At 43.3% G+C, this 144,179-nt stretch overlaps 1 protein-coding gene across 2 annotated transcripts; it reads right to left on the reverse strand.

Moving 5' to 3' along the window:
- Positions 1–38,662: 38,662 nt before the first annotated feature.
- On the reverse strand, positions 38,663–120,434 carry LOC147087276 (Fc receptor-like protein 5). 2 transcript variants are annotated; one of them, XM_085978216.1, is made up of 8 exons: positions 120,298–120,433; positions 102,676–102,708; positions 80,600–80,893; positions 78,530–78,823; positions 47,210–47,503; positions 45,006–45,299; positions 40,560–40,856; positions 38,666–38,960 (listed from the first exon to the last, which is right to left on the reverse strand). In XM_085978216.1, the coding sequence occupies exons 1-8, from the start codon at positions 120,326–120,328 to the stop codon at positions 38,800–38,802; spliced, it is 1,698 nt and encodes a 565-aa protein (XP_085834342.1). In that variant the 5' UTR covers positions 120,329–120,433; the 3' UTR covers positions 38,666–38,799. The 2 variants fall into 2 exon arrangements, with proteins under 2 accessions (XP_085834343.1, XP_085834342.1); XM_085978217.1 differs by lacking the exon at positions 80,600–80,893 and having other exon boundaries at positions 38,663–38,960; positions 120,298–120,434.
- Between the last annotated feature and the right edge of the window lie 23,745 nt (positions 120,435–144,179).

The raw sequence follows: 144,179 nt of genomic DNA on the forward strand, positions 1-144,179 counted from the left end.
CTGTGTGCAACACTGTGAGCTCTCCCCTGGTGTGTCAGCTCACTGTGTTTATAAAAAATTCAGTGTAATTCACGCCGTGTGCAACACTGTGAGCTCCCCCCTGAAGTATCAGCTCACTGTGTTTATAAACACTTCACTGTAATTCACTCCGTGTCCGACCCTGTGAGATCTCCCCTGCTTTTTAAGTTCACTGTCTTTATAAACACTTCAGTTTAAGTTAGTGCCTGCCCAGCACTGTGAGCTCTCCCCTGGTGTGCCATCTCACAGTGTTAATAAATCGTTCAGTGTAATTCACTCCATGTCCAACACTGTGAACTCTCCCCTGCTGTGTCATCTCACAGTGTTAATAAATCGTTCTGTGTAATTCACAACGTGACTAACACTGTGAGCTCTCCCCTGGTGTGTCAGCTCATTGTGTTTATAATCACTTCAGTGTAATTCACTCCCTGTCCAACACTGTGAGCTCTCCCCTGGTGTGTCAGCTCACTGTGTTTATAAACACTCCAGTGTAATTCACTCCCTGTCCAACACTGTGAGCTCTCACCTGGTCTGTCCGATTACTGCGTTTATAAACATTTCAGTGTAAATCACTACGTGTCCAACATTGTGAGCTTCCCGTGGTGTGTCAACTCACTGTGTTTATAAACACTTCAATGCAAGTCACTACGTTTCCAACACTGTGAGCTCTCCCCTGGTGTGTCAGCTCTCTGTGTTAATAAACATTTCAGTGTAATTCACTCCGTGTCGGACACTGAGCTCTCCCCTGGTGTGTCAGCTCACTGTGTTTATAAACACATCAGTGTAATTCACTCTGTGTCTAACACTGCGAGCTCTCCCCTGGCGTGTCACCTCACAGTGTTTATAAACACTTCAGTGTAATTCACTCCGTGTCCAAAACTGTGAGCTCTCCACTGGTGTGTCAGCTCACTGTGTTTATAAACACTTCAGTGTAATTCACTCCCTGTCCAACACTGTGAGCTCTCCCCTGGTGTGTCAGCTCACAGTGTTTATAAACACTTCAGTGTAATTCACTCGGTGTCCAACACTGTGAGCTCTCCACTGGTGTGTCAGCTCACTGTGTTTTAAACACTTCAGTGTAATTCACTCCGTGTCCAAAACTGTGAGCTCTCCCCTGGTGTTTCAGCTCACTGTGTTTATAAACACTTCAGTGTAATTCACTCCGTGTCCAACACTGTGAGCTCTCCCCTGGTGTGTCAGCTCTCTGTGTTTATAAACACTTCAGTGTAATTCACTCCGTGTCCAACACGGTGATCTCTCCCCTGGTGTGTCAGCTCACTGTGTTTATAAATCTTTAGTGTAATTCACTCTGTGTCCAACACTGTGAGCTCTCACCTGGTGTGTCAGCTCACTGTGTTTATAAACATTTCACTGTACTTCACTCCGGGTCCAAACTCTGAAATCTTCACTTTTTCAGCTCCCTGTGTGTATACACACGTCAGTGTAACTCACTCCATGTCCAACACTGTGAGATCTCCCCTGTTGTTACAGATCCGTATGTTTATTAGCACCGCATTGTAATTCACTTCGTGTCCGACACTGTGTGCTCTCCCCTGGTTTATAAGCTCACTTTGTTTATAAACACTTCAGTTTAAGTTAGTCCCTGTCCAACACGGTGAGCTCTCCCCTGGTGTGTCAGCTCACTGTGTTTATAAACACTTCAGTGTAATTCACTCCGTGTCCAACACTGTGAGCTCTCCCCTGGTGTGTCAGCTCACTGTGTTTATAAACACTTCAGTATAATTCACTCGGTGTCCAACACTGTGAGCTCTCACCTGGTGTGTCAGCTCACTGAGATTATAAACACTTCAGTGTAATTCACTCCGTGTCCAACACTGTGAGCTCTCCCCTGGTGTGGCAGCTCACGGTGTATATAAACACTACAGTGTAATTCACTCCGTGTCCAACACTGTGAGCTCTCCCCTGGTGTGTCAGCTCACTGTGTTTATAAACAATCCATGTGTAATTCACTCCGTGTCCAACGCTGTGAGCTCTCACCTGGTGTGTCAGCTCACTGTGTTTATAAACACTTCAGTGTAATTCACTCCGTGTCCAACACTGTGAGCTCTCCCCTGGTATGTCAGCTCACTGTGTTTATAAACACTTCAGTGGAATTCACTCCGTGTCCAACAATGTGAGCTCTCCCCTGGTGTGACAGCTCACTGTGTTTATAAACAATCCATGTGTAATTCACTCCGTATCCAACGCTGTGAGTTCTTCCCTGGTGTGTCAGCTCACTGTGTTTATAAACACTTCAGTGTAATTCACTCCGTGTCCAACATTCTGAGCTCTCCCCTGGTGTGTCAGCTCACTGTGTTTATAAACACTTCAGTGTAATTCACTCCGTGTCCGACACTGTGAGCTCTCCCCTGGTATGTCAGCTCACTGTGTTTATAAACACTTCAATGTAATTCTCTCCGTGTCCAACAATGTGAGCTCTCCCCTGGTGTGTCAGCTCACTGTGTTTATAAACAATCCATGTGTAATTCACTCCGTGTCCAACGCTGTGAGCTCTCCCCTGGTGTGTCAGCTCACTGTATTTATAAACACTTCAGTGTAATTCAATCCGTGTACAACACTGTGAGCTCTCCCCTGCTTTGTCACAGCTCACTGTGTTTGTAAACACTTCAGTTTAATTCACTCCGTGTCCAACACTCTTAGCTCGCCTCTGGTGTGTCAGCTCACTGTTGTTCTATAACCTTCTGTTTAATTCACGCCATCTCCAACAATTTGCGTGCTCTGCTGCTCTTTCAGCTCATTGTGTTTATGAACACTTCTGAGTATTTCACACTCTGTCCGACACTTTGAGCTAGCCCCTTGTTTGCCAGCTCACTGTTTTTAGAAATGCACTTTAGGAAGTATGTGACGGCCCTTGAGATGGTGCAGACTAGATTTACAAGAATGGTTCCAGGAATGGGGATCTTAGCTGCAAGGTCTGGTTGGAGAAGCTGAATCTGTTTTATTTAGAGCAAAGGAGATTGTGGAATGATGTGATGGATGTTTACAAGGTATTGGAGAGTTTGAATCGGCGACACAGGGAAAGGCTGTTCCCACTAGTTGATGTTACCAGGACTATCGGACACAGATTTAAGGTTTTGGGCAAAAGAAAGAGGGTGGATGTGAGGAAAAACTTTATTATGCAGCGAGTGGTGAGGTCCTGGAACTTTCTGCCGACGGAAGTTGGGCAAGCGGAGACAATCAATGTATTCAAGGAGAGACTGGATTGGCACTTGAGGGAAATAAACCTGCAGGGCTATGAGGATAGAGTGGGGGAATGTGGCAGATTGGATTGCTCTACAGAGAGCTGTCATGGACTCGATGGGCCGAATGGCGTTCTTCTTGCTGTTATGACTCAATGACTATAACTTTCTGATGCGTTCCGAAATCGGCCTGTTGCCAGTTTGGATTACGGTTCACTTGTCCAACTCTGCCAACTTCGATTGAATATTTATTTTTAATTTATCTTTTCCATAACATCAATTATCTTCCAAATAGCCTCGTCACCTCTTAGCCTCCTTTATATTAACTGGGGCTTTCACATTGGGCATCACCCATGAGGCCGTTTTCTGCACTGCCTCAAGTAATTGAATGTCTCCCTTGTGTCTCAGTGACCAAAGGTGGAGAGATTTCTTAAGCTTCGGACGGAGCAGAGCTGCACACAGTAACCGAATGACTTTCGCTGACTTTTGCTCTATTGACTTGGATCTGTAGGTGAATATGTTATTGCTGTTTTGATTGCTGTTTTACCCTTTTTGCCCTTGTTAAGTGTCAATTCAAATTAAAGTCCGAAGGCTATTTCTGTGTTATCCTCAGCTCTATGAACACTATTCAAATAGTAGGTGGACATCCCATTCAATTTATCTTGTGTAATATTTTACAAGTTTCAGCATAAAATCACACCGACCATTATTGTCCCTTTAGAAGGTTTTGCCCAAAGCGTTGTGCTGTTTCTGAGCTGTGAACTCCACCTACAGAATCCTCCCTCATTTGAAAATATTTGCAAGACTGACAAATTAACATTGAGGTCCATAGGTTTTATGATTGAGTTAAATTTGCAACAAAACCTATCTCAGCACCGATCGATATCAACCCCACTCAGTACTTTCCCACCCTGGTATAAAGCCTGTAACATTTATCCATAGAATTCTACCATTAGGCCTATTTGTTATCCATTTGATCGAAGAAATTATTCCAGTGTTTGACGTGTCACTTTGAAATGTTTATTCCCATAACAGTATTAACCTGGGAGTGAAGCGGCTGACGCAACCTGTTTGTTCAAATGACTGTAACTAATATCAGTTGCCCCGGGACAGAACTGTACCCTGGAGATATTCCTGCTGTATAAATAAAGGCTGCTTTCAATGCATCACTTCTCAGTTTCTACCGGGCCTGGTGTGTCCATCACTACAGGAATCATCGATTCTCACACTAAATGGAAGTCCCGATACTTCATCAGATAACAGCCTATTACTGCCCTATTCTCGCAGCTGTTGGTGTTCCTGGTGAGTGATGAACAAAGACATGAATCTTATAAAAAAGTATCTTAACTACAAAGCTTCTCGTGCTGCGTGTCTGGCAAAGAGCCGCTTTTCCTATTCCCTCTGTAGCACAGTTATGTGAGGTGTGGTGTCAGATTAACCCGAATGTTCTCTGCTTAATTAATGTGGTGTCTTCCTTCACACTGTAGTCTCCAGTGATGATACCGTGATTCTTCTAAAAAGACTGGCATGCAATCTGGACTCCGGATCAAAGGACGCTAAATCATTGAGAAATAGGGTCGCCTGACTTAAATCTGCAACTCGTTAATATCTAAAAAGAACTGAATCATGCCACAATGCTCGCCTTCTAGAAAAGTAACTTTCACCTAATAAATAGTGTATTTATTGATGCTCAGAGGTGTTACAGTATAGTAAAGAAGGGATGCACTACCCAATAACATTCTTGCTATTTTAGTGATTTTTCTTTTGAAAGTTATACAGCGAACACTTCAGGAATGTTTTATAATGCACCAAGTTGTAAATGTTAAAGGCATTTCAGTGACTGCGTTTATTAATCTATTGAAGCAATATTCCTTCATATATTTACCTTGAGCAAATCCGCGGATCTCACGATTCAGTACAGTCCCATTTTGTCCTATATTTCCTGATAAGATGTTTTACTTTGCAACGTTCTTTAAACTATAACTGAATTACCTTGGGAAGTGTATGGTTCGAGGCTACAACTTGTCAACTACCCGTCCTTCACTGTGAAACATAAATTGCCACTTCAGAAAGTGGGATTGCTGATTCCACTTTTAAACCAGGACCCTTTGCAGGAGGGACTGCTCTCCCAGTTCTCCCCTTTCTGTGGCCAGCGTGCCTACTTTAAACCAGCGCCACCGAAAAATGTGTTCATTGGATCTTGCTCGTTGCTGATTTGGCTACAACAAACGGGACAGTGCTTCAGAACTTCATGGGTGCTTTGGGACTTTGTCGAATGCCGTTTCAAATTGCTAGTCTCTGTTTATATTGTGAAACGCGCATTGCTGCTGAACAGATGTGGAAGAAGAAATACAAAAAGCATCTTTAACAGCAATAGGGTTAAACAAAGTAGTCTCATTACAAGAGTGAACTCCAGGAAACTGAAACGTATGTCTGCTGATCTGATATATTTACCATACTACAAATCAATAGGAGCTCAAAAATAGGTTGCATTTGGAAAAAAACAGTAGGTAATTCAGAGCATAATTCATTGGATATTGCAGCATTTAATTCGGTAGATAATTCAGTGGATAATCGAGTGCGTACTTCTTTGTATAATGTAATGTGTCATTCGCTTGATATTTGTGGATAATACTTTGGATATTTCAGAGTTGAATTCTATAGATAATTGAGAGGATAATTCGTTGTATATTTCAATGTTTAATGCGATGAATAATTGGGAGCATAATTATTTTGATATTTCAGTGTTTAATTCTGTATATAATTGAGAGGATAATTCTTGGACATTTCAGTATTTAATTCGATGGATAATTGAGCGGATAATTCTTGGATATTTCAGTATTTAATTCGATGGAAAATTGGGAGATTAATTCTTGGATATTTCAATATTTAATTCGATGGATAATTGAGTGGATATTTCTTTGGATATTTCAGTGTTTAATTCGATGGATAATTGAGAGGATAATTCATTGGCTATTTCAGTGTTTAATTCAATTGATAATTGAGAGGATAATTCTTTGGATATTTCAGGGTTTAATTCGATGGATAATTGAGAGGATAATTCTTTGGATATTTCAGTGTTCAACCGATGGATAATTGTGTGGATAATTATTTGGATATTTCAGTATTTAATTCGATGGATAATTGAGTGGATATTTCTTTGGATATTTCAGTGTTTAACCAATGGATAATTGTGTGGATAATTCATGGATATTTCAGTGTTTAATTCAATTGATAATTGAGAGGATAATTCTTTGGATATTTCAGTGTTTAATTCGATGGAAAATTGAGATGATAATTTTTTTGATACTTAAGTGTTTAATTCGATGGATAATTGAGAGGATAATACTTTGAATAATTCAGTGTTTAATTCGATGGGTAATTGAGAGGATAATTATTTGGATATTCAGTGTTTAATCGATGGATAATTGTGTGGATAATTCTTTGGATATTTCAGTGTTTAACCAATGGATAATGTTGTGGATAATTCTTTGGATATTTCAGTGTTTAATTCGATTGATAATTGAGAGGATAATTCTTTGGATATGTCAGTGTTTATTTCGATTGATAATTGAGAGGATAATTCAATCGATATTTCAGTCTTTAATTCGATTGAAAATTGAGAGGATAATTCTTTGGATATTTCAGTGTTTAACCGATGGATAATTGAGTGGATAATTCTTTGGATATTTCAAGTGTTTAATTAAATTGATAATTGAGTGGATAAATCCTTGTATATTTCAGTGCTTCATTTTATAGATAATTGAGAGGATAATTATTTCGATATTTCAGTGTTTATTTCGGTAGATGATTGATTGGATAAGTGAGATGGCAATTCTGTTCATAACTCAGTTCTTAATTCGGTGGCTAACTCAATAAATAACTATTTTGATAATTCTGTTGACAATCGTTTGGATAATTATTTGTATATTTCAATATTTAATTTGGTAGCTGATTGAGTCGATGTTTTAGAGTGACAATTATCTGATTCCTTCAATGTTTAGTGCACTGGATAATTCAATAGATAATTATGCTATAATTTATGGGATAAATATATATACATTCCATTAGGATAATTTCTCGAAATTGCAGAAGCAATGAACGTTCTGTCGATGTATCTGCTTTTCGTTGTCATAATATTAGTTCTCACTTTACAAATTTAATCCCACTTTAAATGAAACTCAATTCTTCATTCGGTCTGGTGGCGTGGTCTGGTGGGAGGGAGGGAATTCTGCTTCAAATTATCGGGTGTGTTATCCGCCGTTTTTATAACTTTGCTAAATTAAGACTCTCTGGTTAACAGCAGCAACATAATTGATATCAGACCGACAGCAGTGGGGCGTCGACACCCAGCACCATATTCAGTTCCTGCCCACATGTGAATGTCGAAGGTTTCTCGGCTTCTATCTATGAAAACACACCTATCCTCGTATCAGGTGCATGCAATTTGTGCCCAATATCTGCTCCTGGCTTCCCTTCAGTGGTCGCTATTCATGTCCTCTTGCTGCATCCTATCTCTTATTGGGACCACATCTAAATATATCACAATGATTCAACACATTCAAGAAGTCGTTACTTCTTTCTCACATCTCTACCATAGAGCAAGCTCGGTTTTAAACTGGAGGAACCACGTGTCCGAATTGTACCTTTTTCCCGCCAAGTCCCCATGCAGCTTTACACCTTCCAGTCCCCAATTCTCCTTCCCCAGGGGCAGAACCCATTGCAGCATCACCACGCCGGGTCCCCATTGCAATTTCACCTGCCCACACCTGATGCACCTTCCCCCTGCCCAGTTTCCATTGTACTTCACTCCACAGGTTCCCCATTACACAGAATAGAATAATATAAAATTTTGCAGCACAGAACCAGGCAATCCTTCCCAACAGATCTATGTCGGTGTTTATGTTCCACACGAGCCATCTCCCGCATTTCTTCTTCTAACTCCACTAACATATCCATTTATTCATATTTGCTACCTGTAGTTATCTAGCTGCCACTTACATGCATCTATGCAAAACTCCACAAACACTCTGTGCCATAGAGTTAACCACACAGAAGGAGACCAGCTGGCCCATCGAGTGCGTGCCGGTTCTCTGTAGAGCAATTCAGTCATTCACATTTCCCTCGGGGGCTGTCTTATGAAGAAAGTTTGAGCAGGTTGGGTATATACTCATTGGAGTTTATAATATTGAGAAGTGAACTTATTGAAATATATATAATTCTGCGGGGGCTTGACAGAGTAGATGCAGAGAGAATGTTTCCCCCCGTATGGGAATCTAGATCTCGGGGGCACAATTTCAGAATAAGGGGCCACCCATTTAAAATGGAGATGAGGAGGAAATTCTTCTCTCAGCGGGTCGTGAATCCATGGAATTCTCTACTGCAGACAGCTGTGGACTATAGTGGAATCAAAGTTTATGGGGAGCGGGCAAGAAAGTGGATTTGAGGCCAAGATCAGATCAGTCATGATCTTATTGAATGGTAACGACTTCCACATTCTAACATTTTTTGCACTTCATACATTGCTTCTATATACTAATTGTACAAAGCAGATCATAACTGTTCACAACAGTCTAATTTTGGTCTCCCCAAGGTTCTATATACGTTTAACATATCTCCTCTGTTATTGCATTCTATTCCTCTTGAAATGAACTCCATTGCTTTGTCTGCACGTCTTCTGGCTTCCTTGAAATTCTTGTTAATTTGTAGCCCGAAATTCCAATTCTTCTCTCCCCATTTGGATTCTTATTTTCCAAGGCTCAGGTGGCCTCCTTATTCCACCGACCAAAATCGACCCCCTTACATTTATATTTATTTAATATTCAGTTTACCAGTGACTCTCCATGATCCCACTTTGCTAATATCTTCTTGAATTTTGTCACAGACTTCCTCTGTATTAACTATACCACATAACTGGTGCCATCCGCAAATTTTGATACTATACTTCTGATTCCCAAGCCCAACCCTCTACTATAAATTATAAACAACAGCGGCCCCTGTGGAACATACTTCCCACATTTCACCAGTCTGAGCAACTACCTTAAACCTCTACGCCTGTTTTCTATTGAGCAGCCAGTTTACTATCCATTCGGCTACCTTTCCACTGAGTGTACGGGCTCAGATCTTAGTCTCGAGTCTGCTATGGCGGTGGAAGCTCTTTTAAATGTCTATGTATATTTCATTCACTACCTTATCCTTATCTACTCTCTCTGCTAGTTTTTCAATTAATGCAATAATTTTGGTCAAGTAGGACCTTCCCTTTTGAATTCTGTGCTGACTAGTCTTTATTAAGTTTTCCGTTTCAAAAGGAATTTCCTTTTTATGTTTGAGTGAAGATTCTAATACCTTTCCTCTCACCGATGTTAAGCACACTGGATGAACGTTCTCAGAATTTATACTTACATTTATATACAGTGCCTGTGCTATCTCTTCCTTAGCTTTGACTATGAGTGGAAAAAGTCATTCCAGACACGGGGTTTTATCGTCTACACATATGTTTAGTTTATCATAAGAACGTAAGAAACAGGAGCAGGATTAGGCCATTCAGCACCTCGAGCCTGCTCCACCATTCAATGAGATCATGGCTGATCTTCAGCCCAAATTCCATTCACCAGCTTTAGCGCCATATCATTTGATGCCCTTATTAGTCAGAAATGTATCGCCTTCTATGTTCATTATACCCAATGACTGAGCCGCCACAACCCTCTGGGGTAGAGAATTCCAAAGATTCACCATCCTCTGTGTGAAGAAATGTCTTCACATCTCAGTCCTGAATGGCCTACCCTTTACCCTGAGGCTTTGGCCCTTGGTTCTAGAACCCTAACCAAGGGAAACTTTCTCCCAGCATTCTCCCTATCAACCCCTGTAATAAATTTTGTTTGTTTCAATGATTTCCCCTCTCATTGTTCTAAATTCAATAGAATACAGGCCTAGTTTACTTCATCTCTTCTCATACGACAGTCCTGGCATCCCAGGAATCAATCTCGTGAACCTTCGTTGGACTCCCTCTATGGCAAGTATATCCTTCCTTAGGTAAGGAGACCAACATTGTACACAGTACTCCAGGTGTGGTCTCACTAAGGCCCTATATAATTGGAGCAAACTACTTTACTCCTTTACTCAAATACTCTTATAATGAAGGCCAGCATGCCACATGCCTTCCCAATGGCCTGCTGCACCTGCACATTCACTTTCAGTGACTCATGTAAAAGGACACCAAGGTCCCTTTGAGCATCTGCATTCCCCAATTTTTCAAGATTTAGGAAATATTCAGCCTGTCTGATTTTTCAACCAAAGTGGATAACTTCACATTTATCCACATTGTAATCCATCTGCCATATTCTCGCCCACTCACTGAGCCTGTCGAGATCCTCTTGAAGCCTCTTCCCATCCTTTTCGCAACAGACACTGCAACCTAACATTGTGACACCGGCAAATTTTGAAATGTTACATTTAGTCCCCTCATTCAAATCATTGATACAGTTTGTGAAAAGCTGGGTCCCAAACACCGATCCTTGCAGTACCCCACTAGTCACAGCCAGCCATGCTGAAAAAGACACGTTTATCTCTGCTCTTTGTTTTCTGTCTGTTAAGCAATTCTCAGTACCTGCTATTATATTACCCGCAATTTCATGTTCCCTAACTTTGATCACTAACTGCTTGTGTGGGACCATATCAAAGGCCTTCTGAACATCCAACTACAACTCATCTACCCGTATTCCTTTGTCAACTGCACGAATTACATCCTCAAAGAACTCCAATAGGTTTGTTAAACAGGATTTCCCTTTCATAAATCCACTATGGCTCTGCCCAATCTTACTATTAGCTTCTTAGTCCCGAGTTATTGCATCCTTTATAACATATGCCAGCATTTTTCCAACGACCGATGTGAGGCTAACATGTCTGTAGTTCCCCGCTATCTCTCTCCTTCCTTACTTAAATAGAGGGGATATATTTGCTATCCTCCAATCTGCATGAACCGTTCCGGAATCTATCGAATTTTGGAAGATGACAACCAATGCGTCCACTGTCCCAATGGCCACCTCTTTCAAAACCCTAGGAGGTAGGGATTCCGGTCCTTGAGATTTACCGACATTCAGTCCCATTGATTTTGCTGTTTTTTTTTACTAATAATAATTTCTTTCAGATCCTTATTTTCGGCACACCCTTGCTTTTCTCGTATTTCTGGGAGCTTTTTTGTGTCTTCCTTCGTGAAGACAGAAACTAAGTAATTATTTAATTTGTTCTCCATTTCCTCATCCCCATTATAAATTCTCCCGTCTCTGACTGTAAAGGTCTTACACTTACCTAAGCCAGTCTTTTCCTTTTCACATACTTAGAGAAGTTTTTAAAATCAATTTTTATATTTGTCTCTAGTTTGTGTTCATATTACATTTTCGTTTTCTTTATCAAATTTTTGGTCCCCCCTTGTTGCTTTCTAAAAATTCCCAATCCTCAGGCTGGCCGCTTTATGTGGCAACTTTACAATCTTCCTTCTTTTACTTAATACAAGCTTTAATTCCTTTTGTTAGCCATGGTTGGATCTCTTTACATTTTGGGTTTTTATTACCTAGAGGAATACATGTTTGTTTCAAATTATGCATTATTTCCTTGAATGTTAGCCAATGTTTATCTAATGTATACCTTTTAGTAGTCTCCCAATCTACCATGACCAACTTGCCCCTCACAGCCTTGTAGTTTCCTCTGTTTAGATTGAAGACCTCAGTTTCAGATTGGACTACATCACTCTCAAACTGTAAATAAAATTCAATCATGTTACAGTCACTTATCCTTAAATGACCCTTTACCACAAGATTAATCATTAGCCCTTTCTCATTACACAGTACCAAATACTGAATAGCCTGTTCTCTGGTTGGTTCCTCCACATACTGATCCAGGAAAGCATCTCACATGCATTCCAAGAATTCGTCCTCCACACCATTAGTGGTATTTGATTTGCCCAGTCTATATGTAGATTAAAGTCCCCCATGTTAACCGTACTGCCCTTGTTACATGCACTTCTAATCAATGATCTTGCTCCCATCTATCTTAGAAGCCTTGGTATCCATTTTGAATTCCTTGGCTAATTTCACACCCACCATGTTTGTGACCCTGGTAAAAACTGAGGAAAAAAACTGTTCAATATTTATTTCATTTCACTGCTTTTAATTTAGGGTTTACCTTGTTCATTCCTTAGTGGCCATATCCCTATTTTCCTATTCCTGTGTTTATCAAATACTGAAATATTTATTTTTATACTGGTTGATAATGTAATTTCGTAATTTGTCTTGGAGTTCCTAATTGTATATTCACATCTTTCCTAACATCTTATTGGCATTTGCCTTCCTCTCCTTTATTGGCTTTGTACTGCACTCAGTGTATGCCTTTTTCTTTAGTTTTAAGTTTGCTTTTTCTCTTTATTTAGCCGAGAACACTTTTTGTTGGCGATTGACCGTCGCACCGCAGTCCCAATTTCATCGTCACTCTGCTCAGTCACCATTGCAACTTCACCCAACATGTTTCCCATTGCATCTTCACCCAGCCTGTATCACATTGCACCTTCATCCCGCCCACTTCCATTGAACCTTCAGCCTGCACAGTCCCTATTGCAGCTTCACCACGCCCGATTGCTATTCCACCTTTGCGCCTTCACCCAGCTCGTTCCCCATTTCACTTCCACCCAGCCTGCTCCCCATTGCACCTTCACCCCGCCCACATCCATTGAAACTTCAGCCTGCCCAGTCCCTATTGCACCTTCACCACGCCCGATCCCTATTGCTCTTTCACCCCGCCCCGTCCCCTTTGCAACTTCACCCAGCTCATTGCATGTTTCACCTTCACCCCACCCACTTCCATTGAAACTTCAGCCTGCCCAGTCCCTATTGCAACTGCACCCAGACCGATACACATTGCACCTTCACCTAGCCCGTTCTCCATTATACGTTCTCCTAGCCCCCTTACCCATTGCACGTCCACCCGACCCACTTCCATTGAATATTCACCCCGCCCAGACCATATTGCACATTCATATCGCCGAGTTTTCATTGCACCATCATCTAGCCCACTCCCCATTGCAGATCCACTCTGCGACTTCCATTGAACATTCACCCTGCCCAGGCCCTATTGCACCTTCCCCCTGCCCATTCCCTATTGCTGCATCACACGGCCCAGTCCCTATTACAGCAGCACGCTTCCCAGACCCCATTTCACCATCACCGAGCTTCTTTCCCATTGCACCACCACCCTGCCCACTTCCATTGAACATTACCCTTTCTAGGCCATAATCCACCTACACCACACCCAGTCAACATTGCAACTTCACTCCGCCCACTTCCATTGAACGTTCAGCATGCCCAATCCTATTGCACCTTCACCACGCCCAGTCTATATTTCTTTGGCAGTGGAAGGCACGGCCGCCAATGTTGGAGCAATTGAAATCCAGGATTCCCAAGAGGCCATAATTGAAGGCAGGGACATCAAATGATTGCAGGCCTGGAAGAAATTACAGAGATAGTGAGGGGCGAGGCCAGGGTGAGATTGGAAAACAAGAATGAGAATATTAAAATTTAGGCATTGACGGAGCGGGAGCCAATGAAAATCAATGAGCTCAGGTGATGCTGCATGAACGGGACTTGGTGTGAGTTGGGATACGGGCAGCAGAGATTTGGATGAGCTCAAGCTTAAGGATGTTGGAAGATGAGAGGCTGGTCAGGAGAGTGTTGGAGTAAGCAATCCTAGAGGCCACAGCTGCATGTATGAGTGGTTCAGCAGCAGTTGAGCTGAGGCAGTGGCTGAGTCGCGTGATGTAACGGAGGTGGAAGTAGGCAGTCTTTCTGATGGAGCAGATATGCGGTCGGAGGCTCAACTCGGGGTCAATTACAATGCCAATGTTGTGCATGGTCTGGTCCAGCCTCATAAAGTTGCCAGGGAGGGTTGGAGTCGTTGGCTGTGAATGGAGTTTATAGCGGGGATGAATTCAACGACTTCGGTCTTCCCAATAATTGGTTGTAGAAAATTCTTGACAAGCAGTGTGACATATTAAGGAAAAGGGACATGATGGGAGAGGTGGCAGTGAGATGGAGCTGGGTGTCCTCTTCGTGCCTTTGGTCCAGACGTTGTGTTTTCGGATGATGTCGCTGATGAGCAGCATGTAGATGATAATATGAGGGGACCGGAGGTAACGGAGTGGGAGCGGACACAGAAGCCGTTGCTACAATTATATAGATACGATTAGAGCCAGGAGTGCAGTCCCACCCAGCTGGAAGACGCCGGAGAGGCAGTGGAGGTGGACTGTCCAAACGAAGGCTGCAGACAGCTCGAAATGTAAGAGGTGGGTTGGTTACCACAGTCACAGTCACGGCTTGGGAGGAGACAGCACGAGCAAGCACGTGGTAAGGAAAGGGAAGTTGGTGATAGGGCGGTAGTTGGCAAGGACAGAGGCTTCAAGGGTTGTTTTGGAGCAGGTGCTCGTGACAGCATGTTTGAAGGGGCGGGGTCAGTACGTGAGGAGGGAGAACCATTAACAATATAAGCTAAGATGGGGGCCCGTAAGTGCAGTTGGGTGGTCAGCAGTTTAGTGGAAATAGGCTCGACCGAGCAGTAGGTGGGACTCCTATACAAGTTAAACTCGGAGAGGGCATGAGTGCAAATACGAGAGAAATTGGAGAACGTTGCGAGTTCAGAGATAGAGCAGATTGGAATCAACAGAGCGTAAAAGTTTTCTCATTAATCAGTGCAATAGCAACCTGAAATCTGACTCAAAATAATTGTAATAATGATGGTTTTACATTGACTCAGTGGAATCAAATCTCACTGATCTTTGCATCTCTTGCAGTTAACTTGGTGGCGATTGTGATCCTGTCCCGAGGAAAGTGCGGTCTCTCCAAATGTATCACTCGCTACCTGGTGGCCATGGCAATGGCCGATCTCCTGGTTGTTTGTTCGAATGTAATATTAGGGTGCATTGTTGAAATTTATTTCCCAGTTTCATTCTTGACGATTACCCCCGTGTGCTCTTTACATAGAGTCCTCGGTTGGGCAGCCACGGCGGCCTCTATCTGGTTCACAGTGGTTTTCACCTTCGATCGATTTGTAGCCATTTGTTCTCCGAAGCTGAAAACAAAATATTGCATCGAGAAAACGGCGGCCGTTGTTATCGGGGTGGTGAGTGCACTGGGTTGTTTAATAAACATTCCCTGGTACTTTGTATTTGACCCTGAATATATAATGGAGAACGTACCCCGGGGTTGTGTCTGGAAACTGACCTTTTTTACTGCACCCACGTGGGCAGCGTTTGACATCTTTAATCTTACTTTAATCCCTTGTGTCCCATTCGTTCTGATTTTGTTGCTCAATGTTCTCACCGCTAGACACATTTTAATGTCCAGTCGAGTCCGCAGGGGACTCCGGGGCCTCAGCAATGGAGAGAATCACAAGGACCCAGAGATGGAGAACCGAAGGAAATCCATCATTTTGCTGTTCAGTATATCGGGCAGTTTTATTTTGTTATGGACGACCATTGTTGTTTATTCCCTATCTCTCCGTACAACCATCATTCAGTATGATGATGTTAATTACATTGAATCTGTGGGATTCATGCTTCAGGTTCTCAATTGCTGCACAAACACATTTATTTATGTGCTGACCCAGGGTAAATTCAGAGAGGAGCTAAAGAATGGGGTAAACTATCCACTGCATTTAATTGCAAAATTATTTAAATAATAGAAATAGCTGATGTCTATCCACACAATGTTTATCGGCCATTGCAATAAAGATCAAAACGTGTTTAATGGATCAATCGATATTGGTACAACATTTTAAGCAAAGTTGCAAATCGATGGTTACTGTAATATATTCTCCTTAACAAACTGTGTTATGTATCGTCACAGGTATGATTTAATATTAAATGTTATCCTGTTATTCACTGTGAAAATTAAATAAAAGCTGACTGAACATGCCCATGTGATTATTAATGTTACACAGGATGATTGATTGGGTGGACTTAGGACCAGCTGGAAGGATGATGCAGCAACGTGTATCATTGGAGCAACTGTTCCCATCAGAATGGGACCGTTGCACATCATCACCTGAATCATCCGTAACTAACACAATATAAATGTAACTTTCAATCAACGGGAAATACCCAGATTGTCTCTTCTCAGCTAAATTTACCTCAGCGGCTGATGTACTGCCTAAATGGACCTGAAAATCCTTCACCACCACTCAGCGTCACTCCCCCAGTAACCAGCCTGCTTCTCCTCAGAAAACCTTCATTAAATATTGAGACCGGACGTATTCGCACCCCCTCAGCAGTACTCGTCTGTGGGTGACATCGCTGATGCTGCGACAGCTGAAAGAGCCAAGATAACCAATTCATTTCTGTAGTTAGGGCTACTGCGGGCATCGAAACATAAATTTAAATAATATTAAATTTATGGGTTGCTCGCGGCAATCTGGAAACGTATCGCCCATTTTCCATTTTCTCTCCAATGTAAGGAGGTCCAAGAATGTCATGACCCAGCTCCACAGAGGGTGACCTTGCTAGTGATTGCTATTTCCAGCAAGTTGTTCATGCGGGAATAATTTTACAGACCTTACCAGGCCAGCCAAATAAACTGGACACAAGTATGGCCCGTAAGAGTGTCCTGTAAATAGCATGATTGACAATTGGAGCCACTTTCCTCTCACTGCATCAAACAATATCTGAAATTTACTGTGATACGGCGTTCCACAATATCTTAGACATTTAATTCAGCAGCAATTCTTATTGTCCTAAGATCTGAACACTCTAAGACGCAGTTGAAGGCTCTTGTGACAGATATTCCCTTACCAATATATGATTTCACCCAATCAATGAAAGCGGTATGAAACCACAGTTGGAACATGTATGGTTTTGGATCAGTTTCACTCGAGCAACTTTATTCTAACATGGGAACTTGCCTACAAGCAAAGACAAGGAAAAATTAACCTCAACCCCCATGGGTTCTGCTGTAACTATTCACCCACCAACTAATATTCCTGTACGATAACACCTAATTCTCTCTGAAATTCAACATTTAATATTTTGTCACCAGTTAAATGTATTCTGTTTTTTTATTCTTTATACCAAAGTGAATAACCTCACATTTGCTCACATTTTAGTACATCTGACAGTTTATTGTACAAACACGCAAACTGTCTATATCCCTTTGCAGGATCTGTGTATCCCCCTCACAACTTACTTTCCCACCTAGCTTTGCATCGGCATCAAGTTGAATACTTTACAATAGGTTCCTTCATGTAAATCATTATTTATGATTGTATATATTTGTGGTCCAAGCACTAACCCTTGCGGCACCCCACTAATAAGAGCCTGCCAACCGCAAAATGACCCGTTTTTCCCTGTTCTCTGTTTTCTGCCCGTTATCCAATCCTCTAACCATGCCAGTGTTTTACACCAACCTAATAAGCCTTTATCTTCCATAACCATTTGTAAGTGGCACCTTGTGGAATGCTTTTTGGAAATCCAAATAATCTACATCCAGATAACCTGCTTCCTCTTCATCTACCCTTCTAGTTGCATCTCAATATTCTCCAATAAATTTCCTTAACACGATTTCCCTTTCAAAAAACCATGTTGACTCTGCCTAAACATATTATGATTTTCTAAGTGCCCTGTTATCTCATCCTCAATAATGGTAAGCGAAAAGGTTATAAGCGTGATAGTTTTGAACAAATGCATATGGTTCGACTGGATCTGATTAAGCCTGTAAACAGAAAACTGAATTTTGAGGCATTTGGCTCCCTCAAGTAAAACAGCAACTTTGAGTTGTAAGCATTTTTAAGTGTAATTTGAACGACTATTCAGTTGTACATTCAGGTACAGCAAACAATTAGAAAGGTAAATGGCATGTCTGCCTTTAGTGCAATGGGGTCGAGTACAAGAGTAAGGAATTCTTACTACAATTGTACTACAGGGCTTTTGTGAGACCTCGCCTGGAGTACTGCGCACGGGGTTGGTCTATTTAATACAGAAAGGGTATACTTGCCTTCAAGGCAGTGCAATGGCGGTTTAATAGATTGATCCATGCGATGGGAGGAATGTACTAAGGGGAGATTTCAGTAGATTAGGCCTGAACTCTGTGTGGCAAGGTGGATGCGGCGATGCTACTGACGCGGAATTAGGTGAACTTTGTTATAGAGTCACTATTGTGTATAACGCAGAACCTATGATCAGAGAGGTGCTGAGGGTCATTGGCAGCTAACGCCCAATGTAGGGATTGATATTGGTGATTAGGATACAATATTTGTGGCTGCGACTAAAGATGATGCATTTAGCCATGCCAATGTTAGTTTAGAGAAAATTATGGCTCATCCAAAACAGGATATTGGAAATGTAGTCCGACATCAAAGGGGGGGGGAGTGGGTGGCGATAGAGGGGACAGAGGATTAAAACTGGTTTCGTCAACGTACATGTAAAAGCTGATCACATATTTGGGAATGAAAGTTTCAATGGGAAGCAGGAGGATGAGGAAGAAGAGAGGGCTGGCATACGGAGAGATAGAAAATAAACAACAATGGGCGTCCATAATAATATATAACAGCCAGATATACTGAAGAGCAAAACGATGGATTTCCTCCGATTTTCCATTTCTGGGTCTTTGTTCAACTGATTGCAGCGCGTAGAGAGGCAGAGGTAACACGGTAAAGAAAGTAAACACTGCAAGAGACGAATCAATATAGGTAAAGATGCAAAGAGTAAGTGATGTAGGTGCTGAAATGGATAGTGAAACAAGAGAGAAAGAAGAATAGAGAGACAGAGCGAGAGAGGGAGAAATTATTGGGCAGACACACTGAGAAGGCAGAAAGAGAAACCGGCAAAAGATAAGATGGAGGAAAATAGAAAGAAAACAATATAATGAGGGAAATTACATGGACGAAAGCCATAAACAGTAAAGGCACATGTATATAAATTAAGAAAGCAGCACACATTCAGCACAACTTAAGAGAAAGATAGGAGTTTGTGAGCAAGAGAAAGCTGCGAGAAATTGTTGTACAAATGGAGACAGAAACTGAGAGAGGTAGAGGAAAGTTAAACAGGAATAATTGTCACACAGGGGAGTTATCAGCTTACATTCCCACTAATTTCTCCAGCTCTATTATTTTTACTATTACTAAGTTCCTTTAATTCCTCCTTCTCACGAGACACTTGGTTCCCTCGCATTTCTGGAAAGTTAACTGTGTCCTCTTCCATGAAGACAGAACCAAAGTATTTGTTTAATTGCACTGCCATTTCCTTGTTCTCCATTATAATTACTCCCATTTCTGAATGTAAGTGATGTACATTTGTCTTCACTAATCTTTCTCTTTTTACAGACTTGCAGAAGTTTTACAATCCACCTTTATGTTCGTTGCAAGTTTACTCTCATACTATATTTTTCCCCTCTTAATCAATCTCTTGACACATTTTTGCGGAACTCTAAACTGCTTCCAATCCTCAGGCTTGCTACATTTTCTGGCAACTTTATATGACTTCACTTTGGATTTAATAGAATCCTTCATTTCTTTTGTAAGCCATGGCTGTGCCTCTTTTCCTTTTGTGCTTTTGCACCAGAAAGGAATGTATATCAGCTGCAATGTCACTGTTTTCTGGTTGAGGGTCAGATGTCGTTGTAATGGCATTAATAGAGTAATACATAGAGTTACACAGCACAGAAAGAGGCCCTTCAGCCCATCATGTCCGTGCCGGTCATCAAGCCCTGTCTATAATAATCCCATTTTCCAGCACCTGGTCCATAACCTTGTATGCTATGGCGTTTCACGTGCTCATCTAAACGCTTCTTGAATGTTTAGAGTTCCTGCATCTATCAGCCTTTCAGGCAGTGATTTCCAGACTTCAACCAACCAGTGGGTGAAAATATTTTTCCTCAAATCCCCTCTAAACCTCCTGCCACTTACCCTAAATCTATGCATGCTGGTTAACGACCACTCTAATAAGGGGGAAAGTTGTTTTATATCTACCCTATCTATGCCCCTCATAATTTTGTACACATCAACATGTCCCCCTCAGCCTTCTCTGCTCTAACGAAAACAGCGCCAGCCTGTCCAATGTCTCTTCATAGCTGAAGCTCTCCAGTCGAGGTAACATCCGGGTGAATCTCCTCTGCAACCTCTCCAATGCAGTCACATCCTTCCTATAGTGTGGTGACCAGAACTGCACATACTATTCCAGCTGTGGCCGAACCAGCGTAAAGCTCCTTCATAACCTCCCTGCTCCTATAGTCTATGCCTTGGCTAATGAAGGCAAGTAACCCATATGCCATTTTAAAAACCTGATCTACCTGTCCTGCTGCCTTCAGGGATGCACCATGTACATGCACACCAAGGTCCATCTCATCCTCTGTTCTTCCTAGGGTCCTACCATTCATTGTGTATTCCCATGCCTTATTATTATTCTCAAAATGCATCACCTCACACGTTTCAGCGATAAATTCCATTTGCCACTGTTCTGCCCATCTAACCAACCCGCCTATATCGTCCTGTAGCCTGAGGCTTCCCTCCTCACTATTTACAACTCCACCAATTTTCGTTTCATTTGCGAACTTAATGATCATACCTCCTACCTTCATATCTTAATCATTAATGTACACAACAAATAGCAAAGTACCCAGCGCCAATCCCTGCAGTGCACCACTGGATACAGGCTTCCAGTCGCAAAAACAACCTTAGACCATCATCGACTGTCTCCTGCCACTAATCCAATTTTGGATGCAACGTGCCAAATCACCCTGGATCCCATGGTCTCTTATCTTCTTGAGCATTCTCCCATGTGGGACATTTTCAACAGCCTTGCTGAAGTTCATGTAGACTACATCAACTACACTACCCTCATTCACACACCTAGTCACACCCTCGATAAATGCAATCAAATTGTTAGAGATGATCTCCCCCTGACAAAGCAATGCTGACTATCCTTGATTAACCCTTACCTCTCCAATTGGAGAATAATTCTGTCCCTCAGAATTTTTTCCAGTAATTACCCGACCACTGATGTTGGGCTCAGTGGCCTGTAATTCCCTGATTTATCCATACTAACTTTCTTGAACAATGGTTCTACGTCAGCTGTTCTCCAGTCCTCTGGCACCTCCCCTGTGGCCAGAGAGGTTCTGACCATTTATATCAGACCCCCTGCAATCTCCTCCCTTTACTGACACAGCAGCCTGGAATACATCGCGTCAGGGCCTGGGGATTTATCCACTTTTATGTCTGCTTAAATGGCTAGCACCTCCTCCCTCTGAATACTCATTTGTTCAAGTATATCACAATCCCCCTGCCTAATTTCTATGCCTACATCACCCTTCTCCATAGTGAACACAGATGCAAAATATTCATTTAAAACCACAACTACATCTTCCGGTTCTCTACACAGATTGCCACTTTGGTCCCTAATGGGCCCTACTCTTTACCTGGTTATCCTCTTCCATTTAATATACTTATAAAAACACCTTGGGATTTTCCTTTATTTTGCCCGCCAGTGTTTTTTCATGCCCCCTCTTTGCTCTCCTTATTTCTTTTTTAAGTAGGCCCCTGTCTTTTCTATACTCCTCTAGAGCTTCCACTGTTTTTAGTCCTTTGTACCCACCAAAAGCACCCCTTAATTCCTAATCCATTCTTATATATCGCTTGACAGCCAGGATTCATTTGGCTTTTTGAACCCACCCTTGACCTTTACGGGAACACGTTGGTGTTGTACTCTCCTTAATTCCTTTCTGAAAGACTCCCATTCCTCTGATGTGGATTGTCCTACAAGTAGCTGATATCACTCCACTTTGGCCAGATCCTGCCTTTTCATATAAAAATCGGCCTTCCCCCAATTTATAATCTTTATTTCCGGTCCATGTTTCTGCTTTTCCATGACTACCTTGAATCTCACCGAATTATGGAAACTGTCACCAAAATGCTCTCCTACTAACACTTCTACCACTTGCCCGGCTACATTCCCTAGATTTAGGTCCAGTTACCGCCCCCTCTCTTGGTGGACTTTCTACATGCTGGCTGAAAAAGCTCTCCTGGATGCACATTAAGAATTCCGCCCCTCTAAGCCTTTCACAGTCGGTCTATCCCAGTTAATATTAGGTAAGCTGAAATCCCCTACTATTATTGCCCTAATATTTCCACACTTCTCTGATTTTTGCCTACATATCTGTTCCTCTATCTCCCCCTGATTGTTTGGGGGCCTATAGTACACTCCCAGCAAAGTGCTGGCACCATTCTCGTTTGTAAGTTCTACCCATATGGCCACATTAGAGGAACCTGCTAAGATATCATCCCTCCATACAGCAGTAATTGACTCCTTGATTAATATTGTGACAAGCCCTCCTCTTTTACACACCCCTCTGTCTCGCCAGAAAATTCTATACCCCGGAATATTGAGCTGCCAGTCCTGCCCCTCCCTCAACCATGTCTCTGTGATAGCAACAATTTCCTACCCCCATGGTTGCACCAACACCTTCAATTTAGCTGCCTTACTCGCAAGACTCCTCGCCTTAATACAAATGACACCCAGTCTTGACATACACCCTTGTGCCATTACATATTTGCTCTGCCTTGCAGGATGACTTGTTTTTTCCTCTATATTTGGCTGTGCAGCGACCCCTTCTATAGCTGCACTCCGTATCCCATCCTTCTGTCAAGTTATTTTAAACCACCCCCCCAACAGTACTAGCATACTTCCCCACAAGGATTTTGGTCCCGTTCCGGTTCAGGAGCATCCCTTCCGACTTGTTCAGGTCCCACCTTCCGCAGAAGCAGACCCAGTGATCAAGGAAACTTAAGCCCTCCCTCCTGCACCAACTCTTTAGCCACACATTCATCAGCTCTATCCTCCTATTCCTATACTCACTAGCACTTGGCACCGGGAGAAATCCAGAGATTACAAACTTTGAGGTCCTGCTTTTAACCTGCTACCTAGCTCCCTAAATTCTTATTGCAGTACCTCATCCCTCTTTCTACCCATGTCCTTGGTACCAATGTGAACCATGGCTTCCGATTTTCACCCTCCCCCTCAAGAATGCCCTACAGCCGTTCAGTGATATCATTGACCCTGGCAGCAGGGAGGCAAAATACCATCCCGGAGTCACGTCTGCAGCCACAGAAATGTTTATCTGTTCCCCATACGTTCGAATGACCTATCAGTATTGCTCACCAAATCTTTTTCCTCCCCATCTGTGCAGCTGAGCCACTGCTAGTGCCACGGACTTGGCTCTTGCTGCATTCCCGAAGAACAATCTCCCCCATCAGTATCCAAAGCAGAAAATATGTTGGTGAGGGAGATGGACCCAGGGGACTCCTGCACTACCTTCCTAGTTCTTTTACTCTGTCTGGCATTCACCCATTCCCTGTCTGCCTGTGCACTGTTTACCTGCGGTGTGACCACCTCGTTAAACATGTTATCCACGAAGATCTCAGCTTTGCGGATGCTCCGCAGTGACCCCAGCCACAGCTCCAGATCCGAAAGGCGGATTTCGACTAGCTGCAGCTGGAGACACTTCCTGCACACATGTTCGCCCTGGACACAGAAAGTGTCCCTGACTTCCCACATAGCACAGGAGGAGCACTCCACACTGCCGAGCTGCCCTGCCATGCCCTACTCTTAATTTACACCCTTTACTTTCTTTAAATTAAAGAATAATGGCCCAGTAATTCGGGTCCCAACACGTGAGTATGGACGGAGTACCCACGCGTGGACCCGATGGAAGTGCCAGTTCCTTTCATGCATAGCGCATGCATGGGAAACAGGCATTTCCGGACCTCTGAACGAACGTGTGCACAAGGGAGTCTCAGCGTGCGCTTTGCACTTACGTTTTTTTTTACAGATTTTTCCGTGAGGGTAAGTCTTTTGATTTTAGAAATGTATAAATCGGGCATAAGGACTGCATTTTAAAAGGTAAGTGGTCCAATAATTAAAGTTAGAATTTTTTTTCCACAGGTTTATTATTTTAGTAGAATTTACAGTAAGGTAAGTGTATTTTTGGACTCGATTTTGTGAAAAAAAATGTTTTCCGAAATTTGAATAATTGTTTAAAATAGTTTTTTAATGTTATTAATAGTTCATTTAATTAGTGGGATTTTTTAAACTTTTATTTTAAGTTTAAGTACTGTTTTGGGCGCCCGGAGTTTTCATGAGTTTGACAGTTCTTACTATCAAACTCATGAAGGAACTTTTGCAACCTCCGATTAGTTGCCCAGTACTCACGTGATCCCAGCTGGCTCATCGAACTAACTACGTCGCTGGATCACGCTAGCACAGTGCGCCGGGACCTGGACCGGGCCACAGACGCTTCCACACAGGCCGAGGTCTGAAATGTCGGCATGCTAGGTAATTGTAGGTCGGGGGCTTGCACCCGCGGGAAGCCCCCGACCCTAATTTCTGGGCCATAAATTACACTAGGGACCTTATATTATTTAAACACTACTTATTCTAAACTATAGACCTTACTTTTACTTTAACGACTGGAATGTACATATAGTCACCAGGTCCTACTTAGCAATCAGCTCCTTCCATGGTTGTGAGGTCATTTTAGTGGTTTCGCAGTTGTTGTTTGACTGCTCCTGCTCTCGAGCTCGTTACTTGGTGTAAAGTAAGAACCAATTCCTACAGGGTGAAAAGTTAGGAAAAGCAAAGGCGAAGCAAGGGAACTCCTCCTCCCACTCCTCACCTAACTCCCTGATTCACTCAACTCGCACTACTCTGTTTAAAACGCACTCAGTTCAAAATCGCACTGCACAGCCTGTTTTTAGATGTGAATTAACTTAATTGTATAAACAATTTGTTCTAAATTAACCTCATACCTACACAGTCATAAGAACATTTCTGTGGCCGATTATCTCCGTTCGGGAGCATGCGGCATTGAATCCTTAAAGCAATCGTTTCAAACATAGTCATAGAATCATAACGGCACAGATGGAGGTCATTCGGCCCATTGCGTCCTTGCCGGCTGTCTATAGAGAAATCCAGTCAGTGCTATTCCCCCGCTCTTACCCCGTAGCCCTGCAACTTTAATTCCCTCAAGTGCCTATCCAGTCTCCATTAGAAAAATTTGAGTGTCTCCACTTCCAGCCTCTTCTAACGGCAGCGACTTCCGGATCATCACCACTCGCTCAATCAAAACGTTTTTCCGCACATCCCACCTGTATCTTTTGCCCAAAAGGTTAAATCTGTGTTCCCTAGTCATTGTAACATCAGCTGTTGGGAAGAGCCTTTCCCCGTGTAGCCAAGGCAAACCTGTCATAATCACCTCTATCAAGTCACACCTCAACCTCCTTTGCTGTAATGATAAAAATCCAGCTTCTCCAACCTGTCCTTGTAACTAAGATCCCCCATCACCGTTAAATCTCCTCTGCACCCTCTCAAGTGTCTTCACATCCTTCTGAGAAACATACAAACAAAGAAACATAGAAGATAGGAGCAGGAGTAGGACATACGGCCCCTCGAGCCTGTCCCACCATTTAATGAGATCATGGCTGATCATCCAAATTCAGAACCTGGTCCCTGCTTTCTGTGATATCCCTTGATCCCTTTAGCCTTAAGAAATATATCTAGCTCCTTCTTGAATATATTTAACAATTTGGCCACATCTGCCTTCTCTGGTAGAGAATTCCACAGGTTTACCACTCTCTGGGTGAAGAAATTCCTCCTCATCTCAGTCCTAAATGGCTTACCCCTTATCCTTAGACTGTAAACCCTGGTTCTGGACTCCTGCACCAACGGGAACACCCTTCCTGCATCTCGTCTGTCTAGTCCTGTTAGAATTCTATAAGTTTCAATGGATCCCCCCTTATTATTCGAAACTCCAGCGAATATAAGCCTCATTGACCCAATCTCTATTCATACGTCATTCCTGCCATCCCAGGTATCAGTCTGGTGAATTTTTGCTGCACTCCCTCCATGGCAAGAACATCTTTCATCAGATAAGGCGACGGAAACTGCACACATTACTCAAGGTGTGGTCTCACCAAGACCCTGTACAACTGCAGCAAGACATCCTTACTCCTTTACTCGAATCCTCTCGCTGTGAAGGTCAACATACCAGTTGCCTTCTTAACCGCCTGCTGCACCTGCATGCTTACCTTCAGCGACTGGTGCACAAGGACACCCAGGTCTCCTTGTACTTCCCCTTTTCCGAATCTGTTGCCTTTCAGATAATAATCTGTCTTCCTGTTCTTGTCACCAATGTTGATAACCTCACATTTACCCACATTGTACTGCATCTGCCATGCATCTGCCCAATCACCCAACCTGTCCATATCATACTGGAGTTTCACTGCATCCTCCTCAAAGCACACTCCCCCACCCAGCTTTGTGTCGTCTGCAAACGTGCAGATATTACAGCTAGTTCCCTCGGCTAGATCATTAATGTATATTGTGAACAGCTGTGGTCCTAGCACCGATCCCTGTGGTACCCGACTAATCACTGCCTGCCACTGGGAAAAAGACCCGTTTATTCCAACTCTTTGCTTTCTGTCTGTCAACCGGTTCTCTATTCAATTCAATACATTCCCCCCAATGCCATGTGCTTTAAATTAGCAAGCTGATCTCTTATGCGGGACCTTATCGAAAGCCTTCTGTTAGTCCAAATGCACCACATCCACTGGTTCTCCCTTATATATTCTACTGGATACATCCTCAAAAAATTCCAGTAGATTATTCAAGCATGATTAACCTTTTGTAAACCCATGTTGACTTTGTCCGATCCTGTCACTATTTTACAAGTGCTCTGCTATTACATCTTTTATAATGGACTCTAGCATTTTCCCCAATACCGATGTCAGGCTTACCGATCTATAATTCCCCGTTTTCTCGCTACCAACTTTCTTATAGTGGGGTTAATTTAGCTGCCATCCAATCTATGGGGACTATTCCAGTGTCTATAGAATTTTGGAAGATGACCAGCAATGCATCTACTATTTCTAGGGCCACTTCTGTAAGTAGCCTAGGATGTAGATTATCCAGCCCTGGGGATTTATCGGCCTTCAATGCCGTCAATTTCCCTAACACAATTTCCCTAAAAATACTGATTTCATTGAATTCCACCCTCTCATTCAAACCTATGTTCCCCGACATCTCTGGAAGGTTATTTGTGTCCTCCTTTGTGAAGACAGAACCAAAGTATGTATTTAATTGTTTTGCCATTTCTTTGTTCCCCAGTATAAATTCCACTGATTCTGAGTGCAAGGGACCTCCGCTTGACTTCACCAATCTTTTGCCCTTCACATATCTATAAAGACTTTTCCAGTACGTTTTGATGTTCCCTGCAAGCTTACTCTCATATTATATTTTCCCCCTATTAATTAATCCCTTTGTCTGCCTCATAACATCGTAGTTTCCTTTATTTAAATTCAGGACTCTAGTCTCTGATTCAACTATTTCACTCTCCACCTTAATGAAGAATTCTATCATATTATCATCGCTCCTCCCCAGGGGGCCGGACACAACACCATTGCTAATTAATCCGTTCTCATTACGTAATACCCAGTCTAAGATGGTCTGATCTCTAGTTGTTTCCTCGACAAATTGGTCCAGGAAACCATCCCGTATACAGTCTACTATTTCCTCGTCCACAGTATTGTTACTAATTTGGTTAGCCCAATCTAAGTGTAGATTAAAGTCACCCATGATAACTGCTGTGCCCTTATTGCATGCTTCTCTAATTTCCCGTTTAATGTCAGCCCCAAACTCAGTATTACTTTTTGGGTGTTTGTATACAACTCCCACTATCTTTTTCTGCCCCTTGGTAAGTGTCAGCTCTAACCCTACGGGTACCACATAATTAGTGCTAATATCCATCCTTGCTATTGTGTTAATCTCCTCTTTTAAATGTGGTGACCACAACTGAACGCAATACTCCCGTTATGGCATAACCAGTGCTTTATAAACGTTCATCATAACTTCAGTACTTTTGTACTCAATACCTTTATTTATGAAGCCCAATATCCCATATGCTTTGCTAACCACACTCCTAATATGTCCTGCCACCTTCAGGGACGTATGCACATTAATTCCCAGGTCCCTCTCTCCCTGCACACTCTTTAAAACTGTGCTATGAAGTGTATATTGCACCTCCCTGTTATTTCTGCCAAAATGCATCACCTCATACTTCTCTGTATTAAATTCCATCTGCCACTTGTCTTCCCATTTTGCTAGCATATCTATGTCCTGTTGCAGTCTATTGGTATCATCCCCACTGTTTGTCACCCACCCCCAAGTTTGGTGTCATCAGCAATTTTAGAAATTCTACTCTGTATACAAATATGCAGGTCATTTAAACATTTCAAAAAAGCAGTGGCCCCAACACAGACACTTGCGAAACACCACTGTCTACGATTCTCCAGTCTGCAAGGCAACCATTTACCACAACACGATGTTTTCTGTCCTTAAGCCAATTCCATATCTAACTTGCCTATTCCATGAGGCGCAATGTTGGTACCCAGCCTTCTATGTGGTAATTTGTCAAATGCCTTCCTAAAATCCATGTAGACAACATCCATTGCATTCCCTTCATCAATCCGCCCTGTTATCTTAGCAGAAATTTGAATTGAATTAGTCAAACACGATCTTCCTTTTACAAATTCGTGGTGGCTCTACTTCACTAATTTAAACTCCCAAGTGCCCGTTAATTTTTCCCTTGATTACAGTGCACTTGCTCGGCACCCCATCCACTAGTTTAAACATCCACTTTTCATGAGGGCAGCAAGTTGTTCCAACATCTGAGGCTCCAGCAGCATTGAATTGGTCCGGAGCTGCTCTTCATCAACCCGGACTCCTCAACATCTCAGCTCACAGCAGCCGCTGGCTGACGGGATCGTGTGTATTCACAATGCAGAGCGAGCAGTCACAGCTCTTGTTCCTGTTTGACTCCCTGTCGTTCTTCCACCTCACTTTCTGTTTCGGACATCGGATTTTGGTCTGGTCACAAAACCTTCACAATTGCTGCTTTGCTGCAGTTTCTTTTAATGTTTACAGGGGAGATGAGCAGAAACTTAACGAAAGGAAGTCGGCAGCAGCATCTGAACAGTTTGCTCCAGATCTCGGTAACACCTCGTAGGGAGCTACAGGGTTACAACGGGATTAGTCTGATTGATAGTGGACTGACTAAAGGGAACTGATGTGAGATAGAGAACGAGGATCCTCAGAAACTGATCCTAGTCAACAAGTGCAATGTACATGCTATATGTGAGGATAAGCATTCAGACTGTCAGTGAAAACTTTTGTTCTCCTTACCTAAGGAAAATACACGTGCCTTAGAGGGAGTGCAAACACAGGTTCACCAGACTGATTGCTGGGATAGGGGGATTGTACTATTAATATATGTTGAGTAGATTAGGCCTATATTCTCTCGAAACATATACAATTCTTACAGGGCTCGACAGGCTAGATGCAGCGAGAATGTTTCATTTGGCTGCAGTGTATAGAACCAGCGGTCACAGTTTGAGAATAAGGGGACGGCCATTTAAGACTGGGAAGAGGAGAAATTTCTTCACTCAGACGGTGGTGTATCTTTGCAATTAATCACCCCAGGGGACTGTGGATGCTCAATCCTTGAGTAAATTCAAGACAGAGATCGATAGAATTTTGGATATTAAAGGAATTGATGGAATTGGGATAGTGCAGGAAAGTGGATTTGGGGTAGAAGATGAACCATGATCTTATTCAATGGAGGAGCAGGCTCGAGGGTCCAAATGGCCTACTCCTGCTCCTATTTCTTATATGTTCTTAGAAGGATAGTTATGGGACAAATAGTGGGTTGTGGGATTAAATTGGATTGTTCTTTCAAAGAGACGGCACTCTCACAACGGAGCCAAATGCCCCTGTTGTGATGTAAGATTCTATGATAATATATTGTTATCTCTTCATAATGATAAAGGCCTCTCTGAGGTCTCCTCTTAGTCTCCTTTTTCCCTGAGGGAGGAGCCCAAGGAGTCCCCATGTCTTCCTGCTCAATGCCCCTTTCACACTTCTGTGCTGAGCCCTGGTTTCTTCTCTTCACCCACAGTTGTATTAGGTGCACATATTCAGTACATACTTGGAGCAAAAAAGGAGCTTATTTTAAGTCCAGCAAATGAATGTTGGCATTGAGAAAGTAAGGAACTCAGTCCTTCTATCCTTGATGTCATTAGCTTGGTGCCCCGGACATGTAGCTCAGTGGTATGTGAGCCTAAGTTGCATCTCCAAGCATTTTCTTTAACCACAGTTGCTGAATGTTGCTTTATGAGGGCAGCAGGTTACAACAGCTGAGGCTCCAGAAACATTCAGTGGGCCGAAGCTGCTCTTCACCCACAGTCACAGACTGGCCAGATTGTGTGACGTCACAATGCTGAGCGAGCAGCCACAGCTCTAGTTCCTGTTTGACGCCCTGTGGTTCTTCCATCTCACTTGCTGATTCAAAGATCGGATGTCAGCTTGGAAACTAAACCTTGGTCATTGCATTTATGCCACAGACCTGTTTTTGAAATATTCAAAGAGGAGCAGAAACCTTGAGAACAGAAAAGTATTTAAAAGCTGTGAGCCATCAGTATCGCTGGGCAGCTGGCTCTCTGTCAGAGAAAATAGAGATTATATTTTAATAATTACAGTCATAATGTGCTTGGAGAGACTAAAAATTATAACACGTGACCTTGATACATTCAAAGCATGCGCTCTACCACTGAGCTACATCCACACTGACAGCTAAGCACGCAAACCTTGGACAGAGAGAGGAGCGCTGCTGTCCAAGGGCTGCTGTTTGCTTCTTTGAGCGCCTCTCCCACAGACTCATCACCTCCAAACATTTAATTATATCGGAGCAGGAGTTAATCTCAGGCTTCCAGAAACAGCTCAGTTCAATGGGTAGTGCCTGAATATGTGATGGTGTCCACGGTGAGCGAGCAGCCCCTCTTGTTCCTCATTGGCTGCCGATGATTGGTCCTCCCACTTTCTGAATCACAGTTCAGATTTCAGCCCAATCTTCAGTTCTCACTTTTACAAAGCGCTGACCGCTGGTCCACACAACGTTTGTAATTTTATCTTTGGGAGCTAGTGTATCATGAGTGATATAGGTTTACCTGCCCGTTAGTGGAGATGTGTGGACGTGAAAGAGGGCGGAAAGTATGTTTTGTGGGGGCTTTAGTAAGGGCAAGGTATTTCCACCCTGTTAAAGTCGAAAGAAAAAATAAAGTCTTCCATTTCACGAACTCAGGAAACACTGTAGAGCAAATGAAGTACGTTTGAGGAGCAATCACTGTTGCAATGTCAGAAATGCGGCATCCAATTTGTGCACAGCAATGTCCCACGAAGTGCAATGCGAGGAACAGTACCTCATCTTCCGATTAGGCACTTTGCAGCCTTCCGGACTCAATATCGAGTTCAACAATTTCAGATCATAACCTCGTCCCCTATTACTTTTTTACTTAAAATTTTTTTCACCCGTTTGTTTTGGGTCTTCCTTCCCACCCGCATTTCCTTCTGTTTCTCCCTCTCACCTGGCAGCTGTCTCTTGCCTGCTAGTTCACTTCACACCTAATCTCAGCTGTCTTTTGTCTCCACCGGCCTATAACCATCTCGTTTGCTTTCGAATACCTTTTATTGTCTCTTTTACTTCTTTTGTCGATCGCAGTCCTGCCTTCGATCGATTTTATTTTCTTTCCAATTTTGAAAAATGGTTCCGACCCGAAACGTCAACTCAAATTTCTCTCCACGGATGCTGCCTGAACTGCTGAGTTTTTCCAGCATTTTCTATTGTTATGAGGTGGAGATGATTTGTTTTGGTGATGTTGGTTGAGAGACAAACATTGTCCAGAACACAGGGGAGAACGCCCCTGCGCATTATCGAATAGTGCCATTGGATACTTTATGTCTACTTGAGAAAGTAAGCGGGGACTCGGTTTAACGTCTCAGCCATTTTTATCTCCTTATCGGAGCAAGGATATACATGCCTTAGGAGTGGTGCAACGAAGGTTCAATAGATTCATTCCTGAGATCAGGAGGAATAACTTCATTCAGAGGGTTATGAATCATTGGACTTCTCTACCCCAGAGGGCTGTGGATGCTGATTCGTTGAGCATATTCAAGGCTGAGACAGATTGATTTTTGCACTCTAGGTGAGCCAAGGAATATATATCTTCTCAGATACCTCGATCTCAATTTTTTTCTGATTACCTTCCTGTGAAACACCTTGGACCGTTTAAGGAAAGGATATAAATGCAAATTGTTTTTATTGGACTTTCAAACCTCATGGGACCTTGTAGTAAATAAACAAACACCACTACTGTGTAATTAGACTTCTGCGAAATTGTAATGCCTTTATTCAGATATTGAACACATGACATTGCTGTACGCTCAAATGCATATGCTATTATAAAGCTATTAAATCATCTTCCATGCCATTAACAGTTATAATTATTTCCTGCAACAAAGCATCACCCGGGCAGAGCGCAGAGAGGAAACTCTGGCAGGGCAGAGGGGAATCGCACAGTTTTAACATAATAAACCCCGTTTTTATCAGTGAAAGGAAAGTCAATCCCATTCCTCAAGGTGCGCGCGATACTCTGCGCCAGATTTAACATTCGGCGCTCTGCTATGGTGAAACTTAGCACCCAGGCAGTAAAAGCAAAAACATATTTTACACCAAATTATTTAGAGCAGAATTGACTTCCTGGAGGAAACTCCAGCAGTAGCGGAGAGGGCAAAGATGTTCATGAAGTTTCCTGATCTATTCTAATTTCCCCAAAGTTAGGTCCGTTCTGTAATGTGCAAGCTTAGTAAGAAGTTTTACTTTACTAAAACACCGCTTCTACCCTCCTGCTGCAAGGTGGTGCCGAGAGTATTGGCGAAATTGATAGCCCCCAATCCGGTGGTTAATCGATTATTCAAATTCATGGACTGGGGGCCAAGTTTGCATTTTGTGCCCGGCTACACAGAAACAGCGATTCAGTCACAATTATCTCAAGGAACATGGCAAAAAGGATGGAATTTAAACTTGAGTTGTACAAATCCTTGGTCAGACCCGGTCTGGAATACTGCGGTCATTTCTGGGCATCGCTCTTCAGGAAGGATCTATTGGCCTTGGAAGGGGTGCAGCGCAGATTCACCAGAATGTTACCGGGGCTTAGAGAGTTACATTCTGAGGATAGGTTGCATTGACTTGGATTGTTTTCCCTTGAGTACAGGAGATTATTGTGTAAATTAATCAAGGTTCTTAAAATGTTTACACTATCTGATAGGTTGGCTATAGGTAATCTATTTCTTCTGGTAATGAAATCTATAACAAGGTAATTATAAAATTAGAGGTAGGCCGCTCAGAAGCAAATTCAGGAAGCACATCTTCACGCGAAGTTTTGTAGAAATTTAGAAGTTTACCCGCAGAAAGGCTCTGTGCTGGGGGACAATAAGGAGATTTCGAGAGAGGGATTGAAAAGTTTTGTTAGGTCAGCGTATCAAATGATTGGCACAAACCGGGTAAACCGAGTTGACGTTCAGACCAACCATGATCTCATTCCATAGAGAAGGCTCGAGGGGCTGAATGGCCGGCTCCTGGTTACCATGTTCTAAAATGTTTGTTTAAATTACGCACAAAGTAAACTAAATACCTGGACTGGGGTCAGACATTTCTCACAGATGACATTTCTATAGATGGCTTCTTGCAAGCACAAAGTCTCGCTGAATAATATTTTAATGGGTGAAATGCTGATGACCATGGCATTGTCCGGTACTGTTGAGATGGATGTGCCTGGTCTTCTAGAGTTTCACTGCTGCATAGAGGACGGAGTCCTCATCGAGGTTCTGGACGGTGTCTCGCTGACTCTGAAAGGAATGGTGCAAATGGTCAGAAATGCAATCGAACAACTACACTCTGGTAACAGTTCAGCGAAATTCTATCAGCTGATGCTCCAAGGCAGAAGCCGAAAAATGTCAAAAGCAGCGTTGTTGGAGTGAGCAGTATTAAACGGGGAATATTGCACTGCTCTAAAGGGTATTAACTGTCTGCTAACGGTTACATTTGCAGATGAAGTTTTCACCTCAGGTAATGCTGTTTGTTCAAAACAAGAAGGGACTCTCGAGCAGCAGCAGGGCAGCAGGACATGATGGAAACAGAGAGCGGGAGGAATTTTCTACTTGATCAGAGGTGCTGAAGGGACGATAAGGGTTCGGCCACCGATCACTTTGACATCGATGGAAAGGGACATCAGTAAGGTGTAAAATGGGCGGCTGAATCCAGATCACTGTTTTAGGCCCACTCTAAGCCAAAAGTTCCAGCGCCTATCTCTGACAGCATCGGAAAATGAAGGGACAACTTAACTTTCCAGGTGGGATACTAGGATGTTGTGTGTAAGACGTGGAAACCGCATGTTGGTTCAGAGGGTGAAATAGAAAATGGTCTTGTTTATGTCAAAATGCTCTGCATATTCCAGACATTAACCAATTGTTAAACTGTAAATGCTGTACACTGCCTAGATTCGCTTGTACAGGAGTATGTTTGCAACTGCATTCGTGGTAATTGAACTCTGTAATTTCCCTTCAGTTCCTATAGCGGGCCCAAATCTACACCTCACCCCTCAAATATTATTGTTCTATTGCAAATACATTTGTTCAATCCGCTTAGAAAAATAGAGATCCGTTCATTATTCTGCATTGGACATCATTCTGTCGCCGTTTAAAGACATATTGAAGTGTGATCAAAAACATTTTTGTCCTCATGTATATTAATTACTGGACAAGGCAATTGTGATATTTCAAAAGAAGAAGAACTCTGAAGGCAACAAATATTTGGACACATCGTTCCAGGAGATGGAATGAGCGAGATAAAAGTCCACATCAATGGAAAAATAAAATCCCAGTGCATTTTTAACTTACAGCGTTTACTCTCGGCAATGTTTGTAGGTTAAGAACAGCATCTAAACAAAACAAAACACAATAACAAATGGATTGATGTTTAAATACTTAGAGCATTTCCCTCTTTTATTAAAGAGTTTTATTCCTATGGAGGTTTTGTTTATCATCATATGGATGGGACACCATCTCCACACTCAATAGTGGGAACTAGCTGGCCATTGACAACTACCAATGGGTATTTGACTATCCACTAGGAAGTGAATGCACCTCCTATGCTGAGCTTCCCTTCTCAATTCCTCGGTTTCTCCAGGAAGTGGATGGGTTGGCTGAGGTTTCTCTCGACATGGGCAGTAGATTTTCACTGTATGACTTGATGTTTCTCGGATTATCGCTGATGCAGCGATAGCTTGCCTAATCTAGAGTTGTCCTGTGATCTCAATGAGTGCTAAACTCTCGATTGCTGAATATTAATGCATTTTTATCCATGATAATAACTTTAGCTATTTGAATAAGGAAACACTTGATTCCGAAATATTTACATCATACAGGCACGTTGCTACCTCTCTACAAAATCTTACTTGCTGTTGTTAAAATGTTGTCATCCTTTTTGTTCAATCTTTTCTCATTACAATAACCGTTGTGATCCTTTATTCTGGAAACTTTATATGTAAATGTCTCACACTGTTGTTACACCATCTAACCACGGGTGGCACTACAACGCATTAAACGTTACTGGAGAAGAAGTTCGATGCTACTCCTAACCCAATGTGTTAGCTTCACATCTTTGAAAGGGCTTTGCTATTTAACATTAAATAACAATAAAACGTGAAGTATTGTACAAAAGGGAAAGACGGCCAACATTGGAATTTAATTACATCTGTGTACCCCGGTCCAGTAATCCACTACCCGACAAGAGCAAAAAGTGGAAGGAGCGCACGTCAACCCATGCAGCCCACCAACCCACCCCTTCAACCACCGTCTGCCCCACCTTTGACAGAGCGTGTAGTCACCTGAGAACTAATTTTTAGTGTGGAAGCAAGTCATCCTCGGTTCCGACTGACACCCTAAGAAGATGACCCTGCAATGCTGCACTTGAAGACTCTACTTAGCCCGGACTCCACATGCCTATTGCACTGCGAATTCGATGAGCAATACCATACAAATCTTTTGTGCTCTTTATAAATCGCACTTCCGATTGTAATTAGTTGCTTCACATTGCTCATGATAAATTCCTCTGCTTGATTCACTTGTAGAATCAAAATCTGCGACAGAAATTTGGCATACTGTAATTACATCTATCCACCAGTGGTGGCGTGGTGCAGCTTCTCAGCATGTTTGCAAAAACCTGTGATGCTTTTACCGACTCCACTTGCTTCAGCAATTGCCACCTATTACACTACTGTACTGTAAATATATAAATGTTTAAAACAATGCATGATCAGATTTCCTATTAGAAACAAATTAGCACAGTGGGTCGGAATAAAAAAGGGGTTTGTTTTACATCTATGTGCCGGGTCCAGCGACCTCTTTCCGACTATCCTCTCTGCATCTGTTGACTACACTCCCTCATCACTCCCTGTCTGAAAAATCACTTTCATTGAATGATGAAAATATATATTCAGAGTTTATTTTGATTCTTGGTCAGATTCACTAAATGATTCAGAATGATTGACAGTATATGTGATTCACAGTTGGTTTGCTAATACAATAAAATGTCTACAAACGGTTCCTAGAAATGTAACAATAATATTGTGTTCATTCCTTTTCGTTAACTGCAAGAAAAGCTAAATGCAAAGGAGAATTTTGGATGTACGAATACAAAACTGAACTTACATGTTAGGGTCTCACTGCTTTGGTCACCAGGAGGCGCTGTGTTCCTTAAAACAACATATATCGTCAATTAATCATTTTATTTTCGATGGCACAGATCATTAAATTCTTGATACAGGTATTGATTGGATTTCAGACATGGATCCCATGTTATATGTAGAAGTATCTCTCTGCCCACGTCCTGGAACATGTGTTTATCCAACTGTTCCCAGGCCAGGTTATTCCTTGTTACCCTGGAACTAATGATTAGTTTGACGTCTAGGGTGATTAATGAGGACCTATTTCCTGCTCTCACCATGTGGAGCGGCACCATTACATAGTTTGTGAATATTTCCTCCCGTTGGACAATCTTTTTGGCGAGCAGAATTTACATTGGGCTAAAAATAACAATTTGATGAAATCATCACAAACCGATTCGCGATATCGATTCAGTGAGCACAAAGAGGGATTTCATCTCTCATTGAGCTGTTGTTAATATGGGATCCCCAGATGAGAAAGGCTATAGTTTAATGAGATAATGAACAAAAACACATTTAAAGGGATGTAGTGCAGATGCAAACAAAATTACTGAAGTAAGTGAAAACTGCCTGGATTAGTGTTTGAATATGGTTGAGTTTGTGTGATTGTGTGTGTGTTTGAGTGTGTGTGTGTTTTATTATGATTGTGTGTTTGAGTGTGTGTATGTGTGTTTTAATATGTGTGTGTTTGAGTTTGAGTGTATGCTTTATTATGAGCGTATATCTGTGTCTTTCACTGAACGTATGAGAAAATATATGTGTTCTTGTGTGTGAATGTGTGTGATTATGTATACCACTCTGTGTATATATATATGTATTTGTGAGTGTATGTATGTATATACGTCTAATTGCGTGTTGGAATGTGTGCGTGAGTGTGAGTGGGGGAGTTTCTTTCTAATATGAAAAGGAAGTGAAGTATACAGGGTACAATTATTCCTGAACATCTGCATCTGAGTTTTATCTTGGCAGGTGTGGTTGTAATTGACAATTCAACAGTCAATGATCTCACCTCATTTCTCTGCTGCTTCTCCACTTCCCTGAGAAGAAAATGTAAGTGTTAGAAATCTGAGCCAAATAATGGTTTACGAAATAGCAATAAGAGTAGAGTCAATGAGCTGAAAAGGTCTTTTGGACACAGAAACCTGTGCCCCAGCACCATAACTGTCCCGACACAACCACCCAATGTTTTATGAAGGAACCCGAAGGGGGTACTTTTAAATTAACCCACCGGTGGGAAACGGTCGAATTCAGGCAGGATTTCCATTGTACACAGCGCCCATCTCCTGCTCCGCTAAACTATAATTTCATTCCATGCTGTGTTGCAGATTTTCCTCCTCCATACTCATGTACTACCCTAACCACCTCCACAACATCACCTCTCAGCCGTCTCCTTCCAGACTAAGAATACCGAGTTTTTCGATTCATTCGTTACAATGTGACACTGTGGGTTGGAATTCCACTTGACTGGTAAAGGAAAATGGGCGGTATCGCTCACTCTGCATGTTCTACACCCCGCAGGACATTCAGTTCCATACATGGGGAATACCATAAGTGGCAAATGCGATATCATCCATCTTGCACGATCAAGTAAGACACATTTGTACCCCAGTAATGCAGTTGCTCAAAATTAGCAGTAGCGTTGAGCCGCCCATTCTACGTTAAAATCTATATTCTATTGAAATCAATGATACTAAATATCGGATGGAGCAAATAACAGGTGGCTATTTAAAATACTCCCGTTATGTGCTTCCACCAAAGACGCATTTCTACCCAGGACCCTTTCTGCTTCGACCCTCGCTATTTCGCCTGTCAGTCTACGATTTCCAAATATTTACAGCCCGAGCTTATGGGTGAAGTGGGAGATGGTTGGAGGAGGTTGTCAGTACTGTGTTCATGGAGAGGCGGCAGTAAGCATGGTCTGCGTGTCTGTAATGAACGGATAATGCATGTTGATTAACCCACCTTTCTTCCAGAAGCACACACCCAACAGAACAAAGATGAGAATCAGACCCACAGCAGAGCCAACACCAGCCTCCAGCGCAAAGGATTTATCTAAGTGAGGTAAAGGGACACAGCGTAACCAAGTTAAACAACAGTTTCTACAAAAAATAGATAATCTGCAGCTTAACAGAAGCCACCGATAGGCAGTGGATCCGGAGTGAATTCCAAAGCAGAAAAAATACATAAGAAATTAAAAGGTTGATATAATATCATAGAATTGCACAGAAAAGAATGAGTCCATTTGGCCCATCGTGCCTGTGAAAGAGCTATACAAATAGTATCACACCTCTGCTCATTCCCCACAGCCCTGCATTTTGTTCTCACTTTCAAGTATATATCCGATTCACTTTGGAATGTTACTATTTAATCTGCTTCCACCTCACTTTCAGGCAGTGCATTCCAGATTACAACAACTCGCTTGTTTATTTAATAATTTTATCTCCCCTCTGTGTTTTGCCAGTGATCTTTAATCTGTGCCCTGTGGTTATCGACACTACTGCCAGTAGAATCAGTTTCTCCTTATCTGCTCTAGCGTAAACCCTCATAATTTTGAACCATTCTATTACATCTCCCCTTAACATTCTCTGCTCTAAGGAGAACGGCCTCAGATTCCCTTGTCTCTTCACATAAAATGGCATAGCATTTCCAACACTCGCGATACTTAATGTTAGCGGTTCCTTGGATTTTCACTGTTTCGAAAACGTGCCTCAAATGTTCAAAGTCGTTCTCTCCTCCTGTGTTTTTTATAATAAATGACCCGCATTAAATCAGTGCTGCAATATCAGCGAATCAGTAATAAAGTCGGCGGGGGTTTGGCATGCAGTTGACGTCACAATGCATTGGGAGAACATGACGCAGCACGAAGCTGATTCTCATTGTTCGATTGATTAGTTGCCTCGTTCATTCTTTGATTCTTTCATTGGATATTAACCGTGTTCTGGGACAAAGCGACTGTTCCCAGCTGGCGGCAAAAATATAACAGATTGCACGTAAATTAGTCAGTTTCATTCTGTAAGTTTCATTCTGGTCATTGGGTCAAAACTGCGCATGCGAGGAGAGAATGAGTTGAGCTAATTTTTTAGGTGTGGACCTTTGTCACAACATCCTGCTCTCTCCACAGACGCCGACTGAACTGTTGTATATTTCAAACAGCAGATTGTTTGTTTTGCTTATTGCTTACCAGGTTAAAATGACCTTTTGTTAAAGTCGGTAACGTGAATATTTTTTTTTCTCAACTTCCCTAGGGTTAATCTTGCACTATTATAGAATCGATGAGGAACTACAGGAGAAAGCGAGTGAATCAAACTTTTAATCGGAGTTGGAGAAGTAAAACCATCCTATGGTTAGCGCTTTAGTTCTGCCATCAGTCACGCAGTAAGTAGCAAACACTTAATGGAATAAGAGTCAAAGGGTATTCGAGCACTGGTGTAAAAGTGGGCAATGTCACATCGCCCACCTGTTCAGTCCTGTATGACGGGGTGTAAAGTGGGCAGCCTATGAGTCAACATCCAATAAGAATTTTAACATATTGATGTCATTTACATGCCAGTTTTAATCCTTAAACAGAACAACTGATGCACACTAACTATGATGCAAGCACCCCTTGTGCTGGGGTCCGATAAATACAGTGACTCTGTGAATCTCACTCACCTCCTACAGTTATATGTACAGGGTCACTCAGAGCCGATGTTAGCCGCCTTCCGCTCACATCCGCTTTGTACAGGCAGGTGTAACTTCCTCCATCGGAATGACCTATATTCCTGATGGTGAAGGTGAGAGAATTACACCCTGCAGCAGCATGCTGGACATCCGTGTGATTCGTTTCTCCATGTCTGTATAAGTAAAATGTGATGCCAGGAAGCTCCCGTGGGCTTGTACAGTTAAAGGTGACTTCTCCACCCTTCACAAGAACATTGGAATCCATTGATATATTTGGTTTGGGTAGACCTGTAATTCGAAAGGAACAAGTAGTGACCATCGATTCAAAATGCAATATAGACTTATTCTTGAGAACCAAAATATGAATGAGCTGGGCTTGTGTACACAGGGGATAACTGAAACGTTTGGAGAAGACAAGACAGTCGAAAATATAGTGAGCAGTGAGGATGATATCAACACACATCAAGGGGACATGATTCTGCTATTCCCATTTACAGTCCTCTAGACCCAGCTTTTGTTTCTTTACTGGTCCCATACCATCTCCTTTTGCATTGTACAATCAGACCTACTGTAATTTAATCTTTCCTGCCTTCCAACCTAACACAGACCTTCCCATTTGATCTTTCCTCCCTTCCCCATTTCACTGCCTCTGCATTTGCTTAAAATGTTTTATAACTCTAAGTTTTCCAGTTCTGAGGAAAGATCATCGATGTGAAACGTTAACACTGTTTCTCTCTCTACAGAGGCTGCCTGGCCTGCTGAGTATTTACAGCATGTTCTGTTTTTATTTCAGGATTACATAGAGAGACTGGTGAAATTGAGAGAAACATGGCAGATGAAATCTAATGCAGATAAGTGTGAAGTGACACAATTTCGTAGATAGAATTAAGAGGGAATGTTTAAACGAAATTGTACAATTTCAAACGTGGTGCAGGAACAGAGGGACCTGGGGTGCACATGCACAAGTCTTTGAATGTGGCGGGATAGGCTGAGGTTACATTTAAAGAAAAGCTGTATCAAACAGAGGCTTAGACTACAAAGTCAAAGAAGATATGCTAAAGCTGTAGGAATCACTGGTTAGACGCCATGTAGGAATACTGTGTCCCAGAATAGGGCACTACACTTTAGGAAGGATGTCAATGCCTTACAGATGGTGTAGAGGAGATTTACCAGAATGGTTCCAGGGAAGAGGGATTTCAGTTATGTTGAGAGACTGGAGAAGCTGTGATTGACTCGTCAGAGCAGAGAAGGTTGAGTAGAGATTTAATAGAGGTGATCAAAATCATGAAGCGTTTAGATAGATTAAATAAGGAGAACGTTTTTCCAGTGACAGCAAGGTAGGTAACCAGGGGACGCAGGTCTGATTGTACAAATCAAACTTCCTCTCCACCTTCTCTGCTCTAAGGAGAACTACCCCAGCTTCTCTACTCTATCCACGTAACTGAGGTCCGTCCTCCCTGGAATCGTCCTCGTAAATCTTCTCTGCCCTTCTCTAAGGCCTTCCAACCCTTCCTAGAGTGCGGTGCCCAGAATTAGACCCAATGCTCCAGTTGAGGCCGAGCAAGTGTTTTATAAATGTTTATTATGACATCCTTGCTTTTGTACTTTATGCTGCTATTTAAGAAGTTCAGGATCCCGTATGCTTGTATAACCGTTTTGTCAACCTGCCCTGCCACCTTCAACAATGTGTGCACAAATACCTCCAGGTTTCTCTGGTTACACATACACTTTAGCGTTGTAGCTTTTAGTTTTTTTTGTCTCCCCTCGTTCTTCGTACCAAATATATCATGTCACACTCTTCCACGTTGATATATTTCGTATTGTTACTGCATCTGTGGTAAATGAATGTAAAGAACAACAGAAATGGATTTCTGCATGTTCTTGTGCCATGAAAGGCTGGTAACTCAATAACGATTGTGACGTGTTTAATTGAAATGTTCGTATCAGCAATTGAGATTCGACAAAAAGGGAACTGATGGTTTCAAAAAGAAAATAAATCAGTTGGGGATCTTGTTCCAAAATCTGGGCTTATCGCTGAAATTACCATCTTTGATACCAGGAGAAGATATTTTCCTTTGAAATTCACATTTCTGCTAACTTAGTCGAGCCATAACCTGAATAAAAAGAGTGAACAACTCCCATAAACTGTGTGGATTTACATTTCACATCAGGCAGTGCAGAGTTGCTGGGCTGTAGGATGTGGGCTTCGCTGACAAGGCTGGCATTTAGTGCCCGAACCCAGTAGCCCTTGAGAAGATGATGGTCAGTCTTCTTCTTTAACCCATTTATGCTCCCACAATGCTGGTCGGTATGGGCTTCCAAGATTTGAGCGAGCGACGATGAAGGAACGCCAAATATATTTCCAAGTCAGGATGGTGTGTGACTTGGAGGTGGAACTAGGAGATTATGCTGTTCAGATGCTATGACTGCCACCGTCCTTTTTTATGATGGAAGTCGAGGGATTTCGAGGTGCAGACGAAATCCATTGAGTGATATGAAACCTTAAATGTACTTAAGTTAAAATATTTTGCGTATCAGGATGTTTTTGTAAATCTCATTCTGCTGTTTCGGTTATGTGACTGAGAATCTGTAATCTGACAAGGCCACCCACACTGGCGGTGCCTCGTGAGGTGACCATACATTCAGTGGAGTTAAAACTTTGGCAGGAAGAAGCCATTTGACGTTAAACATTCCACTGTGGTAGTTCCAGACATTTAGTGAGTAAAATTGGAAATCAGGGTCAGATTTTGCGTGATTTTAAGAGATAGCCGGCCGCCCCCTGTCAGAATGTGTTGTCTTCACATCGCTAAATATCCAATCTCTCAGCTCCATCAAACAGCATTCCCTCAGTACTCAGTCACAGGGACAATGGTAAACTAGCACGATAGTAGATTCCATTTAAGTCAATGGAGGGTATAATTGGGCGGAGAGTAAAATGGAAGGTCGATCCCTATCCGCCTCTTTTCCACCTGGAGGGTGTGGTTAAAGTTACCCTCCAAGTGTCGCCATGGACTGTGAGCTCATGTTTTTCGTCGGGATTGAATGCACAACATTCAGACGCAATGGAGTATAAATTCGTCTTGTACAGTAGCCTAAAGCAGGCGATAGCTCAACATCAGCACGTTTTACACATCGCCGGATTTCCATTTCAATTGCCTGCAATGGAATCAGAAATCTGTCGGGTGTGAATCGGGCGGCTGTTTCGCTTTCGCCTGTTTTACGCTAATTCCCGTGAGGAATGTCACACTATCTCCAGTAATGCCCTTTGCGGTGAGCAGGTGCACAGCGAGTGAATGCAGGGCATGTTACATGAATCCTGTCAAGAGTTGAGGAATCAGATTAAAACCTAGCCCCACTATGTATGAAAGGAGGGAGAGAGGAAACGAGGAACTACAGGCCAGTTAGCCTGACATCAGTAGTAGGGAAATAGTTCGAATCAGTTAATGAGGAAATGGTAATAGGTCACTCAGAAAATACAAATAGCATTGACAGAGTCAACACGGATTTATGAAAGTGAAATCATGTATGACAAATCTGGTGGAGTTTTTTGAAGTTGTAAATGTCAGAATTGATAAGGGGGAATCAGTGGAGGTGGTGTATTTGAATTTTCAGAAGGCATTCGATAAGGTGCCAAACACGAGGTTACTAAACAGAATTAGGGCTCATGGGATTGGGGATAATATATTTGCATGTATTGAGGATTGGTTAACGAACAGAAAACAGAGAGTTGCAATAAAAGATTCATTTTCGGGTTGGCAGGCTGTAACAAGTGGGGTTATGTAAGGATCTTTGCTTGGGCCTCAGCTTTTCACAATCTACATCAATGGTTTGGATTAGGGGACCAATTGTAATATATTCAAGTTTGCTGATGATACAGAGCTGGTGCAACTTAAGGTGCGAGGAGAATGCAAGAAGGCTTCCAGGTGATATAGACAGGCAAAGTGAGTGGGCAGGGACAGGGCAAATGGAACAGAATGTGGAGAAGTGTGAGTCTAGATCCAAGGTCCACAGTCTCAGGTTAAGGTTTCGGCCATTTAGGAATGAGATGAGGAGAAAATTTTACACTGACTGGATGATAAATCTTTGGAATTCAGTACCCCATGGGGCTGTGAAGGCTCAGTCGTTGAGTATATTCAAGACAGAGGTAGATAGATTTTTGAATATTAAGGGAATCAAGGGATATGTGGATAGTGCAGGACAGTGGAGATGCTGTAGAAGATTGCGAATGATCCTACTGAATGGCAGATCAAGCTTGAAGGGCCAAATGGCCTTTCCTGCTCCTGTGTCTTATATCCTTATGTTCTTAAAACCAATTCTGTTTTATTCCTCTCTCCAAATATTAAACCATTAATTCAGTTACAGTGATAGAAGCATGATTTTATAAACATACCAAGAGTGCTGGAAAAATACTAAAATCCTCTGCTCCCTGTCACTCACCTGCTACAGTGACCATCACAGACTCACTGCGCTGAGTTTCTAACCACCTTCCATTGACGAAGGTCCTATATTTGCACTGGTACCGCCCTCCTTGGTCAGTACTGTTAACCGGGATTGTTAAAATGTTGTCCTTTCTGACCATTTGATCAGATTGCAGGTATTGATTATCTTTGTATAAGTAGAACGATTTGCCTCGATAATCTCCGGTCACATTGCAGGTAATGGTGATCGCCTCTCCTACTACATACACCCCACTCGGTTGATCAAGTGATATCATTGGTGTAGTTAGCGGATCTGTGGTAAAATAAATATAAAGTACAATTAGAAATGGATCTGCGGATTTCCACGTGCAGTGCAAGGTTGGGAACTCATTGATGATTGTGCGGTGTTGAAGCACAGTTTCCCATCGGATACAGAGATTCCGCAATAGGGGAGTTCGGGAATTGATTATAAAAAGAGATTGACTTGCATTTCTCTAGCGCCATGCATAACCATGGGACGTCCCAAAGCAGTTTACAGCCAATTTAGTAATCTTGAAGTGTATTCGCTGTTGTTATGTGGGAAATCAAATGGTGGTGCCAAAGAACCAAAATCCGCTCAAGTTCTCGGTCCAAAGTCCGGTTTCAGGCCAGAGATTTTACTCGGGGATGCGAGCGGAACAAGGAAATGGTTGCTTTGAAATGCCCAGTGCTGTTACTTTAGCAAGGTGAAGATGAGATCAGAGAGAGTGAAAGTCTTCATTATTCCCATAGCAGCGACTGGTACCACTGCAAGTATGATACCCCCGCCAACAGAAGGCAGTGAGCAACCAATCTAAGCGAGGCTTTGAGTGTCACACTTTTGAAATAATTTAGCCGTTTTTGCGAGCACACAATTATTTTTATATATACCATTGTGGTTGTCGCTGGCATGTCCAGCAACTACTGTCAATCCCTAGTTTCCCCTCCAGAAGGTGTGGGTGGCCTTCTAATTGAACCTTAGTGAGGCCAGTGTGGTCAAAGTGCACAACAATGTAATGAATTGTAAGGGTTGGACGTACCAACGATGAAGGAACAGCGATATATGTCCAAGTCAGGATGGTGTGTGACTTGGAGGGGAACTTTGAGGCGGTGATGTTCCCATGTACCTGCTGCCCTTGTCCTTCTAGGAGGAATAGAACGCTGGTTTGGGAGGAGCAGCCGCAGAAGCCTTGGTGACTTGCTGCAGTGCATATTGTAGATGGGAAACACTGCAGCGACTTTGCGCCGGTGGTGGACAGAGTGAATGTTTAATGTGCTGCATGGTTTCCCAATCAAGTGAGCTGCGTTGTCTTGGATTGTGTCACGCTTCCTGATTTGCAGCTGCTCTCACCCAGAGATGTGGAGAGTATTCAATCACACTCTGGAGTTGTGCAAGGAGATGGTGGAAAGGCTTTGTGGAGTCAGGAGGTGAGACACTCGCCGCAGATTTCCCTGCCTCAGACCTGCTCTAGTAGCCACTGTGTTTATTTGAAGGTGAATTTGGAGTGGATGTTGTTCCCATGCACCTGCTGCCCTTGTCCTTCTGGCTGGTGGAGGTCCCGCGTAAGTGAAATGCTGACGAAATACAATGAAGAGAGAGATATGGAAACCCACAAAGTAATTCGATTAAAATATCACACATAATAGGATCATTTTGAAAGTCTTGGCACGCAGATTCTGTTCTCGGACAGAGAAACCTGTAATCTGTTATGGCCAGCCCATCTGGAAAGCTTCTTGAGCTGACACTACAATCAGTGGAGTTAAATCCCACACGCTGTGCTTTCATTGTGGCAATAAAATTTAAAGTTTAAACATGAAGTGGGACAATTTTTTGGAGGCGGATCCTTGAACATAGTGTTTATGATTCGATTTTATACACATAATTAAATGGAAAGCTTTATCAGGCAGGGCTGAAAACGGGCGGCCGAATCGCTAGCGCCCGTTTTGAGCTACCGCCCGTGACGAATTTCATCGCCTTATCTCCAGTAATGCCCTTTGTCGGTAATGGATTCACATCAATTGAACACAGGTCCAGAATTACATGAATCCTTTCGAGAATTGATCAATAGGTTCAAAACCCATTCGGTTTCTTCCTCTATCCTAATATTAAAACATTCATGTTGTTCCAATGATTAAAGCATAATTTTATAAAAATTCCAAGAGCTTGATAAAATCATACAAAATCCATTGATCCCTGTCACTCACCTGCTACAGTGACCGTCACAGACTCGCTACGATGAGATTCTAACCGTCTTCCCTTGACAGAGGTTTTATAGTGGCACTGGTACCGCCCTCCCTGGCCTTTACTGGTAACTGGGATTTTTCCAATGTTGTCCTTTCTGATATTTTGATAGGATTGTAGATATTGATTATCTTTGTAAAAGTAGAACAATTTATCTCGATAATCTTCAGTCAAGGTGCAGGAAATGGTGACCGTCTCTCCTACTACATACACCCCACTCGGTTGATCAAGAGTTATCACTGGTGTTGTTAGCGGAGCTGTGGTGAAATAAATAGAAAGTACAATTAGAAATGCATCTGGGGATTTTCATGTAAAGCGCAAGGTTGGGATCTCAATGATGATATATATCCAAGTCAGGCTGATTTGTGACTTGGAGGTGAACTTGGAGGTGGTGGTGTTCCCATGCGCCTCCTGCACTTATCCTTCTAGGTGGGAGAGGTTGCAGGTTTGGGAGGTGCTGCCGAAGAAGTCTTGGTGACTTGCTGCAGTGCAACTTGTAGATGGTAAACACTGCAGCCACTTTGTGCCAGTGGTGGATAGAGTGACTGTTTAAAGTGCTGCATAATTTGCCAATCAAGTGACCTGCTTTGTCTTGGATTGTGTCACGCTTCCTGAGTTGCAGCTGCTCTCATCCAGAGATGTGGAGAGTATTCAATCCCACTCTTGACTTGTGCAAAGAGATGGTGGAAAGGCTTTGTGGAGTCAGGAGGTGAGACACTCGCCACAGAATTCCCTGCCTCCGACCAGCTCTAGTAGTCACAGTGTTTATGTGGAGGTGAATTTGGAGTGGATGTTGCTCCCATGAGTCTGCTGCCCTTGTCGTTCTGGCTGGTGAAGGTCCCGTGGAATTGAAATACTATCGAAATGCAATGCAGGGAGAGAGATGGAAACCCACGAGATAATTAGATTAAAATATCGTGCATATCAAGATCTTATTGAAAATCTCATCACGCAGATTCTCCTGTCAGCTTGCAGAGCTTCTTGAGATGACAGTACTCTCAGTGGGGTTAAATCCCTGGCGCCGTGCTGTCATTGTGGCACTAATCGTTGATTGTTCGAACCTCTAGTGATAAACATTTTCTTAGGCGGATCCTTGAATCAGGCGGCCGCAATTTGATTTTGTACACATAATTAAATGGAAAACATAATCAGGCGGGTCATAAAATGAGCGGCAAATCGCTATCGCCCATGTAATGCTACCGCAGGCCATATGTTTCATTCTCCGATATTGTCATTATGTGAGAGACAAGCAGTGATATCCGATTGTATTACAGTGAAAAAATTGATTCTTACCCATTACCGTTACCTCCACGGTATCACTTCGGTCTGAGGTTATCTGCCGCTCTGACATTGTTCCCTTATACACACAGGAGTAATCTTCTGACCCAGTCCCCATGCTGTCCGTGATGTCAAAGATGACCGCGGATTCCCATGAATTGGCTTTGACCATTTTGATTGGATTATTTTGCCCTCCTCTGTACAAATAGAACATGCTCCCTGAATATGGAGATCGGGCTCTACAGGTAACTCTGACCATCTCCCCTCTCACAAATATTTGATCCAGAAGGTTAAGTGATATTAATGGTTTGTGAGGATGAGCTGTGAGGATAACAAGAAATCAATATCCCGCCGGGCGTGAACGGTTCTGCAATCCGCTTTTCACCCCACACTATTATACTCTCCTTGAAGTCAAATGAAAGTAATTTCCGAAAGGTTGTGACCCAATCAGCCGGCCCGATTTTACGTTGTACTGAAGTAAATTAATGGTAAAATCGGGCGGAGTGTAAATCGTGAAACCGGCCCGAAACAAGCTCTTTCCCGCTTGGTGGATTTGCTCACAATTGCCCACCATGAGCTGTAAGCTGTGAGCTGGATATAGCCAGGACAATGTAAATGACCACCGGCCAGTTTTCTGCTGAGCGAGTAAGTTTAATATCACACACAATGGAATCGGATAGCGTAAAAACGTGCAGCCGATTCACTTTCGTCTTTTTTGCTCCTCCACCCGAGACAAATTTCAGGTGCAATATCTTAGTATTGCTGTTAATAACAGTAGATGCACAGCGGTGTATTCAGGGCCATTGTTACACGGATCCTGTCAAGCTTTGAGCAATGAGATCAAAGGCCCTTCGCTTTTATTCCTTTCTCCTAACGTTAAACATTTCATTTTGGTATTGTGAATAACACATGGATTTTTGAAAATACCAAGCATGTTGCATAGACATATTAATAAACTCTGCCCCCTGTTACTCACCTACTATTGTCAGCGTAATAGCCTCACTCAGCGGGGAAAATAATTGCCTTCCATTGAAGGAGATTCCATATTGGCATTGGTACCGCCCTCTTTGGTTACGCTGTGTAATCAGGAATGTTGCAATGTTGCCCTTTGTAATGATTGGGCTAGAGGACAGCATTGGGCCATCTCTGTCAAAGTAGAAGGCTGTATTGCGATAATCTCCGGTCACAGTGCAGGTAATGGTGACCCTCTCTCCTACTACATACACCGCACTCGGTTGTTCAAGAGACATCACTGGCTTTGTTAGCGGATCTGAGGTAAAATTGACGGAAAGCACAATTAGAAATAGATCTGCGGTTGTTCATGTCATTTGTTCACTCAAAAGTGATTGTGCTACGTTGGAGGGAAGTCCTTTCATTGGGGACTGAGATTCCACAAAAGTGGAGTTCGGGACCTGATTAAAAGCAAGAGAAAACTTGCATTTATATAGCACCTTTCAGGAACTCAGCAACTCCTAAATCGCTTCACAGACAATGTAATACTTTGGAGCTCAAGTCACAGCTGAAATGTAGGAAATCAAATGGCAGAGTCAAAGAAAATAAATCAGCTTCGATTCTCTTTCCAAAGTCAGATATTAGGCCAGAAAATTTACTCTGGAATACAGGCGGAACAAGGAAAATGCTTAATTGGGCATCGCTATTTCTGCTAATTTAGCGAAGATGAACATGTGGTAAGATTACTGAACCTCCACGTTAACTCTGCGGATTCGCATTTCAAATAATGGAGTTATTTCGGTGGTCCCAAAATATTTTTGAATCATTCCAGATGAGGCCGCTGATGGTAAGGCCGTCATTTGTTCCCTATATCAAGTTGGCCTTGAGAAGATGGGGGTGGGTATTCTTCTTGATCCGACGCAATCTGTGTGGGGAAGATGCTCACACAGTGCTCCCGCAGGGAGTTCCACGGTTTAATGCAGTGAAAAATGAAGGAATTACAATATATTTCCAAGTCAGGATGGTCTGAGAGTGGGAGGGGTGCCTGGTGGTGATGGTGTTCCCATACACCTGAAGCTCTTGTCTTCTGGTTGGTGGAGGTCGCTGGTTTGGGATTGTGTAATTGTCCTCCGGAGGTCTATTACTGTCCTCCTCATTGCTCACTATATTTCCGAGTTTCCTCTCATCTGCCAACTTTGAGACGTATGATCTGTATAACCAAGTCCAGGTCATTACTATGCATCAAAAATGTATTCCCTCTTGAATGTTGCTATTGAATATGTCTCCAGCACCCTTCCAGGCTTGGCATTCCAGATCACAACATCTCGCCGTGTAACACAGTGCTCTTTAGTTCCTCTCTGGATCTTTTGCCAATGATCTTAAATCTGTGCCTTTGGTTCAGTTTCTATTTTATTTACTCTGTCGATAGCCCTTATAATTTTGAACATCTCTATTGAGCCGCCCCTTATTCTTTTCAGCTTTAAGGTACATAACCATCTCATCTAGTCTCTCCAGATAAATAAAAAACTTACCAGTTGTGATATTGCAAAAACGCTGCCCGTCTCACTCACCTGTTACTGTTACTCACACCGAGGCACTAAGTGAGGACCAGGTCCATTGCTCGTTGACAAGGTATCCATACTTGCACTGGTAATCTCCTTGCTGATATCTGCTGGTTGACGCAATGTAAGACACTCTGCTGGTAGTGGGAAATGGAAGTTTGCCCCCATCTTTATAAAAGGTATAATCGCTACCCGGGGAATTTATGTCGCCATTGCAGGTAATTGTGATGTTCTCTCCGGGTAAATACACGCCAGATTCTTAATTCAGGGTAATTTCAGGTTTCAGCTGAAGTTCTACGGTAAAAATCATGCTAAACATTTATAAAGCATTGACTTGCTGGCAGCTGGAGTATAGTGCAGTGTTCTGGGCACCAATCTTTAAGAACGATGTCAAGGTCTTGTATAGGGTAAAGTGAAGGTTTACCAGGATGATCCGGGGGTGAGGGACTTCAGTTACGTGGAGAGATTGCAGAATCTGCGATTGTGCAGAGAAGTTTAATGGAGAACCTTATTGGTGTATTCTAAATTAAGAGGGGTAAGTTTGAGCAAATAGGGAGAATCTGTATCCTCTGGAAACTGGGTCCATAAATAGAGCTCAGTGACTTAAAATAATTGAGAAAGGAACAAGAAGGGACAGGCGGAGAATTTCTTCACTCAGATGATTTTAAGATTGGTAAAGCAATAAGTGAAAAGGTGCTGGATACAGATTCCACCGGAACACTCATGATTCAATTGGACATGTATTGAAGGGCGCTAATGTCCAGCTTTAATTTAAAACCTGGGGTGTGGGACACAATTGTACAGCTCTTTCACACAGCTTTCACAGACATGATGGGTGCAGTGGACTACTTCTGTTCCTGAGAGACGGTATCATGCTATGAATTTATGCTCTATCGAAATAGAAAGGGATTGATGTTAGTGACCTGCTTTTGTGATGGCGTTGTTCGCTGACAGAAGGCGCTGATGCACTTTTCAGGGCATCTAAAGTTGCAAGCAAATGGTGGGATAACCCATCAAAGCGAGTGGAGAAACATCTTAGAATTCTCCGTCTTTGTGATGTCCGAAGTTCAGTGCAGTAAGTGTTTATCAATCTCTCGTCTCTGAGTCAGATGATTGTGGTTTCGAGCCCCATTCCAAACACTGGAGCTCATAATCTGGGCCGACACGCCCACTGCAGTACTGAGGGAGTGATGCACTGTGGAGATACCAAACCTTGGATGAAACTTTAACTCGAGGTCCTTACCTTCCTCACAGGTGAATGGTAAATATTCCCTGGCACTTTCTGAAGAGCAGGGAGGTACTTGTGCTCTCTTGTGTCAAGGGAGCAGGAGGTGGTGTTCGTGCTCAGAACGAGTTCAGATAGGGCATATGGGGAGATGGGAGATAATAGGAAATTAAATGCAATTCAAGTTCAGGGCAGGGTGAGCGGGATAAGGGGATGGTTTCTTTTGCAGGGCAAGGGAAGGAGTTGAAGGATCAGAGGCAGCTGAGTGGATGACCTTAGGAATAAAGGAGTGTACTGAGATGAAAAGTTCCAGGGGAGGTGATGATGGGTTTGGGTATTAGAGGAGGGAGAGGTTTAGGAACACAGCCGAGCTCCGAACACACGGGGTGGGGAGAGAAACTGACATGGGAACTGAAAACACTGAGGACAAGGAGTCGCTCAATGAACAGGTCCTGGGATGAAAGGGAGAAAGCATATCTTAGCAAGAGACTCGGATGGGACTGGAGTTTTTAAGGCAACTATGTCTTGTGGAGAGACCAGGAGCGTGGATCATGTTGAAGGGGTGAATGTAAGTGTAGGTAACAGGTGAGCAAGAGTAGAGTCTGCGTTGAGATTTGGTGATTAGGGCCACAGTGCTACCACAGGTGCTAGAATGCAGAAGCACGTCGGGAGGCTTCAGCGAGGTTCATGATGTTGCCATTGTGAGTCAAGTCTCAGGCAAAGCCAATAGATCAAAGCAATTCAGCAATCACCCACATGGATTACAACTGCCTTGTTTGTTTGCATTACATTATACGGCAGCACAGAAACAGGTCATTCGACCCATTAATTCCATGTCTGCTGTTATGCTCTACACGACCCTCCTCCCACCCTCTCCTTCTGACCCCATCAACATATCCTTCTCCTCAACTAACGAGTTCCATATTCTAACTACTCTCTGGGTAAAGAGGTTTTCCTGGATTCCCTATTAGATTCATCAATGACGATCTTATGTTGATGGGCCATAGATCTGGTCTCCCACGGAAGTGGAAAAATGTTCTCTACAACTGCCCTATCAAACCCGTTCATAATCCTAAAGAGCTTTTTCACATCACCCCTTCGTCTTTATATACCTAGAGAAAAGTGCCCAAGACTTTTCAATCTCTTCTGATAGTTACATTATTTCAGGTCTGGTATCATCGTAGTAAATATACATTGCACCTCCTCCAGTGCCTCTATATCCAGTTTATAATATTAAGACCAGAACTGTTGAGAGTGCTCCAATGTGGTCTGCCTTAAGAAATGAATCCCAGGGCGTTCTTTGTTTTGTTATGTGTTAATTAAATTGTGTCTCAAATCTTAGTGATTTGTGCCCTGTTCCCCCAGTTTCCTCTGCTCTTCAACCCCATTTTGGAAATTAGTTTCTACGTAGTAAGTGTTATCCTGATTTCACTTACATATGTTGATCCACGTATATCCTTCCACTTCACACTTTGTACATATATATAATAATAGTGAACAATTAATCCGGATGGAAATTGGTAGCGGTGCTGGTTGACACATTGAACAACCCAAGGGGATAGTGGTGAATTACTTGACTGGGATGGATAAATAGATTGTGTGATTAGGCTTCAGCAAGAGTGATGGGTGTCGTGATCAGCAACAGAGCAGGAGCGGGAGTGGGCGTTGCTGCTCGTATGAAAAGATTGACAGAAATCTCGATGGACCTTTCAGAGAATGCCAGGAGAGGCACAGAATGCCGCTGTGGATTGTTCACCAATAAATCATTCATGCAAATTAAGGAGAGTGGAATGCCAGGGAAGCTGGATAAAAAGGGACTTGAGTTGTTAACAAAATTATACACAGGTTAGATCAAAATAAGTCATCGTAATATTAAGTCGAGCATTTGTCCGGTAAAGCGCATGGAATTGAAGACAAATTAGTGACATTGGTACTGAATTGATTAGCAGTTACGAATCATAGAGCAGCAATAATGTGTCTGTAATCTAACTGACAAAAAGTGACAAGTGGTGTCCCCAGGATTCTGTAATGCGGCCTCGTGTTTTAACTGCATTGATCTATGAGTTACAGGAACGAATAAAGTTCCAGATATCCAACTCCACTGACGGCACTAAGCTGTATATTCTGGCGATAGCAGCAGACCGTTGTAATGGGACATTGCTACCTTAATGAGTGGGCAAAACTCTGGGCAATTTAGTTCAGTGTCGGGGGCTGATTGGTCAACCAATTTCGACCTAAGCAAGATATATATTACACCTGGAATACTGTGAGCACTTCAGCAAACCACACCATAATTAGCATATAGGAACATAGGAATCGAACTAGGCCATTCAGTCCCTCGAGCCTGTTTCTGCCATTCAATTCGATCATTGCTGATCGGTATCCTTACTCCTTCTAACTTCTAGCAGATTTCAGTGAACAATTCTGTACTTTCAACATAAAGGAAGCACGGTGGCATAGTGGTTAGCACTGTTGCCTCACAGTGCCAGGGACCCAGGTAAAATCCGGCCTTGGGTGACTGCCTGTGTGGAGTTTGCACTTTCTCCCCGTGTTTGCGTGGGTTTTACTCCGGGTGCTCTGGTTTCCTCCCACAGTCCAAAGATGTGCGGGTGAGGTTGATTGGGTATGATTAAAAAGTGGCCCTTAGTGTTAGGGGGGATTAAATACGCGGGGTTGCGGGGATAGAGCTTGTGTGGGATGGCTGTCGCTGTAGGGACCGGGTGCTGGGGTTTGGATGATCAGCCATGGTCTCGTTGAATGGCGGAGCAGGGCCGAATGGCCTGCTCCTATCTTCTATGTTTCTATAACAAACAACATAATCCCTCTATAACGTGGAGAGCAGATTTATTTATTAACAGTCTAAATGATGTCTGAAAAATATATTTTGATACTGGAAATTAACATTGAAAATATGGTTGGGAATGTATTTCTGAAGTTCAACAGCATTACCTGTAGGAGATATAAAACATTGTTAGACTTTTTCTGGGTGTCAAAACAAGAGGTTGTATAGAGAGGGACCAATAGATTGTGGTTTTGATGAAAACAAATAAAACAAACGGCGGATATATAAAAAAGTACAAGCACCAGTTAGTTAAATATTTTTAGAAGTTCTTAGAAGTTTGGAAAGTTTTTTAAAATGTAATTAAAATGCAAGAGACTGAAAGAGGTTAATGTGGGCGTGGCTTCGTTTTCACTGCTTTTGTGGGCGTGTCTTCACTTACTCATTGGCTGTAGGCTGCACTCCTGGCCTTAGTGATGTCATATGCTGCCCACAACTAAGCAGTGCCGAAGAGCAAGTCTCAGTTCTCTGCAGCTCCATCGAGACTGACCGCAATTTTTGGGCCTTCATATCATTCATATGGTCCACTGCCCAGAACTGAATGCAGTTCCACCAGACGGGGTCTATCATAGAGAATATAAGCAGGAGTAGGCCATTCGTTCCATCGAGCCTGCTCCACCATTCAATATGATCATGGCTGTTCCTCTATCTCAAAACCATATTCCCACTCTCTCGTCATATCCCTTGGTGCCTTTTGTGTCTAGAAATCTATCTCTCTCCTTCTTATATATATTCTGTGCTATGGCCTCCACAGCCTTCTCTGGTGGAGATTTCCAGAGGTTCAACACCCTCTGATGAAGAAGTTTTTCCTCATCTCAGTTCTAAATGTCCTACCCCGTATACTCAGACTGCGACCCCTCGTTCAAGTCCCCACAGTCAGGGGAAACATCCTCCCTGCACCCAGTCAAATCCTGTCAGAATTTTATACGTTTCAGTGAGATTCCCTCTCATTCTTCTAAACTCTAGCGACTACAGGCCTAGTCGACCCAATCTCTCCTCATACGGCAGTTCTACCATTACAGGAACCTGTCTGGTGAACCTTCGCTGCACTCCCGCCAGGGCAAATAATCCTTTCTTAGGTAAGGAGACAAAAACTGCACACAGTACTCAAGGTGAGGTCGCACCACGGCCCTGTATAACTGTAGTAAGACATCCTTGATCCTGTGCTCAAACCTCTTGCAATGAAGGCCAACATGCCATTTTCCTTCCTAACCGTTGCTGGACCTGCATGTTTACTTTCAGCGACTGGTGTACAAGGACACCCAGGTCCCTTTGTCCATCAACATTTTCCAATCTATTACCTTTAAAGTAGTACTCTGCCGTTCTGTTTTTCATACCTAAGTGGATAACTTCACATTTATCCACGTTATACTGCATCTGCCATATATTTGCCCACTCACTCAACTTTTCTAAATCGCCTTGAAGCCTCTTTGCATTCTCCTGACAAATCACAATCCAACCTGGCTTTGTGTCATCAGAAAACTTCACAATAATACATTTTGTCCCTCATCCAAATCATTGGTATATTTTATGAATTGTTGGGGCCGCAGCACTGATCTCTGTGGTACCCCAATAGTCTCTGCCTGCCACCCCGAAAAAGACCCATTTATTCCTACTCTCTGTTTCCTGTCTATAACCAATTAACAATCCATGCCAGTATATTACCCCCAATCACATATACTTACTTTTGCACACAAAACTGTTATATGAGACTTTATCAAAGGCCACCAGAAAAGCCAAATGCGACACATCCACTAGGTTTCCCTTATCTATTCTACCAATTACATCCTTAAAAAACTCCAGTAGGTTTGTCAAACACAATTTCCCTTTCATAAATCCATGTTGACATTTTCTAATCCCGTTCATATTTTCTAAGTGTCCGATTACCACATCCTTTATAATAGACTCCAGTATTTTACCTACTGCTGATGTTAGGCTAACCGGTCTGTCGTTCCCGGTTTTCTCTCTCCCTCTATTTTTAAATAGTGGGGTTACATTTGCCACCCTTCAATCTGCAGAAATTGTTCTATAATCTATAGAATTATGGAAGATGACAACCGATGCATCCACAATTTCCATGGCTACCTATTATGGTACTCTGGGATGCAGATTATCAGATGCTAGGGATTTATCGGCTTTCAGGGATTTCTCCAGCACTATTTTTTTACTAATACTAAATTATTTAATTCCTCGTTCTGCCTAGACCTCAGGTACCCTACAATTTCTGGGATGTTATTAATGTGCTCTTATGTGAAGACAGAAAAAAGTATTGTTTGATTGCCCAGCCATTTCTTTGTTCCCCATTATAAACTCGCCCGTTTCTGGCTGTAAGGGACCTACATTTTTCTACACTAATCGTTTTCTTTTTAGATACTTGTGGAAGCTTTTGCAATCCGCTTTTATGTTCCTTCCAAGTTTACTCTCATACTCTATTTTCCCCTTTTTATCAAACTCTTGGTCCTTTTCTACTGAACTCTAAGCTGCTCCCAATCCTCAGGCTTGCTACTTCTGGCAACTCTATATGGATTCTCTTTGGAGCTAATTCTATCCTAAATTTATTTGCTTATCCATTGTTGGGCCGCTTTTTCTTTTCGGTTTTTGCACCAGAAAGGAATTTATAACTTTTGTAATTCTTGCTTTCGTTCCTTAAACGTTAATCATTGCAATCCACTGTCATGCAATTAAATTAAGCTCCCAAATCTATTATATCCAACTCCCTCCTCATATTTCGTACTTTGCTTTGTTTAGATTAAGGACCCTACTTTCGGATTAGAAACATAGAAACATAGAAACATAGTAGATAGGAGCAGGAGGAGGCCATTCGGCCCCTCGAGCCTGCTCTGCCATCCAATGCGATCATGGCTGATCATCCAAATTCAGAACCCGGCCCCTGCTTTCTCCCCATACCCCTTGATCCCTTTAGCCTTAAGAAATATATCCAACTCCTTCTTGAATATATTTAATGTATTGTCCTCTACTGCCTTCTGTGATAGAGAATTCCACAGGTTCACCACTCTCTGGGTGAAGAAATTCCTCCTAATTTCTGTCGTAAATGGCCTACCCCTTATCCTTAGACTGTGACCCCTGGTTATGGACTCCCAGACCATCGGGAACATCGTCCCTGCATCTAGTCTGTCCAGACCTGTCAGAATTTTATAACTTTCAATTAGATACCCTTTCATTCTTCTAAACTCCAGCGAGTACAAGCACAATCGACCCAATCTTTCCTCATCCGTCATTCCTGCCATCCCAAGTATCAGCCTGGTGAATCTTCGCTGAACTCCTTCCATGGCAAGAACATCCTTCCTCAGATAAGGCGACCAAAACTGCACACACTACTAAAGGTGTGGTCTTAGCAAGGCCCTGTATAACTGCAGCAAGACATCACTCTTCCTGAACACAAACCCTCTCACTTAGAAGGCCACAGGTAGGCCCCAGTGCGGCATCGGCAGTGGGTGGAGGCGGAGTCGGGACCAGCGGGAGCAGCGAGGAGGAGCTCGGGAGAAAACCCGGCGACCAGCGAGGCCCGAGACCAGTCGGGAGCAGTGAGTCGGAGCCCGGTATAAAAACCGGAGAGAGGCGAGGCCCGAGACCACAGCTGGGGCAGTCGGGAGAGCAGGAGGCCAGTAACAGCTGGGGCAGTCGGGAGAGCAGGAGGCCAGTAACTGCTGGGGCAGTCGGGAGAGCAGGAGGCCAGTAACTGGTGAATTTAAAAGCTCACCTTTCGCGGGCTTTTTCTTTCACAGCTGATGCAGTCGGGAGAGCAGGAGGCCAGTAACTCTTATATAGGTGGAGCTGTTGCTAAACCCGAAACACTACAGTGTAGTGTCTCCCACCCTTCCACCTCCTCTAACCTTTTAGGGGTTAGGGGAAGTTGAAAAGGTAGGTTCAATTTATTTTATTTCAGGAGCCTAACCTAGGTGGAAAAGGTTCCAGGACAGGAGGCGGCAGTGAAAATACAACACCAGAAAACAGGTAGGTGACTGGTTGGTGAGTACTTTCACAAACTTATTCTAAGTAGAATTCAATAATTAAGCTAAATCGTAGTAAATAAAAGGGTATTGTAAGGGTTAAGTCATGGAAGGGCAGCTCGGACCCGTGTCATGCTTCTCCTGTGCCATGTGGGAAATCAGGGACACTGTCCCTGACAACTATGTGTGCAGGAAGTGTGTCCAGCTGCAGCTCCTAGCAGACCGCATGGCGGCGCTGGAGCTGCGAATGGACTCACTCTGGAGCATACGCGATGCTGAGGATGTTGTGGATAGCACATTCAGTGAGTTGGTCACACCGCAGGTAAAGGCTAGCTCAGACAGTAAATGGGTGACCAAAAGGCAGGGTAAAGGCAGGAAGGTAGTGCAGGAGTCACCTGCGGTCATCTCCCTCCAAAACAGGTTTACCGTTTTGGGTACTGTTGGGGGAGATGACTTATCAGGGGAAGGCACCAGCAGCCAGGTTCAGGGCACCATGACTGGCTCTGCTGCACAGAAGGGCGGGAAAAAGAGGGATAGGGCTATAGTGATAGGGGATTCAATTGTAAGGGGGATAGATAGGAGTTTCTGTGGCCGAGACCGAGACTCCAAGATGGTATGTTGCCTCCCTGGTGCAAGGGTCAAGGATGTCTCGGAGCGGGTGCAGAGCATTCTGAAGGGGGAGGGGGACCAGCCAGTTGTCGTGGTACATGTAGGTACCAACGATGTAGGTAAAAAGAGGGAGGAGGTCCTACAAGCTGAATTTAGGGAGTTAGGAGCTAAATTGAAAAGTAGGACCTCAAAGGTAGTAATCTCTGGATTGCTACCAGTGCCACGAGCTAATAAGTTTAGAGAGAGTAAGATAGATAAGCTAAATACGTGGCTTGAGCAGTGGTGCAAGGGAGAGGGATTTAAATTCTTGAGGCATTGGAACCAGTTCTTGGGGAGTAGTGACCTGTACCAAGGGGATGGTCTACACATGAACTGTGAGGGAGCCGATGTCCTCGGGGTAATATTTTCTAGGGCGGTTCGGGAGGATTTAAACTAATTTGGCAGGGGGATGGGAACCTAGGTAGTGGAAAAGAGGGAATTCATATGAAGTTAGAAATAGATGGTAGAAAGGTGAGAAGCAATAAGCAAAGGAGAGAAACACAAAGGGCCAAACTAATTCTTAATGAGAGTGTGAAAAAAGCAAGCCTGAAGGCTTTGTATCTTAATGCTAGAAGCATTAGGAACAAGGTGGATGAATTAGTTGTGGAAATAGAGGTAAACAAGTATGATTTGATTGGGATTACAGAAACGTGGCTGCAGGGTGGGCAAGGCTGGGAACTTAACATCCAGGGATATGCAATATTTAGGAAGGATCGGCAAAAAGGTAGGGGAGGTGGGGTAGCATTGCTGGTAAAGGAGGGGATTAATGCAATGGAAAGGAAGGATATTAACTTGGATGAAACGGAATCTGTATGGGTAGAAATGAGAAATAGCAAGGGGAGGAAAACGTTAGTGGGTGTGATATATAGGCCTCCAAATAGTAATATGGAGGTGAGGGAAGGCATAAAAAGGGAAATTAGAGAAGCGTGTGATAAGAGCACAGCTGTCATCATGGGTGACTTTAATTTACATATTGATTGGACTACCCAAATTAGTAAAAATTCTGAGGAGGAGGAATTCCTGGAATGTTTTCGGGACGGTTATCTGGACCAATATGTCGAGGAGCCGACTCGAGATCAGGCCATTTTAGACTGGGTATTGTGCAATGAGAAGGGACTTATCAGCAATCTTCTTGTACGAGGCCCCTTGGGTCAGAGCGATCATAATATGATCGAGCTCTCAGTCGAGATGGAGAATGAGGAAATTGAATCAGAGACTAAGGTCCAGAACTTAAATAAAGGGAATTACGAGGGTATGAGACGGGAATTGGGTAAGATTGATTGGGTGGTGTTTCTGGGGGGATTGACAGTGGATAGACAATGGCAAGCATTCAAAGATAGAATGGAAGAATTCCAGAACATGTTTATACCGGTTTGGCATAAAAATAAACCTAAAAAGGTGACTCAACCGTGGATAACGAGAGAAATTAGGGACAGCATAAAATCAAAAAAAAGGGCATATCAACTGGCAAAAAAAAGCACCAGACCGGAAGATTGGGGGCAGTACAGGATACAGCAAAAGAGGACAAAGGGATTAATCAGGAAGGGGAAAATAGAATACGAAAGTAAACTTGCAGCAAACATAAAGACAGACTGCAAAAGCTTTTATCGGTATATCAGGAGGAAAAGACTGGTAAAATCCCAAGTCGGTCCCTTGCAGTCCGATTCGGGAGAATATATAATGGAGAATAAGGAAATGGCAGACCAATTAAACTCATACTTTGGTTCTGTATTCACAAAGGAGGACACAAATAACCTCCCAGGAATATCGACAAACATAGGGACTAATGAGAGGGAGGAGCTGACAGAAATTAGTATCTCTAGGGATATGGTGTTGGGTAAGTTGAGGGGACTGAAGGCCGACAAATCCCCGGGGTCTGATAAACTACATCCTAGGGTACTTAAGGAGGTGGCCCTGGAGATAGCAGATGCTCTAAGGATCATCTTCCGGAACTCCATTGACTCGGGAACAGTACCCATGGATTGGAGGGTAGCTAATGTTACCCCAATATTTAAAAAGGGGGGTAGAGAGAAAGCAGGGAATTATAGACCAGTAAGCCTTACATCGGTTGTGGGCAAAATGCTAGAGTCCATTATTAAGGATAAAATAGCGGAGCACTTGACAAATGGGGAAAGGATCGGACAGAGTCAACATGGATTTACAAAGGGTAAATCGTGTTTGACTAATCTGCTGGAATTTTTTGAGGAAGTAACTGGTAAAATAGATGGGGGAGAGCCAGTGGATGTGGTGTACCTTGACTTCCAGAAAGCCTTCGATAAGGTTCCACACAAAAGATTATCATGCAAAATTAAGGCTCATGGGATTGGGGGCAAAGTTTTAACGTGGATAGAGAACTGGCTGGCGGATAGAAAACAGAGAGTTGGAATAAACGGCTCATTTTCGGAGTGGCAGGCAGTGACCAGCGGGGTGCCGCAAGGATCTGTCCTGGGACCCCAGCTGTTCACAATATATATAAATGATCTGGATCAGGGAATTGGATGCAATATTTCCAAATTCGCTGAAGACACTAAACTAGGAGGAGGGGTGGGCTCTGATGAGGATGTCAGGAGGCTACAGTGCGATTTGGACAGGTTGGGGGTATGGGCGGATACGTGGCAGATGCACTATAATGTGGATAAATGCGAGGTTATCCACTTTGGGGGTAAAAACAGGAGGGTGGATTATTATCTAAATGGCAATAGATTGGGAGATGGGGAAGTGCAGAGGGACCTGGGTGTTCTTGTGCACCAGTCACTGAAGGAGAGCATGCAGGTGCAACAGGCGATTAAGAAGGCAAATGTTATGTTGGCCTTCATATCAAGGGGGTTCGAGTATAGGAATAGGGATACCTTACTACAGCTGTACAAGGTGCTGGTGAGACCGCATCTGGAGTATTGTGTACAGTTTTGGTCGCCCCATCTGCGGAAGGATGTTCTTGCCATGGAAAGAGTGCAACGGCGATTCACCAGGCTGATACCTGGAATGGCGGGAATGACCTACGAGGAGAGATTGAATAGTTTGGGCTTGTACTCACTGGAGTTTAGAAGATTGAGAGGGGATCTCATCGAAACATATAAAATTATGGCAGGCCTGGACAGGCTGAATTCAGAGAGAATGTTTCCAATGGCAGGGGAGCACAGAACCAGGGGCCACAGTCTAAAAATAGCGGGCAAATCATTTAAAACAGAGATGAGGAAGAATTTCTTCACTCAAAGAGTGGTGAGCCTGTGGAATTCCCTGCCACAGAGGGCTGTGAAGGCTAATTCAATAAATATTTTCAAGAGAGAATTGGATATATTTCTGAAGGCTAAGGGGATTAAGGGTTACGGAGAAAAGGCGGGGACGGGGTACTGAACTGGTAAGATCAGCTATGATCTCAGACGAAGATCAGCCATGATCTCATTGAATGGCGGAGCAGGCTCGAAGGGCCGAATGGCCTACTCCTGTTCCTATCTCTATGCTTTCTATGTTTCTATACCATTTGCCTTCTTAAATGCCTGCAGCATCTGCAGGCTTACCGTCAGCGACTGGTGCACAAGGGCACCCAGGTCTGGTTGCACTTCCCCTTCTCCCAATCTATTGCCATTCAGATAATAATCTGCCTTCCTGTTTTTGCCACCAAAATGGATAACCTCAAATATATCCACATTATATTGCATCTGCTATGCATTTGCCCAATGAGCCAACCTGTCCAAATCATCCTGGAGTTTCTCAGCATCCTCCTCACAGCACACACGACCACCCAGCTTTGTGTCATCTGCAAATTTGGAGATATGGCATCTAGTTGCCTTGTCTAGATCATTATTATATATTGTGAATAGCTGGTGTCCAAGGACCGATCCCTGCGGTACCTCACTAGTCACTGCCTGCCACTCGGAAAAAGACCCGCTTATTCCAACTCTTTGCTTTCTCTCTGCCAATCAGTTCTCTATCCAATTCAATACCTTGCCCACAATCCCATGTTGCTTAAATTAACACGCTAGTCTCTTAAGCGGGACCTTATCGAAAGCCTTCTGAAAGTCCTAATACAACAAAACCACTGGTTCTCCCTTATCTATTTTACCAGTTACATCCTCAAAAAATTCCAGTAGGTTAGTCAAGCACGATTTACATTTTGTAAATCCATGTTGATTTTGTCCGATCCTGTCACTGTTTTCCAAGTGCTCTGCTATTACATCATTTATAATGGACTCTAGCATTTCCCCCATTACCGATGTCAGGCTTACCCGTCTGTAATTCCACATTTTCTCTCTACGACCTTTTTTCAATCGTGGGGTAATATTAGCTACACTCGAAACCATGGTTACTGTTCCAGATTCCATCGAATTTTGGAAGATGATCAGCAATGCATCTACTTTTTCTAGGGCCACTTCCTTAAGTACACTAGGATGTAGATTATCAGGCCCTGGGGATTTATCCGCCTTCAATCCCATCAATTTCCCTAACACCATTTCCGTACAAATACTGATTTCTTCCAGTTCCTCCCTTTCATCAGACCCTATGTTCCCCGACATCTCTGGGAGGTAATTTGTGTCCTCCTTTGTGAAGACAGAACCAAAATATGTATTTAATTGGTCGGCCATTTCTTTGTTCCCAATTATAAATTCCCCTGATTCTGACTGCAAGGGACCTACGATTGACTTCACCTATGTTTTTCTCTTCGCATATCTATAACAGCTTTCACAGTCGGTTTTTATGTTCCCTACAAGCTTACTCTTATTTCTATATTCCCTTTCTTAATTAATGCCTTTGTGCTGCTTTGTTGAATCCTAAACTGTTCTCAATCCTCACGTTTACTGCTTTTTCTGGCCAATTTATATGTCCTCTCCTTGGATCTTATGCTATCCCTAATTTCTCTTGGTAGCCACGGTTGAGTCACGTTTTTCGTTTTATATTTATGCCAAACTGGGATGAACAAATACTGTAGTTGATCCATGCGGTCTTTGAATGTTTGCCATTGCATATCCACCATCAACCCTTTGAGTGACATTCCCCAAGCAATCCTACCCAACTTGCGCCTCAGACCGTCGTAGTTTCCTTTATTTAAATTTAGGTACCAAGCCTGTGAGTCGACAACGTCATTCTCCATCTGAATGATGAATTCGATCATATTATGATCGTCTGACTCAAGGGGCCTCGTACAACAAGATTGCTAATTAATCCTTTCTCGTTACAAAATACCCATTCTAATATGGCCTGATCTCTGTTTGGTTCCTCGACATATTGGTCCAGGAAACCATCCTGTAAACACTCCAGGAATTCCTACTCCACAGTAATGTTAAAAATTTGATTGATTGGAATTGTTCACTTTCCATCGTAATGAAGAATTGCATCATATTATGGTAACTCTTCCTAAATTATCCATAACAACTAAATTATGAATTAACCCCTTCTCATTGCACAATACCCAATCTAGGATAGCATGTTCCCTGGTTGGCTCCTTAACGTACTGGCCTAAATCACAATCCTGTGCACGCTCCAGTAATTCATCCTCCACTCTAATAATGCTAATTTGGTTTGGCCAGCCTATTTGTAGATTAAAACCACCCATGATTACTGTACAACCCTTGTTGCACTCATCTCTATTTTTCGGTTTGATGCCATCCCCTACAGATCCACTATTGTTTGGAGGCCTACAGACAACTCCCACCAATGTTGTCTGCCCCTTGGTGCTTCTTAGCTCCACCCAAACTGATTCTACATCTTGATTTTCTGAGCAAATATCCTTGCTCACTATTGCTCTGATGTCATCCTTTACTAACAGTGCCACCCCACCTCCTTTTCCTTCTTGACTTTCCTTCCTGAATATCAAATACCCCTGGATATTCAGCACCCAGTCTTGGTCACGCTGCAACCATGTCTCCGTAATCAAGTGCTCTGTACAGCGACAACTTTCTTCCTCCACTTCGAATCCCAGCTATCTTGAGATAAAACTATATCTTGAGATAAAACTATATATTGAGATATAAGCTGTGTCTTTATGCATTCCTCTACTTCACCTGACGAAGGAGCAGCGCTCCGAAAGCTTGTGATTTCAAATAAAACTGTTGGACTATAACCTGTTGATGTGTGACTTCTTACACATGTCCACCCCAGTCCAACTCCGGCATCTCCACATCTTGAGATAAAGGCTAACATTCCACTAGTCTTTGTAATGATGTTCCTATCTTTCCACTAGATTTTACTAATTTCTGTACTTTGATTCCTAAATCTTTCCGATCCTCCATTTTCCCCAGTTTTTCACCAAATAAGAAATACAGGAATCTTGTTTTACGTCCAAATTGGAAGATCTCACACTTTTTCACTTTACATTCCATCTGCTACATTTTTCCCACTCACCCAATCCATCAATGTCCCTTTAAAGCTTTCTGCTCAAGAGTGCATTATTTACTGCGTCAGTTAAATTAATTTCACCAGCACACTTAAATATACGACTCCCTATTCCTTCTTTCAAGTCATTGTTAAATTTACTGAAAACCTGAGATTCAGTTCAGATCCCCGGTGGACACCACTAATCACATCCTGCCAGTGTGATTACAGAGCCATTATTCCTACTATCTGTCTCCAGCAATATAGTAAATTTCCTGTCCTTGAAGTCTATAAGTTTCCTCCAATTCCATGCACAAGCTAGTTGAATGCCTTCTGAGATTCCATTTGAATAACATCCATAGACAGTCCTTTACCTACCACTTTAGGTATCTCCTCAAAACGATGAACTAGTTTCGACAGAGATGACTTAACCTTTACAAATTCATGCTGGATCTCTCTGATCAGCTCATTTATTTCCGAATGCTCTGTCACTCTGTCCTAATAATAGATTGTTGTACATTCCCCACAACTGAGAGCAGTCTAATGAGCCCATAATTTCGTGGTTGATCTCTCGTTCCCTCTTAAATAATGCTCTGCGTCTTGCTATTTTCCAATCCAATCGTTCAATTCTTCAATCGAGAGACTTTTGGAAGATGATGACTCGATAGGATTACATAGGATTTCATCAGATATACGGCACAGAAACAGGCCATTCGGTCCAATCAGTCCATACCGGCGTTTATGCTACACTCGAGCCTCCTCCTGTCTAAATCTAAATCTGTCAGCGTAACACTCTGTTCCCTTCTCCCTCATCCTCATGTCCTGCCTCCCTGAAATGCATCTATACTATTCGGTTCAACCACTCACTTTGGAAGCGAGTTCCAAATTCTCACAACTGTTTGGGAAAATAAGTTTCTTCTCAATTATCTATTGGATTTCTTGGTGTCACTCTTCTAGTGATGGCCTCCAGTTATGCTCCTCCCCACAAGTGGAAACATTCTCTCCTTATCCAATCTATTAAAACCTTTCATAATATTATAAGCTCACTCCTCATCCTTCCTTTTTCAAGAGGAATGAGACCCAGCAATTTTATCTTTTCCTATATGTATACCATCACATTTTTGTATCATTCTTGTAAATCTCATCTGCCCTTTCTCCCTTGAATCTAAATCCTTTTTAACATATGGCGACCAGAACTGCAAGCAGTACTCTAAATGCAGTCCAACAAAGGTTCAATGCAGGCTCAGCATAACTTCGCTACTTTTCTGTTGTGTCCTTCTAGAATAAACCCTAGTGCTTGATTTGTTTCTAAGTGGCCTTGCTAACCTATGTCGCAAATTTAAGTGAATGTATGTATTTGAAATCAGTGGAAATGTTGTTCCTCTACCCCACCTAGATTCGAACCTACCAAGTGATAAGTGACCTCCCTATTCTTCCTGCCTAAAGGTATTACCTCGTATGTATCTATGTTGAACTTAATTTGCCAATTATTTGCTCATTCTTCGAGTTTATTAACATCCCCCTATAATGGATTGCACTCCTCCAGATTATTGACTATTGCCCCAATTTGTTATCATCTGCAAATTCAGAAATTGTGTTTTGATTGAATAGTTTAAATCGTTAATGTAAATTGTGAACAGCAGTGATCTCAGCACTGATCGTTGTGGAACACCAAAACGCACCTTCTGCCACTGTGAATAGAAAAGCTTTACTCCCACTCTCTGCTTTCTGTCTTGAAGCCAGCTAGCAACCTACTCTGCTACTTATCTCGTGACTCCGCATACTCTGACCTTATTCGGTAGTCTATTGATTGGACAAATCAAATTCGCCAAGGTAGCCTTGAGGAGGAGTTCATAGTGTGTATCTGGGATGGTTTCCTAGAACAGTATAGAAACATAGAAACATAGAAGAGGGGGCAGGTGCAGGTCATTCGGACCCTCCAGCCTACTCCGCCATTTAATGAGATCATGGCTGATCATCCAAATGCAGTACCTGTCCTGCTTTCTCCCCATATCACTTGATCCCTTTAGCCTCAAGAAATATATCTAACTACTACTTGAATATATTTAATGATTTTGGCCTCAGCTGCCCTATGTGGCAGAGAATTCCAGTTTCACCACTCTCTGGGTGAAGAAATTCCTCTTCATCTCAGTCCTAAATGGTTTACCCCTTATCCTTAGACTGTGAACCCTGCTTCTGAACTCCCCGCCATGGGGAACATCCTTCCTGCATCTAGTCTGTCTAGTCCTGTTAGAATAGTACAAGTTTCAATGAGATCCCCACTCATTCTTCTAAACTCTAGCGAATGTAAGCCAAATCGACCGAATCTCTCCTCATACGTCATTCCTGCAATCCCAGGTATCAGTCTGATGAATCTTCGCTGCACTATCTACATGGCAAGAACATCCTTCCTCAGATAAGGCGACCAAAACTGCACACAACACTCAAGGTGTGGTCTCATCAAGGAATGTACAACTGCAGCAAGACATCGTTGTTCCTGTACTCGAATCCTCTCGCTAAGAAGTCCAACATACCATTTGCCTTCTTAAAAGCCTGCTGCACCTGCATGCTTACCTTCAGCGACTGGTGCACATGGACACCCAGGTCTCTTTGCACTTCCCCTTTTCCCAATCTATTGCCTTTCAGGTAATAATCTGCCTTCCTGTTTTTGCCAGGGACGTAGATAATCTCGCATGTATTCACATTATGCTGCATTTGCCATGCATCTGCCCAATCACCCATCCTATACAAATCGTACTGATGTTGTTCTACATCCTCCTCACAGCACACACGCCCACCCAGCTTTGTGTCATCTGCAAACTTAGAGATATTATATCTAGTTCCCTCCTCTGGATCATTTATATATATTGTCAATAGCTGGGGTCCTAGCACCGATCCCTGCTGTACCCCACTAGTCACTGCCTGCCACTCGGAAAAAGACACATTTATGCCAACTCTTTGCTTCCTGTCTGCCAACCACTTCACTACCCAAGACAGTACCTTACCCCAATCCAATGTGCATTAACTTTACACACTAATCTCTTACGTGGGACCTTATTGAAAGCCTTCTGAAAGTCCAAATACACCACATCCACTGGTTATACCTTATCTATTTTACGAGTTACATCCTCAAAAAATTACAGTAGGTTACTGAACATGATTTACCTTTTGTAAATCCATGTTGACTTTCTGATCCTGTCATTGTTTTCCAAGTACTCTGCTATTACAACTTTTATAATGGACTCTAGAATTTTCCTCACTACTGTTGTCAGGCTTACCGTTTCTTAATTCCCCGTTTACTCTCTACCGCTCTTTTTAAATTTTGGGGTTACATTAGCTATCCTCCAATCCATGGGAACTGTTCCAGAATATTTAGAATTTTGGAAGATGACCAGCAATGTATCTACTATTTCTAGGGCCACTTCCTTCGGTACTCTTGGATGTAGATTATCAGGCCCTGGGGATTTATCGGCCTTCAATCCCATCAATTTCCCTGACACCATTTCCCAACAAATACTGATTTCATTCAATTCCTCCCTCTCATTAGACCTATGTTACCCGACGCTTGACTTCACCAATCTCTTTCTCTTAACTAATCTATAGAAGCTTTTACAGTCTGTTTTTATGTTCTCTACAAGCTTACACTTATGAACTATTTTCCTATTCTTAATTAATCCCTTTCTCTTCCTTTGCTGAATATTAAGGGCTCCGAATCCTCAGGGTTGCTGCTTTTTCTGGCCAAATTGTATGTCCTCTCCTTGGATCTTATGCAATCCCTAATTTCCCTTGTTAGCTACGGTTGAGTCACATTTTGTTTTATTTTTATGCAAGCAGGGCTGAAAAAATTCTATAGTTCATACATGCGATCTTTAAATATTTGCCATTGCCTATTCACCGTCAACCCTTTAAGTAACATTCCCCAATCCATCCTAGCAAACTCTTGCCTCATACCATCGTAGTTTCCTGTTTTTTAATTCAGTACCCTTGTCTCTGAGTCAACTACTTCACTCTCCATTTTACCGAAGAATTTTATCATATTATGATCGCTCCTCCACAAGGGGCGTCACACAACAAGATTACTAATTAATCCTTTCTCATTAAATAATACCCAGTCTGAGATGATCTGATCTCTAGTTGGTTCCTCGAATATTGTTCCAGGAAACCATCCCGTATAAACTCTAGGAGTTCCTCCTCCACGGTATTGTTACTAATTTGGTTAGCCCAATCTACATTTAGAATAAAGTCACCCATAATAACTGCTGTGCCCTTATTGAACGCATCTCTAATTCCCGGTGTAATTCCATCGCCAACCTCCGCATTACTCTTTGGGGGTTTGTAGTCAACTCCCACTATCGTTTCCTGCCCTTGGCATTTCTCAGCTCTGCACCTACAGATTCAACATCATCAGAGCTAATAAACTTCCTTACTATTGTGTTAGTCTGATCTTTAACCAGCACTGCTACCCCACCTCATTTTCATTTTTTCCTGTCCTTCCTGAATATTGAATACCTCTGGATGTCGAATTCCCAGTCATCGTCACACTGGAGCCATGTCTCCGTAATCCCAATTATATCTTATTCCTTTACTTCTATTTGCACAGCTAATTCATCCACCTTATTATGAAAGCTCCTCACATTAAGAGACAAAGCCTTCAGGCTTGATTTTTCATCACTCTTCGTACTTTTAGAATTCTTATTTACTATGGCCCGGTTTGAATTATAGCCTTGATTTCTCTGCCTTGCACTTTTGCTTTTCTCCTTTCTGTCTTTTGCTTCTATCATTGCTTCCCTTTCCTCTGTCTCCCTGCACAGGCTCCCAACCCCTGCCATTTTAGTTAAACCCTCCCCAACAGCACTAGCAAACACTCCCCCTAGGACTTCAGTAATGGAACCAAGCAGGCTACCTAGTATCTGGTACTGTGTAATATGATAGCATTAATTAATGACCTCATACAAAAGGATCCTCTAGGAAAGAGTGATCATAACATGATTGAGTTTCAAATTCAGTTGGAGGGTGAGAAAGTTGTATCTCAAACCAGTGTCCTGCTCTTAAACAAAGGTGATGTCAATGGCATGAGGGCATAGCTGGCTATAGTGGATTGGAAAAAAACAAATTAAAAGGAAAGGCAGTTGAAATGTTGTGGCAGATATTTAAGGAAATATTTTACAACTCTCAACAAAAATATTCTCCAGTGAGAAAGAAATACTTTAAGAGAAAGCAGCACTATTCGTGGCTATCTAAGGAAGTAAAGGATGGTATCAAATTGAAAACAAATGCAAACAAGATTGGTGGGAGGCAAGAGGATTCCGATTATCTTTAAACCAGCATTGGATTATTCAAAAAATAATAAAGTGAGAGAATATGAATTACCAGAGTAAGCCAGGAAGAAATATTAAGTCAGATTGTAAGAGCCTCTACAGCTACATAATCAGGAAAATAGTAGCTAAAGTAAATATTGCTCCCTTAGAGGATGAGAATAGGGAATTAATAATGGGGAACGGGGAAATGGCAGAGACTCTGAACAAATATTTAGAATGTGTTTTCACGGTAGAAAACATTAACATTAACCCACTAATGTATAATCAAGGGACAACAGGGAGGGGGGAACTAAAGACTATTACTATCACTAAGGAAAATGTATTTGGTACAATAATGGACTAAACGACGAAAAGTCCCCTGGACCAAATTGGCTGCATTCCGGTGTCTTTAAATAAGTGGCTGCAGTGATAGTGGATGTATTGGTTGCAATCTACCAAAATGCACTGTACTCTGGAGAGGTCGCAGCGGATTGGAAAACATCAAATATAACACACCTATTTATGAAAGGGGGGAGTCAGAAAGCAAGAAACTATAAACCAGTTAGCCTTACATCTGTCGCTGGGAAAATGCTGGTGTCCTTTATTAAGGAAGCAGTGGTAGAGCATTTGGAAAATCATAATGCAGTCAAGCAGAGGCAGCATGTTTATATGAAAGGGAAATCATGTTTACCAAATTTGCTGGAGTTCTTTCAGGATGTACCGAGTTGGGTGGATAAGGGTGAGCCAGTGGATGTGGTGTATTTGGATTTCCAGAAGGAATTCGATTAGGTGCTACATAAAAGGTTACAGCATATGATAAGAGCACACAGAGTAGCGGGTAATAAATTAGCATGGAAGATAATTGTCTAACTAACTAAAAGCAGAGAGTCGGGATAAATGGGTCATTTTCCAGTTGGCAAACGGTAACGAGTGGGGTGCCACAAAACTCGATTCTGGGGCCTCAACTACTTACAATCTACATTAATGACTTGAACGAAGGGACCGTGTGTCATTTAGCCAAGTTTGCGGAAGATGCAACAATAGGTGAGAAAGCAAGTTGTGCAGAGGTCTAAACGAAGCTGCAAAGGGATACAGAGAGGCTAAATGAATGCGCAAACATATGACAGTTGGAGTATAATGTGGGAAAGTGCGAGGGAATCCACTTTGGCAGGAAAAATAAAGTGTCTTGATATCACATCCTTTATAATTGACTCTAGCATTTTCCATACTACTGATGTTAGGCTAACCAGCCTGTAGTTTCCGGTTTCCACTCTCCCTCCTTTTTTAAGTAGTGGTATTACATTTGTCACCCTACAATCTACAGGAACTATTGCATAACCTATAGAATTTTGGAAGATGACAACCAATGCATCCACTATTCCATTCTCCCGGTGTCTCCTTCAAACTTGCTCTGACGATGCCACCTTCCCTACTAGTGCTTCTGATTTGTAATTCGTTTACCTCAGCCGAGGATTCCCCTCTACCATGGTTGACATGGCCCACTGCTGTGTTCATTCCAGTTCCCGCACTTCTGCTTTCATTCCATCCCAACCCTCCCAGAACGACAGTAGGTTTCGCCTTGTCCTCAACTTTCATCCCACCAGCCTGCACCTTCGATGGATCATCCTCCAGGATTTACGAAATCACCAGCGTGATCTCATCCACCAAACACATCTTCCTCTCACCTCTGCTTTGTGCATTCCAAAGGCACTGCTCCCTCGTCGACACCCTGGTCCACAGCTCCCCCCCCCGACAACACCCCTCCCCCTTCGCCCAGCACCTTCCCGTGCAAGGGCAAGAGATGCAACAACTGCCCTTTTACCTCCTCCCTTCCCACTGTCGAGAGCCCCAAACACTACTTCCAGCTGAAACAACGATTTACTTGTATGCCTTGCAAATTAGTATATTGTATTCGTATTCACGATGTGGTCTTCTCCACATTGGGGATACAAAACGCAGATTGTGTGACTGCTTTGTGGAACTCCCCCATTCAGTCCGTGAGGGTGACCTGAGCTCCCGGTCACCTGTCACTATAATTCTCCACTTCACTCCCACTCTGAAATCTCCATCCTCGGCCTCTTACACTGTTGCAGTGAAGCTTAACGTAAGCTCGAGGAACATTGCCTCCTCTTCGATTAATCACATTACAACCGTCTGGACTCAACATCGACTTCACCAATTTCAGATCATAACCTCTGCCTGTATCAATTGGTTTCTTTCCCTCACATGGCAGCTGTCTTTAATTCAGCAATTGGCTTTTACATTTCATCTAGAACCATCTTTAAAACACAACAGTAAAATATTTTACAGGCACCTCAATAAGTAAGAGAATTGGGATGGGAATAGTGCCATTAACGGGTAGATAGGATAATACCACAGGTAACGATAGAGAGATGCCAGAAACATTAAATAATTATTTTGCTTCAGTATTTACCAGGGAGATAGAACAGCTGGGCATCTCATTTGTGATGAGATTAGTAACGAGATAAGTGCATTTAAAATAAAAAGGATTTATTAACTAAACTAATCAAACTCAAAGAGAATAAAACCCCTGATCTGGATGGATTGCGTCCACACATTTTAGTAGAATCTAGCGAAGCGATAGCAGAGGTATTACAACAAACATTTAATAATTCGTTTAAAAAAGTGTTGTGCCAGAGATTTGGCGGATAGTGAATGTAATACCTATAGTTAAGAAGGGGCATAGAACATGTGCAGGGAATTATAGACCAGTCAGCTTAACATCGATAGTAGAAAAAAATGGAGCACTTACTAAAGGATAAAATAGAAGAACATCCCGAAACAGAAGACATAGAAATGATTAGTCAGCATGGATTTCAAAAGGGAAAGTCTTGCTTGACCATCATCATTGAATTTTTTGAAGAGTTAACAGAAAGTGTCGACAATGATAATGCAGTAGGTTTAATTTTCCTAGATTTTCAAAAGGCCATCCATAAGGTAACCCATAATAGACTGATATACAATATCAGATAATGTGCAGTCAGGGAACAAGTAGCAGAATGGATAGTTAGCTGGCTTCAAGACAGAAAGCATTGAGTGGGAGTAAAGTGTAGCTTATCACAGTGGCAGAAGTGTGTAGTGGTTTTCCACAAGGATCAGAGCTGGGACAACTGTTGTTCTCAATTTATATTTTCGAATTAGATTTGAAATCAAAAACACAATTTTTAAATTTGTGGATGACACCAAATTGGTTGGGGTATAGTCAATCCTGAGGAGGACTACAACAAATTACAGGCTGACATGAATAAACTTGCAGAATGGGCATATAATTGGCAAATGAACATAAACACATATAAATGTGATGTATGACGTTTTGGTAGGAAGAACAGGGAAGTCAAATATTAATTGGATGGTGCGAGTCTAGTTTGGGTAGAAGAGCAAAGTGATCTCGTAGTACAACTACACAATTCACTAAAAGTTGCGACACAGGTTAGCAAAGCCATCAACAAGCAAACCAAGAATTAGGGTTTATTTCTAGAGGTTTAGAGTTGAAAAGTAGGGAAGTTTTGCTAAACCTGAATCGAAACGTGGATAGACCACACTAACTGCGCTCAGTTCTGGTCGCCATATTTTAAAATAATATAGAGGAACTGGAGATGGTGCAGAGGATATTTCCAAGGCTGATGCCAGAAATGCGAGGGTATACATATCAGGAAAGGATGAACAGGCTGGGTCTCTTTTCTCTTGAAAAGAGGAGGTGGTGGGGTGACCTGAAAGAGGTCTTTAAAATTATGAAAGGTTTTGATAGATTCGATAAAGAGAGAATGTTTATAATTGTGGGGAAGTTCATAAATAGAGGCCATTAATATAAGATAGTCACCAAGAAATGCAATAGCGAATTCATAAGAAACGTCTTTACCCAGAGAATGGTGAGGATGTGGAACTCGTTATCACAGGGATTGGTTGAAGGGAAAAGTATCGATGAATTTAAGGGGAGGCGAGTTTAGCATATGAGGGAAAAGGGAAGAGAGGTTTATGGTGATAGATTTTGATGAGGTAAACCGGGAGGAATCTCGAGTGGAGCATTAACGTTGGCATGGACTGGTTGGGCTGAATGGCCTGTTTCTGTGTCGTATATCCGACTTAGTCCTATGTAATCCTATGTAAAGTAAATCTCCTCTCAACCATCACTGCTCTCAGCTGAACAACTCCAACTTCTCTGCTGAATCCACGTAACTGATATCATTCACCCTTTGAATCATTCTCGTAAATCTTTTATGCACCCTCTCTACTGCCTTCACATCGTTTCTATACTGTGGTGCCAAGAATTAGACATAATCGCTTTGAGGCCGAACCAGTGTTTTGTAAAGATTCATCATAACTTCCTTGCTTTTGTACTCTATGCTTCTATTTATGAAGTTCAGGATCCTGTATGATTTTTTAACCGCTTTCTCTACCTACCCTGGCACCTTCAACGATCTGTCGACATATAACCCCAGATGTCTATGTTCATGCACTCATTTTGAATTTTACCATTTATTGCCTCTCCTCATTCTTCTTGCCAAAATGTATCACCTCGCACTCTTCTGCATTAATATATTTGCTGCTGTTAGCGAATCTGTGGTAAAGTAAATGAAAAGAACAACAGAAATGGATTGCTGCATTTTCTTGTGCCGTCAAATGTTGGTAACTCAATTACCATTGTGACGTGAAAAATTGAAAGGTCCGTATCAGAGGTTGAGATTCTATAAAAGTGGAACTGATGGTTTCAAACAGAAGTGGGACATAAAATAAACCAGCTGGGGATCCAGTTCAATAACGTGGGCTCATCGATGCAATGTCCCTCTTTGATACCAAGAGAAGGGTTGGATTGAAATTCACATTTCTACTAACTTTGTGGAGCCATAACCTGATTAACCAGAGTGAACAACTCCCATGAAACGTGGGGATGTGCATTTCATATGAAGGAATTCATTTTTGCTGGAATTTAGGACGTGGGCGTCGTTGGCAAGGCCGACATTTACTGCCCAACCCCAGTTGCCCTTGAGATGATTGTCAGCCCACTTCTTGAATCCACTTGTGTTCCCACAATGCTGTTTGGTACGGACTTTCAGGCCTTTGAGCGAGCGACACAGAAGGAACGCCAGATACAGTTCCCAGTCAGGATGGTGTCTGACTTGGATGTGGAACTGGGAGATGATGCTGTTCCCATGCAGCTGCTGCCATCGTCCTTTCTGATGATGGAGGTCGTGGGTGTGCGGAGTGCCGTCAAAATGCAACCCATTGAGTGATATGGAATGCTACAATGAGCTTAAGTTAAATATTTCACATATCAGGATGATTTCGTAAATCTCATTCTGCAGTTCCGGTTTTCTGACTGAGAATCTGTAATCTGACATGGCCAACCAATCTGGCGGTTTCTCGTGAATTGACCATACATTCAGTGGAATAAAAAAATATCAGGATGATGACATTTGGCATTAAACATTTCGCTGTGGTAGGCCCAGAGATTTAGGGAGTAAAATTTGAAATCAGGGACTTTGATTGTGTAATTATAATAGCCAGCCTGCAGTTCCCCTGTCAGAATGGCTTGTCTTCACATCGCTAATTATCGGGTCTCTCAGCTCCATCACACAGCATTCCCTCAGTACTCAGTCACAGGGGCAATTGTAAACTAGCACGATATTACAATCCATTCAAGTCAATACAGGTTATAATTGGGCGGAGAATAAAACGGGAGTCCGATCACTCTCCGCCGCTTTCCCGCCTGGAGAATGTGGTTACAGTTACTCTCCAAGTTTGGCCACGGGCTGCGCTGTCATGATTCTTTGGCCGGGTTGAATTAACAAAATTCTGACACAATGAGGTAATCATTAGTCCTGTACAGTAGCCTAAAACAAGCGATAGCCCATCATCAGCCCGTTTTACACATCACCGGACTTTCGTTCCCATTGCCTACAATGGAATCTGAATTCATGGGGTGTGAAACGGGAGGCTGATTTGCTTTCGCTCGTTTTGCGCTTCCGCCCGTAACGATTTTCATCCCATTATCTCCTGTAACGCCCCTTGCCGCTAATAGATTCATAGGGTCTGAATGCAGGGTCAGTGTTACAGGGATCCTGTCAAGTTTTGAGCAATAAAAACAAAACGTAACCCCACTATTTAAGAAAGGAGGGCGAGAGAAAATGGTGAACTACAGACCAGTTGACCTGACATCAGTATTCGAGAAAAAGCTAGAATCTATTATTAAGGACTTAGTAAAAGGGCACTTCGAAAATACTAATAGGATTGGCAGAGTCAACATGGATTTATGAAATGGTAAACGTGTTTGCCAAATTTGTTGGAGGTTTTTGAGGTTGTAACTAGCAGAATAGATAAGGGGGAACCAGTGGATATGGTGTTTTTGGATTTGCAGAAGGCATTGTATAAGTTGCCACACAATAGGTTATTAAACAAAATTAATGCTCATTCGATTGGTGGTAATATACTAGCATTTATAGAGGATCAGTTAACGGACAAAAAACAGAGAGTAGGAATAAACGGGTCATTTGCGGGTTGGCAGGCTGTAACTGGTGGGATACCGCAAGATCAGTGCTTGGGCCTCAGCTATTCACAATCTATAGCAATGATTTGGATGAGGGGACCGAATTTATTATATCTATGTTTTCTGATGATACATAGCTGGGTTGTAACATAAGTTGTGAGCAGGATGCAATGAGGCTTCAAGGGGATACAGACAGGCTATGTAATTGGGCAAGAACACGGCAATTTGAACATAATGTGGAGAAATGTGAGGCTACCTCCAAGGTGCGCAGTCTCAGATTAAGGGGTCGGCCATTTAGGAATGAGATGAGGAGAAATTTCTCCTCTGTGAGGGTCAAGAATCTTTGTAAATCACTACCCCAGAGGGTTGTGAAGGCTCAGTCGTTTCGTATATTCAAGACAGGTAGATATGTTTTTGAATATTTAATGAATCAAGGGATATGGGGATAGTGCAGGAAAGTACAGATGATGTAGAACATTAGCAATGGTCTTACTGAATGGCGGAGCAGACTTGAAGGTCCAAATGGCCTACTCCTGCTCCTATTTCTTAAGTTCTTATATTCGTAAAACCAATTCTGTTATATTCCTCTCTCCTAATATTAAACCATTAATTCTGTTACAGTGATTAAAGCAGAAATTAATAAACATATCACGAGTGATGATAAAACATATCAAAAATCTCTGCTCCCTGTCACTCACCTGCTACAATAACCATCACGTACGCGCTTCGTAGGGAGTCTAACTGCCTTCCATTGACGGAGGTCCTATATTGGCACTGGTACCGCCCTGCTTGGTCTGTACTGGTAACCGGGATTGTTCCAATGTTGTTCTTTGTGACAAATTGTTCGGATTGCAGATATTGATCATCTTTGTAAAAGTAGAAGTTATTATCACGACTATCTCCAGTCACGTTGCAGGTAATGGTGACCGTCTCTCCTACTACATATGCCCCAGTCGGTTGATCAAGCGATATCAGTGGTATTGTTAGTGGACCTGTGGTAAAATAAATAGAAAGTACAATGTGAAATGGATCTGCGGATTTTCATGTGCAGTGCAAGGTTGGGAACTCACTGATGAATGTGTGGTGTTGAAGCGCAGTTTCATATCAGATAGAGAGATTCCACAAAAGGGGAGTTCGGAATTTGATTACACAGAAGGAAAGACTTGCATTTCTATAGTGCCTTTCATGACCTTGTGACGTCCCAAAGCAAGTTACAGCCAATTTAGTACTTTTGAACTGTAGCCGCTGTTGTAACATAGGATATTGAATGGCGGAGCAAAATAACCTAAATAAGCTCCAGTTCTCTGTACAAAGCCCGGTTTTAAGCCAGAGATTTTACTCCGGGATACGAGCGGAACACGTAAAAGGTTGCTTTCAAATGCCCAGTGCATCTAATGTAGCCCAGATGAAGATGCGATCAGAAAGATTTAAAGGCTCCATTATACTCACACTGCGAGCGCTACCAGTTCAAGTATGAAACCTCCGCCAACCTCATTGAGGCTGAGACCGTCACACATTTCAAATAACTGAATTGTTTTGGTGGGCCGGATATTATTGTTATCGTTACTGCTGGAATAGTCGCTGGCATATCCGGCAACTACTGTCCATCCCTAGCTTCCCATTCAGAATGTGACGGGTGGCCTTCTAATTGAATCACAGCAAGTCCGGTGAGGTCAAAGTGTAAAACAAAATATTGAGTACTAAGATTTGGATCTAGCGACGATGAAGGAACAGCAGGATCGTGTGTGATGTGGAGTTGATTTTGAGGTGTTGGTGCACCCATGCGCCTGCTACCCCTGTCGTTCTAGGAGGGAGAGGTCGTGGGTGTGGGAGGTGCTGCTCAAGAAGTCTTCATGAGTTGCTGCAGTGCATCTTGTAGATGGTATGCATTGCAGCCACATTGCGCTGGTGGTGGTTGGAGTAAATGTTTAAGGTGGTGGCTGGCGTGCCAATCCAGCAGGCTGCTTTGTCCTGGTTGGTGTCAAGGTTCCTGAGTTCGAGCTACACTCATCCAGGCAAGTGGAGAGTATTCCATCACATTCCTGACTTGTGCATGCAGATGGTGGAATGCCTTTTCGGAGTCAGGAGGTGAGTTATTCACCGCAGAATTTCTCACCTCAGATCTGCTCTAGCAGCCGTAGTGTTTATATGGAGGGAAATTTGCAATTGATGTTTTTGTTTGTGAATTTGTTGGTGATGGTTTCCCCATGTGCATGCTGCCCTGGTCCTCCTGGGTGGAGAAGGTCACCTGTTTGTGAGTTGCTGCCGAAATGCAATGCAGAGACTGATCTGGAACCTCACAATGTAATTAGATTAAAATACAGGACCATTTTGCAAGTCTCGGCACGCAGATTCTGTTCCCTGACAGCGTAACCTGTAATGTTTCAACGCCAGTCAATCTGGAGAGGTTTCTGAGGTGACGTTACATTCAGTGGATGTAAATCCCTGGCGCCGTGCTGTCATTGTGCCATTAAACTTTGATAGTTCGAACATGTAGAGGATAATTTTTCTTAGGTGGTTCCTTGAAACAAGTGGTCACGATTCGATTTTACACAAATAAATAAATGGAAAACATTATCAGGCGAGGCATAAAACGGGTGGACAAATCCTGTCTACAGTTGAGCGATAAGATCAAATCCCATTAGGTTATCTTCTTCTCTCCTAATATTAAACCATTCATATTGTTCCAATGATTAAAGCATGATTGTATAAAGAATTTCAGGAGCTTGAAAAAAACATACTAAAATCCTCTGCTCCCTGTCACTCACCTGTTACAGTGACCGTCACAGACTCGCTGAGGTGAGATTCTAACCACCTTCCATGAACGAAGAAATCATATCGGCACTGGTACCGCCCTCCTTGGTCTTTACTGGTAACCGGGAATGTTCCAATATTGTCCTTTGTGACAATTTGATCGGAGTACAGCCGTTGATTATATTTGTAAAAGTAAATGATTTTATAGCGATAATCTCCGGTCACAGTGCAGGTAATGGTGACTGTCGCTCCTACTACATAAAGCCCAGTCGGTTGGTCAACAGATATCACTGGCGCTGTTAGCGGATCTGTGGTAAAATACATAGAAATAGCCTTTAGAATTGGGTCTGCGGACTTTCATGTGCAGTGCCAGGTTGGTAACTCAATGTTGATTGTGCAGTGTTAAAGTGCAGTTTCACATTGCTTACAGAGATTCCACAAAAGGTGAGTTCGGGATTTGATTACAAGGAAACAAAGAAAGACTTGCATTTCTGTAGCACCTTTCATGAACGCGGGACGTCCAAAATCACTTTGCAGACAATTTATTACTTTTGCAGTGTATTCACTGTTGTAATGTAGGAAATCAAACGGCGGTGCCAAAGAACCTAAATCAGCTCGAGTTTGCTGACAAAAGTCTGGTTTAAGGCTGAACATTTCACTCTGGGATACGAGCAGAACAAAGAAGTTTGTTTTGAAAAGCCCAGTGCTGCTAATTTAGCCCAGGTGATGATGCGATCTGAGAGAGTGAAAGTCACCATTGTACCCGCACCGTGACTGGAACCAATGCTATTGTGAATCCTCCACCAAGGGAAGGGCATTAGAAACCAATCTCAGCGAGGCTGTGACGGTCACACATTTCAAATAATTGACAAGTTTTGGTGGGCCCGCAATATTGTTATCATTACCGCTGTGACAGTCACTGGCATGGCCAGCAACTACTGACCATCATTAGTTTTCCCTTCAGAAGGTCGGTGGCCTTCTAATTGAACCCATTCAGGATGGTGTGGAACTTGGAGGGAACTTTGAGGTGATGGTGTTCCCATGTGCCTGCTGCCCTTAATTAGAAAAAAAGGAGTGAACAACCTGCTAAACTCCTTGGATTCACATTTGAAACTGTGGGCCCACCAAAAGCTTTCAAAGAGATTTCCAATTAGTCTCAACCGCTGCCCTTTTCCCGGAGCCATACAACTATTCCGTTTTTAGGTATTCATTCAATTCTATTTGGAGGGTAATATTCAATCTGTTTCCACCACCAATTCAGGCAGTTCATTCCAGATCATAAAAACTCGCTTTGGAAAACAATTCACTTTTTATCCATCCTGGTTCTTTTGCCAATTAATATAAATCTTTGTCCTTTGGTTGCAGTTTCTTTTTATTCATTCTATCGATACGCGTCATAATTTGGAACAACTCTATTGATACTCCACTTATTATTTTCTGCTCCAAGCCTATAACCCCACCTTATCTAGTCTGTCCACATCAAACTACCCGGGGTTATAAGGCAGAGAGCTACGTGATGGCTAGCAGAGAGAGAAATACAAAGAGAGGGAGAAAGATTGAGACAGAGATAGACAGGAACAGCGTGGGAGAGGAAGAGAGAGAGATCACGACAAATCAAAGATAGCATCCAGAGAGAGGAAAGAACAATTAACAGGTTAAATGGATTCGCAAAAGAAGTGGAAAAGAGCACACGATAGAAAGAGAAGACGACAGAAAGATGAATAACAGGATTGGGAGAGAAACAGAGAGAGAAGGACTGCGAGAATCATTGAGCAATGGAACGATGGGGAATCAGCGAGACTGGATAAGGGAGATAAAGGGAGATCGAGGGCTGAAGGCCGTACAAGTCTAAGCTCCAGACCGTACTATCTGACAGGGTCGTGGTAACAGATTCCAGAGGAACTCTCGAAAGGCAATTGGACATGTACTTGAAGATGACTAATTTGCAGGATTAAGCGAAAAGCTGAGGAATGGGACTAAAATGGGCCACTCTTTCCAAAAGCCGCGACAGGCAGGCCGGGCCAAATTGCCTCCGTCTGTGCTGTAAATCTTCATGATTCCATGATTGTATGATCAACCGAAATATAAAAGGGATTTAAATTACTGATCTACATTTGCATTGGTGTCTCTCTGGGTAAAGAGTTTCTCTTTAATTCCCTATTATCATCATTAGTGACGAGCTTCTATTTATGGAACTTATTTCTGGTCTCCCCCACATGTGGACTCATCTTTTCTGCGTCTGCCCTGACAAAACTTTTCATAAACTTAAAGACCTACATCAGATCCCCGTCTCCAGTCCTCCCTTTCCTAGAGAAAGGAGCGCAAACCTGTTCCATCTTTCCTGATAGATATAGCCTTTCAGTTCTGGTATCCTCCTTGTCAATATGCATTGCACCTTATTCAGTGCTTCGATATCAATTATATAAAATGGAGGCCAGGACTCTGCACAGTGCTCCAAGTGCAGTAAAACCCTCGACTATAAATTGCACCTTCTCCAGTGCTTCGATATCCACTTGATAATATGGAGACCAGAACTCGGCAAAGTGCTCCAAGTGTAGTAAAACTCTGGTCTATGCATTGCACCTTTTCCAGTGCTTCGATATCTATTTTATACAATGGGGACCAGGACTCTGCACCGTGCTCCAAGTTTAGTGTAACTCAGGTCTATACATTGCACCTTCTCCAGTGCTTCGATATCCATGTGATAATATGGAGACCAGGACTCTGCACAATGTCCAAGTGTAGTTAAACCCTGGTCTATACATTGCACCTTCTCCAGTGCTTCGATATCCATTTTATAAAATGGAGACCAGGACTCTGCAGAATGCTCCAAGTGTAGTAATACCCTGGTCTATACAAGGTTAACTTATAAACAAAGAACAGAGAAAAATAGGAGCAGGAGTAGGCCGTTCGGCACTTCGAGCCTGCACCGCCATTCAATATGATCATGGCTGATCCTCTAACTCAATACCATATTCCCGCTCTCTCCCCATACCCCTTGATGCCTTTTGCGTCTAGAAATCTATCTATCTCCTTCTTCAAAACAATCAGTTACTTGGCCGCCACAGCCTTCTGAGGTAGAGAATTACACAGGTTCACTACCCTGTGAGTGACGAAATTTCTCCTCATCACAGTCCTACATGTACTACCCCGTATCCTGAGACTGTGAACCCTCGTTATATACCCCCAGCCAAGGGAAATATCCTCTTTGTATCGAGTCGGTCTAGTCCTGTCACAATTTTATACGTTTGAATGAGATCCCCTCTCATTCTTCTAAACTCTAGAGAATAGAGGCCTAGTCGACCCAATCGCTCCTCATACGACAGCCCTGCCATCCCATGAATCAGTCTGGTGAACCTTCGCTGCACTCCCTCTATGGCAAGTATATCCTTTCTGAGGTAAGGATACCTGAACTGCATACAGTACTCCTGGTGTTGTCTCACCAAGGCCCTGTACAGGTGTAGTAAGACAGCTTTTTTCCTGTATTCAAATAAGAACATGAGAACATAAGAAGTAGGACAAGGAGTAGGCCATATGGCCCCTCGGGCCTGCTCCGCCATTCATTAGTATCATGGCTGATCCGAACCTGGACTCAGGTCCACTTCCCTGCCCGCTCCCATAACCCTTACTTCCCTTATAAGCTAGGAAACTGTCTATGTCCGTTTTAAATGTATTTAATGTTGCAGCTTCCACAGATTTGCTACCCTCTGAGTGAAGAAGTTTCGCCTCATCTCAGTTTTGAAACGGCAGCCCCTTCTTCTAAGATTATGACCCCTAGTTCTGGTCTCACCCATCAGTGGAAACATCCTCCCGGCATTCACCCGATCAAGCCCCCTCACAATCTTATATGCTTAGATAAGATCGACACTCATTCTTCTGAGTCCCAATGAGTAGAGGCCCAACCTACTCAACCTGTGCTCATAAGTGAACCCCCTCATCTCCGGAATCAACCGAGTGAACCTTCTCTGAACTGACTCGAGAGCAAATATATCTTTTCTTAATTATGGAAACCAAAACTGTACGCAGTATTCCAGGTGTGGCCTCAGCAGTACCCTGTATAACTGAAGCAAGACTTCCCTGCTTTTATACTCCATTCCCCTTGCAATAAAACCCAAGATTCCATTGGCCTTCCTGATCACCTGCTGTACCTGCATAACAACCTTCTGTGTTTCATGCACCAGGACCCCAGATCCCTTTGTACTGTAGCACTTTGCAGTTTCTTTCCACTTAGATATAACTTGCTCTTTGATTTTTCTGCCAAAGTGCATAACCTCACACTTTCCAACATTATATTCCATCTGCCAAATTTCTGCCCACTCACTTAGCCTGTCTATGTCCATTTGCAAGGTTTTTTATGTCCCCCTCACTCACTGCTTTCCCTCCCAAATCATCTTGCAATGAAGGCCAACATACCATTTGCCTTCCTAACTGATTGCAGCACCTGCATGTTTGCTTTCAGTGACTGGTGTACAAGGACAGCCAGTTCCTTTTGTACATCAGTATTTCCCAAATTTTCAACATTTATGTAATACTCTACATTTCTGTTTTTCGAACCGAAGTGGATAATTTCACATTTATGCACGTTATACTACCATGTATTTGCCCACTCACTCAACTTGTCTAAATCGCCTTGAATCCTCTTTGCCTTCTCCTCATAACTCACAAATCCCACCAAATTCGTGTCGTCAGCAAACATGGAAATATTACATATTTCCCTCATCCAAATCATTGATATATATTGTGAATAGCTGGCGCCCAGGCACTGATCCCTATGGCACCCTGAAAAGATCAATTTCTTCCTACCCTCAGTCTCCTGTCTGTTAAACAATTTTCTCTCCCTGCCGGTATATTACTCCCAATCCCATGTGTTTTATTTTTGCACACTGAACTCTTGTGTGGAACTTTATCAAAGGCATTCTGAAAATCCAAATACTCCATGTTAACAGTTTCTCCCTTATATATCTGCCAGTTACATCCTCAAACATTCCAGTAGGTTGGTCAAACACGGTTTTCTTTTCAAAGTAAGGCTTTTGACAAAGACTCGCATGGGAGACTGGTCAAGAAGGTTAGAGCCCATGGGATCCAGGCCAATTTGGCACATTGGATCAAAATTGTCTTAGTGGCAGGAGGCAGAGGGTGATGATCGCAGGTTCCTTTTATGACTGGAAGCCTGTGTACAGTGGTGTACTGCAGGGGTCAGTGCATGTTCCGTTGCTCCTTGTAGTATACATCAATAATTTATGTGAGAAGTCACACAACACCAGGTTATAGTCCAATAGCTTTATTTGAAATCACAAGCTTTCAGAGCGCTGCTCCTTCGTCAGCTGAAGTGGAGAGATGCATATAGGCACAGCATATATAGTCAGAGAGCACTGCCAGATGATTGCAGGTAATCCTTCTAAGTGCCCTTTATCACACCTCGGCAGAGAGATAATCACAGCAATCAAAGGTGTGAATCGAGTCCCAACAGGTCAGTGAGGAAAACATTACATCAAAGAACAATGAGGTGGAGTCATAAGGGGTCAAATGTTGCAGATGCTGGGGTCTGTATGAAAAACAATAAACAAGCAAAAAACAATTTTTTGCCTGAAATCACAGCAGGTCTGGCCGCAGCTGTGTAGAGAGAACAAGCCAATGACTACTCGAGTCTGGATGACTATACGCCAGGTGGGGTTAGATGTAGCGTGACATGAACCCAAGATCCCGGTTGAGGCCATCCTAATGAGTGCGGAACTTGGCTATCAGTTTCTTTCGACGATTTTGCGTTGTCGTGTGTCTCGAAGGCCACCTTGGAGAATGCTTACCCGAAGATCAGAGGCTGAGTGTCCTTGACTGCTGATGTATTCCCCGACTGGGAGGGAACACTCCTGCCTGGCGATTGTTGTGTGTTGTCCGTTCATCCGTTGTCGCAGTGTCTGCATGTTCTCGCTGATATACCATGCTCCGGGGAATCCTTTCCTGCAACGTATGAGGTAGACAACTTTGGCCGAGTCACATGAGCATGTACCATGTACCTGGTGGGTGGTGTCCTCACGAGTGATGATGGTAGCTGTGTTGATGATCTGGCATGTCTTGCAGAGTTTGCCGTGGCAGGGTTGTGTGATGTCGTGGTCGCTGTTCCCCTGTAAGCTGGGTAATTTGCTGCGAACGATGGTCTGTTTGAGGTTAGGCGGCTGTTTCAAGGTGAGTACTGGAGGCGTGGGGATGCCCTTAGTGAGGTGTTCGTCGTCATCGATGACATGTTGAAGGCTGCGAAGAACATGGCGTAGTTTCTCTGCTCCGGGGAAGTACTGGACGACGAAGGGTACTCTGTTCGTTGTGTCCCGTGTTTGTATTCTGAGGAGGTCTATGCGATTTCTGCTGTGGCCCGTCGGAACTGTCGATCGAAGAGTCGAGCGTCATATCCCGTTCTTACGAGGGCGTCTTTCAGCGTCTGTAGGTGTCCATCGCGTTCCTCCTCCTCTGAGCAGATCCTCTGTATTCACAAGGCTTGTCTATAGGGGATGGCATCTCTAACGTGGTTAGGGTGGAAGCTGGAGAAGTGGAGCATCATGAGATTTTCCGTTTCAGGAAAGGATGCCCCAGATCATGGTACATCAGCGAGGCCATGCAGAAACTGCGACAACGGATGAGCGGATACCGCACAACAATGGCCAGGCAGGAGTGTTCCCTCCCAGTCGGGGAACACTCAGCTCCGAACTTCGGGTAAGCATTCTCCAAAGCGGCCTTCAAGACACACGACAATGCTCTACACATGTGCGGCCGGGCCTGCTGTGATTTCCTGCAAAAAATTGTTTTTTGCTTGTTTTTTGTTTTTCATACAGACCCCAGCATCTGCAGCATTTGACCCCTTATGACACCACCTCTTTGTTCTTTGATGTAATGTTTTCCTGACTGATCTGTTTGGACACCATTCACACCTTCGATTGCTGTGATTATCTCTCTGCCGAGGTGTGATAAAGGGCAGTTAGAAGGTTTACCTGTAACCATCTGGCAGTGCACTCTGACTCTATATTCTGTGCTTGTATGCATCTCTCCACTTCACCCGATGAAGGAGAAGCGCTCCGAAAGCTTGTGATTTCAAATAAAGCTGTTGGACTATAACATGATGTTTTCTGATTTCTCACATTTGTCCACACAAGTCCAACACTGGCATCTCCACAACATCAATAATTTAGATATGGATGTAGGAGGTATGATCAGGAAGTTTGCAGATGACACGGAAATTAGTGGAGTGGAAGACAGCAAGAGGGAAGCCTCATGCTACTGAACGATATAGACGGGTTGATTTGATATGCAGAACAGTGGAAAATTGAATTTAACCCTGATAATTCTGAGGTGATGCATTTTGTGAGGACTAACAAGGCAAGGGAATATACAATGAATGGCAGGATCGTAGGGAGGACAGAAGATCAGAAGGACCTTGGTGTGCATGTACATAGATCCCTGAAGGCAGCAGGGCAGGTAGATAACGTGGTTCAAACGCATATGGGACACTTGCCTTCCTTCGCCGAGGCATAGAATATAAAAGCAGGGAGGTTATGATGGAGCTGTACAAAACGCTAGTTAAGCCACACTATAGGAAGGATTTGATTGCATTGGAGAGGGCGCAGAGGAGATTCACCAGGATGTTACCTGGGCTGGAGCGTTTCAGCTATGAAGAGAGACTGGACAGGCTAGGGTTGTTTTCTTTATAGCAGAGAAGACTGAGTGGGGACCTGATTAAGGTGTACAAAATTATATGGGGCACAGATATGGTAGATAGAAAGGAACTTTTCCCCTTAGTAGAGGGGTCAATATCCAGGGTGATAGTTTCAAGGTAAGAGGCTGGAGGTTTAGAGGGGATTTGAGGAAAAACTTTTTTACCCAGAGGGTGGTTGGAATCTGGACCTCACGCCTGAAAGTGTGGAAGAGGCAGGAACCCTCACAACATTCAAGAAGCATTTAGATGAGCACTTGAAACGCCATAGCATACAAGGCTACGGATCAAGTGCTGGGAAGTGGGATTAGAACAGATAGGGCTTGATGGCCGGCGTGGACACGATGGGTCGATGGGCCTCCTTCTGTGCTGTATAACTGTATGAATCTCTGATTATTTTGCTCATTTATATCACAATTCCCCTGCCTGATGTCTATGTCTACATTGTCCTTCTCCATAGTAAACACAGACGCAAAATATTCATTTTAAACCTCACCTACATCTTCTGGCTCTACACACAAATTGCCACTGTGGTCCCTAATGGGCCCTACTCTTTCCCTGGTTATCCTCTTGCATTTAATATACTTATATATAGCACTTGGAAAATAGTGACAGGATCGGACAAAGTCAGCATGGATTTGCAAAAGTTAAATCATGATGGACTAAACTACTGGAATTTTTGAGGATTTAACTGGTAGAATAGATAAGGGAGAACGAGTGCATGTGGTGTATTTGGACTTTCAGAAGGCTTTCGATAAGATCCCGCACAAGAGTTTAGCGTGTAACTTTAAAGAACATGGGATTGGGGGCAAGTTACTGAATTGGATAGAGAACTGGTTGGCAGATAGGATGCAAAGAGTTGGAATAAACAGTTATTTTTCCGAGTGGTAGGCAGTGACTAGTGGGGATCGGTGCTAGGACCCCAGCTAATCACAATATATATGAATGATCTAGACGATGGAACTAGTTGTAATGGGGCAGAAATTCGGGTCGGGGGCTTGCCGCGCGTGCATGCCCCCGATCTACACTTACCCGACGTGCTGGCCGTTGAGCATCAGCGACGCCTGGAATTCCTGTTTTAAAATGTTGACTCCCGGGCAGCGTCTGACGTCACGCCGCCCAGGAGTGCAGCCAGCGCGAAGCCTGGAGCACGCAGTGCGAGTGAGACACGCCCCTTGAGGTCTCATTTTAAAAGGACACGCCCCCAATGTTTCTCACAAGCTGCAAAGCATTTTTACATGTAGAGCAGCATTTTAAATAGGTTTTTGGTATTTTTAAGAAGTTTTTGATAACTTTTATAAACGTTTACTTTTTTTGAAGAATCTGAAGTAGTTTTAAACAGAATTAAAGCCTTTTAAAAGCCCTGAAAGCATTTTTTCATTCCATTTATTTAATTAGCAACGTCGTCGTCGTACGTGTCTTCACACTGTTCCCTTTGGGGAAATGTATGAAGTGGTGGAAGGATTTCTGGCCGTGCTTAACGCTCCTTCTGTGATCGTAACCATCTTTGTACCAGCCATTAGGGTGGTTAGACCTATGGCGGGAGGGTTTTACGGGCTCCCACAACCTATATGAAGGGGGGGGCCACCCACACCTACGGACGCAAATATCCCAATTGATGTCTACCCAGAATTTAGTGCCGGAGCTCCGACTCCACTTGCCGGGATTGTCTGGAGCGGGGTTAGAAACCCTACGCCGTGTGGCCCAGCGGCGGGGATGCTACCACTATGCCAAAGGCCCACTCACATTAGCAACGTGAAATGGCTGGAATGAGCACAATTCACGGCATTAAAATAACTCACAATTGAACTGATGATGACCTCAGCAATCTCCTCAACGTGGTGGATGTGCAGCGCCTGCTCATCATTGGTAATGAGAAGTCCAAGGCGCCGCAAAAAGTACAGATGATAGCTTGGTCTTTCAAGTGGCAGCATAGGGCTCCAGTCACGGGGAGGGATAAGGCGCAGGAAACGTATGGGTGTCACCTTTTGCACGGAGTGGGCCTTTTGCGTAGCGGTAAGCATCCCCGCTTCTGGGCCAGAAGGAATAGGGTTGCGAGCCCCGCCCCAGACAGTCCCGGCAAGTGGAGTCGGAGCTCCAACTATAAATTCTGGGTGGACATCCAGTGGGATACTTGCGTCCGCGGGTGTGGGTGCCCCCCCCCTCAGATGGGTTGTGGGAGCCCGTAAAACCCTCACGCCATAGGACTAACCACCCTAATGGCTGGTATGAAGATGGTTATGGTCACGGAAAGAGTGTTAACATGGCCAGAAATTCTTCCACCACTTCATACAGATCACGAAAGGGAACAGTGTGAGGATACGTACGACGATAACCTCTTGCGCAATGCACCTCCTTGGACCCACAGTCGCAGATGCGAGGGGGCAAATCGTGCAATTGTTAACTTTTTCATTTTATTGACTTGTAAAATGCTGGCCCAGTAACTCCGTTCCAAATGCATGAGTACGATCTGGGTGCTCACGCATCTGGCAGGAGGAAATGCCGGTTTTCAGCATGCACAGCGCATGCGGGGAAAACCGGCATTTCCTGTCCTCTGAAAGAAGGGGTTCAGAGGCAGAACGCATGCAACTGCACAGGCAGCGCGTGCGCAGTAAAATTCGCCGGTTTCATTCATGCTTTCATTGAGGTTAAGTCCTTACAACTTACACATGAAAAAAGCATGAGTACAGTTGCTCCAGAGGCTGCGGAGGAAGATATATTTTATCGTGGAGCTTCTGAAAGGCAATATTTTTGTTTGGGAAAGGGAGGAAAGTTATTTTAAGAAATGCTGAGCTAAGTTTTAAAGTTTATTTTTATTTTTAAACGGTTTTTCAGTACTTTAGGTAGAAGGAGCAATTGTGGCTATGTGAATTGAATTTGCTGTGTTTATTAAATGTGAAAATGACGCCAACATTTTTAAGAAAGAAACTTTTCATCAGTAATATATTCTTTTAAGTAATTATGTATGTATGTCTGTATATATTCCTTTGTGTATATGTATGTATATATTCCTTTACTTGTGTATGAATGTATGTTTTTAATTATGACTTTCAGAGAAAGTAACTTATTGGAATATCATAATTAAATACATACCTTCATACACATTAGTAAAGGAATATATACATATACGTAAAGGAATATACGGACATACATACATAATTACTTAAAAGAATATATTACTGATGAACCGTTTCTTTCTTAAAAATGTTGGAAATGTTACATTACTCATTTTAGAACAGTCATTTTCACATTTAATAAACACAGCAAATTCAATTCACACAGCCACAATTGCTCCTTCTACCTAGAGTACTGAAAACCCGATTAAAAAAAGGAATTAAACATTAAAACTTATCTCATAATTTCTTAAAATAACTTTCCTCCCTTTCCCAAACAAAAATATTGCCTTTCAGAAGCTCCACGATAAAATATATCTTCCTCCGGAGCCTCTGGAGCAACTTTACACATGCTTTTTTCATGTGTAAGTTGTAAGGACTGAACCTCACTGAATCCATGAATGAAATCGATGAAGTTCACTGCGCACGCGCTGCCTGTGCAGTTGCATGCGCTGTGCCTCTGAACCCCTTCGTTCAGAGGACAGGAAACGCCAGTTTTCTCCGCATGCGCTGTGCATGCTGAAAACCGGCATTTCCGCCGGCCAGACGCGTGAGTACCCCGACCGTAGGCACGCGTTTGGAACGGAACTACTGGGCCAATATCTCCAAGTTTGCAGACGTCATAAAGCTGGTTGGGCGTGTTTGCTGTGAAGAGGATGCAGAGACAGTCCAGTATGATTTGGAGAGGTCGGATTATTCGGAAGTTGCATGGCAGATGCAGTATAATGTGGATAAATGCGAGATTATTCACTATCGTGGCAAAAACAGGAAGGAAGGCAGATTATTATCTGAACGGCAATAGATTGGGAGCAAGGGAAGTGCAACGCGACATGGGTGTCCTTGTTCACCGGTCGCTGAAGATAAGCATGCAGGTGCAACAGGTGGATAAGAAGGCAAATGGTATTTTGGCCTTCATAGCGAGAGGATTCGAGTATAGGAACAAGGATGTCTTTCCACAGTTGTACAGGGCCTTGGTGAGACCACACCTTGAGTATTGTGTGCAGTTTTGGTCGCCTTATCTGAGGAAGGAGGTTCTTGCCATGGAGGGCGTGCAGCGAAGCCTCACCAGACTGATACCTGGGATGGCAGGAATGACGTATGAGGAGAGATTGGGTCGATTGGGCTTATACTCGCTGGAGTTTAGAAGAATGAAAGGGGATCTCATTGAAACTTATAACATTCTAACAGGACTGGATAGACTAGATGCAGGATGGATGTTCCCGATGGCGGGGGAGTCCAGAACCAGGGGCCACAGTCTAAAGATAAGGGGTAAGCCATTTAGGACAGAGATGAGGAGGATTTTCTTCACCCAGAGAGTGGTGAACCTCTGGAGTTCTCTACCATAGAAGGCTGTTGAGGCCAATTCATTAAATATATTCAAGAAGGAGTTAGATATATTTCTTAAGGCTAAAGGGATCAAGGGATATGGGGAGAAAGCAGTGACAGGATACTGAATTTGGATGATCAGCCATGATCTCATTAAATGGCGGAGCAGGCTCGAGAGGCCGAATTGCCTACTCCTGCTCCTATCTTCTATGTTTCTATTTTTCTATTATACAACTTGAGATTTTGCTTTATTTTGCCCGCCAGTGTTTTTTCATGCCCCTCATCGCTCTCCTAATCGCATATATAAGTGCCCACCTGCACTTTCTCTATTCATCTTGGACTCCCAATGTTTTCATTCCTATGTATCTGCCAGAAGCCTGCCTTTTTTTCCTAATCCATTCTTGTATGTCCCTTGACATCCAGTGTGCGATGGGTTTGTTGGTCCCACCGTTGACCTGTACGAGAACATGATGCCGTTGTACTTTCTCTATTTCCTTTCTGAAAGACTCACACTACTCTGATGTGCATTTCCCTACAATTAGCTGGTCCCAGTCCACTTTGGTCAGATCCTGTCTTATCATATTATAATTGGCCTTCCCCCAAATTGGACACTTTATTTCCGGTCCATCTTTGTCATTTTCCATGTCTTCCTTAAATATCACCGAATTATGGTCGCTGTCACCGCAATGAATGCTCTCCTACTGACACTACTAACACTTGCCCGGATACATTCCCTAGAATTAGCTCAAGTACCGCCCCCTCTCTTTCAGAACTTTCTACATGATGGCTCAAAAAGTTATCCTGGATGCACTGTAAGTATTCTGCCCCCTCTATGCCTTTCACACTCTGACTATCTCAGGTGATATTGGTGAAGTTGAAATCCTCTACTATTATTACGCTATTGTTTCTACACTTCTCTGAGATTTGCCAACATATCAGTTCCTCTATCTCCCCCTGACTGTTTGGCGGCCTGTTGTACACTCCCAGCAAAGTGCTTGGCCCCTTTTTGTTTTTAAGTTCTACCCATATGACCTCGTTAGAGGAACCTTCTAAGATAACCTCCCTCCTTACAGCAGTAATTGACTCCTTGATTAATAATGCGACAACCCCTCCTCTTTTACACTTCCCCCTTCTCGCCTAAAAATTCTATACCTCGGAATATTGACCTGCCAGTCCGCAAACATATCTCTGTTATTGCAACAATATCTGACTCCCATGTTTTTATCACCAACATCAATTCATCTGCCTTACTCGCAAGACCCCTTGCATTAAAAAAATGCCATCCAGCGTTGCCATACTCCCATGTGCTGTTACATATTTGCTCTGTCTTCCAGGCTGACTTGTTTTTTCTGATATATGTAGGTGTGCATCACCCGCTACTATAGCTCCACTCCTTATCCCATCCCCCTGCCAAGTTAGTTTGAACCCCCGCCCCCCAACAGTACTAGCAAACTTCACCACAAATATTTTGGTCCCGTTCCGGTTCAGGTGCAACTCGTCTGATTCGTACAGGCCCCATCTTCCCCAGGAGCAGAACTAGTGATCCAGGAAACTGAAGTCCTCCCTCCTGCACCAACTCTTCAACCACGCATTCATCTGCTCTATCGTGCTATTTGTATATTCACTAGCATGTGGCACTGGGAGTTATACAGAGATTACAACCTTTGAGGTCCTGCTTTTTAATCTGCTACCTAGCTCACTACATTGTTGTTGCAGGCCCTCATCCCTCTTTCTACCCATGTCGTTGGTACCAATTTGAACCACGACCTCTGAATGTTCGCTCTCCCCCTTCAGAATGCCCTGCAGCCGTTCAGTGACATCCTTGATCCTAGCGCCAGTGAGCCAACATAGCAACCTGGAGTCACGTCTGCGGCCACAGAAACGTCTATCTGTTCCCCTTACGATAGAATCCCCTATCACTATTGCTCTCTCACTCTTTTTCCTCCCCTCCTGTGCAGCTGTGCAACTCGTAGTGCTACGGACTTGGATCTTGCTGCATTCCCCTGAGAAACCATCTCCCCGATCAGTATCCTAAACTGAAAATCTGTTGGAGAGGGAGATGGACCCAGGGGACTTCTGCACTACCATCCTAGCTCTTTTACTCTGTCTGGCGGTCACCCATTTCCTGTTTCCCTGTGCACTGTTTAACTGCGGTGTGACGACCTCGTTAAACGTGCTATGCACGAAGATCTCAGCTTCACAGATGCTCCACAGTGACTCCAGCCGCAGCTCCAGCTCCGAAGTGTGGAATTCGAGTAGCTGTAGTAATAGACACTTCCTGCACATGTGTTCGCACTGCACACCGAAAATGTCCCTGACTTCCCATATAGCACAGGAGGAGCACTCCACATTGCCGAGCTGCCATGCCATGTCCTACCCTTAATATACTCCCTTTTCTTCCTTTAAATTAAAGAATATTAAATACACTAGGGACCTTACTTCCCTTTAAACATTACTTACTCTGAACTAGAGACTTTACTTTTACTTTAACGACTGGACTGTAGAAATAGTCACCAGGTCCTATTAACAATCAGCTCCTTCCCTGACTGTCACGTTGCTTTTTCGCTTTCGCAGGTTGTTGTTTGACTGCTCCCACTCTCGGACACTTTCCTTGGTGCAAAGTAAGAGCCAATTCCCAACTCGCAGCATCTGTTTAAACCTCACTTAACTTTCAGTCCCATTAAATTCTCCACCACTATTTTTTTAATAATACTAATTTACTTTAATTCCTCCTTCTCACTAGATCCTTGGGTCCCTTGAATTTTCGGGAAGTTATTGCTGTCCTCTTCTGTGAAGACAGAACCAAAGGATTTGTTTAATTGCCATGCCATTTCCTTGTTCCCCATTATAAATTCTCCCGCTTCTGACTGTAAGGGACATACATTTGTTTTCATTAATCGTTTTCTTTTTATATACTTGTAGATGCTTTTACAATACGCTTTTATGGTTCTTGCAAGTTTACTCTTGTACTGTATTTTTCCCTCTTAATCAATCTCTTGGTCATTTTTTGCTGAACTCTCAGCTGCTCCCAATCCTCTGGCTTGCTACTTTTACTGGCAAATTTTTGTGACTCCTCCTTGGATCTTATATTATCCGTAATATATCTTGTTAGCCATGTTTTGGCTGCTTTTCCTTTTCTGTTTTTGCGCCAGAAAGTAATGTATAACTGTTGAAATTCATGCATTCGTTCCTTAAGTTTTTGTCTTTTCCTATCCACCTTCATGTCTTTTAATGAAGCTCTCTATTTTATCTTCCCTGCTTTCCAATTCTCGGCCTCTTGAAATGAATGCCAGGGTATTCTTTGCTTTCCTAGAATCATAGCATCACCGAAATTTCTGGCACAAAATGAGGCCATTCGAGCCATCGTGTCTGAGTCTACCGATAAAGTGCCATCCAGCCTTATTCCATTTCCCAGCTCTTGGTCCATAGCCTTGTAGGTTATGGAACTTAAATGCATATCCAAGCACGTTTTAAATGTGATGAGGGATTCTCCCTCTACCACCCTTTCAGCCAGTGAGTTCCAGAACCCCACTACCCTCTGGGTGTAAAAAAGCTCTCCTCAACTCCATTCTAATCCTTTTACAATTTACTTTAAATCTTTGCCTCCTCTTTATTGTCCTCTATGCGAGGCGATGCAGGTGCTTCCTGTCCACTCAATCTAGGCCCCTCATCATTTTAAACATCTTATTCAAGTCTCTCCTCAGACTTCTCTGTTCCATAGAAAACAACGCGAGCAAACCCACCTTAGTTATGGCCTTATTAACCTGCGTCTCAACTAGAAGTGATTTGTGTGCCTGTACCCCCAGTTTCCTCTTCTCCTCTACACCATTTAGATACTTTTTTTCCAAGGAGTAATTGCCATCCATATCACAAGTATATTGGTTATTCCACGTATACCCTTCCACATCAGACTTTTTATATAAATACATATATAATAGTAAACCATCATTCTGGATGGAAATTGGCAGGGGCGTTCGTTGATCCATTGAAGAGTCCAAGGGGATAGTGGAGGATTCATTGACTGGGACGGATCAGTAGTTGTTGAGATTATGCCTCAGTAAAGGCGATGTGTGTGAGGATCAGTGGAGGATTCATTGACTGGGATGGATTAGTAGTTGGTGAGATTTGGCCTCAGTAAAGGTGATGTGTGTGAGGAGCAGCAACAGTGAAGGAGCGGGAACTGGTTTTGCTGCTCGCATGAAACGATTGATAAAACTCTCGATGGGCCTTTCAAAGAATGCCAGGAGAGGCACAGAGGGTCACTGTGGACCTGTTCACGAATAATTCAATTCTAGAAATGCAGGGGATTGGAAACCTAGTGGAGTAGTGAAGTGTTGGGATATTGGCCATTAATTAAGGGCAGAATAGAGAATTACAGAAAAGAGCGAATTAATAAAAGGGATATGGGACTCATGGCAGATTGACACTTGAACTCCTGCAGCTCATCTCTGGCTCAAGCCAAATGTCAGTATATGGGGTGCTAACAAAATGATCCACTTGTGTGATCAAAATCAGTAATCGTGACATTAAGTAGAGCATTTGTCCGGTAAATCACGTGGAACTGAATTCAACCTATTGACGTTGGTAGCGAATTGATAAGGAGTTAGGAGACAGAGAGCAGGGATGACGGGTATGTAATCTCATTGGCAGGATGTGATAAGTGGTGTCCCCAGGATTCTGTAATGTGGCCTCATGTTTTCACTGCATTGCTCTATGAGTTACAGGAATGAATATAGTTCATTACATCCAAATTAATGTCGAAACTACGTTAGGTGGCATTGCAAATTCAGGAGCTGGCAGCAGAATGTTGCAAGGGGACTTTGCTAGATTAAGTGAGTGTGCAAAACTCAAGTTGATTCACTTCAGTGTGGTTGGAGTGTGAGCTCACCCACTTTAGACCGAAGCAAGATATACATTCCACTTGGAATGCTGAGTGCACTTTATAAACCAACACCAGATTAAGGATGTAAGAACATATGAACAGAACTAGGTCATGAGCCCCTCTAGTCTGTTTCACAAATCAATACTATCATTGCTGATCTGTATCCTAACTCCATCTACCTGGCTTGGTTTTATAAAACGTATTACCCTTTCTTAATACAAATCTACTAATCTCAGTTTTGACATTTCCTATTGATCTAGTCACAACCGTAATTTTGAGTGAGAGTTCAATGTTTTCAGCTTACTTTGTGTATAGAAGTGCTTCATCACATCACCCCTGAAGGACCTAGCTATAACTGTAAGGTTATAAGAACATAAGAACATAAGAAATAGGAGCAGGAGTAGGCCAATCGGCCCCTCGAGCCTGCTCCACCATTCAATAAGATCATGGCTGATCTGATCCTAACCTCAAATCTACTGTCACTCTGCATCCACCCGAACCCATGTGATCTCCCGGGAGAGGCGAAAAACCAGATAAAGACCCAATGGCCAATTTGGGAGAAAAAAATCTGGGAAATTCCTCTCCGACCCATCTAGGTGATCGAAATTCTTCCAGGAGATCACTCTGTCCCTATATTTTCTACAGTACTTACCTTCTGTAAAGGCGATCTCCACCCCAGCCAGGAACAGGAATAAAACCATCTCCTGAAATCTAACAGAATTAGAACACGGTAGGAGCAGAACAAGGCTACACGGCCCCTGGGCCCGCTCCACTACCCACAGGGCCATGACCATTCCGAACCCAGACTCATGTCCAATTTCCTGCCCGCTCCCCGTAACCCTTTATTCCCTTTACTTCTAGGAAACTATCTATTTCTGTTTTAAATTTATTTAATGATGTAGCTTCCACAGCTTTCTGGGGCAGCAAATTCCACAAACCTACCACCCTCTGAGTGAAGAAGTTTCTCCTCATCTCAGTTTTGAATGAGCAGCCCCTTATTTTAAGATTATGCCCCCTAGTTCTAGTTTCACCCATCATTGGGAACATCCTCACCGCATCCACCCGATCAAGCCCCTTCACAATCTTATATGTTTCAATAAGATCGCCTCTCATTCTTCTGAACTCCAATGAGTAGAGTCCCAATCTACTCAACCTCTCCTCATATGACCACCCCCTCATCCCCGGGATTAACCGAGTGAACCTTCTTTGTACTGACTCGAGAGCAAGTATGTCTTTTCTTAAGTATGGACACCAAAACTGTATGCAGTATTCCAGGTGCGGCCTCACCAATACCTTGTACAACTGCAGCAATACCTCCCTGTTTTTATATTCCAACCCCCTAGCAATAAAAGCCAACATTCCATTGGCCTTCTTGATCACTTGCTGCACCTGCATACTAACTTTTTGAGTTTCGTGCACCAGGACCCCCAGATCCCTTTGTACTACAGTACTTTCCAGTTTCTTGCCATTAAGATAATAACTTGCTCTCTGATTTTTCCTGCCAAAGTGCATAACTTCACACTTTCCAGTATTGTATTCCATCTGCCAAATCTCTGCCCACTTACTTAGCCTGTCTATGTCCCTTTGCAGGTTTTTTATGTCCTCCTCACTCACTACTTTCCGTCCCATCTTTGTATCATCTGCAAACTTTGATATGTTACACTCGGTCCCTTCCTCCAAATCGTTAATATAGATTGTAAAGAGTTGGGGACCCAGCACTGACCCCTGCGGAACACCACTAGTTACTGGTTGCCAATCTGAGAACGAACCATTTATCCCAACTCTCTGCTTTCTGTTAGAGAGCCAATCCTCCACCCATGCCAGAATATTACCCCCAATCCCGTGATTTTTTATCTTGAGCAATAATCTTTTGTGTGGCACCTTATCAAATGCCTTTTGGAAGTCTAAATACACTACGTCCACTGGTTCCCCTTTATCCACCCTGTATGTTACTTCCTCAAAAAACTCAAGCAAATTTGTTAAACATGACTTCCCCTTCATGAAACCATGCTGAGTTTGCCCTATTAAATTGTGTTTATCCAAATGTCCCGTTACTGTCTCCTTAATAATGGACTCTAACATTTTACCAACCACAGATGTTAGGCTAACAGGTCTATAGTTTCCAGCCTTCTGCCTACTACCCTTTTTAAATAATGGTGTTACATTAGCAGTTTTCCAATCTGCCGGGACCTTTGCTGAGTCCAGTGAGTTTTGGAAAATTATTACCAATGCATCCACAATCCCTACCGCTACTTCCCTCAAGACCCTGGGATGCAAGCCATCAGGTCCAGGGGATTTATCCGCCTTGAGTCCCATTATTTTACCAAGTACCACTTCCTTAGTGATTTTAATTGTATTTAGTTCCTCCCCCCCTAGAGCCCCCTGTTTGTCCAGTGTTGGGATATTCTTAGTGTCCTCTACTGTAAAGACTGATACAAAGTAATTGTTCAGTGTTTTTGCCATCTCCATGTTTCCCACCATTAATTTCCCGGTCTCATCCTCTTGTTCTGTACTCTCCCACCAGCTGAAATCGTTTCTCTCTTTCTAACAGATCAAATCCGTTAATGAACTTAAACAGCTGAATTAGATCACCCGTTAAGCTTCTGTACTCGAGCGAATGCAAGCCTAGACTATGGAACCTCTCCCCATAATTAACCCTTATTGACCTGTTATCATTCTGGTCAATCTCCGCTGCACCCCCTCCAAAGCCAATGGGGCAGATTTTGCGGTGTGTATGGCGGCGTACTCTGAGAGTGCTCCGTCACATTTACTGCAAGTTCGGGATTTCCACAAGTGCTTGCACAGGCACTAACTCCCGAAATTGTGATTGTTCCAGGTTCGCCTTAACACATGATCCGCACCGATGGGGAAGTACTAATGAAAGGTGCAGATTTGGCCGAATTACAAACTGCCTAGCAATTACATCCGCATATCTTATGGTTACTGAAAATGGGCACAAGAGGCTGTGTCACATTTTAAAAGATCTGTGACTGTAAATTGTGGACGTTTTGGTGGAGGAGACTTTTTTGTTGTTTGAGTTTAATTTTACTTATTTGGGAAGTTGAAAAAGAAAGTAAAATAAAATGAAATTCTAACAAATTTCAGTGAAAAAATTATTCCAAATAATAAATGAACAAGATAACTTATATAATAATCTCTCTTTATCATGGAGAATAGATTTGTTGATTACCAGCCTAAATGAGGTCTGAATAATATATTTAATACTGAAAATTAACTTTGAATATATGGTTGGGAATCTCTTTCTGAAGTTCAACAACATTACCTGTAAGAGATAAAGGACAATTTTAGCCCTTTACTGAGGATCAAAAAAGGAAGTTGTATCCAAAGGGACTAATAGCTTGTGGGTCTGTATGAAAGCATAAAACAAAGGATTGATATATGAAATAAGACCAGATAAACTATCTTTTTTTAGAAGTTTTGATAAGTTTTGAAAAAATTATATCAATGGAAGAGACTGAAAGAGCCTTTTCTGGGCGTGGTTTATTTTTAACAGAATTTATGGGTGTTTCTTCCATTACGCAGAGGATGTACGCTGCACTCCTGGCCTTAGTGATCTCATACGTGGCACACAACTCTGCATCGCCGAGGAGCAACTATCCATTCTCTGCATCTCTATACTCTGTATCTATGCGCCCGATGCAATTGTTGGGCCATTATATCCTTCCTGAGGCCCGCTTCATTGATCATAATGCAGTTACTCCAGACGGGGTCTAGCCATAGCTCTGTACAGCTCCAGTTACTCCAGATGGGGTCTAGCCAGACTCTGTACAGCTCCAACTTAACTTCCACCGCCACGTATTCCAGCTCTCTTGAGGTGAAGCACATTATTCCATTAAACTTTGTAATTATCTGTACCTGTCCACTAAATTTTAGCTATCCCTGTACTTCGACCTTTAATTCACTCCATGTTTCCAATTTCCCGAGCTTTATAGCAATTAGAAAATCGAAAAATCTTTTTTGTACGTCCAAAGGGAAAGAACTCACACTTTCTCTCTTTAAATTCCATCTGCTACTGTCTTCCCGCTCACCCAATCAAACAATGTCCCTTTACAACCTTTTACTCACGTGTGCATTATGTACTGTGCAACCTAACTATTTTCGCCAGCGAAATTTGATATATGGCTCTCTATTCCTTCATCCAAGTCAGTTATAAATATGGTGAAAAGCTGAGTTCCCAGTACAGATCCCCGGGGACACCATTATTCACATCCTGCCAATGTGAGTTTAGAGCCATTATCCCTACTAACTCTCTCCAACAAAATAACCATTTCATTTCCTATTCAATATGTTGCCTGCAATTGCACGCATGGCTACTCGAATGCCTTCTGGATGTCCCTATAAATAGCATTCATAGACAGTTGTTTAACTCCAATTAGGTACCTTCTCAAAATAACAATTGGTTCGATAGACGTGATTTGCACTTTACAAATCCATGCTGGATCTCTCTGGTCAGTTCATATCTCTCCAAATGCTCAGTCACGCTGTTCCTAATAATAGATTGTAGTGCTTTCCCAAAACGGATGTTGACTGATGGGCCAAAAATTTTCAAGTTGATCTCTCCTCCCGTCGTAAATAAACAGTGCCTGTTAGTTTCCAATCGAATTGGCCAATTCATCAATCGAGAGACTTTTGGAAGTTCATGACTAACGCATCAGCAATTTCCTCACCTAGTTATATTAACCGCCCCCACCCCTCCCGCCACACGCCCATCGGGTAGAAACACTCGGGTCCTGGAATTTTTTTCTATCTTTGATGTCATTATCTTCTCCATCACCATTTTTTTACGTATATTGAACCTAGATATGTCTTCCTATATTTATTGTACTTTTCCTTGAATCGCTGACCAAAATGTTAGAAAAAAAAGACATCTCTCATAGTACCTGGGCAATGAAAGCTACTGAGATGCAGACATGCATTACTGCTACAAACTTCACAACATGATGCATTACAGCAATGAATTTCAATTACATAATAACAAATTCATTTATTGAGCAGTTTGAAATTTAATTGCTCAATTTCATTATATTAGAGAAAAGCGTCGACACTAACCTTGAGAAACGATTCTCCGAGCCCCAAAAACCACTAAAAAGAGAGAACATGAATCAGTTACTCAAACACCAAAACCTTTAGCGGCTGAATATACTGACTGACTGCCGTGTATTGTTTTATGGACATTTCACAGTGTGACTGAGTTGGTGACATTCTGGCTCCTTTTACTTCAACTCCCGCTCCAGTACATGAACACATAATGTAGGCAGACACTAATTACAGAGAGTTCCAGATTTACACTACACTTTGTGTGAGAAAGTATTTCCAGTTTTCACTCCAAATTATTTGGCATCAGTTTAGATATCCTGCTCCTTGTTTTAGATTCACCCACCGTGACTGAAGAAATTCTACCGAGATGTTCATTTTCATCTAATTCCAATAATGCACGGCAATTAACAAAATGTGCCCTTGGGCCTAATGACACAAAACACGTGAAATGATAACAGATCCATTTTGTGGCTTTGTGACAACGGCACTGAAAGACAAATGAATGCAACTGCATGGAATGTGGGTGCAAACACTGAGCATCTTTACAGATCTCCACATGCGGCTACACCACGATACAGAATGGCAATGGCAGGGCCGGAGCTCCATTATTGAATGGATTCAGGCATTACCAGGGGCAATTTTGTTTGGAGACGTTGTTGATTAAGAGGTTAATGCAGCTCTGTGTCATTAGTAGTGTATTAGTCTCCGCGCACTGTGCAGATCTCTGTCTCAGTGATATGCTCAGCTCCAGCAGATTGAATGAGGAAATGGAATTAAAATACATTCCTGGATCTGAAAGCTGCCTGAATTATTCACCAGAAAGCATTAGTTGTACAGACAGTACACAGACGCTCAACTATATCAAAGAGCACCTAAAATTGTGATGCAAGACGGAAAAGAGAAAGAAGTATAATCAAATAAAGGAAAATGGTCAGTACTGCAGACAACAGTAGCAGCAGTTAGGTGTGAAAACGGAAGCCTGCGGTTTCAAGCCGAAGGAGCTTTAATTCATAAAAAGCGGCACTTAGCTGCTCACAGAAAGAACAAAGTCTCAGAACCAAAGAAAATACTAAAATATATTTACTACAATATACAGTGACTGTGTTAAAATCATTCTCATCCAGTTTCTCTCTCGAAATCTTTAATGCCCCCGGCATTATCTGTTCATGTTTGAGTGCAGACACTGAGTGGGTTGCTTGACGCGAGTTCAGCAGTGGTGAGCCCGGCAGAACTTTAACCTCCTACCGCACATGCTCGCTCTGCAGCAGGCAACAGATATCAAAGAGCTACATCACGACATTTGGCCGAGGCTTCCTTCAGTGGCCTCGGAGCATTAAGCTGAATGGTAGCGCCAGTACCTCCGCTTGTTGGAGATCAGGGAACACAGCAAGGAGCGGATGTTAATCATTCGGTCTTACTATGATTTATTTCTTAGCTCTGCACTGCAGGCACTTACTGAGCTATCAGGAGACCAATATGCTCCACTATTCTCCTGACAATATACACAATTCTCCAAATCCATTCCAGTAACAAATTAAAAAGTGCCGTATAAAACCGAGAGATGATCATTTACTTCAACTTTTCCAAAAAGGAGATTAGGAGACCCATCAACACCCAGAGAGTGGACACAATGTGGAAAATGGGACCACATGGTGTAGTTCCGGTGAATAGCATAGATGCATTTAAGATGAAACTAGTTGCTAAAATGAGGGAAAAAGGAATAGGAGGATATGTTGATAGTGTCATCTGAATTCGATTGCGAGGTGGCTGGTGTTGTGTAGACCTGTTGGGGCCGAATGGCCTTGTCTCTGTGCTTTTATTTCCATGTAAATCTATTTAATTTCAGGCTGAAATTAACAATGACAGCAAATGCTGTAAACGGAAGCCTGTGGTTTCTGCTCTGAAGCATTTCTCCATTGGCAGGTAGTATGTTAACCCCTGACAGTAAGTACAATACATCAGAATCAAGAATGTATATATACACTTCGAAAAAGTATTTTGTGGCAATCTTTCTTATACACTTTCAACCGTATAATTCATTAATTGGTGTCCATAATTGTGAAAGGACATACTTGCTCTCGAGTCAGTACAAAGAAGGTTCACTCGGTTAATCCCGGGGATGTGGGGATGTACATATGAGGAGAGGTTCAGTAGATTGGGACTCTACTCATTGGAGTTCAGAAGAATGAGAGGCGATCTTATTGAAGCATATAAGATTGTGAAGGGGTTGGATCGGGTGGATGCAGGGAAGATGTTCCCGATGATGGGTGAAACTAGAACTAGGGGGCATAGTCTTAGAATAAGGGGCTGCTCTTTCAAAACTGAGATGAGGAGGAACTACTTCACTCAGAGGGTGGTAGGTCCATGGAATATGCTGCCCCAAAAAGCTGTAGAAGCTACATCATTACATAAATTTAAAACAGAAATAGACAGTTTCCTAGAAGTAAAGGGAATTAAGGGTTACGGGCAGCGGGCAGGAATTTGGACATGAGTCTAGGTTCGGATCGGTCATGGCCCTGTGGGTAGCGGAGCGGGCCCAGGGGCCGTGTAGCCTGATCCTGCTCCTATTTCGTGTGTCAAATTTTGTTAGATTCAGGAGATGGTTCTGTGATAGTGGATTGGCGGTTAGGATCAGATCAGCCATGATCTTATTGAATGGCGGAGCAGGCTGGAGGGGCCGATTGGCCTACTCCTGCTCCTATTTCTTATGTACTTATGTTCTTATGTTCTTAATTATTGGATAATAATTAAGGAGTCAATTACTGCTGTAAGGAGGGATGATATATTAGCGGGTTCCTCCAATGAGGCCATATGGGTGGAACTTAAAAACAAAAAGGGGGCAAGCACTTTGCTGGGAATGTACTATAGGCCCCCAAACAGTCAGGGGGAGTTAGAGGAATAGATATGTAGGCAAATCTCAGAAAAGTGCGAAAATAAAAGGGTAATAAAAGTGGGGGATTTCAACTTCCCCAATATAAATTGGGACAGTCAGAGTGTGAAAGGCTTAGAGGGTGCAGAATTCTTAAAGTGCAACCAGGAGAGCTTTTTGAGCCAACATGTAGAAAGTCCTACAAGAGAGGGGGCGGTACTGGACCTAATTCTGGGGAATGTAGCCGGGCAAGTGGTGGAAGTGTCAATAGGAGAGCATTTTGGCGACAGTGACCATAATTCAGTGAGATTTAAGGTGGTCATGGAAAAAGACAAAGACGGCCCGGAAATAAGGGTTCTAAATTGGGGGAAGGCCGAGTTTAATATGATAAGGCAGGATCTGGCCAAAGTGGACTGGGAGCAGCTACTTATAGGAAAATCCACATCAAAACAATGGGAGACTTTCAGAAGGGAAGTTGAGAGAGTACAACGTCAACATGTTCCTGTAAAGGTCAAGGGTGGGACCAACAAGCAAAGGGAACCTTGGATGACAAGGGATATACAAAAATGCATTAGAAATAAAAGGGGGGCTTTTGGCAGTTACAAAAGACTAAAGACGGAGGAAGCCCTAGAGGAGTATAAAAAGTGCAGGGGCATACTTATAAAAGAAATTAGGAGGGCGAGGAGGGGCCATGAAATAACACTGGCGAGCAAAATAAAGGAACATCCTAAGATGTTTTATAAGTATATTAAGGGCAAGAGGATAACCAGGGAAAGGGTAGGGACCATTAGGGACCAAAGTGGCAATCTGTGTGTAGAGCCAGAGGATGTAGGCGGGGTTTTAAATGAATTTTTTGCATCTGTGTTCACTATGGAGAAAGACGATGCAGACATAGAAATCGGGCAAGGGGACTGTGACATATTTGAACATATTAGCATCGAGAGGGAGCAGAGGCTAGCGGTTTAAGCAGGCCAAAACGTGGATAAATCCCCAGGCCCGGACGAGATGCATCCCAGGCTGCTGTGGGAGGCAAGGGAGGAGATTGCAGGGGCTCTGACACTAATTTTCAGAACCTCTCTGGCCACAGGGGATGTACCAGAGGACTGGAGAACAGCTAACGTTGTACCATTATTCAAGAAGGGTAGCAGGGATAAACCAGGGAATTACAGGCCAGTGAGTCTAACATCTGTGGTGGGGAAATTATTGTAAAAAATTCTGAGGGACAAAATTAATCTCCACTTGGAGAGGCAAGGATTAATCGGGGATAGTCAGCATGGCTTTGTCAAGGGTAAATCATGTCTGACAAATCTGATCGAATTTTTCGAGGGGGTGACTAGTGGGGTGGATGAGGGAAATGCTGTGGATGTGGTTTACATGGACTTCAGTAAAGCTTTTGACAAAGTCCCGCATAGGAGACTGGTTAAGAAGGTAAGAGCCCATGGGATCCAGGGTGCCTTGGCGCGTTGGATCCTAAACTGGCTGAGTGGCAGGAGGCAGAGGGTGATGGTTGATGGTTGCTTTTGTGATTGGAAGCCTGTGTCCAGTGGGGTACCTCAGGGATCGGTGCTGGGTCCCTTGTTGTTCGTGATCTACATAAATGATTTGGATGAGAATGTAAAAGGTATGATCAGTAAGTTCGCAGATGACACGAAAATTGGTGGGGTGGTAAATTGCGAGGAGGAAAGCCTCCGGCTACAGGACGATATAAACGGGTTGGTCAGATGGGCGGAAAAGTGGCAAATGGAATTTAACCCTGAAAAGTGCGAGGTGATGCATTTTGGACGGACAAATAAGGCAAGGGAATACACAATGAGTGGTAGGACCCTAGGAAGTACAGAGGGTCAGAGGGACCTTGGTGTACATGTACATAGATCCCTGAAGGCAGCGGAGCAGTTAGATAAGGTGGTTAAAAAGGCATATGGGATACTTGCCTTTATTAGCCCAGGCATAGAATATAAGAGCAGGGAGGTTATGATGGAGCTGTACAAAACGCTGGTGAGGCCACAGCTGGAGTACTGTGTGCAGTTCTGGTCGCCTCACTATAGGATGGATGTGATTGCTTTGGAGAGGGTGCAGAGAAGATTCACCAGGATGTTACCTGGGATGGAGCGCCTCAGCTGTGAAGAGAGGCTGGACAGGCTGGGGTTGTTTTCCTTGGAGCAGAGAAGGCTGAGGGGGGACCTGATTGAGGTGTACAAAATGATGAGGGGCATAGATAGGGTAGATAAATAGGAACTTTTCCCCTTAGTGGGGGGGTCAATAACAACGGGGCATAGATTCAGGGTAAGGGGCAGGAGATTTAGAGGGGATTTGAGGAGGAACTTTTACACCCAGAGGGTGGTTGGAATATGGAACTCAATGCCTGAAAGGGTGGTAGAGGCAGGAACCCTCACAACATTCAAGAAGCATTTGGATGAGCACTTGAAATGCCATTGCATACAAGGCTATGGACCAAATGCTGGAAAATGGGATTAGACTGGACAGGGATGGATGGGCGGCGCAGACACGATGGGCCGAAGGGCCTCTTTCTGTGCTGCAAAACTCTATGACTCTATGACTCTATAACCACCACCATGTGTGATGGAGTAGCAGACTGAAACGCCATACTGTCATTTATTTATGCAATTCAATTCAAGTCAATTTAATAAAATAAAAAAGCTGTTTCATATTCCACTAGCATCTTGTAACCTGTATAAAAGCAGATGTGTTGTGGGACATCACAGAAACAGAATGGGATAAATCGGAGGATACTATCAGGCACAATGCAGTTTTGCGATAATTCGATACTTCAGCTTGTTTAAGGCCTGAAAGGAAGTTAGATGGTCAGCTGTTCACTAACATAAGTTCAAGGCCAAGGTGGTGGGTTTCACAGTCCCATTAAACAGGAGAAGTGCATGTGTGGGGATAGGAGAGACATTAAGGAAAGATGCAGAATCAGAGCTCAGAGAGGGCGGACCCTCAGGTGTTTGAACGTCGTGACCAGGGGAACTGTGTGATGTAGCATCTGAACTGATGGACTTGATCTTAGAGACTTCATCTTTGTAGAGAGATTAGAGAAGCTGGGATTGTTCTCCTTAGAGCACAGAGGTTTAAGCGGAAATTCACCAGAATGACTTGGATTTGTGTCATTAGAGCAGTGAATGTTAAGTGGAAATTTAACATAAAAGTACCGGGAATGAAGGACTTCAGTTATGAGGAGAGACTTGAGATATACGTTGATCTCCTTAGAGCAGAGAAGGCTAGGTGGAGATTTAGTTGTATGATTCCTGGGGAAAGGGACTTCAGTTATGAGGAGAGATGAGAGAAGCTGAAGTTGTTCTGGTGCAGTCTGCGAGGAACTAAGAAGTGGATTTAAATACAGTTAATAATAGTTTTTGAAAATATTTCAGGCTAAAGCTAACACTGAAAGAAAATGTTGAAAACAGAAACCTATTGTGTCAGCTCAGAAGCACTTTACCTCGGACAATGAGGAATTTAATTTAAGGAGGAAAATACATTTTGACAATATTTCTTTTATGTTTCTGGCCATATAATTAATTAATTCTGTGTTTACCACCACAGATAGAATCAGCAAATCACAGAACTTTCCAGCAGCGCTGGAACCACAGCACCATCGTGTCTGTGCTGACTCTTTGCCAGACCAATCACATTAGTCCCACTCATATGTTTTTTCTTCAAAGTCCTGCAAGTTTTTCACTTTGGATCATTTAGCCCATTCCATTTTGACAGTTACAATTAGAGTTCCATAGAGGGAGTGCAACGATGGTTCAACAGATTGATTCCTGGGATGGGGGGATTGTCCTATGAGGAGAGACTGAGTAGTCTAGGCCTATTTTCTCTAGAATTTAGAAGAATGAGAGGTGATCTCATGGAAATATATAAAATTCTTAAAGGGCTTGACAGGGTAGATGCAGGAAGGATGTTTCCCCTGGCTGGGCCGTCTAGACCCAGGGGCCACAGTCTCAGAATAATGGGTCGGCCATTTAAGACAGAGATGAGGAGACATTTCTTCACTCAAAGGGTGGTGAATCTTTGGATTTCTGTATGCCAGTGGGCTGTGGCGGCTCAGTCGTTAATTATATCCAAGCAGAATATCGATTAATCTTTGGATATTAATTGAATCATGGTGTTTAGGGATAGTGCTGGAATGTTAGATGTCCTACTCCTGCTCCTATTTCGTATGTTTTTATGTTCTTAATATACATTTAGAGATAATATTCCACTTTACATCTCGTAAACTGTAAATTTAGTGGTATTATATACAAACACAATGGATGAAATAGAATGATACAATCCGCCTAATAACCCTGTATTGTGCGGCAAATGTAACTGTGCATTGAAATCAATGTAGTTTGTTTCTGAGTCCAATTAATTTAAAGAAATTAGCCGACTTTGAAACAATAAGAATAAAACTCAATTTTGACGTGAATGAAATCCATGTGTTTTATATTCACCATTTCATTCAACTGAAAATCAAGTCAGCTTGGAGCTTGGTTGGAAATGCAGTAAACTTTAAATTGTAGTAAACAGTGAGGGGGATAGCAGCAGACTTCGGAATAGAGACAGTCTTGTGAAGTGGGCAGGTACATTTAATGTAGTGAAATCTGAAGTGATGGAATTTAGGTAGACGAATGAGGAGAGACAATGTATAGGAAATTAAAATATATTACAGGGCGTTCCGAATCAGAGCGCACATTCACAAATCTTTAAAGGTGGCAGGACCTATTGATCAATATGTTAAAACAACCTTTAAGATCTATTGCTTTAATAGTAGAGACATAAATACAAAAGGAAGGAGGTTTGCTAAACCTTTGTAAATCACAGGTTAGGCCTCAGCTGGAGCATGGTGTCCAATTCTGGCCACCACACATTAGGAAGGATCTCATGACCTTATAAATGATGCAGAGGAAATTTAGCAGAATGGTAGAAAGATTGACAGAAGTTAGTTATGTGGAGAGACTGGTGAAGCTGGGGTTGTTCTCCTCGGTACAAAGCAAGCATGTACCCATAAGGAGGAAATATGGGGCTTCCAAAGCTACAGCGCTTGGATGAGAAAGACAATGGAGGTTAAATTAAATTATGACAAATGTCAATTGCAGAATACAGCAGAACACCAGGTAGAATAGGGAGAGTGCAGGCGGAAATTGAAAAATTACATAAGAAGGGAAAGGGGAGCAAATGGAAACAAATTAGCGGGTAAAATGTATCATTTATAAGCATTAAAGTAATGTTGGGGCCGATTAATGTCAAAAGAGGAAAGATTCTTGTGGAGGCAGAGAGCATGACTGGGGTACTGAATGAATAGTTTGCAGCTGTCTTCACTTAGGAAGATGATGAAGTTAATGTTGCAGTAGATGTACTGGATAGGATAAAATAGATAGCAAGGATGTAGAAAATAAGTTGCCGATATTTACGTTAACAATTCGCACGATCCATATGGAATGTATGCTACATTGCTGAGGGAAGTAGTGGAGGAGATAGCTGAAGGTCTGACCACGATTTTGCAAAGCTCCTTGGAAATCAGAGTGGTGCCCAAGGACTGAATCATTGCAAATATCATGTGACTGTTCAAAAAAGTGGAGAGAGATATACCGGTTAATGCCAGGCTAATCAGTCTACTTTCAGTGGTGGGAAAACTACTGGAGACCATTGTTAAGGACAATATTAAGTCTGACTTACAGAAGCATGGTGTAAAAAGGAACAGTCAACTTGGAGCTGTTCAAGAAATATCATGTTTGACTAACTTGACTGAGTTTTTTGAAGAAATAACAAACAGGCCATGCAGCCGATTTTGTATATCTGGAATTTCAATTAATATCACATAACAGATGCGAAATGTAGAAGCACATGACAGTATAGGCAGGATGGTAAATTGAGTACGTAATTGGCTAAGGGATAAGAGGCAGAGAGTAGTGTATTTGCCTTAAAGAAACAAAACACCATTAAGGGATGCACAGATACAAAAATGGTCAATTTTAATGGAGTGAAACCATCATTTAAAGACAAAGCAAGCACCTGGGTGGAGTCTGTGTACAAATAATGAGCATCTTTACAGATTTCCACATGCGACCATACCACAAAACACAAGGCTATCGTGGAATCTCCATTATGGATTAGATGGAGGCAGTAACGGTAGGAATTCAGATTGGGAAAAAATTGAGTTGAAGAGATAAAGTCTAAATTCTGAGCACCAAAGGCAGCTGCAGCATTGTATTGCTTGAAGGACATTCGTCTCAGCCCACTGTTCAGATCTGTTTCTCAGTGATATGCTCAGTTCCAGCAGTCTGAATGAGGAAATGGAATTGAAATAAATTCTTATATCTGAAAGCTGCCTGAATTATTCACCAGAAAGATTTAGATATACAAGCAGTATACACACGCTCAATGATAGCAAAACGTGCCTGAAGTTGAGAGGCAAGATGCTAAAGAGAATGAAAAATAAGCAAACAAAGGGAAATGCTAAATACTGCAGAGAACAGCAGCAGCAGTTAGTTGTGAAATCGGAAGTCAGCGGTTTCAACTCGAAGGAACTTCAGTTCAAAGAAAGAGGAACAAAGCTGCTCGCAGAAAGAACAGTGTCTCAAAACAAGCGAGACAACTACAATATATTTAGTATAATATACAGTGACTGTATTAAAAATTCAGTTTCTCTCGCGAAGTGTCCAATACCCCCGGCATTATCTGTTCATGTTTGAGTGCAGACACTGAGTGGGTTGCTTGACCTGAGGTCAGCAGTGGTGAGCCCGGCAGAACTTTACCCTCCTACCGCGCATGCTCGCTCTGCAGCAGGCAACAGATATCAAAGTGCTGCATCACGACTTTTGGCAGAGGCTTCCTTCACTGTCCTCAGAGCACTGAGCTGAATGGTAGCGCCAGTATCCGCTTGTTGGAGATCAGGGAACTCAGCAAGGAGCCGATGTTGACCATTCGGCCTTACATTTATGTACTTCTTAGGTCTGCACTGCAGGCACTAACTGAGCTATCGGGGGATCAGTATGCTCCACTATTCTCCTGACAATAAACATTATTCTCCAAATTAAGTCGAGTAACAATTTAAACCGTGCTTTTTCAAACCGAGAGATGATGACTTAGTTCAATTTATCCAATAAGGCCTTTAGGAGACAATTGTTCACGCAGTGATTGGACACAATAAGGAAAATGGGATCACATGGTGCAGTTGCGGTGAATAACATAGATGCATTTAATTTGAAACTATTTGGTAACATGAGGGAGTTAAGAATAGGAGAATATGCTGATAGTGTCATCTGAATAGATTGGGAGGTGTCTGATGTGGAGTATAATCAATGGCATAGACCTTTTGGTGCCGAATGGCCTTGTCTCTGTGCTGTTATTGCAATGTATTCTATTTAATTCTCAGGCTGAATTTCACAGTAACAGTAAATGCTGTAAACAGAAGCCTATGGTTTCAGCTCTGAATCGCTTCACCTCGGACAGAGAGTAATTTAACCCCTGACAGTAAGAACAGTGGTTCAGAACCGAGAATGTGTTTAAACACATTTAAAGAAGTACATTGTGGCAATCTTTCTTATACAATTTCAACTGAAAAATTAATAAATTCTTGTATAATCCACCACCGTGTGCGTTGCTTTAGCCGACTGGAAATCCATACTGTCGTTTATTAGTACAAATTGATTCAATTATTAAAATAAAAATAGTTATTTCATATTCCACCAGCAACTTCCAAACTTGAAAAGGGGATGTGCTTAGGGACATCACACAAACAGAATGGGATAAATCGGAGGATACTATCAGACAGAATGCTGTTTTGCAAGTGAATTACAGTAACTGAAGTGACAATAATTCAATACATCAGCTTGTTTAAGGTCTGAAAATAAGTCAGATGGTCAGCTGTTCACTAAAAATAAGTTCAAGGCCAAGGTGATGGGTTTCACAGGCAAACTAAACAGGGGAAGAGCATGCGTGGGGATAGGAGAGAGATTCGGGAAAGACTCAGAGTCAGTGCTCAGAGAGGGCGAAGCCTCAGAACTGTTTGAGCGTTGTTATCAGGGGAACTGTGTGATGTAGCAGCTGAACTGATGGTCTTGATCTTACAGACTTCAGTTATGTAGTCAGAGGAGAGCAGCTGGGATTGTCCACGTTGGAGCGCAGAGGTGTAATTGGAGATTCACCAGAATGGCACCAGGCCTGAGCAACTTCAGTTATGCGGAGAGATTAGAGACACTTGGATTTGTCTCCTTAGAGCAGAGAATGTTAAGGGGAGATTTATCATAAACATACCGGGAAAGAAGTACTTCAGTTATTAAGAGAGACTAGAGAAGATTAATTTTTTCTCCTTTGAGCAGAGAAGGCTAGGTGCAGATTTGTCAGTATGGTACCAGGGAAATGCACTTAATTTATGAGGAGGGATGAGAGAAGCTGGGGTTGTTCAGGTGCAATCTGTGTGGAACTAAAAAGTGGATTTAATTACCGATAAAAATAGATGATGAAAATATTTCAGCCTGAGGTTAACAGTGAAAGAAAATGCTGACAACAGAACCCCTGGTTACAGCTCAGAAGCGCGTCACCTCGTACAATGAGGAATTCAACCCTGACAGCAAGGGAACGGCATCAGACCCAAGAATGAGGATAAACATATTGAATGAAAATGCACTGTGACAATCTCTCTGATATAGTTTAACCGTATAATTAGTTAATACCTTGCTTACCACCACAGATAGAATCAGCGAAACACAGAGCCTGACAGCGGAGCAAGAGGACATTCGGCCCCTCGTGCCTGTCCTGGCTCTTTCTCAGACCCAAAACATTAGACCCCCTCATATGTTTTTCCTCATAGGCCTGCAAGATTTTCCATTTGACACATTTACACTATTCTGCTTTGACATTTACAATTAGAAGTGCACTAACAGAATGATTCTCAGACATTCAATTATTAATGAAATTGAATTCAAGACACTTATTGCAATTATATAGGGCCCCAGTGAGACCAAACCTTCAAATTGTGTACAGTTTTGATCTCCTTACCTAAGGCAGGATATACTTTCCATAGAGGGACTGCAACGTTGTATCAACAGACTGATTCCTGGGATGGGTGGATTGACCTATGAGGAGAGATTGAGCAGACTAGGCCTATATTCTCTAGAGTTTAGAAGAATGAGAGCTAATCTCATTGAAATATATACCATTCTTACAGGGCTAGACAGGGTAAATGCAGGAAGGATGTTTCCCCTGGCTGAGGCGTCCAGAACCAGGGTTCACAGTCTATAAATACATACTCAGCCATTTAGGACTGAGATGAGGAGTAATTTCTTCAATCAGAAGGTGGTGAATTTTTGGAAATCTTTACCCCAGAGGGCTTTGGAGGCTCAGTCGTTAATATATTCAAGTCCATGATCGATCATTTTTTGGTTATTAAGCGAATCAATGGGTATGGGGATAATGCGTGAAGGTGCAGTGGGGTTCAAAGATCAGCCAAGATCTTGTTCAATGACGGATCAGGCGAGAACGGCAGGATGCCCTATTTCTGCTCCTATTCTTATGTTCTTATGTTCGTAAAATATATGAAGAGAAAATGTTCCACTTTACCTCTCGTAAACTATAAATTAGGGGAATTATATAGAAACACAATGGAAGAAATAGAACTGTACAAACGACTACTACACAACTATTGTGCTGCAAATACAACTGAACATTGCAATCAATGTAGTTTGTTTCTGAGTCCAAATAATTTAAAGTAATTAAACGATATTGAAATAAAAAACTTTAAATTGCATTTGGAAGTGCATGAAAGCCAAGTGCTTTATATTCTCCATTTCTTTCATCTGAAAAGCAAGTCAGCTTGCAGCTTGGTTGGAAAAGTAGTAAACTTGAAATATGTAGTAAGCAATGCACTGTATAGTAGCAGACTTCCGGAGGACAGAGAGAAACTGGTGAAATGGGCAGGTACATTGCAGCTGACATTTAATACAGAGAAATATAAAGTTTTGGAATTTGGGCAGACGAAAGAGGAGAGGCAGTGTATAGGAAATTATAAAATATTACAGGGCGTTCAGAAACAGAGCGCACATAGAAAAGTATTTAAATGTGGCAGGACTCGTTGATCAATGTGTCAAAAAAATCTTTAATATCTTTTGTTTAATATTAGCGACATAATATATAAAAGGAAAAAGGGTTATGCTAAACCTTTGTAAATCACATGTTAGTCCTCAGCTGGAGTACTGTGTCCAATTCTGGCCACCACACATTAGGAAGGACCTGATAACCTTGTAAACGGTGCAGAGTAAATTTGCCAGAATTGCAGGAGGATAATCAGAATTCAGTTATGTGGAGAGTCTAGTGCATTTTGGATTTTCCACCTTATGGCATAGAAGGTAAACGGAAAATTTACCAGAATGGTAGCAGGGATCATGGACGTCAGTTATGTGGCGGGATTAGTGAAGCTGGGTTTGTTGACCTCATGGCAGAGAAGGTTAAGCGAAGATTAACCAGAATGGTAGCAGTGATGATGAGCTTCAGTTATGTGGAGAGACGAGTGAAGCTGGAATGATTCACATTATGGCATGGAAGGTTAATGGAAGATTAACTAGAATGGTAGCAGGGATGATGAACTTCAGTTATGTGGAAAAACTTGAGATGCTGGGATTATTCACCTTATGACAGAGAAGGTTAAGTGAATATTTACCAGAATGGTACCAGGGATGATGAACTTCAGTTATGTGGAGAGACTAGTGAAGCTGGGATTGTTCACCTTAAGGCAGATAAGGTTAATGGAAGAATAACCAGAATGGTAGCAGGGATGATGAACTTCAGTTATGTGGAGAGAGTTGTGAAGCTGGGATTGTTCACCTTAAGGCAGAGAAGGTGAATGGAAGATTAACCAGAATGGTAGCAGGGGTGATGAACTTCAGTTCTGTGGAGAGACTAATGAAGCTGGGATTGTTCACCTTAAGGCAGAGAAGGTGAATGGAAGATTAACCAGAATGGTAGCAGGGATGATGAACTTTGGTTATGTGGAGAGACGAGTGAAGCTGGGATTGTTCACCTTAAGGCAGAGAAGGTTAATGGAAGATTAACCAGAGTGGTAGCAGGGATGATGAACTACAGTTATGTGGAGAGACCAGCGAAGCTGTCATTGTTCATCTTATGGCAGAGAATGTTAAGAGAATATTGAACAGAATGCTACGAGGGATGATGGACTTCAGTTATGTGTAGAGACTAGTGAGCTGGGAATGTTCACCTTATGGCAGAGAAGGTTAAGGGAATATTAAAAAGAATGGTACCAGGGATGATGGACTTCAGTTATGTGGAGAGACTAGTGAAGCTGGGATTGTTCACCTTATGGCAGAGAAGGTTAAGGGAATATTAAACAGAATGTTACAAGGGATGATGGACCTCAGTTATGTGCAGAGACCTGTGAAGCTGGGAATGTTCACCTTATGGCAGAGAACGGTAAGAGAACATTTACCAGAATGGTACCAGGGATGAGGGACTTCAGTTATGTGGAGAAGCTGGAGAAGCTGGATTTGTTCTCCTCTGTACAAAGCAAGCATGTGCCCATAAGAAGGAAAAATGGGGCTTCCAAAGTTAGAGTGCCTGGATGAGAAACAGAATAGAGATTGCACTAAGCGGAGTTCAGGAGGCTTATGACAAATGAGAATTGCAGAACGCAGCATAACACCAGGTTGAATAGGGCGAGTGCAGGCAGAAATGTAAAAACGATATAAGAAGTGCAAAGGAAGCCCATGAAAACAGATTAGTGGGTAATATACACCTTTAATAAATTTTAAAGGAATGGTGGGGCCGATTAATGTCAAAAGAGGAAATATTCTTGTGCACGCAGAGAGCATGACTGAGGTACTGAATGAGTAGTTTGCATCCGTCTTCACATAGGAAGAGGATGGAGTCCATTTTTGCAGTAGATCTACTGGATTGGATAAAATACATAAAAAGAATATGAAAAATAAGATTGCGTTAATTACATTAACATGTCAGCCAATCCATATGGGAGGTATCCTACATTCCTGAGGGAAGTGGTTGAGGAGATAGCAGAAGTTCTGACCGCAATCTTACAAAACCCCTTGGAAATGGGAGTAGCGCCAGAGGAATGAAGGATTGCAAATATCATGTGACTCTTCAAAACGGGGAGAGCGATACACCTGTTAATGCCAGGCTAATCAGTCCACCTTCAGTGCTGGGAAAACTACTGGAGACCATTGTCAAGGACAACATTAAGTTCTCACTTACAGAAGCAAGCTTTTTTCAAGAACAATTGTGTTTGACTAACCTGATTGAGTTTTTTGATGAAATATCCCTGAGGGCTGATGAAAGTTGTGCCGTAGATTTTGTATATCTGGAATTGCAATTAAGTATCACATAACAGAATCACCCGAACTGCAGAGGCTCATGGTATTATAGGGGCGATAATATATTGATACGAGGGAGTGAGCAGTGGTGAATGGAAGTTTTACTGAATGTGTGGAAATATGCAGTGGTATTCCTCCAAGGGGCGGTATTAAGACCATTGATAATCGTGTTCTACCTACATGAATTGGACTTGTGTATAAGGGGTAACATTTCGAATTTTGCACTGATGGAAAATTTGGCAAGGTTATATATAGAGAGCTGGATAGCAGCAGATTCAGGAGGAAATAGACAGAGTGGTGAAATGGGCAGACTATGACAGCTGGAATTTACTGTGGCTAACAGTGCAGTGAAGCACTTTGGTAGAAACTTCATGGCGAGGCATTATAATACAAATGACAATATCTTCAAGTTGTCAAAGAGCAAAGGTAACTGGGAGCACATGCTGACCGATCATTGAATGTGGCACGGCAAATTAAAGAGGCAGTTAAGAGCGTGTACGAGATATTTGGCTTTGGAAAAAGATGCACTTAATAGATGAACAAGGAAGTCCAGCTAAACATTCACAAATTACTGGTTAGGCCTCAACTGGAGTATTGTGTAAAATTCTAAACACCGCATTTTAGAAATGATTTCAAGTGCTTCGCGAGGGATCAGAGAAAGTTTCCAGGATAATACTAGGTATGAGTGCCATCCATTGGAGGAGCTGAAATTGCTCTCCTTACAACAGAGTTATTAGCAATATATGGGGCTTTGATAGAGCAAGGAGTGATAAACTGTCGGCAAGCAAAGTTCAAAGATTTCAGATAAACAGCTAAAGTTCCAGAGCGGAGATGAGGTGAAATGATTTGACACAGAGGTTTTTTAAGATCTGGAACACACTACCTGAAAGTGTGATTGAATCAGATTCCATATAATCTTTCATATTTTGCATGGTTATGTGTTAAAACCTCGATCCTGGGACTAAATGTCTTTCTTCTGCACTGTAAGATTGAATGGCTAAATAAATAAGGCCTATCGAGACGACCATGTGTAAACAATTTCAAAAATCCATGGCTGGTATCAGGATGTGCCTTTGCCTTGAAGAAACAAAGCCATGGTAAATGATGCACAGATACACACATGGTCCATTTTGTGACTGAGTGAAACCATTACTGAAAGACAAAGGAAAGCAGCTGGGCGGTGTGTGTGTGAAAAAACTGAGCATTTTTACTGATCTCCACAATCGACCATAGCACGGAAAAGAATAGCAAGGCCACCGTGGAATCTCCCTTATGGAATGAATGGAGGTACTGACGGTGGAAATTGAGATTGAAAAAATGGAGTCTAAGAGATAAATTATCAGCACAGCAGGGCAGATGCAGCCCAGCATTTGTTAGCGGACATTAGTGTCCGCACTCTGGGCAGATCAATATCACAGTCAGATGCTCAGCTCTTGCAGACTGAATGAGGAAAAGGGGTTAAAATAAATTTCTAGGTCTGCAAGCTGCCCGAAATATTCACCAGAAACATTTAATTGCACAGACAGTACACGCAGGCTCACAAATATCACAAAACGCCTTACATTGAGATGAAAGTGTGAAAAGAGAATGAAAAATAAGCAAACAAATGGACAATGTTCAGTCATGCAGAGAAAAGTAGCAACAGTTAGGTGTGAAAACGGAAGGCTGCGGTTTCAACTCGAATGTTCACGGAAAGAAAAGTGTCCCAGAAACAAAGGCAGTGCTAAAAATATATTTACTGTAATATCCACTGTCAGATAATATTGTTCTTCTCCTCTTTCCAAACCTCCTAAATTGTAGAAACATGGAAACGTACGGCACAGGAAGCCATTCGATCCATTGTGACTGTGCCGGCCAGAAAGCATCTTCCTTTGCCCACCGGGTACATTCCTGTTCTTTTCCACAGATTAGCCGGCATTACTGAACCGACAGAAGAACCTTTAAGTCAACCGAACAACATTGTGAAACCGCACACCTCATCAGGTGATATTGTGATTTATCAGACATACTCTTAACCGTTTTATTTCAATTACTCTTATCTTTCCCCTCTCCTTTGTGAAGAAGGAGACTCACCCTGGAACATGGCTGTAAGGGCGGCGGTTTTCTGTTTTGCCCTTGGGGAGAGTGGATACATTGCATATCTGATCTCCGACGCTGCAAATCTCTCACCTCTCCCGAAAACTAATACCACTTGCACTGTCTCAATGTTACTCATGGAGAATTCAGCACAAACAAATATCCACTCTGACAGATTGCCGATCTAAAGTGGTCCACTTAGTTTGCCAGGAGTTGCTTTAATCCACTGAACTACCGGAGATCGGTCACCACCGGATTCAGTCCCACTCTCCTGCTTACATTTGCCCACTCAGTTACCTCGCAGACCCAGAATCCAGCAAAGCAGGTAATAAATTGATCACGACTCACCAAACAGCATTAACATGGCGGCTCTCTCCATGTTCTAGTGTGAGCTAAATTGAGAGATGAGAGCTGTAAGTAACGGCGACTGATTGTTATGCTCCGCCTCGCAGAAGTTCATACCAGGAAGCGTTGAGGCACTGAGAGCAGAAAGAGAGGCCGGCAGGAAGTGAGGTCATCCCCACAATTAAAGCAACAGCACTGAGTTTGTTTACAAGCTGGAATGCAGTACGGATTGGAACGTTGCAAGCTCCAGCTTTACAAAATTTGAATATTAGACAATAATAACCGGCAACAACAATCATTAGGGTTGAAAACGGGCTGCAAAATCGCTACCACCTCTTTCCACCCTGCGGTGTGACAATTCACCCCAAACAGTTTACTATCATTCTCTTCCCTGAAGGACCTTAATTATCTAGTTGACTATGTACGACCTCCCGTTGTTTCCTGTTTATTTTCCTGCCGTCAACTAATCAATTACCCCAATTTAAGATTTAAGTTTCCTAAAGTGGGATTATGAACTCATCACCTGTGAGCACCTCAACAGACTCCGGTCCATTAATCTCGGGGTGAGGTTTGTTATTGCTGTTGGGGAGGATTTACACTAACTTGGCAGGGAAAAGAGCACCAGCATATTCAAGTCGAAAAGAGGAATAAGGTGCATAAAAGAGTGCTTGTGTTAGCTAGTACTAGAGAAGACAGTACTTGAGGCGGTAATAATACAATTTTATGTAGGAGCAGACTAAAAAAGACAATGACAAATTCAGAGATGGGTTTAGAATGCATGTACGTAAACTCTCAATGTGTGGTGAGTAGCGTTTTTGAGCTAAAATCACAAATAGCTGTGTGGCAATATGATGTTGTGGCAAGAACGGAAACGTGCCATTAAAACTGTGAGGACGGGACACTTATTATTCAAGGGTACAAGGAATTCAGAAAAGAGAGCAAATGAAAAAAGGGAGGTGGGATGGCAGTGCCGATTAAGGAAAACATTGTACTGTTGGAAAGTGTGGATGTTCTTGAGGGGACAATGACATAATCCATTTGGTTAGAGTTCAGCAGCAAAAAGCGTATGATGACGGTATTCGCGTATTCTATAGGCCTCCAAAGAGTTAGAGTGATATACAGGAGCTTGTGGCGTTGCCACATTGGGGAAACACTGTGTGTATGTAGATAAACCTGTAAAATCCCCTTTTAACTGCTGTATTCCCCTCCCCCCGCAAGACAGTTGCAAGCTGAGAGGAATAAGGCACGTTCAGACTTGTCTGCTGCTGATAGAAGGAAAACCAATCAGGTTCCAGCAGGTGACCAATCCGTGAGTCATCACAGGTTTGCGGGCTTCACGAATTCAGTACTGTGTTGTGAGAGTTGGAGTAAAAACTTATTTATTGTAGCTCGCTGTGTTGCCTATTTCTTTACGCGGGAGACTGTAGTCCCCCACATTGGTGACCCTGGATGCCGACGGTCGAAGCCCCCGACTCACGCAGCCCAACAGAGGCCAGTAACGACCCGATGGCAACCAGCAGCAGCTTGATGTCGGCCGGCGCCGCGTCCTTGAAGCACCTCACCTTCTGGGAACACCAAGCACCAGCTTGGTTCGCGCACTCGGAGGCCCAATTCACCCTTCGCAGGATTCAAGATGATGAAGAAAGGTACCTCCACGTAGTCTCAGCACTAGCAAGCTCTACCACCACCGAAGTTCTCGACCTGCTGGGGAACCAACCACAGACCGGCAAGTACTCAATCATTAAGGGCCGCTTGCTGCAGGCTTATGGCCTGTCCAAGGAGGAGAGGGCCCGCAGGCTTCTCTGACTACCAGGCCTCGGCGAATCTACCCCAACCCACTTGATGAGCCGGATGCTTGCGCTCCTGGGCTCTGTACCGCAGTGCCTTTTGTTTCGGGCCCTTTTCTTCAGCCATCTTCCTCAGCAGGTACAGACTGCCCTCGCGGGGTCCCCGATCACGGACTGCGTACAACTGGCAGCCGCCACGGACAAAGTTTTCACCATCGCCCAACTCGGCTGTGCAGCCGCGAGGCTCCCCGACACCACCGAGCGCGCGCCGCCACGCCAGGCCGCAGAACTATGCTACTACCACGCGCGTTTTGGCCACAAAGCCCAACGCTGCAGAGCACCCTGCTCTTTTGATCAAACCAAGGTGGCCGCCCAGCCCAATGCACCAGCCCCGGGCCACCGCCTAGGCCTGCTTGACCGCACCCCCGCCGCCACGATGGCCATTGGCACCACAGTTAAACTGCTGTACATAACCGACTCTCTTTCTGGGCGCAGATTCCTTTGCGAAACCGGAGCCTAATGCAGCATAATTCCTGCCTCACAGCTCGACATTTAGGCAGGCCGCAGCAGCCCACCCCTCGTGGCGGCAAATGGCGCAGCCATTGCTACTTTCGGAAAGCGACGGGCCGAGGTTTGTTTCAATGGCCAGCGATTTATGTGGGATTTCGTGATGGCCTCGGTGGCACATCCTTTGCTGCGCGCCTATTTTCTTTGCGCCCACGGACTCCTGGTCGACGTCCGCGACAGGCGCCTGATCGATGCAGCAACTTTCGCTTCACTGGCCTGCCAGCAGAGCAACAGCCCAGCCCTCGTCGGGTCCTGCTCCGCCCCGGCGCATGACAACTACGCCCGCCTACTCGCAGATTTCACTAGGCTCACACAACCGACCCTCTCAGCCACGGCAGCCAAGCATGGGGTCGAAGATCACATCGCCACTACGGGACCACCAGTGTTCGCTCGAGCCAGACGCCTGGACCCATCCAAGATGGCGGTGGCCAAGAAAGAATTCACCACGATGGAAAAACTGGGCATCATCCGCCGCTCGAACAGCCCTTGGTCATCCTCCCTCCATATTGTACCCAAGACGGGCGGTGGCTCTCGCCCCTGTGGCAACTACAGATGGCTCAACGACGCCACCACGCCCGATAGATACCCCATTCCGCACATCCAAGACTTCTCGGCACACCTAGCAGGAAAGTCCATCTTTTCCAAGGTCGACCTGATTCGCGGCTACCATCAGGTCCCCGTCTACCACGCAGACATCCAGAAGACGGCGGTCATCACCCCCCTTCCGACTGTTTGAGTTCCTGCGCATGCCCTTCAGGCTTAAGAACGCCGCACAGGCCTTCCAACGGCTCATGGACTCCGTCCTACGCGACCTGAACTTCCTGTTCGTCTATCTGGATGATATCCTCGTGGCCAGTACCAGCAAGGTCGAGCACATTGCGCATTTGCGCTCCCTTTTCCAGCACCTCAGCCAACACGGTCTAATCGTCAACCCGGCCAAATGCCAGTTTGGAGCAGCCCAAATTGACTTTCTCAGCCACAGAATCTCGCCAAGGGGAGCCATTCCCCTACCTTCCAAGGTGCAGGCGGTGGCGGACTTTCCCCAGCCCACCTCGGTTAAGGCGCTGCAGGAATTTTTGGGGATGGTCAATTTCCATCATCGGTTTGTGCCCAGTGCCGCCGCACTCATGCGCCCCCTCTACAAAGCCACCAGGGGCAAAACGGGCAAAGAGCAACTCACCTGGTCCAGCGAGATGGCGACAGCCTTCCACCAGACCAAAAGCGCCTTTGCCAACGCCACAGTACTGGCCCACCCCATCCCGGGCGCCAAGACCACCCTCACCACGGACGCTCGGATTACGCCGTCGGCGCCGTCCAGCAACAGTGGGTTGAAGGCGTGGCAGCCACTGGCATTATTCAGCTGACAGCTGCGCAAGAACGAGAAGGCTTACAGCACATTCGACAGAGAGCTGCTGGCCCTGTTCCTGGCAATCCGGCACTTCCATTTCCTTCTGGAAGGCCGGCCGTTCACCGCATTCGTGGACCACAAGCCGTTCACTTTCGCCATGGCCAAAGTAACCAAACCCTGGTCCGCGCGCCATCAGCGCCAACTCAACTTCATCTCGGAGTTCACCACGGACATCCGCCACGTCGTCGGCAAGGATAATTTGGTGGCCGACTGCCTCTCAAGACCCTCGTTCCACGCAGTGCACCTGGGCATCGACTACACCGGCATGGCGAGAGACCAGGCTGCCGATGCGGAGATCCAGGCCCTCAGGACGTCAACTACCAGTCTCACCCTGGCCGACATCCACTTCCACGCAGCTGGCACAACCCTCCTGTGTGATGTCTCAGTCCCTTCGCCTAGGCCGGTCGTTCCATCCGCCTGGCGCAAGCGAGTTTTCGACATCATCCACGGCCTCTCACATCCAGTAATGCGTGCGTCTCAGAAACTTATGTCCACGAAGTTCACCTGGCCTGGACTCCACAAGGATGTGAGAGACTGGACCAAAACATGCATGCCGTGTCAGCGTGCTAAGGTCCAGCAGCACACCAAGGCACCATTGGAGTGTTTCCCGGTTCGCGAGAGGCGTTTCGACCACGTCCACGTCGATCTGGTAGACCCTTGCCGCCATCGCATGGTTTTACACACCTGCTCACGATCGTCGACCGCACCACCAGAAGGCCCGAGGTGGTTCCCCTCGCCTCCACCACCACGACTGACGTCGCGCGAGCATTCGTCTCGACATGGGTGGCCCGGTTCAGTGTGCCGACCGACATATAACCTCCAGTTCACCTCACAGTTGTGGAATGCCATCATTGCCGGCCTCGGCACCAAGTTGCACAGGACAACAGCCTACCACCCGCAGGCCAACGGGCTCTGCGAGCGCTTTAATCGTTCTTTGAAAGCCTCTCTCTGCGCCAGCCTGGTCGATACCAGACAGATCGACAAGCTACCCTGGGTTCTCCTCGGATTGCGTACCACGCCCAAAGAGGACCTCCGCGCCTCTGCGGCCTAGATGGCCTATGGCTGACCACTCAGAGTACCAGGCGACTTCCTCCCCCTGACAACGGAACCGTGGTCGGCCGCCAAACAGCTTTCCCTGCACCAGGACGCGGCCCAGCAACTCTGTCTAGTGCCCACTTCGCAACACGGCCCGCAGCTGTCCTACGTGCCTCGAGACTTCCGACATGCGGAGTTCGTCTTCGTGCACCGGGACCTGCACAGAGGCCCACTGCAGGCACCATACACCGGCCCCTTGCCAGTATTGGAGACAGAGGAAAAAGATTTTCTTATCGATGTCGGCGGGAAGCCGGACCTTATTTCAGTAGACCGCCTCAAACCGGCGCACCTGGACCTTAGCTTCCCGTTTCGGTCGGCTCTTCCCCCATGGCAGGGCAGACCTCCTGTGTTGGCGGCGGCCCCAGCAGAGGACCAAGACATGCCAGAACCTTACTTTCCAGCCGCCGCCCCACCTTCGCCGGCAGCCTGTTCAGCCAGCCCACCAGCAGACCATCCGCCTGACCAGCCGACGAACCAATCGGCCGACCTCCCAGACAGCCCTCCTCACACGCCAGATCGCTACTACAGCCGCTACGGCCGCTTGGTCAAACCTCCGCAGAGACTGACTTTTACAGTTAACGAGGATTCTGGGCGGGCGTATGTGCCGTTGCCACATTGGGGAAACACTGTGTTTATGTAGATAAACCTGTATAATCCCCTTTTAACTGCTGTATTCCCCTCCCCCCGCAAGACAGTTGCAAGCTGAGAGGAATAAGGCACGTTCAGACTTGCCTGCTGCTGATAGAAGGAAAACCAATCAGGTTCCAGCAGGTGACCAATCCGTGAGTCATCACAGGTTCGCGGGCTTCACAAATTCAGTACTGTATTGTGAGAGTTGGAGTAAAGACCAATATCTTGTAGCTCGCTGTGTTGCCTATTTCTTTATGCGGGAGATCGTAGTCTCCCACAAGCTAATCTGCAGGGAAATTGCAGAGACATGCAAGAGCTTTAGAGTGGTGATATTGGGGCACTTGAGTTACCCAAATATCGATTGGGATATTGCTCCGGTAAAGGGAAAGCAGGGGCAGGAATTTCTGAAATCAAGAGTGGAGTTTCTATACTGGAATAGGGCTAACTTCAATGGGATGTGAAAGGATCTAGCCCTGGTAAAATTGAAAAACAAAGACTGACAGGGAAAACTGCAACGGAACAATGAGTGATCTTTAAGGAGGAGATGATCCATTCCAACAAGGGCTCCTTGGATGACGAGGGAGATAGAGAAGATAATGAAACAAAAAAGGGGTTGCATGATGCATGTCAAGTGAATTCTTCAAAGGAGAACCAGACGAAATGCAATAAGTTGAGAGGGGAAGTGATGATGAAAGGAAGATTGACAAAGAGATAATATGATAGTAGAATGGCAGTTCACTAAAATCTTCTACCAGCCTGTAAAGTGTAAGCGGATAGTAAGAGACGGTGTGGGGCCTATTAGAGACAAAGAAAGTGCTATTATGCTTAGAGGCGCAGGGCAAGGCTAGAATATTCAATGAGCACATGTTATCAGTGTATAATAAAGAGGTGAATGCTGTCAAAATAACGATAGAAGAGCAAAAGCGAGAAGCAACAGAAGGGTTGAAAATTGATAGACAGGATGTACTAGAAAGATTGGGTATGCTTAGAGCGGACAAGTCGCCTGGTCTAGATGTCTTAAATCGCAGGTTGCTAAGGTAATTGGGGGAGGAGATAGCGGAAGGGTTTGCCATAATTTCCCAATCTTTCCTAGATGTGGGGGTGGTGCCTGAGGGTTGGAAAGTGGCAAATGTGACACCATTGTAGAAGAAGGGTGTAAGGAAAATCCTAGTAGCTACTCCTTGTCAGTTAACATAAGTGGTGGGTAAAGTTGTAGAAACAATGACCAAGAAATAAATTACCGGGCACTTAGAGACGTTCAAGCTAATTAAGGGGAACCAACAGGGATTTGTGAAAGGCAGAACGTGTTTGACTAATTTAATTGAATTTTTTGCTGAATTAACAAAGAGTATTGGTGAAGGGAATGCAATGGATGTTGTCTACATGGATTTTCTGAATGCGTTGATAAAGTACCCTATAGAAGGCTGGTTATCAAAATTGAGGTGCATGGAATAGGTGGGGCAGTGGCAGCTTGGATAAGGAATTGGCTTAAGGACAGAAAACAGCGAGTTGTGTTAAATGGCTCTTTTTCAGAGTGTCTGATACCAGACAGTTGTGTTCCTCAAGTGTCAGTGCTGGGGTCACAGCTTGTTTTGAGATATATCAATGACATGGATATTGGAATGCAGAGCAAAATTGCTAAATTTGCTGATGACACCAAATTTGGGGATATGGCAAACAATGATGTTAATACCAATCGAAAGCATCAGGACATAGAAAGACTAGCAGAATGGGCAGACAAGTGGCAGATGGCATTTAATACAGAGAAGTGTGAGGTGATGCATTTTGGCAGAAGGGACAGGGAGAGGCATTACACACTTAATGGCATAGTTTTAATTAGTGTGCAAGGAATGAGGGGCCCTGGAGTTAATAGACATAGTTCCCTGAAGGCAGCAGGGCACATTGAGAGAATTTTTAAGAAAGCATATGGGATCTTGGGCTTCATAATAGAGGTATTGAGTACAAAAGTAAATAAGTTGTGCTAAATCATTATAAAGCACTGGTTAGGCCACAACTAGGGTATTGAATACAGTTCTGGTCGGCCCACTTTAGGAAGGATGTGAAGGCCCTTCAAAAGGTGCAGCCGAGATTTACCAGATTGGTTCCCAGGATGGGGGATCTTATCTACAAGGACAGGTTAGAGAAGCTGGATTTTTTTAGCAGGGCTACGGGGATAAGGCGAGGGAGTGGGACTAACTGGTTCACTCAGCAGAGATCCGATAAGGACTCGATGTAACAATTGGCCTCCTTCTGTGCCGTTATGACTCTATGACTGTAGTGCGTGAAGTTGGATTTGATGTACAGGATCAGGCATGATCTTATTGAATGATGGAGGAGGGGCAAAGGGAAAAGGGCCTAAATCTGCTCCTATTGCTTATGTTCTTAAAATACATGAAGAGATAATATTACACTTAACATTTCCTAAACTATAAATTTAGGGGGTTTAAATACAACACAGTGGAAGAATTTAAGGTTACAAGCCGCCTATTTTCGCTGTATTGTGCTGCAAATGTAGCTGTGCATTGAAATCAATGTAGATTGCTTCTGAGCCCAATTAATTTAAAGTGGTTTAACGACATTGGAACAACAAGGACTAAATTCTGTTTCGACGAAAATTAAAATGATGTTGTCTGCATTCCGCATTCTTTTCATCTGAAAAGCAAGTCAGCTTGGAGCATGGTTGGATATGTAGTAAACTTGTAATTGTAGTAAGCAGTGAGGAGGATAGCAGCAGACTTCAGCAGGACAGAGGGAGACTGGAGAAAGGCCAGATACTTTGCCGCTGACATTTAAGGCAGAGAAGTGTGAAGTGATGAATTTTGGGCAGACGAATGAGGAGACGCAATGTACAGGAAATTGGAAAATATTCCAGGGCATTCAGGAACAGAGTGCACATACACAAGTCTTTAAAGGTGGAAGGACCATATGATCAATCTTTAAAAAAAATCTTTGAAGACCTTTTGCTTTAATAGTAGAGATATAGGCCCAGAAATTCGGGTCTCCACGGGTGTGTAAACATGGATTACTCACCCGTAAGCCCAATGGAAGTGCGGGTTTCCTGCTTGCACTGCGCATGCGCAGGAAACCGGCACTTCCGTTACCCTGAAGGAAGGGGTTCAGAGTTCAAACAAGTGCACAGGAGAGGCTGTGCATGTGCATCGAACTTACATTTATTTTGCAGGTTTTCCTGGGAAGGTAAGTCTCCAGGAGTTGCACATATACAAAGCAGACGCAAGGCCTGCTCTTTACAAGGTAAGTGATTAATTCATCAAAATTAAAACATTTTTTCCACGGATTTATTATTTTTAAATACTTTAAAGAAAGGTAAATTCATTTTTAGCCCCGTTAGAATATAAAATTAATTTTATTCAAAAATTTAAATTAGTTTAAAATAGTTATTTCATGTATTTTAAAAATGTGATTTTGTAAGAAAAAACTTTGAAGATTTAGCGATGTTTTGGGGCTTATAGCTTTTATAAGTTTGACAGCCCTTCCTGTCAAACTTAGGAATGATGCATTCTCTGCTACCATTGGCGCTACAAGGCCCACGTGATCCCAGGGGACGCATCGAACTAACTGTGCCCCTGGGATAAGCAAGCAATGTGCGCTGGCAGTTGGAGGAGGCCCAGGATCGCAATTCCATGGGGGCCCACAGCTCAACGGCCGGCACGCAAGGTAAGAGCAGGTCGGGGGCTTACACCCGCGGGAAGCCCCCGACCCGAATTTATGGGCCATAATGTACAAAATGAAGGAGTTATGCTAAATCTTTGTAAATTACTGGTTAAGCCTCAGCTGGAGCTTTGTCTCCAATTCTGGCCTGCAAATATTAGGAAGGATCTCATGACCTAGTAAATGGTGCAGAGGAAATTTACCAGAGTGGGAGGAGGGTTGACAGAATTCAGTTTTGTGGAGAGTCTTGAGAAGCTGGGATTGCTCCACTTGGTACAAACCAAGCATGTGCCCATAAGGAGGATAGAAGGGGCTTCCAAAGTTAGAGCGCCTGGAAGAGAAACAGAATAGAGATTAAACTAAACAGAGAAAAGGAGGCTTATGACAAATGTGAAATGCAGAATACAGCAGAACACCAGAATGTGGACAGTGGAGGCAGAAATTGGAAAACGATATGAGCAGCGAAGAGGGGGCGCATGAAAACAGACTGGTGGGTAACATAAATCTTTTATAAACATTAAAGGAATGGTGGGGCCGATTAATATCAAAAGAGGAAATATTCTTGTGGAGGCAGAGAGCATGACTGAGGTACTGAATGATTAGCTGCATCTGTCTTCACATAGGAAAAGGATTATGTTCATGTTGCCGTAGATCTACTGGACAGGATAAAATAGATAGGTAGGATGTGGAAAATAAGTCGACGTTATTTACATTAACAATTCACCCGATCCATATGGGATGTATCCAACATTGCTGAGGGAAGTGATGGAGGAGATAGCAGAATTTCTGACCACAATATTACAAACTTCCTTGGAAATGAGACTGATGCCAGAGGACTGAAGTATTGCAAATGTCACATGATTGTTCAAAAAAGTGGAGAGCGATATAACTGGTAACAGCAGGCTAAACAGTCTGCCTTCGGTGGTGGGAAAATTACCAGAGACCATTGTCAAGGACAATATTATTTCTCCCTTACAGAAGCATGCTTTAATAACGGACAGTCAGCTTGGAATTGTTCAACTGAAATCGTGTTTGACTACCCTGACTGTGTTTTTAATGAAATAACAAATAGGCCGTGCAATCTATTTCGTATATCTGGAATTTCAATTATGTATCACATAACGCACTCACTCGAAAAGTAGAAGTCATGATATTATAGGCATGATGGTAAATTGAGTACTTAATTGGAGAAGGGATAAGAGGCAGAGAACAGTGATGAACGGATGTTTCACTGACAGTGTGAAAATCCGCAGTGGTATCCCCCGGAGGTCGCTGTTAAGGACATTGATTATCTTGTTATATGTAAATAAATTGGAATTGTTTGTAAGGGGTAACATTACGAATCTTGCATTTGCAGCAAAATTTGGCTACCTTGTAAATAGTGAGTTGGATAGCAGCAGACTTCAGGAGGATATAGAGAGAGTGGTAAAATGGCCAGACAGATGCCAGATGCAATTGACGGCGGCTAACTGTGCAGTGAAGCACTTTGGGGGAAACAACATGGAGAGGAAGTACATTGTAAAGGAAACTGTCTTCAAGGGGTAAAAGGGCAAAACGTAACTGGGGAAACATACTCACAAACATTGAAGGTGACAGGTCAAGTAGATAGATCAGATAAGGCCGTGTATGGGTTAACTGGCTTTGAAAAAAATAGGTTCTGAATAAAGAACAATGAAGTCATTCTAATTACTTACAAATCCCTGGTTAGGCCTCAACTTGAGTTTTGTGTACATTTCTAAGCACCACACTTTAGGAACGATATCAAGTGCTTCCGGAGAGTTCAGAGAGTGCTTGCACGATAATATGAAGCATGTGGGCCGTCCTTTGGAGCAGCTGGAATTGCATTGCGTACAACAGAACATGCTAATGGGAGAACCAACAGAGATAGTGGCAATAATATGGAGCTTTGATAGAGTATGTAGCGAGATATATTGTCGGCAAGCAAAGTTCGTGGATTTTGGCAAAGGGCCCAGAGGGAAATGAGGTGACATTATTTGACAGAGTCTGGTTAAGATCTGGAATGCACCACCTGAAAGTGTGGTGGAATCAGTTTCCATAGGAACTTTCATAAGACCATTGGACATTTACTTGAAGAGCACAAATTTGCATCTTTATGGGTTAAAAGCTCGAACCTGGGACTAAATGTCTTCCTTCTGCACTGTAAGATTCAATGACTCTAACCAAATAAGATCTATTGAGATAAACATGTGTAAACAATTCCAATAATCCATGTCTAGGATCAAGATGTGCCTGTGCCTTAAAGAAGCAAAACACATTTAAATGATGCCCAGATACACAAATGATGAAGTAGTTACACAGATACACAAATTTTGAAGTAGGGTTTAAACCCGAAACGTCAACTCAAATTTCTCTCAACGGATGATGCCTGACCTGCTAAGTTTTTCCAGCATTCTCTGTTGTTATTTTACACAAATGATCAATTTTGTGACTGAGTGCAACCATCACTGAAAGACAAAGGATAGCAGCTGGGTGGAGTCTGTGTTCAAACAATGAGCATCTTTACACATCTGCGCATGCAACCATACCAAGAAACAGAATTGCAAGTCTATCGTGGAAAATCCATTATGGAATGGATTGAGACATTATCGGTGGGAATTGCGACTGAAAGGATTGGAGTTTAAGAATGAAATTCTGAGCACCAAAGGAAGCTGCAGCAGTGTGTAAGTTGAAGGACATTAGTCTCCACCCACTGTGGAGATCTGTAATTCAGTGATATGGTCAGCTCCAGCAGACTGAATGAGGAAGTGGAATTAAATTATGTTCCTTGATCTGAAAGCTGCATGATATATTCACCAAAAAGCTTTAGATGTACAGACAGTACACACACATCCAAAAATATCAAAAAGTGCCTGAAATTGAGATGCAAGATCGAAAAGGTAATGAAAAAACGCAAACAAAGTGAAAATGGCCAGTACTGCAGTGAAAAGTTGCAGCAGTTAGGTGTGAAAACGGAAGGCTGCGGTTTCAACTCGAAGGATATTCAGTTCAAAGAAATTGCAGCTAAGCTGCTCACAGAAAGAACAGTGTATGAGAACCAACGGCATAGACACAAATATATTTACTATAATATACAGTTTCTCTATTTTAAAAACTTTCTCATCCAGTTTCTCTCTCGAAATCTACAATACACCGACCCCGCGCATTATCTATTCATGTTTGAGTGCAGACACTGAGTGGGTTGCTTGACCTGAGGTCAGCAGTGGTGAGCCTGGCAGAGCTTTGCCCTCCTACTGCGCATGCTCGCTCTCCAGCAGGCAACAGATAATAAAGAGCTACATCACGGCATTTGGCCGAGGCTTCCTTCAGTTGCCTCGCAGCACTGAGCTGAATGGTAGCGCCAGTACCTCCCCTTGATGGAGATCAGGGAACCCAGCAAGGAGCGGAAGTTGATCATTGTGTCTTACTTTGATGTATTTCTAAGCTCTGCACTTCAGGCACTAACTGAGCTATGGGGAGACCAATATGCTCCACTATTCTCCTGATAAAATGCACTATTCTCGAAATCCAGTCCAGTAAAAAATTCAAAAGCGCCTTTTCAAACCGAGGGTTGATCATTTATTTCAACCTATTCAATAAGGAGTTCATGAGACACTTCTGCACCCAGAGAGTAGACACAGTGTGGAAAATGAAACAACACGGTGTAGCTGTGCTGAATAGCATAGATCCATTTAAGGTGAAACTAGTTGTCAACATGATGGGGAATGGAATAGGAGGATATGCTGATAGCGCCATCTGAATTAGATTGGGAGGTGGCTGGTGTGGTGTATAATCAATGGCATAGACCTGTTGTGGCCGAATTGCCTTGTCTCTGTGCTGTTATTTCCATGTAACTCTACTTAATTTCAGGCTGAAGTTCACAGTGACAGCAAATGCTGTAGACGGAAGCCTGTGGTTTCAGCTAAGAATCGCTTCACCTCGTGCAGAGAGCAATTTAACCCCTGACAGTAAGAGCAGTGCATCAGAACCAAGAATGTGTATAAACACATTGAACAAAATAAATTGTGCAAATCTTTCTTATACACTTTCAACCGAATAATAAATTAGTTATTGGATAAACCACAGCCATGTGGGGTGCAGTAGCAGACTGAAACTCCAGACTGTCAGTTATTAATACAATTCAATCCAAGTCCAGTTATTAAAATAATAAAAATATTTTTCATATTCCACTGGAATCTTCTAAACTATATGAAAGGGGATGTGATGAGGGACATCACAGAAACAGAATGGGATGAATCGGAGGATACTATGAGGCACAATGCAGTTTTGCAAGGGAAGTACCGTAACTGAAGAGAAAATAAATCAATTCTTCAGCCTGTCTCAGGTCTGAAAGGAAGTTAGATGGTCAGCTGTTCACTAAAACAAGTTCAAGGCCAAGGTGGTGGGTTTCACAGGCAAATTAAACAGGAGAAGAGCAAGTGTGGGGATAGGAGAGAGTTTGAAGAAAGACTCAGAATCAGAGCACAGAGAGGTTGGAGACTCAGAGGTGTTTGCACGTTGTAACCTGGGGAACTGTGTGATGTAGCATCTGAACTGATGGCCTTAATCATAGAGACTTCGGTTATGCAGAGGGACTAGGGACGCTGGGATTGTTCTCCTTAGGGCAGAGAGGTTTAAGCAGAAATTCACCAGAATGGCACCAGGGCTGTGCAAATTCAGCTATGCGGAGAGATGAGAGACACTTGGATTTTTGTCATTAGAGCAGTGAATATTAATGGGAGATTTAACATAAAAATACCTGGAGTGAAGGACTTCAGCTATGAGGAGAGTCTAGAGAATATTAACTTTTTCTCCTTAGAGCAGAGAAGGCTAGGTGAAGGTTTACCAGCATGGTACCTGTGGAAATTCACTTCGGTTATGAGGAGAGATGAGAGAAGCTGGGGTTGTTCAGGTGCAATCTGCGTGGATCTAAATAGTGGATTTAAAAACCGATATAAATAGATTATGAAAATATTTCAGACTGATGTGAACAGTGACTGGAAATGCTTACAACCGTAACCTGTGGTTTCAGCTCAGAAGTGCTTCACCTCGGAAAATGAGGAATTTAACCCCTGACAGTAAGAGCAGGGCATCAGACCCAATACTGAGGATTAACATATTGAATGATAATGCAATGTGGCAATCTCGCTGAGATGGTTTAACCGAATAATCAGTTAATTATTTGTATACATCTACAGATAGAATCGGGAAATCACCGAAACTGACAGCAGAGCTGAAGGCCAATCGGCCCATCCTGACTGTGCTGGCACTTTGGCAGACCACTCACATTAGTCCCTCTGATATTTGGTTCCTCACAGCCCTGCAAGCTTTTCCCTTTGAAACGTTTAGCCAATTCCCTTTTGACAGTTACAATTAGAGTTGCAACAACAGACTGATTCTCAGACATTCAATTAATAATAACATTGAATTCAAGACAATTAATGCAGTTATGTAAGGCGTTGCTGAGACCAAACCTGGGGTATTGTGTACAGTTTTGGTCTCATTTCCTAAGGAAGGATATACTTGCAATAGAGGGAGTGCAAAAGATTGATTCATAGAAACATAGAAACATAGAAGATAGGAGCAGGAGTAGGCCATTCGGCCCCTCGAGCCTGCTCCGCCATTCAATGAGATCATGGCTGGTCATCCAAATTCAGTACCCTTTCCCTGCCTTCTTCCCATATCCCTTGATACCTTTAGCCTTAAGAACAATATGCAACATCTTCTTGAATATATTTAATGAACTGGGCGGGGGTGATTGTCCTAGGAGAAGAGATTGCGTAGACAAGGCGTTCGTTCTCTAGAGTTTAGAAGAATGAGAGGTAATCTCAATGAAACATACAAAATTCTTACAGTGCTTGTCAGGGTTGTTGCAGGAAGGATGTTTCTCCTGGCTGTGCCGTCTAGAAGCAAGGGTCACAGTCCCAGAATAAGTGCTCGGCTATTTAGGACTGAGATGAGGAGAAAATTCTTCACTCAGAGGGTGGTGAATATTTGGAATGCACTACCCCAGAGGGCTGTGGATGCTCAGTCTGTCCAGTATATCCAAGCAAATATCGCTAATTTTTGGAATATTAAGCGAATCAAGGGGTATGGGGATAATGCGGGAAGGTGGGGTTGAGGTCGGAGATCAGCCATGACCTTGTTAAATGCGGATCAGGCTGGAATGGCAGCATGTCCTAATCCTGCTCCTATTTCGTATGTTCTAATGTTCTTAAAATACATGGAGAGATAATATTCCACATTTATCTCGTGAACTATATATTTAGGGGAACATGCAGACACAATGGAAATTCTGTCTTCACAAAGGACGACACAAATAACCACCCAGAGATGGCGGGGAAAATAGCATCTAATGAGAGGGAGGAACTGAATGAAACAGTATTTTTCGGGAAATGGTGTTAGGGAAATTGATGGGATTGAAGGCCGATAAATCCCCAAGGCCTGATAATCTATATCCTCGGGTACTTAAGGAAGTGCTCCGAGAAATAATAGATGCATTGCTGGTCATCTTACAAATTTCTATAGATTCTGGAACAGTTCCCATGGATTGGAGGGTAGCTAATGTTACCCCAAATGTTCAGTACTGCGGCAAACAGTAACAGCAGTTAGTTGTGAAGACGGAAGGCTGCGGTTTCAACTCGAAGGAGCTACAGTTGAAAGAAAGAGGAACTGAGCTGCTCACAGAAAGAACAGTGTCTCAGATCCAAAGTCAGATCTAAAATACATTTAGAGTAATATCCACTGACTGTTAATGTTTTTCTGCTCCTTCTCTCTCCATACATCCTGAATTATAGAATCATTGAAGCGGAAGGCACTGGCAGCTATTCGGCCCATCGTGTCTGTGCTGGCCGGAAATGATTTTCCTTTGTATACTGGACACATTCCTGTTCTGCTCTACAAATAAGCCGGCGTTACAGAACCGACTGAAGAACTTTGTGAACCCTCAAACCTCATCAGCTGATATTGTGCATTATCAGACACTAAACTAACCTTTTTCGTTCAATTAATATAATCTTCCCCCTCCCCTTTGTGAAGGCAGCGGCTCAACCTGGAACACCTTTGTAAGGCCGACGCATTTCTGTTTTGCCCTTGCGTAGAGTGGACACTTTTCATATCTAAGCTCAGACTATGTGTGTCCGTGAACAGTCTGATTACAGAATGTGTAATCATGGAACCTGACAGTGTCCTCAGTGGACATCCACTAATCAACACTGTACACCGGGGCCAAGAGGTAATGATCAGCAGCGGGAACTTTACTTCTCTCTAACTCACAGTGTCCTCAGTGGATATCCAATAATCAGCACTGTAAACAGGGGTCACGAGGTAACGATCAGCAGCGGGAACTCTCTCTACTTCTCTCTACGCACTAAATCCCCCACCTTTCCCAAAAACTGATACCACTTGCACTCTCTCAATTTTACCTACGGAGAATTCTGCACAAGCATGTAACGGCTCCGACAGCTTTCCAAACTAAAGTGGTCCACACAACACTAGGAGCTGCTTTACTCCACTGAGTTACCGGAGATCGGTCACCGCCAGACTCAGTCCCACTCTCCCGCTTAAATTTGCCCACTCAGTTACCTCACAATCCCGAAATGCAGTAATTTAGGTATAAAATTCTTCACGACTCAGCAAACAGCATTAAAAAGGAGGCTCAGTCCATGTTACAGTGTCAGTTAATTTGAGACATAAGAGCTGTAAGGAACAGCGACTGAGTCTCTTGCTCCACCTCGCAGAAAATGATACCCAGAAGCTTGAAGACAATGAGAGCGGCAAGAGATGCTGGGAGGAAGTGAGGTGGTCGCCACAATTAAAGCAACTGCACTGAGTTTTTGTACTTGCTGGATTGCAAGATGGATTGGAACCTTGCAGGGTCCAACGTGACAACATTTGAATATTAGACACTAATCACCGCAAACACAAATCAGGATGGTTGTAAAACAGGCTACCAAATCTCTACGGCCCATTTCCACCCGGCAGTGTGACAATTCACCGCATACAATTTACTAAAATGCTCTTCCCTGAAAGACGTTACTTATCCAGTTGACTTTTTCGACCTCCCGCTTGTTTCCTGATCACATTCCTGCCGCTAGCCCATCAACTGCCCCAGTTTAAGATTCAGTTTCCTAACCTGTTACAGTGGGATTATGAATTCATCACCTCTGGGCAGCTGGTCGTCTGGGATTGACAATACAGAATAACGACATGTTTACCTCTGAAATAGAAACATAGAAAAATTACGACACAGAAGGAGGCTATTCGTCCCATCGTATCCGTGCTACCCAGCCTAATCCCACCTAGCAGCACTCGGTCCGTAGCCCTGAAGGTTACCTCTCTTCAAGTGCACATACAAGTACTTTTTAAATGGGATGAGGATTTCTGCCTCTACCACCCTTTCAGTCTGTGAGTTCCAGACTCCCCCGCACCCTCTGGGTAAATAAGAAATCCGCATCTCGACTCTAATCATTCAATCAAGTACTTTAAGTTCCCCCCCCTGGTTCTTGAACCCTCCTCTAATTGAATTAGTTCCTTCCTAGCCACTCTTGCTAGGCCCCTTATAATTTTATACATTTCAATTAAATCTCCCATCAGCCTCCTCTGTTCCAAGGAAAACTACCCCAGCCTATCCAAACTTTCCTCATAGCTAAAGTTTTCCAATACTGGAAATATCCTCGTAAATCTCCTCTGCAACCTCTTCAGTGCAATTACATCCTTCGTGCAATGTGGTGACCAGAACTGCCCACAGCTCGCAAGCTATGGCAGAACCAGTGTTGTATTCAGTTATAGGATAACTTTCCTACTCTTATATTCATGGCCTCGGCTTATAAAGGAATGCATTATCTACGCCATTTGTAACTACATTATTGACCTGTCCTGCTACCTTTAAGGATCTGTTGACATACACTCCAAAGTCCCTCTGTTCCTGCACTCCTCTCTGTATCCTCCCATTAATTGTGCCTTTATGGCAGTCCCCAAATGCATTGACTCACAATTTTCCAGTTGAATTCCATTTGCCACATTTCTGCTGATCTGACCATTTCATCATATCTTCCTCCAGTCTAAAGCTTTCCTACTCATTGCTAACCAAACGGTCAATTCTTGTATCATCGACAAATCTATTTATCATGCCCCCTTCATTTAAGTCTAACTCATTAATTTATACCACAAAAAGTAAGTGATCGAGAACCGAGCCCTGTGGATCCCCACTGGAAACAGCTTACCAGTCGCAAAAACACCCCTCACCCATTACCCCTTGCTTCCTGCCACTGCGTCAATTTTGAACCTAGTTTGCCTCTCTCCCTTGGATCCCATGGGCTATTACATTTTTAATGAGCCTGCCATGTGGGACCTTGTCAAAAGCCTGCTAAAATCTATGTAGACAACGTCAAATTCACTGCCCTCTTCGACCCTCCTTGTTACCTTCTCAAAGAATTATATGAAGTTAGTCAGATACGGCTTTACTTAATAAACCCATGCTGACTGTCGTTGATTGCTCTCTGTCTTTCTAATTGAAGGTTGATACTGCCTCGAGAATTGATTCCAGTAATTTGCCCAACACCGAGGTTAAGCTAACTGGCCCTTAATTGCTCGGTTTAACCCTTCCCCCCTTTTTAAATACAGATACAACATTAGCAGTCCTCTGATCCTCTGGCACCACTCTTGTAGCCTGGGAGAATCGTCAGAGCCTCCGCATTTTCCTCCCTTGCTTCCTTTAATAGGCTCGGATATATTTCATCCAGCTCTGGCGATTTATCTGTTTTAGGGATGCGAAACCCATTAATATTTCCTCTCTTACTCTGTTTATCATCTCCAATATTTCACTATTTTACTCCTTAAATTCAACGTCGGCATCGTCCCCCTCCTTTGCGAGGACAGCTGCAAAGTTTTCATTAAGTACCATACCCATATCTTGCGCCTCCACACAAGGATCACCATTTTGGTCCCTGATAGACCCTACTCGCTCCTTAGTTACCCTCTGCTCTTTATGTAATTATACAAAATCGTTGGGTTTCCTTTATTTCTACTTGCCAGTTTTTTTAATGCCTTCTTTTTGCTTTCGTAATTTCCTTCTTAATGTCATCCCTACATTGTGTATATTCTTCTTGACTTTCTATAGTATTGAGCTGATGATATCTGATATAGGCTTCCTGTTTTTGTCTCACCTTACCCTGTTTGCACCTTGTCATCCAGGGGGCTCTAAATCTGGCGGTTGTTCCCTTTTTCTTTGTTCACCCTGAAATCCCTGTATCTCCCTCTTGAATGCCTTCACTGCTCTGACACTGATTTAGCTTCAAGTGACTGTTTCCAGGCCACTTTTGCTAAAGCACTTCTCAACATAGAGAATTGGTCTTCACCCAATTTAAAACACTTTCTCCTGTTTTCTTCTTTGTCCTTTCCACAATTGTGCTAAACCTAACTGAATGATGATCATTAGCACCAATGTGCACACCCACTGATACACCTTCCAGCTGCCCAGCTTCATTCAGTAAAACTGAATAGAGAACTTCCCCCTCTTCACCTATTAACCTGGTAGTATCCCAGTTAATTATTGTGGTAATTGAAATTCACCATTATTACTGCTTCCTGCTTCTGAACTTGTCAGCCATTTGCTTAGCAATTTACGCTTCTATCTCCTTCAGACTGTTTGGGGGTCTATAGTCACTCCCAGCAGTGTGAGTGCCCCTTTTTTGTTCTTTAGTTTAACCCATATGGCATTATTTCATGATCCTTCTAACATATCATTCCTCCTCACAGCTGTAATTGTCTCTTTAATCAATATTGCGACAGCCGCTCCTTCTTTAGCTCGCGCTCTATCTCGCCTGAAAACCCTGTAACCAGGAATGTTAAGCTGCCATTCCTGCCCTTCTTTCAGCCATGTCCCAGTAATGGCTTTAATATCATACTCCCACGTGTCTAACTGTGGCCTTAGCTCATCTCACTTACTTCCTAGACTCCTTACATTGAAGTATATGCCACTTAGCAATTCCAAGCTGCCTTGTTGTCTATTTCCTAGCCGTTGTTTCCTCAGCCTTGCAAACGCACTTACTAATATTCTGACCTCCGCTTCCAGCTGTGCTTCTCTCCCATCTGAAAATAATTACAGGTTCCCGTCCCCCTGCCAAGCTAGTTTAAAATCCTCCCCAACAATACTAGCATACACCCCCGCGAGGATTTAGGTCCCGGCTCTGTTGATGTGCAAACTGTCTGGCTTGTACAGGGTCCACCAACAACCAAAAACGGTCTCAATGCCTCAGGAATCTAATGCAATCCCTCCTGCCCCGTCTCTCCAGCCACGCAATCATCTGCTCTACCCTATTATTTCTGTACACACCAACACCTGACACCGGAATAATCAGGAGATTAGTACATTCGTTTTCCTGCTTTTTAGGCTCTCTCCTAGCTCTCTACAATCTGCCTGCAGCACCTCATGCCTCTTTCTACCTATGTCGTTGTTAGTGATATGAACAACGACATCTGGCTGATCACCCTCCTCTCTCAGATTGTCCTGCAGCCGTTCAGTGACACCCTTGACCCTGGCACCAGGGAGGCAACATGCCATCCAAAGGATTGCAGTTTGTCCATGGTGGATGCATTTTAGTTATAGGTCTGAAGTCTTGGGTTTGATAACCGGCATCTCCAAAGAAAGTGCCTTTATGACGGCAGCGAGTTGGACCATCTGATAGCTCCACATGTTCACTCAGCTCACACGAGCCGCAGGCTGACTGGATTGTGTGACTGCACAGTGAACAGTCATGTCTTATGTTCCTGTTTGAGGCCCTGTCGTTCTTCCAGCTCACCTTTTGCTTCAGAGATCTGATGTCAGACTGGTCACTAAACATTGGCCATTGCATTCATGCCGCAGGCTTAATTATGAAATGTTCAAAGTAGAGGAGCAGAAACCCCGTGAAAAGAAGTCAAGGTTAAAAACCGTGGGCTTGTGGCATCGTGAGACCGCTGGTTTTCTGGCTGAGACTGTACAGAATTAACACGTATTTGCCTCTAAAACGTAGCAGCTGCTACTGGGGATGTAGTTTTCCATGGATGAAGGCGTGGATTCAATCCATGACATTTCTAGCATTGATTAAATTTCCCCACCTCACAAGCTGACCACGCATCCCATCTGCATTTACATGAGGAATTGAAACGCCATAGCATACAAGGCTATGGACCAAGTGCTGGGAAATGGGATTAGAATAGACAGGGCATGATGTCCGGCGCAGACACGATGGGCCGAAGGGCCTTTTTCTTTGCTGTATAACTCTATTCAATCTACTCTCGGTAAAAGTTGAACCTCCCACCATCGTGTCTACTCCTACACTGCAGAATCTAAATGCTTGATCCGTAGTCCTCCAAATCTATTGAACTGGAATAATCTATAACTCGGCAGGCAACCCTGACCGGGCTTGTGAGCCCATGAATTGGGGCATGGGCTTTTTCAATGAATTATTTCATGTGAGGATCATCCGGGTTGTCTCCAGGTAAAGAAATTCAGGCAGTCATATGCTTTACTACCATTAAGTTCATATTGACTCTCAACATTCCTTCTACCAAAATATATCACTCTCCACTTCTCTGTGTTAAATTTGATCATCCTTGTGTTTGCGCAATCACCAGTCTGTCCACCCTGTGTCACGATCTCTACCGCAGTAAGGCACTCAGTCTTTCTAAAATTGATTAAATTCTATGAGGAGCTGGGGATGTCGCTCAGTGGTAGATCACTTGCTTCGCATATATGAGGTCCTAAGTTCAATTCGTGCCATCTACCAAGCAGTAATTTTTCAACAGAAATATAATTTATGAGGGCAACGAGTTCCAAACTCTGAGATTCCAGAAACATTAAACTTGCCCAGAGTTCGGCTTCATCCCAAGTTCCCCTCAGTAGCTCAGCTGATTGATCGGATTGTGTGTGAGGGTGCAATGCCGAGCGAGCAGTCACAGCTTGCAATACCAAGTGAGCAGTCACATGTTGCAATGCCGAGCGAGCAGTCACAGCTCTTGGTCCTGTATGAGGCCTGTCGGTTAGATTCAGAAATCATATTTCTGCCTGGTCACTAAATCTTAGCTATTGCATTTATTCAGCTGAATTTTTTTGAAATTTTCAAAGTAAAGTGGAGCCAAATCTTTATGAACTGAAGCCCATCCAACAGCCTCATTTCTCTCTCTGTCTTCCCTTCCGACAGCATCTGCATCCTCTTTGAGCACTCGGCATCGCTGGGCAGCTGGTTGCCTGGGAGAGATAATATAGAATACACACTCACTTGCCTCGAAACTATTCAACTTCTCAGCGTGGCTGTAGCTCATTGGTAGAGCGCATGCTTCATATGAGAATGATAGCCCTCTGGATCAATCCCCGGCACCACCAATAATTTATAGTTTGAAAAGACCCTCTTGGAGTCGCCTCACCTTTGCACGCAAGGATTGTTAAAGACAGCTTGGACGATCGGCATAGAATATAATTCATTTAAGAACCCCACACACCATTTCATTGGCTACCAACCAGCAATGGGTTGCATGCAGAGTTGTAGATTGTTCCATTTCGAAAGTTTGGGAGGACCACGAAACTTGAGTTTGGACTCCGCTGTGATAGGAATATATCGGAATTTAGGTGGTTCTACATATCAGAGACAGCAGTGAAACTATGGAATGCTTTGGTAGATGGTTTGATTGATGCTGCCTCTCTGATCGCCTTCAAGAGGGAGCTAGACCGATTCCTGACTGCGGCAGAGATCGCACCTTAAAGAAGACAGTATGGTGAAATGGCAGCTGAAATCTAATGCAGAGAAGTGTGAAGTAATATATTTCGATAGGACGAATGAAGAGACAAAATACGAACTAAGTGGCACAAGTTAAAATATGGTGCATGAACAGAGGGACCTGGGTGTGTATGTGTACAAATCTTTGAAAGTGGCAGGACAGGATCAGAGTGCTATTAATAAAGCCAAGCATATGAGATATTTGCTTTAGAAATAGGAGAAAAGAGCAAAGAAACAAAGCAGTTATGCTAAACATTCATAAAACGCTGGTTAGATTTCAACTGCAGTGCTGAGTTCAATTCTGGGCACCAGAATTTAGGAAGGGTGTCAAGGCCTTGTAGAGGGAGCAGTGGAGATTTAACAGAATGTCGCCAGGGATGAGGGACTTCAGTTTTCTGGAAGACTGGGGAAGCTGGAATTCTTTTCCTTGGAGCAGAGAATGTTAAAGGGAGATTTACCAGAATGGTAACAAGGATGAGGGGCTTCAGTTCTGTGGGGAGACTAGATGCAGCTTGGCCTGTTTTCCTTAGAGCAGAGAAGGTTCAGCGGAGACTGAATAGAGTTATTCAAAATCATGAGGGGTTTTGGTAGAACAAGTAGGGAGAACTATTTCCACTGGCATTGGGTGGGTAACCAGAGGTCATAGATTTAACATAAATTAGCAAACAGAGGGTTGCTAATTTCAGGAACGCACTACCTATAAAGGTAGTGGAATCAGATGTGACAGCAACTTCAAGGGGCATTTGGACATGTACTTTAAGAGAACACACTTGCAGTGTTCTGAACAATGCTTGGGTCTGGGATGAAATTGGACATCTCTTTCAAAGAGCTGGCACAGGTACGACTGGCCGAATGGCCCCTGTAGTGCTGTAAGATTCTATGAGTCTAAATCCTTCATAATGTTAAGGGCCTACATGAGGTTTCCTATTATTATACTTTTTCCCAGACGGAAGAGGCAAATTACAACCCTACGTC

Source organism: Somniosus microcephalus, unplaced genomic scaffold (genome assembly GCF_052327205.1).
Source record: "Somniosus microcephalus isolate GS21.2 unplaced genomic scaffold, FLI_Smic_1.0 unresolved_chr6, whole genome shotgun sequence".
In the NCBI taxonomy this organism is placed as follows: domain Eukaryota; kingdom Metazoa; phylum Chordata; class Chondrichthyes; order Squaliformes; family Somniosidae; genus Somniosus; species Somniosus microcephalus.

Coding starts and splice junctions, on each gene's coding strand:
- LOC147087276 (XM_085978216.1), bottom strand. CDS start 120,328: ATGGAGAGAGCCGCCATGTTAATGCTGTTTG. Junction 102,709..120,297: donor CGCCATGTTAATGCTGTTTG/GTGAGTCGTGAT, acceptor CTCTCTTTTTAG/TGGTTTTTGGGGCTCGGAGA. Junction 40,857..45,005: donor TGTGATGGTCACTGTAGCAG/GTGAGTGACAGG, acceptor TTCGAATTACAG/GTCTACCCAAACCAAATATA.